The sequence below is a fragment of the Leguminivora glycinivorella genome, chromosome 17 (genome assembly GCF_023078275.1).
Source record: "Leguminivora glycinivorella isolate SPB_JAAS2020 chromosome 17, LegGlyc_1.1, whole genome shotgun sequence".
NCBI classification, from domain to species: Eukaryota; Metazoa; Arthropoda; class Insecta; order Lepidoptera; family Tortricidae; genus Leguminivora; species Leguminivora glycinivorella.
In genome coordinates, this window is record NC_062987.1 from 19193103 (window position 1) to 19332996 (window position 139894).

Below are 139894 nucleotides of genomic sequence, written 5' to 3' on the forward strand. Positions count from 1 at the left end.
ACACAAAAACCAATTCACTGAAACCTCGTAAGTACGCAACGGGCTTCACACAATCAAAGGAAGTCTGAAAACGTGATGGCATGCTTAGCACAAGTTTGCGTACTTTTGATAGTTTTATTTTTTATACAGGGTGGGCTGTAAGGGTGTTCGCAGTTTGGAAATTAATTAAAAATAATCTGCTAATCGTAATAGTTTTCACTAACAAGTTGTCGAAATAACGTTCCTATCCTTTTCTGGGCACTCGAGAAATCCAAGAAATCAACAATATCCTGAAGAATAAAGTTTTCGAGTTTACCAAAAGCTCAAATGACTCTTAAACAGACAAGTTCATTTTGAGACTTAACCGGTGGGAATATCAAATAAATAATAGTACATTACGATACAAGTGCGGAAAAAGGAAGTTCGAAACGAGTGGCGATAAATTAACATGATTTCCGAATTTCACACGTGTATCGTACGACTTTTTCTGAAGTTACAGATGACCCTCCATAATACTTTCGACCTGACCAGAAATGACCCACTTCTCGCACTAATGCATAAAAAAAGTTCTGAAATAGTACATTACGATACAAGTGCGTAAAAAGGAAGTTCGAAACGAGTGGCGATAAATTAAAAAACGACCGAAGGGAGTGTTTTAAATCGACACGAGTTACGAATTTCCTTTTCGCACGTGTATCGTACGACGTTTTTCAGTACAGATGGACCTCTGAAGTTTCGACCTATAATGAACCACTTCTCGCACTAGTGCGTAAAAAAGACACTGTACTGAAATAGTACATTTCGATACAAGTGCGAAAAAGAGGAAGTTCGAAACGAGTGGCGATAAATTAAAACACGACCGAAGGGAGTGTTTTAAACCGACACGAGTTACGAATTTCCTTTTCGCGCGTGTATCGAACGACGTTTTTCAGTACAGATGAGCCTCCGAAGTTTCGACCTGGCATATAATGAACCACTTCTCGCACTAGTGCGTAAAAAAAACGCCATCTGTACTGAAAAATATTTCTTATCAAAAAGGCAAAACAACCGTTTAATAATGTCTACTTCAGTCGCGAGACAAAGTAAATAGAGGCTTAGTTCCGACCCCGCTAATGGACTATGACCAGATTAGATAACACGTAGCTATGGTTCGTTGTTTACTAAAACATTATGCAGATACGGGAATAATATACATACTTAGTAATAACATTTCAATAGAGATTAAGTTCATTTTTAGACCAACAAAAGTGTAAAAATTAAAATTTTGAAAAAACCCCCGACAGCGACATAGCAGACCGATTTTCATGAAACATAGCTAAGAACACTCCCGACTAACTCAGCTTTCAGACAAAAAAAACTAAATCGAAATCGGTTCATCCGTTCGGGAGGTACGATGCCACAGACAGACACACACACAGACAGACAAACAGACAGACAGACACGTCAAACTTATAACACCCCGTCGTTTTTGCGTCGGGGGTTAAAAATAATGGTGAACAAAATTGTTCAAAAATATGCTCCATAGCTCTTATTTCGACGAATTAGAGTTATAGTTTGGGACATATTTTTGAGCCACTTTGATACATCTATATTTTTCGACGTTTTCGGGGTTCGTCTCGTAATGAAGGGGATTAGTATGACATACATATTGACGACAGGTTTGGCCTAGTCGGTAATGACGCTGCCTGCTACGCCGCGGTCCCGGGTTCGAATCCCGGTAAGGGTATTTATTTGTGTGATGGCGCCCCCCCGGCCATCTCTGAGGTACTCGTAATCACATGACTGTGTTGATTCAGTTAGGAGATCGAACCAGTTTCGGTTTACGTCGCGATCACGGACGACGCTGGTTCGAATCCAGCTTTGAACACTTGTAGGCCTTGGGTCACTGTTTCTTTGTATATGACATTTATTTCAGTTTATAGTTAAAATAGTAGTGTGCCTACTAAAAATACAAATTAAATTATTTTCTATGAGGATAAATTAATTTGTTCTAAGAATTCATATGCATTTTGTTAAAAAAACAAATGCCGGCCGCTCGGACACGAAGTAGGTATGCGTGATTGTTAAAAAAAAAAGTTGGCGCCTCAAGGTGACTCAATGTCTACTACTCGTTTTTATATATGCGACTGATCGACTACCATGCATTCACACATCAAGTATTTATTTGCAGAATGAACGAGCCATGTGGTTTTGTTTACATTTTAGTAGACAGGTATTTTAAACAGACTACTTTTTTGAACCCTGGTATGGCTTTAAACTGCATATATAAATATAAGTAAGTGTATAATGCCCAAGTGCGCACTCATATTGGGCGAGTGGCGTGCATGTCAAACAATTGCAGCTCAGCTCATACACCGGTCAAATCTTACATGAAAATCGGCTAAAAAAACAAAGTGTGATGTAAAGCTGGATTTTTGGTATGTTATTTGGAGTCCTTGGGGGAATGTAAGACTATATTTTGCAAGCAAAAAAAAAGTGTGCTAACTTCGTAATTTAAAAAAAAAAGTAAAAAAATCGGAAATTTTTTGGTTTTTATTTTTTTATTAAAAAACTATGCGTTTTTGGTCAAAAGTTGCTTTGTAATGTTGAAAGCGCATTAAATTTAAAACAGTTTGACATATTTTTTATCAATGTCCGTCAAATAGTTTTCGAAATATGAAGCGTCAAAAAAGGTTAATTTTTGACGCATTTATAAAATGTAGCGTTTTGCCAATATTTTTAGACAAATATCTGCAAAATACTTCATGATATGATATATATTGCAATTTAACATTGCATAAAATTTATTTTGCTTTAGTTTTAGTGCAAATAAAGGTCAGTAAGACGAATAGTTACTTTGGTAAACAAAAAAAAATCTATAAATAGAGAAGCCAAGCGTCTGGTAGATTGGTTAAGGTAAAATAGTTTACGGTAAAAGTTTTAGGTTGAAAGTGCTATCTATTCGATCTTACTTTCTTTGATATCCGTTTATCTGAAAAAATTGTCTAAGCTAACTTTGCATCGATTTGACTATTACTAATGAAGAAATAAAATACAGTAAAATTTTGAAATTTAGTAAATTAGAAAAATAAAACAGAATTAGTTACATTTTACTTTTTCCTTTTTGAGGGTCCTGGTTCTGCATCTTGATAGAAAGAGTGAGTTCCTGTAGTGATAGAAAGTCCACTCGAGTTGTATTTGACCACCAATTGCTGTGGAATAAACTACGGGAAGGGAAAGCGCCCACGCCAATTATTAAGATACTGGAGAAAAGGTATTCCCAGCAGAAGAACGTAGTAAGATGGAAGTCAACTCTGTCCACAGCCAGCGGGCTAAACTGTGGCGTGAGACAAGGAGGCAGTATGTCTCCGGCTCTCTTCAGCGTGTAGATGGATGGGCTGTCGCAGGCTTTGACCAGTACCGAGGTTGGCTGCTCCAACAATGGGCAAATGATAAATCACATCGCATATGCAGACGATATGGTCCTACTAGCACCATCTGTGGGAGCTATGCGTGAGTTACTTGCAGAATGCGAAAGATACGCCAGCCAGCATAACGTGAGATACAATCCGGACAAGTCTGAATTTATGCTCACGGAGGCAGCACATATGCCCACACATGTACCACCTCTTTTGCTTGATGGAGTTCAATTGCGGAGAGTACACGAAGTCAAATATCTTGGCCACATCTTGTTGTCCAGTTTAAAAGACCAGGAGGACATAGAAAGGCAGAGGCGAGCCACCGCAGTAAGGGCAAATATGTTGGCTAGAAGATTCGCCAAATGTAGTGACAGCGTAAAAAGACAGCTGTTCCTCAGTTTTTGTACAAGCGTGTATACTGTCGAGTTATGGTCCGACTACACCTGCGCGGCGGTGAGAGACCTGCGCGTGCAATACAACACATACTATGTACTGATATTTCGTTAAACGGAGAATACTATGATTCGGGCACGTCCACGACAACGCTCGTGAGATTGCATCGATGTTATTGACCCTCAGTGATATGCTTTAAAAACCAGTCCATACAAGAACAATTTCGGAACAATCTGATTCAATTAATGAGGGTTTTCTACTCGTAAATATTTTTTTCCGCCAAGCGGCGATCCTGAGCTCTTTTTGACCGTAAACTTAACTTACTAAATAAATGTTGATTTGATATACGCAAATATGTGTCTGAGTAATACTTGAACGGCCCCCAAATAATAATAATTCGTTCTCCGCTACGCCTCCTGTAAATATATGTAAACTATCCCATTTGGCCATTACCATCCACCGATTATTTCTGATCCAGTTATACTTGACTTATGATATAATCCTATTTTTTTAAATAACTGGCACTCTTTTGGTCTTAAATGAAAGCTAGTGAAATTTTCAACATTTTTATTTTACAATTTATGTAATAGCCTGAGTTGTTTTGCTGATATCTGTCTCAAAATATTAGCAAAACGAATATTTTCATAGAAAGGGGAAAAAATGCTCTTTTTTGACGCTTCATATCTCACAAAATATTTGACGGACATTGATAAAAAAGATGTCAAACTGTTTGGAATTTAATGCGCTTTCAACATTACAAAGCAACTTTTGACAAAAAATGCATAGTTTTTTTAATAAAACGGCAAAAACCAAAAAAAGTCTGATTTTTTTACTTTTTTTTTTAAATTACAAAGTTAGCACACCATTTTTTTGCTTGCAAAATATAGTCCTACATTCCCCCAAGGACCCCAAATAACATACCAAAAATGCAGCTTTACATCACACTTTGTTTATTTATTTCTCTTTTTGACCAGTGTATCATACAGGTGTCCTGAGTCGACGCTGCATAGGGTGGACGCACGCTCGCCTGCCCCGCTGCACGCTCCGCCGAACACTTCGCTCAGGCCTTACACTATAACTAACAGCTCAGCCACGACATTGGTCTAAGCGCGACAGCGGTGAGCGGCAGCCATACGTGCGAATGAAAAGTCCCATCGCTGTGTCTCGCTCCAATGTATGGCCGCCGCTCACCGCTGTCGCGCTTAGACCAATGTCGTGGCTGAGCCTTAAAACTTAATTTACCAACCAGCGTCGCGGTTTACCTGAGTGTGCCGAAACATCCTTATTTTATTACAAAGCTTTCAATGCCAAAGGCTGTTGACTTACCCAAGATTTCGTGCGGTCAAAGTCAAGGTAACTTAGCTGCCATTGCTGTTTCGCTTTAAATTCAGTATTCGTTCCACAGATTTTACGGTTTTATGTTTTTCACTTGAAAGAACTACGGATTGTTTATATTAATTATTTTTTATTTTACTTACGACAATGCTATTTTCCTAGTCTCAAATTATCACCATATTTATTTAAATTTGTTTAGCGGTTTAAGCTGAAAAAAAAACAGGCAATTACTTACTTTCAGGTTTATTGACCGAACGCTAGCGTAGGCAGTTCGGTGCCTAACCTAACAATAATACACAAAGGAGTAACTGATCTATTAAACCGATATGCAAAATTGGAGGCAACTTCTATCCATTTCATTAACGACTATTTCATGAATTCTATTCATTTAACGATTTAACCTTTGTGTATTATTCATATACCTATAGGTACGGTGAAAGGTGTCTTCTGTGTACATTTTATGACCTTAAATTAAAACACAAAATCTTAAGAAATATTGCGGTGACATCTACTAGCGTGCCACTCCATTTTTTGACACCCGCTACTATAAAATTAACTAAAACAAGAAAATAACTATTAGGTACTATAATCTGACATTCAGTTATCGAATCTAGATTATGTAATACCGTGACTTAAATCACTTATAACACACTACTATTAGTATCATTACCTACATATATCAACATAGTGTTTCAAAGTCATTCAGGTCATCGCGTTCCAATCGTTTAGTAAGGAGATTACTGTGACTATCATTCATACAATATACTGGCCGTTTTTGAATTTTAATTCAAGTAGTTTAAGGTCGTCCAGCGATGATGTTGCACTTGGTACACATATCTTAGGTTATTTGTTTTTATAATTTGAAAATAGCAGAATGAGACAGGCATCTTCTGGGCGAGCTCACTCCATCGTAGGCCACGTCTTTGCCTTTGGCTAGTCTGGCCAAGAGTAAGTCCATTAATAATTAAAAAAAAAATGAGACAAATATGTTATAGTTGTAGCACGGTATTACTTTTACTGTTGAGTTCACTATGACTTCAGAATACATTAGGTACTGGTCCTGCCTAAGAGATTAAGACGATACGATACAGGTCAATTCTACATACAAACTCTCTCAACTATTTTCCTGCCTAGTTTTTGAAGATGGAGCAATGATTCTTTCAACACAAATTATTATTATTTGTATCTGTGTCGGACCGTTTTGTTTTTTTTTGCTATTTTTATTTTAAAAGACGCTAGAGCCAATCAAAAATTTCTAAAAACGGCCTTTTTCAATATGGCTCAAAAAAAGGTGTGATACTCAAAATCGGTAACAATTAGCCAAAAAATCTAAACAGTCCGACACAGATTTTCATTGTTATTCAGATTCTCAAATTTCGTTCCGTTTAAATAAGTTTTGAAGGACAAATAGTTGAGAGCGGAACCTCGATTTAAAAAAATTTTTCGCGATATCTTTTAACTGAGTTGTTCTTAATGGAGATTTTTTTTCGATAAATCTAGTTAATATTTAACTGAAGTTCTCAAATTGAAAGGGGGACTCCTTTCCATTTTAGCGTTTTCGCTCCCATAGAGTCTTAGGCCTGATTTAGACGGGGTGCGAACTCGCATGCCATTTTAGTTACATTGCGGTCTGTTGAGGTTAGATTAATTTTGCACAGACATCAAATACCGCAATGTAATAAAACTCGTATGCGAGTTCTCGCACCGTCTAAATGGGGCCTTAAGCGATGAGTGATCGGTGATAGAAACAGAAACAAAAGATAGTTGCTCTCGTGTAAATAAAAGAGACGCGAAGATAGCGCGGGCGAGTTATGCAATGAACTATAAATCACTTGCTCTCTCTTTTATTCACACGGGAACGAGTATCTTTTGTTACTTTCTAACACCGATACCTCATGGCTTATTTGACACTGAAGGGTATTAAATACAGAGTACAAAGTCCTTTACAGACATATATGATACCTAGGTTTAAAATAGCGCTAACCGGACCAAGTATGCAAGTCTAATTGAGCTAATAATCTACTGCTCGCTAACTGACTATCGTTTACATTTGTATATACAATGATATATGTCTGTACATAGCCACGTTTGTTTATTATGTTAATCGTTACAAGATATTACCTGTCAGAGCCTCTAGCAATAAGTCTGTTTTAGAAGTCGTTACTCGATATCCTTAACAATACGGAAAAAATATTCATAGTAAGAGGAAAGACCCTTATTCCCTTAATGACCCTAATTCCCTGGCGAATGGGACGGCCGCTCATCTGGGATGCAACCTGCGTGGATACCTTGGCGCCGTCCCATTTGGACTCTACTTCTTTAAGGCCGGACGGGGCAGCGGCAACGGCTGAAGCACTGAAGCGCCGCAAATATGCTGGTCTTTTAAGTAACCACGTATTTGCGACGTTTGCAGTGGAGACTTTAGGGCCTTGGTGTCAGGATGCGCGAACTTTGTTCAAGGATTTAAAGAAGAGGCTCCTTGACATCACCGGGGATCCTAGGGCTGGTTCATTCCTGGGGCAGATGATTTCCATTACCATCCAGCGGGGAAATGTGGCCAGCATTATTGGCACTCTTCTGACCTTTTAGCACAACTTGCCGTGTCGCGCGCGAGTCCATCCATACATCAAGCGCGACTTCAAGTATGGACGCGCGCGCGACAAGGCAAGTTGTGCTAGAGGGCTGGTGTACAGCTTTTACCAATTTACAGATTTCGGATAGGCGTTTAAAATAATGTATGAAATGATAAATTAAATTACAAAAACTACAAGTTCATTTGATCTTGGTTGCTATATACTTCATTATCTGAGAGACTTCTTTGTTTAGGCCAGAGTTTTATCTTCGTATTATTAAACAATGCTAAGATAACATTGATAACTTCTTGATTCGATACCAAATGAATTTCTGTTAATTTACTATTTGTGTCATTTCTAAGGAAAATTTCCTATTTTTGTAGCTAATGTAGCTTACCATAAGCACACCTCGGACACTGGCGATCAAATATATTGAACTAGCGACCCGCCCCGGCTTCGCACGGGTACTATACCTACATGTAAACCTTCCTCTAGAATCACTCTATCTATTAAAAAAAACCGCATCAAAATCCATTGGGTAGTTTTAAAGATTTATGCATACATAGGGACATAGGGACAGAGAAAGCGACTTTGTTTTATACTATGTAGTGAAGAGGCGCATTCCTAGCACACAGTCTTAGCTCGTGTAGGTAAACGCGTACTGTGCTTGTATGAGTGAAATATGATAGGTCGACTGTTCGTGTTTTTGACAGGCGGTAACTGTGAGGTAACCGAGAGGGGGTGGGCGGCACTTTCAGCGGGGAGCGGGAGTGGCCATACTGTACGGTAGTACTCTTTATTATACTGTGCCATAAGTGTAAGGACTGAGTGGCCGCTCATATTGGGTATGCAGAAGGCCGGGGCGTGCGACGTGCATGTCAAACAATTGAAGCTCATACAAGTGTCCTGAGTCGACGCTGCATAGGGTAGACGCACGCTCGCCCGCCCCGCTGCACGCCCCGCCGAACGCTCCGCTCCGAGCGTCCATTCACGATAGTACTCTACACCGTGTTTTTATCGTTTTCCGTTAAAATCGACATATCGTTAGGTTCGTTATCAGGAACCACCCTGTTTATCATACATACATACATACATACAATCACGCCTGTATCCCATGAAGGGGTAGGCAGAGCACATGAAACTACTCAAGTTTCAGTGCCACGCTTGGCAAATAAGGGGTTGACAGAAAACGAAATTGTTGCGACATTGCAGTGACAGGTTGCCAGCCTCTCGCCTACACCACAATTTAACCCATATCCCACAGTCTTCTAGGACACCCACGGGAAGAAAGGGGGTGGTGAAATTCTTAACCCGTCACCACACGACCACCCACCCTGTATCACTTTTAGTTAAATTCGCAAAAAATATTTTTTCATCGTTTTCATACATAATAAATGAATTAATTAGTGTGATTGACGGCACATGTCAAAACAAATAGCATTGGGAAGTGGTAAAGGCTGTCAAAGACGTGCTCAGTTTTTTTTTTTTAATAAGTCGATAACCGTAAGAGTTAAGACGCTAGTTTCTTAGAGAAATTAATTGTATTTGATCTAAAGAACGGAAATTTAACGGAATTTAATAAAAACAGGGTGTATATTATACAGTGACTCAGGCCTTAGACTAAGGATGTTGTGGCACTAACATTTATTCGTATGAAGATATAATCAAATCTCGTCTTTGTGGTAAGCAACGAGACCTTTGATTAGATTTTTTCTCCTCAATTTTTTTTAACATTCACCTTTCTTTGTTTCAGAAAACGATACGAAAACGAAGAATAGTCTAGTCAATTTTTTTTTTTTATACAATGAAATAGTTATTATTCTAAGCTGTAGTGCTATTTACTTAGCGCAGTACTTATTGTTTTTGTAAGTTGTTTTATTGTGATAAGTGAAGATGCAGATCCTCAAGGCGCGCCATATTTATTTGACGGCCAATCAGTTTCAAGCATGGAGTTGTGCAAGATCACGATATGCGAGCTCGGTAAGTACTAACAAACACGGCTGGGGTTAATTTCACATGCTATTTTCCACGTTTTACACTATTGAGTGCCATGTGTATTCCACTGAACACGTGTGCCATATGTCGTGCCGTGAGTGGGCACTACTAAAATTTGTTAAACGTGGAAAAATTCAATTAGGTAAATTGTACCAGTAATATATAGATAGGCTTGGGACTTTTGGATGCTCGCTATGGTTCTGGCATCCGCAGAGTCGCCATTATGTTAAAAATTATTTTTCGAAGTCAAAGTCAAAGCCTGGAAATAAAATATCTAACAACAATATCTCTATCCAATCTAACAACAAGCTATATTCACCACAGTTTTTTTGATGGGATACACTTTTAATATGGTTAGCAATAAATACTTTTTTTCCGGCTTTGAAATGAACATCACATAAAGAGCAAAATATACTAGACTTTTCTTCATCATATTTTAATTCCTGATACGGTTCTAACCAGGATTTAATTTCGCAAGTCGTAAAATTGTTCATTTTAAAATTTTGTTACAAATTGCGTAAACGATATTTCATCTGAACTGATAACTTATTACTTACTCAAGTGTTTTTATTTTTATTTGAAATAGATGTCAGTAGTCTGTCAAACAAAACACAAGTATCAAAGAGGATGCATAGTAAAGTAAATCGTAGGTACGTATATAGTATATATTATGCATATCGCGTCAACTGTGAACTTCGACACGTGTGTGTAATAGATTTGTGATAAAATTAATTGCATATTGTTATAGGTATACGTATAGATCATGACATCTAACATGTTTTATTTCCAGGCTTTGACTTTGACTTCGAAAAAATTTTTTTAACATAATGGCGACTCTGCGGATGCCAGAACCATAGCGAGCATCCAAAAGTCCCAAGCCTATATATAGAACCTTAAAGCATCCAGACGAGGGACACCTATAACCGACACAGACGGCTGTGGCCGTCTTCGGAGTATTCGGAATGTCTTGCCAAGAATGCCAAAGACTCCTAAAGCAGTCGACAGCTATGCAATAGCGACTTACTTTCAATGATGTAACACCAGCTGGTGTATCAGAGAATAGACGAAATCCAGAGGCAATGTGTTCAAGTCTCACCGAAGGCAGGCATTTTCCACTTTTAAAATCTATTCTAAGCCTAGTGGCATCGATTGCAGAGTTTCTGCTAATCAGAAGTTAAAAAATATAGACGAAATAGTTTCACAGCTCCGTGATTTGTTTGCTTGGCTGCATGACCATTTTCAAACCGAACTGAACTAGAACATGTCGCCAAGTCGCCATTACATCGTGGTCGAAATCTACCGGAAGGATGGTTATCATAATGTATTGTAATTTGACACCTATTTTATGTTACAGAACGCAAACAAACCGGTCGAATACAAACCCATAAGGAGCGTGCTAGTAGCAAATAGAGGAGAAATCGCCATCAGAGTGTTCCGAGCATGCTCCGAGCTCGGGATTCGGTCCGTCGCTATATACAGCGAACAGGACAAGCTGCAGATGCACAGGTGAGAGCGAGACAGACATATTTATGCTTACAGTAAGATAGAGACAGAAGACATACGTGCATGTTACATAGTTCTGAGTAGGGTATAGAGGAGAAATCGCCATCAGAGTGTTCCGAGCATGCTCCGAACTCGGGATCTGTTCCGTCGCCATTTACAGCGAACAGGACAAGCTGCAGAGAGCTGTGAGAGCGAGACAGACATATTTATGCTTACAGTAAGATAGAGACAGAAGACAGATGTCTGTTTCGGTATACTGGCTTCTACTCTATACATATTACATAGTTCTGAGTAGGGTGTAGAGGAGAAATCTGGAGAGGAGAGGATTCGATCCGTCGCCATTTACAGCGAGCAGGATAAGCTGCAGATGCACAGGTGAGGCCTTCTGCTTCCGTTGTTTATCCTCACTGCTGAAGGGTCGTGAAGACTTAGGTCGTGGTCTAAGTAATATACTTCGTTACTAGTCCTGGATAAAATCTGTCCTGGCCACCTCGTTCAATCTGCAGCAAAACATTCCTGTGTCGAGGGCAACGCAGATCGATATAGTTATTTAGGGCAGCGCGTATCTAGTCTGGCCCCGTAGCCGAATGGCATTTCTCCGACGCGAAACGAAAACGAAACGCCGCGAAAGGTAGTCTGGCTCTGTCGCGCCAATACGCAAGAGCGATAGAGATAGATATCTACGAGCGTTTCGTCTCGTGAGCGTTTGTGACATTCGGCTACGTACCCTGACCAGAAAGTTGGACTCTTGCCTCTGGCCTTCCGTCAGGAGCAACTTCTCTAAGTTGTCTTTTCTTGCGATGTGCCCAAAGAACTCGAATCTGGTCAGCCAGCGGCATGTGGTCCTGTGTTTCATTGGAATCCTTACTGGATCTAAATGGGTACATTGTTATGGTGTACGGTCTCCTCCAGCACCACATTTCGAAAGCATCGATGGCGGTCAGTTTTGTTGAAAGTACTACTACTGGCCTTAGCGACTATTTCAGACGATTTATGGTGCAATGTCCGAGAGACATCGTTTTTGATGACTAAAGAGACCTATGCGAGAGCAACATATTTTGTATAACACCGTATATTGCCTTGCCTTTAGTCAGGCCTTCAGGCATCAGGCAAGCATGTTCGCGTGATAAACGACAGGCTGTCCTTTTCACACTATTTGTAAGTGCAATAGGGACACACCGATGCGATAAATTTAGAACTAGTGTGTTGCTTTTGAAACGTCCAACATTAAGTGGTGGTGGTGAATCTTCGTTCGACACCCCTGCTGGGGTGTGAGTGGCCCTTTCCGCGCTGGGCGCTGTGGGGGCTGTGCAAGCGCGGATCCAGCTTCGTGCCCAGGGGGGGGGTCACGTGGTCTATTTGTATGACCAACCTAGGCTCCAGGGGGGGGGGTCATGACCCCCATGACCCCCCCCTGGATCCGCGCATGGGGCTGTGTCGGGGCGCGCCCCATCCTCGTGGGGCGGTCTGACGCCGTCTTTTTGGGGACGACTGGGCGATCCGGTGATTGTTAGCCCTACCGCTACCAGCCGTTATCCAACCTCGCGACCCTTAGCACCTAGCTTGAGCGGGGCCCGGTTTCTGGGCCGCAGTGAAGGCGACCGGCAGCTCGGGCTAGCCTGGGCGCGCCAACATTAAGTACCTACCATACCTGAGTCGAAAAATAAAGAACAACATTTTTCTATTTGAAATGACCAAATAAATTGAGAAAAACTGTTTTCTTTTTCAGACAAAAAGCCGACGAGTCATATATAGTCGGCAAAGGGTTGGCTCCAGTGGAAGCATACCTCAGTATCCCGGAAATCATCAGAGTGGCTAAAGAGAATAATGTGGACGCTGTCCATCCTGGTTATGGACTGTTGTCAGAAAGGTAAGTCATACGCAATATCATTCACTTGCAATTTTCCCGTAACATGAATTACTCCATTTCTCTCAAAAATCTATTTTTTTCTTATCATGCACGTACTGATGCGCCGACGGAAAGTTACCAAATTCGGAAATTTTCACATAGGAAATCTTCGGAAACTTTCCATTTCATAACTTTAAATTCCCTGTATTTTTCGTGAAATTTTCGTAAATTTTTCAAGAAATTTAAGATTTTTTGGTAAGTTTCCGCAATTTGTGCATCACTACATGCGCGCAATCCATATTTTTCCATCGTTTTCCTTTTTTATCTTTACTTATCTCAGAAACAATATTTGGTACAAGCTTGGATTTGAATCCATGATCTTTGGATTGATATTCACGCGTTCTTACCGCAGAGGCAGACTCTGTGGAAAGAGAAGAGTCACAAAATTATAGGGTCCTTTTCATTTCACAACTCTCCTCTTTCCGTATTGCGTATTGACTCTTCCAACACTTGCCCCCCAGTTGTCTGAGTACCTGCAACACAAGCCTTCTTGAGCTTACGCCTGGGACTCAGTCAATCTGTTTAAGAATGACCTATAATATTTATTTATTAGATATTTCATTTAATATTTGTCAACAGGGCAGATTTCGCACAAGCGATCGTGGATGCGGGCATGCGATTCATCGGGCCGCATCCCTCTGTGGTGCAAAGAATGGGAGACAAAGTAGCTGCCAGGAAAGCCGCTATTGAAGCTAGTAGGTTTTCAAATGCTTTCTTACGTAAGGCTTGAGTAGACGCTAGGAGCGGAGCGTTCGGCGGGGCTTGCGAGCATGCATCAGCAATTCCCGTCAACTTTATACATAGCCACGTCAGGAAATTTTAATTGATCCTATTTTGTTACCAGCATTTAGTAATATAATTCGACTTTCGTAAGATATCTACAGGATAATTGTTATAATTAAGAAAATAGATACTAGAGAACCTTAATGACGAAATAAAAGTTAATAAAATCTCAATTCATCAACAAAATCTTGGTAACAAAATAGGAATTAATAAAAACAAATTTAACTTTTCCCTTAATTTTTGTACAAGCTTTTCGAGAACTGCTGGCATCGACCCTGTACAGCGTCGACTCAGGATACTTGTATGAGCTTCAATTGTTTGTACGCCCCGCCCGCTGCACGCCGAATAAGATCGTGCACTCAGGCCTTACACTTACCCCCTTATTCATAAACGTTCCCTAAAGTTATCAAGCCGATAAAGTTCGTTTGTCCTTTTCTATCACACCAATACGTCGGAAAGGGACAAGCGAACTTAATCGGCGTGATAACTTTAGACTACGTTTATGAATATGGTGATTACACTTTATTTCACGTTAATATTCTACAATCGTTATTGTCTAGAATAAGTAGCAATTCGTAGATTTGCTTATTTTGTCGACCTCAGTCTCGCGTCTTTCGGCAAAAAATCTCATTCAGTTGATGTTTACTGGCATCTACAATATTAATCTCAGTAGGTACAGTCACCTGCAATAACATGTTGCTATTCGAAGGCCGCAATAATATCTGACACGATATTTTTCTATAGAACCATAATAGCGTGTCACATATTGTTGCGGCCTCCAAAGAGTTATTGCTGTTGACTGTACTGTATTGAGTATGTAAAGTTGGATTAAGAGACCCACAAAAATAGCACTTTGATATTTTAACTTTCTTTCACGAAACATTTTCCTTTGAGACCGAAACTTACCTTCAAGATCTCGAATATGGGAAAGTTCTGCTTTAATTTTATAAGTAAATACCTACAATATTGTCTTATTTCAGAGGTTCCCATCGTACCCGGTACGGACGGTCCCATCACAACCAAAGAAGAGGCTGTCGACTTCTGCAAGAAGCATGGTCTTCCAGTCATCTTCAAGGTATTTACAGTATTTCATATGGCGCGTAATTAGAACCAAGAGACTTCCTTGAAGACGGTACGGTTGCAAAATTGTGACACTTTGACCACCAGCCACCAGCCCACTGAAATGTAGCTTGACGGCGTCTAGACTGGAGCTGTCTGACTGCAGCTCTACTGGTAGGGTCGCCATGAAATGTAGCTTGACGGTGTCTAGACTGGGGCTGTCTGACTACAGCTCTACTGGTAGGGTCGCCATGAAATGTAGCTTGACGGCGTCTAGACTGGGACTGCCTGGTTACCCAGGAGTTAAGTGCACCGGTGGATAATTCCTAATACTGCCCTGCAACACGACCATGCATACACACAACAAAAAGACAGTAATACTCATTAAATCAAATGTTTGAAACAAAAGATAATCCAAAATGAGTCAAGGCCTCCACCATGCCGGCCCAGCCACGACATTGGTCTAAGCGCGTCAGCGGTGAGCGGCAGCCATACGTGCGAATGAAAAGTCCCGTCGCTGTGTCTCACTCCAATGTATGGCCGCCGCTCACCGCTGTCGCGCTTAGATCAATGTCATGGCTGAGCCGTAAGACAAGGAACTTTGCTAGATCGTGATCGGTATAGCAGCTTTTAGGGTCTCCCCAAACATATCGACACGGAATCTGCTTACGTCGACCAAAATTCGCTCGTTACTATGAACATTCGTTCAGCGTCTTCATCCTAACGAACGATTTTTGGTAGGTTCCGCGAGACCTGATTCCGCGTCGATAGGTTTGGGGAAACCCTTACCCACACCATCTCAAGAATTTTCATTTCATTTATTTTAGCATACATGAGCATTGTAGTGTTAACCAAAGCGCTTATATACTAGTCATCTTAACACTATAAATACATTATTATTCATTACTTATCAGTCTTATCACAAACTCAATGTCAAGTTCGATATAATATAAAGTTACTAAAATAATACAAATTTCTTTCTAAAATAGGAACATCAAATCTACCATTAATATATACATTATTTAGTAAATCGTCACTACTTTGAAAAAATCTCGTATCTCACACTGCTCCTCAAAGTTAAAACGCAGTAAGTCTATATGCATTGCATACATACTTATTACATTTTTCTTTTCATTGACAGAAGAAGATACAAGTTTTTTTCAAAGTAGTGATGAAATGTTCAAATATTTAAATTACACATAAATGTTTGTAAGTAGCCTCTGTGAACTTAATAAGAATGGATGTGTCGAAATGTTCGCCATCCTATTCATCAAATGTCGTTGAACGGATAGAATGGAGTGAATGATATCTTTTTTTTTGCAGGCGGCTTACGGCGGTGGCGGTCGCGGTATGCGTGTAGTGCGCGACATGGCCGAAGTGGAATCATCCTTCGAGCGAGCCTCCTCAGAAGCGCTGGGCGCCTTTGGCAACGGATCCATGTTCATAGAACGCTTCATCGAACGGCCTAGGCATATTGAAGTCCAACTGCTTGGTAAGAACCTTAAATACGTTACAAATCTGTCAGCCTTTGGCACACCTCGGACAATGGCGTTCAAATATATGATAGAAGCGCGTTCCTACACACAAACTCGTCTAGGTGAACGCGTACCATGCTCGGTAAGATACCTAGATCTTATACTCATATAATATTGTCTTCGATTAGCGCGATAGTTACTCATAAAATAAAAACTTTAGAAACGGATTAGGTATATCGCGTATAATGAGTTTATAATACATCTCGACGTTTCGAACTTTTACAGCGTTCGTGGTCAACGGGTTTAGTTATAACACAAAAGTACTCCATTTGAATTATGACCAAAAGGACTTATTTACTAGAAATCAAAAATTATTTTTATCTATGTCTTCCTGTATTAACCCTTGTTGACGTTCGTATAAATCAACGGGTCCTTTATAGCACAAAAGTACTCATTTGTTCCGTAATCGAAGGATAAACCTAAAGTTACTTTAACTGATGATGTAAATAAAAACTTAAATTTTTGTCCAATAAATAAATTTATCTGCCATTATAGTAAAAAAAAAAAAAACAAAAAAAAAAACTTAAATCATTTGAATGGTTGAATTAATGTAATGACGTGACGCAATAGACGAGCCCCCAATACTAATGGTTGAAACAATAAGGTGACGCAAGTATACTTATATATATTATTTGTATGTTATCAGTAAAAGGAACCATATTATCTTTGGCTAACGTAAATAACAATGATACCTCAATACAAATGCGACTTCTAAAGATATAAATGTTATTGAGTATAAAGTCCTTTTCGTCTGACGATAACAGACTTTTTAATAGTTTAGCGGATCTAGAGTATAATTTACTATGCCTGATACACTTTTTTATAAAATACCTAGCGAGACGTGGGTGTTCCAAACTCAAATGGAATTGGGCGGGACATGTTGCCAGGTAGAGTGATGGCAGGTGGACCAAAATGTTGACCGAATGGTGGCCGCTATCGGATGTAAGAAGCGCCTGGCATCCGTTGGCTCGTTACATGGACGACATTCGAAAAACTGCGGGGCACTCCTGGATGAGAACCACAGCGATAATTCGATTAGCAATATTATTTTCAGTACAGATGGAGTTTTTTTTATTTTGTATCGATGATGACACTACTGCGAGAATTAGCAATATTATTTTCAGTACAGATGGAGTTTTTTTTTACGCACTAGTGCGAGAAGTGGTCAATTTCTTGTCAGGTAGAAACTTCGGAGGGCCATTTGTACTGAAAAACGTCGTACGATAATATACACGTGCAAAAAGGACATTCGTAACTCGTGTCGATTTAAAACACTCCCTTCTTCGGTCGTGTTCTAATTTATTGCCACTCTTATCGAACTTTCTTTTTGATGAGTATAGGCCTCTCTTCTAATACGCCACTTCTCCCGGTCCTGAGCTAATCTCATCCAGTTAAGACCCGCAATAGGCTAGTTTTCTATACTTAAAATGTGTTATGCAGTGCACTAAATAAAGCACCACATAATTAGAAGAAAAATATGGACAGTAGTTTTTTTTAAACGTCAATATCTATTTATTAAGTAAAAGAGAAAGATATAAAGTAAATGAATTGACTGTGACGTCACTCCTCAGTATTTCATAGTAATTCCATACTAACAAGTCGTTTTGAAAGTTCATAAAAAGCTGATTTGACTAGTAGGAAACTAGCCTATTTTCCGGATGTTGTCCACTCACCGAGCCATCGGATGCCAAACGCTTCTTACATCTGTAAACGGCCACCATTCAGCTACAGATAGCTAATGATATACTAGCCTAGCGGTAAGTACGTGCGACTTTCGTGTCAGAGGTCGCGGGTTCGAACCCCGGCTCGCACCAATGAGTTTTTCGGAATTTATGTGCGAAATTTCATTCGATATTTGCCAGTCGCTTTTCGGTGAAGGAAAACATCGTGAGGAAACCGGAATAATTCCAATAAGGTCTAGTTTACCCTTCGGGTTGGAAGGTCAGATGGCAGTCGCTTTCGTAACAACTAGCCTACGCTAAATCTTGGGATTAGTTGTCAAAGCGGACCCCAGGCTCCCACGAGCCGTGGCAAATGCATGGAATTCCTTACCGGCGGCTATATTTTCGAGCTCATATAACCCGGCAACCTTCAAATCAAGGGTGCACAGGCATCTTCTGGACGAGCTCACTCCATCGTAGGCCACGTCTTTGCCTTTGGCTAGTCTGTGGTCAAGAGTGAGCCCATTTATAATTAAAAAAAACCGGCCATGAGCGTGTCGGGCCACGCTCAGTGTAGGGTTCCGTAGTTTTCCGAATTTTTCTCAAAAACTACTGAACCTATCAAGTTCCAAACAATTTTCCTAGAAAGTCTTTATGAAGTTCTTAAACATACGGTTCAAAAGTTAGAGGGGGGGGACACACTTTGTTTTCCTTTAGAAGCGATTATTTCTGAAACTATTAATATTATCAAAAAACCATTCTAGTAAAACCTTATTCATTTTTAAATACCTATCAAATAATATATCACACGATGGGGTTGGAATGAAAAAAAAATCTGTCCCCACTTTACATGTAGGGGGGTACCCTAACAAAAATTTTTTTTTTTCACTTTTTATTTTACCACTTTATCGCCGTGATTAATATACATATTGGTACCAAATTTCAGCTTTCTAGTGCTAACGGTCGCTGAGATTCTCGCGGACGGACGGACGGACGGACAGACAGACATGGCGAAACTATAAGGGTTCCTAGTTGACTACGGAACCCTAAAAAAGGAGGATTTATGACATAGTTTGATTGCAGGTGACAAGGCTGGCAATGTTGTGCACCTATACGAGCGAGACTGCTCGGTTCAGAGACGGCACCAGAAGGTCGTGGAGGTGGCACCCGCGCCCGGATTAGACCCAGAGGTATAACTTTTTGTACCTAACCTTTTGGTAGCGTATATACACCCTGTTTTTATTGAATTCCGTTAACTTTAAGGTGAAATGTAGGAGTGTTATTGAGGTAATGACAAGTCAAGACTCAGGGAATAACTGTTTGTTTATTTAGTCTAAAGGTGCGTTTAAACGGCGCGCGATAACGCGAGCCGAGCCTGGCTCGGCTCGTGATCCGGCGCGCCACGCGCCGTTTAAACAGCTACGCTCGGCGCGGCTCGGCTCGGCTCGGCAAAGTTCGCGCGATCCATCACTTGTCGGTTTAAGATCGTGCTAGCACGCGCCGTTTAAACGCACCTTAAAATTATCCACTGATGGGGAGTTATCATGCCATCTATTTCAAGGTAATGTGTTCTCATATTTCAAAGGTTATTTTTGTACTTAATATCATAATTTAATGATCTGTAAAAGGTCGCTCTCTATCTATGTGTGGGTGTATGACGCTGCTATGACTGTGATCTCACTACAAAGGAAGGATTCTGTAGTTCAAATACAATCAACTTCTCTAAGAAACTAGCCTCTTAACTCTTACGGTTATCGAATTATTACAAAAAATATTTAATTACTGAACACGTGTGAGGCATCCCTTACCACTTCCTAATGTTATTTGTTTTGTCATGTGCCGTCAAACACCTGACAGTGACTTTAATCTTATGATTAAGGTCCTCACACTAATTAATCTATTTATTATGTATGAAACCAAAAAAAAAAACATTTTCGAATTCAAGAAAAGCGATATACAAGGTGCCAACGTTTTTTGTGTTGGGCACAATATTTTTCGGTATATTTGTATACTTAGGATAGTAACTGTAATAAGCAACATATCAACAAACCTGCTTTACCAAATCACACCTCGGACATTGGCGATCAAAATATATAAAAGAGGCGCGTTTCTAGCACACAGTCTAAGCTCATGTAGGTGAACGCGTACTATGCTTGTATGAGTGAAATATCGATCGGTCGACTGTTCGCGATTTTGACAGGCGGTAACTGTGAGGTTACCGAGAGGGGGTGGGCTGGGCGGCACTTTCAGCGGGGAGCGGGAGTGGCCATACTGTACGATAGTACTCTTTATTATAATGTGACCAAATACTGTTAACAGTGGTAAATCGTATATGTACGAATATGAAAATCCGAACCAAACCAAGTCGTTAATTTGTTTACTGCCACATTTTATTTATAGATTAAGGAAAACTGTCGATTTAATTATATTGACACGAGGGACGAGCCCCCGTAATAATTGTTTAAACAATAAGATAACACGCTAATGAGCGGAATTATTAGTTTATTGGTCTACTTATTATTTTGATATCAAATTAATGTGAAGTAATCGGATATTGTTTTAATGGGGAGGAGGCTTTCCGCTCAGATGAAAAGTAATAAGCTAGTTTCCTACTAGTAAAATCAGCTTCTTTTTACGAACTGTCAAAACGATTTGCTAATATAGAATTACTATGAAATACTGAGAAGTGGCGTAGCGGGCAATTCATTTACTTTATATCTTTCTCTTTGACTTATAAAATAAAAATTATGTTTAAACATAACTGCTGTCCATGTATTTCTTCTAATTTCGTGGTGCTTTATTTCATGCACTGCATAAAATATTTTGTTTCCTTCCTTCCTATAGGAAACTAGCCTATTTTAAAATATGATGGAACACTTCACTTCTTTCAAAGTAAAAAAAATCGACCTGTATGTATGTATGTATGTTGGGCCTAGCATAGTGTAGGGTAGTGAAGTAACGAATTCAGCGGCTATAAAGGGATATGCAGAGCACATGAAACTAGTAAAGTTTCAATGCCACTCTTGGCAATTATGGTTGTTATACGAAGCCTATTTTGTGACGCCTAAACTACGCTGCCTGAAAAAAGCATCGTGTAAACACTAAAAAAATAATAGGCTTCGTCTAAATCAACCATTAAGGTACGGGGTTGAAAGTAAACGAACACATTCCACACATTTTTGCGACATTCCAGTGACAGGTTGCCAGCCTCTCGCGTCCGCCACAATTTAGCCCATATACCACAGTCGTCTTCTACTACTACTACGACTTCTCTAAGAAATGGGGTAGTGAAATACTTAACCCGTCATCACACGGGGAATGTAATACACTATTAAACGTTAACGTTATTTTACAGGTTCGCAAAAAATGACAGACTGCGCTGTGCACTTGGCCAAACATGTGGGCTATGAAAACGCCGGTACCGTGGAGTTCCTTCTCGACAGCAAGGGCAATTTCTACTTCATCGAGGTCAACGCTAGGTCAGGCTTTTGTTAGACATTCGTGCCTTGTCAACCATCAGTCCAGCGGACCTATGATGCTTGCAATTTTATCACTTAGCTACGTGGATAAAGCATCCGTCACGTTCTGGCAAGTATCAGTGTGAGAGTGATAGGTGTCTTATTCACTTGGATAAGGGATAAAATTGGAAGCATAATAGACCTGCTGGGTTTGGTAAACTTTTTGTAGTCATGAACACTTACGCAGAGATCTCAAAGAAAAATATGTGGAAAGAATTACATTTAGGTCTCATCAAGTACAATAACTGACCTACAGATGTAGTTCGAAAAGGGTTTCCTTCGGAAACGTTCGTATTTGTCATGCTAGTTCAGTCCATGTCGGTATATCTTGTACTGACACTGACTGAAATAGCATGACACGTTCGTACGTTTCCGTAACAATACGAAGGCAAATCTTTCCGCACTACATCTGTACCACAATAAGGCGAAGGCAAATCTTTTTATAAATAGTGCGCCTGATGTTTAACTTTACTTTAATGTGATATTATGTTATCATAATATTTCTATTTCAATATCATATCCTAATAGTTCAATTTATTCATCCTTACACCAACATCCTCCTATCATCCAATATCGATCATAATAGTTCAATTGGTCGATCATCATGAAATGATGTCGCCATGTGATGTCGAGAGTAGATGAGAACTGCTTCGGATGGATGTTTATTCTGTATTAAATAACAAGTACATGGCGTTAAATAGTATGCAGAGTATGCTATGCATGTGCGTAGGTCTGGTGTGGTACACACTACAATGACATGATTATGCCTTGTAAAGGTTTACAAACGTTTTTAATCAGCAGTATGAAATTTATGAAAAAAAATTTATGCTTGCGATGCGTCTTTGCAATACCGTAACTTTTTAAACAGTAGTGTTACAGGATGCTAGAAAATCTTGGGTAGAAATAGCTACGTTTTTCCGTGTGAGTAGTATCATCATCCTCCTTGCGTTATCCCGGCATTTGCCACGGCTCATGGGAGCCTGGGGTCCGCTTTGACAACTAATCCCAAGATTTGGTGTAGACACTAGTTTTTACGAAAACGACTGTCATCTGACCTTCCAACCCGAAGGGTAACTAGACCTTATTGGAATTAGTCCGGTTTCCTCACGATGTGTTCCTTCACCGAAAAGCGACTGACAAATATCAAATGACATTTCGCACATACATTCCGAAAAACTCAATGGTGCGAGTCGGGGTTCGAACCCGCGACCTCCAGAACGAAAGTCGCACGTACTTACCACTAGGCTACCAGCGCTTCTTCCGTGCGAGTACTAATTCCGTGGGAGTAGTAATTATCTTAATTTACAATTTTTAAAACTATCTTCTACTTCACAGTTAAATAATTTGACGTGTAAATAACTATCTCCCGCAGGTTACAAGTAGAACACACAATCACAGAAGAAGTGACCAGCATCGATTTAGTGCAGTCCCAAATCAGAGTGGCCGAAGGCATGACTCTACCTGAGCTGGGTCTGACACAAGACAAGATTAAGACACAGGGCTTCGCTATCCAATGTAGAGTCACCACTGAAGACCCGGCGAATAACTTCCAACCTAGCACTGGCAGGCTTGAAGTGTTCAGGTAAGGTCATAGCCCAGTGTTTTAGATGTCCAACAATAGTATAAGCACAGTATAATAAAGAGTACTTTCGTACAGTATGGCCGCTCCCGCTCCCCGCTGAAAGAGCCGCCCACCCCCTCGGTTACCTCACAGTTACCGCCTGTCAAAAACACGAACAGTCGACCTGTCATATTTCACTTATACAAGCATAGTACGCGTTCACCTACACGAGCTAAGACTGGAACTAAGGAACGCGCCTCTTTCAATATATGTGAGTGTGAGTGTAACTTTAATTTTAAGGTATTTTTTCTCAATAAATTGAAAAAAAAATACTTGCTTGCCTGGTCTTATATTGTCCCAGTACTGGCCGAAGACAATATAAAACACAGGGCTTTGCTATCCAGTATCGAGTCACTACTCGACGAATAACTTTTCACTAAATACTGAGAGGCTTGAAGTATTTAGGTAAGCTCATAGTTAATTTGTTAATGCACAAATCCAAGTGATATACTGTAAAAAAACGAGTCCCCAATGTCTTACAGTTATGTTAAGTCCAATAGGATTACAGTTATGTTAATTTTTGTACAGATCTGGTGAAGGTATGGGTATACGTCTGGACTCCGCTGCCACATACGCTGGAGCTATCGTGTCGCCTTATTACGACTCGCTGCTAGTGAAAAGTAAGTAAACTCACGGATATAAGCGGCAACCCACACTCAGGCGACGCGAGTCGTAAGACGCGGAACTCAGTACATTTTGTATAGGAATGCCGTAAGACGCGCCACAAGCGACGCGGCGCGCGCCTCGAAGCGAAATTAATAAATAAATATTAATAAATATTGAGGACACCTTACACAGATCAACTTAGCCCCAAACTAAGCAAAGCTTGTACTATGGGTGCTAACCGACGATATACATACTTAAATAGATAAATACATACTTATATACATAGAAAACATCCATGACTCAGGAACAAATATCTGTGCTCATCACACAAATAAATGCCCTTACCGGGATTCGAACCCAGGACCGCGGCTCAACAGAGAGGGTCACTACCGACTGAGCCAGACCGGTCGTCAAAAAATTTAAAAGTTAAATATGGTAGTAGACATTTCATAACTCCCTCGGGTGAATGACTATAACTTTCGCTCCGTCTGCATTACCGTGCAAGTGTGCTGAAAACGTCTTTTTGCTCTATATCGTCATGTATCATGTTTGAATAGACAACTGTAGCAGTGGCGTGATAGTTTACGAGTAAATGAGCATTTACGAATATTCCTCACAATGTTTGTAACCGCTTTTTTATGTCAAAATTGTGTAAAGAGTATTATAGAACCATTAACTTTTACTCTACCTAATAAATTACTCTACCTACAGTATTGACGTTACTCGATTTTAGTAATGCATTCAATACTGTTGACTTCGACATTCTAGTAGGTATACTGCAGACGCTTAACATATCTCCTGAGGCACTCGACTGGTTTCGAAGCTACTTAAATGGTCGTCGGCAATGTATCAAAGTAAATGATTTTCACTCATCCTGGTGCGACACGCTGGCTGGCGTACCGCAGGGCGGCGTGTTGTCCCCTTTACTTTTCTCTATATTTATAAACTCCATTACCAATAACCTTTCTTCTCATTATCATCTGTATGCCGACGATCTTCAAATTTACTCACAAGGTAAAGCTGAGGATCTTCCATCAGTCATTAGCTGCATAAACAACGACTTGGCGATAATCTTAAACTGGAGTCTAAGTTTTGGCCTTAAAGTGAACCCATCAAAAACCCAAAGTATCGTCTTTGGAAGTCCCAAACTATTATCGAGAATCGACCTTAATGCTCTGCCTCCAATCTACTTTGATGGCGTTATAATAACCTACTCCCCGTTGGTGAAAAATCTGGGACTTCTAATGGACAGTACTCTATCTTGGGCACCTCAAGTTGGCGAAGTAAGCAGAAGGATGATTGTTTCAGCATGTTCCCTCAGGAGACTGCGAAATTTTCTACCTATTCCGACCAAAATTGCGCTTGCCCAAACTCTCCTTCTCCCAATCTTAGACTATGCTGACGTTTCATATCTTGACCTAACGGAGGACCAACTAAATAAACTTGAGCGCATCCAAAATATTTGCATTCGGTTCATATTTGGGTTACGCAAGTATGACCATGTTTCTCACTTTCGCTCACAGCTCAAGTGGCTCCCTATTCGCTATCGTCGTAACCTTCATATCTTGTCCCTCTTGTATTGCATTTTATTTCTTCCTACAACTCCCCAGTATCTCAAGGCGCGTTTTAGTTACCTTAATTCTGTAAGGTTGTCCCGCAGTCTACTTTTGTCTGTCCCATCTTCTTCTTCAAAATTTTACAACTCCTCTTTTACTTTCAAAGCTGTTCGACTCTGGAACTCTCTACCTCCGGGCATTAGACGGGCTCAATCTATTTCTGTTTTTAAAAAAATGCTTAAAGAACATTATTTATCTCTCCCTTAGTGATCGTATTGCTATTTTTACTCTGTGGTTGGTATGATTGCTGTATATTGTTGGTTTGTTACTATATATCTGTCTTGCTGTATATTACTATTTAAGTATGTTTATGTAAGTCTATTTATATTCTCTTATATGTGTATGTTTATTCAATTTGTGTGTTGGAAATTAGAATAAGTATGATTTTTCATTTCGAAGCACCTACTCTTTCTGATTATGTTTTTTATTTCCGCTACCCAAAGGTTGTCTGGTAGAGATCGCTCTTTAGCGATAAGACCGCCTGTTGTCTGCCTCTATTTATAATCATTTGTTTTGTCTCCGCTGTATCTTTTTTCTGTATCTCTTGCTGAGGTGTGCCAATAAAGAGTATTCTATCTATCTATCTATCTATCTAAATTTAGAGGGCGGAGGGGGGACACCTTACACAGATCAACTTAGCCCCAAACTAAGCAAAGCTTGTACTATGAGTGCTAGGCGACGATATAGTTACATACTTAAATAGATAAATACATACTTATGTATATACATAGAAAACATCCATGACTCAGAACCAAATATCTGTGCTCATCTTACCGGGATTCGAACCAGGACCGCGGCTTAACAGGCAGGTCGTCAAATAATAACTCATTTAGGCAAAGACATATACATATAACTCCGTATAGACAGATAAAGTCTAAGAAAAAAACGTACCTCAGTACCATACAAAAAAGGTACGGTGGCCTAGATGGCATTACACCTTTGGGGTACGCTCAGGTAGATGGCGCTAATATTAATATTTGACATTTAACACATATCAAGCTAAAAATATGGGCCAAATTGTCAAAACATAGGTTCAAAGTTTTAAGCCTGTGTCAAGAGATGGCAGTCTATGCACTGTGATTACACATTTTATTTCGACAGTAAGACCGTTTTAACATTATCCGATCCGATATCGGATGTCGGAAAATCCAAGATGGCGCCTGTAATGTATGGGATATCGGTCCGACATCCGATATCGGATCGGATAATGTGAAAACGCACTAACTCTCTAAGTTTTTTTTTTTTATACTACGTCGGTGGCAAACAAGTATACGGTCCGCCTGATGTAAAGCGGTCATCGTAACCTATGGACGCCTGCAACTCAAACAGAGTCACATGCGCGTTGCCACCTCATTAGAAACTTCTTACTCTCTACATAATACTCGATCCTCTTTGATTTGTAGGTGATCTCTCACGCCAACGACCTGCCAGCGGCCGCCGCCAAGATGACCCGCGCGCTCCGAGAGTTCCGTATCCGCGGCGTCAAGACCAACATTCCTTTCCTGCTCAATGTTGTCGGCAACCAGAAGTTCCTCTCCGGTAAGTTGACCACTACGTGAAACAGCTTCTCACCACCACCCTAACGGCTCAGCCACGACATTGGCGCTGAGCGGCGGCCATACATCGGAGCGAGTCACAGCGATGGGACTTTTCATTCGCACGTATGGCTGCCGCTCACCGCTGCCGCGCTTAGACCAATGTCGTGGCCGGGACGTAGGTGGCCTTACGTCCCGGCCACGACATTGGCTAAGGCGGTTGAGAATTGAGGGAAGGCATGGATAAATCGCACACATCCAGCAGGCCTCCGTGGCGCAGTTGGAAGCGCGATAGCGATGGAAGTCGCAGGTTCTAATCCTGCCGTAGGTGTGAATTTTTCCATTTTTCCTTTAATTTAAAAATATGCTTGTCAACATTAAAACATTGTAAAATTTCGTTAATCCCAGAAGATCGCAGCCAAATAGCACTAGACCCTACTCATAGTGTTGTGTTCCTGCCGGTGAGACAATACAACACACATCATCCATAATGACCAGTTTTACTTAACCTCCATTCAACCCTCCAACTTCATCATATCTCAGCAGCCAAATAGCACTAGACCCTACTCATAGTGTTGTGTTCCTACCGGTGAGTAAGGCTGCCAGAGCTCAATGAGGGTGCGGTGTGCTGGTGACGGAAGGACCTACGGAACTAATTTGTTTCGTCTATTGTCCTTTGAGTCGTCGGCAACCCGAACCCTCCTTGGAACTTGTACACTCCTTTTTGCTGTGTACTGTGTGTTAAAGGAAAAATTCACGATTCTGGACGGGGTATTTGAATGGTATCGGGATCGAAACTAGACGAGGTACAAATCCTCTTGAATCATTTTGATTAGTATCGCTTACAGACGTTGCTGCTTGACAAGAAACTAGTTTAGGTTATTCTTAACAAATACTTGACTTAATGTCCTGTGTCCCCTAGATGGGGCAGAGGGCATCCACAGTGCGTCGCCATCCCGAGCGGTTTTGAGCTTCGCGCTTTACTTCGCTCCAGGTCATCCCTATCGCCTTCGCTTCTGCAGTGATCGTCCGCCGCCAGGACTGCTTAGGGCGGGCACGTCTTCGCTTTCCTTGGGGATTCCAGTCTAGGGCTTGCCTCGGTATGTGGTCGGGGTCCCTTCGGAGCGTATGGCCAATCCAGTTCTCTTGACAATTAGCTACACGACTATGCCGGAATATGTTTTCGGATTTGACTTATTTATTTATTAAAAAAAACATGTTTACATGACCTTACAGTATAACCAATGCGTCACGAAACTTAGATAACAAAAACAAAGAGAGAAAAAGACAAAAAAACCGGCCAAGAGCGTGTCGGGCCACGCTCAGTGTAGGGTTCCGTAGTTTTCCGTATTTTTCTCAAAAACTACTGAACCTATCAAGTTTAAAACAATTTTCCTAGAAAGTCTGTATAAAGTTCTACTTTTGTGATTTTTTTCATATTTTTTAAACATATGGTTCAAAAGTTAGAGAGGGGGGGACGCACTTTTTTTTCCTTTAGGAGCGATTATTTCCGAAAATATAAATATTATCAAAAAACAATATTAGTAAACCCTTATTCATTTTTAAATACCTATCCAACAATATATCACACGTTGGGGTTGGAATAAAAAAAAATTTCAGTCCCCACTTTACATGTAGGGGGGGTACCCTAATAAAACATTTTTTTCCATTTTTTATTTTTGCACTTTGTTGGCGTGATTGATCTACATATTGGTACCAAATCTCAGCTTTCTAGTGCTAACGGTTACTGAGATTATCCGCGGACGGACGGACGGACGGACAGACAGACATGGCGAAACTATAAGGGTTCCTAGTTGACTACGGAACCCTAAAAAAGAGAACAAAAAAAAAAGAAAAGTAATTAATTAATTATGTCTACTTGCACCATGTACAATAATTGGAAATGAATCGACGCCATCCAGCAAAAAACTAACTAATATGGCTCTGCGATCCAAAGAGGATCTTGGCCTCCAAAATGAGCGCACGCCACTTATCCCATTCCTGACAATTATCGGCTTCTAGCTGACACAGATCCGCCATCAGACTGCCCAGCAGTATTTGGGGCGAATCAGCAAGGATTTTTTTTTAATACTACGTCGGTGGCAAACAAGCATACGGTCCGCCTGATGGAAAGCGGTCACCGTAACCTATGGAGACGCCTGCAACTCAAGGGGTGTCACATGCGCGTTGCCAACCCATTAGAAACTTGTACACTCCTTTTTGCTGTGTACTTAACACTTTAGCTATTAGCTATTTGTCAAGAATAACCTAAACTAGTTTTTTGAAAAGCAGCAACGTCTGTAAGCGATACTAATCAAAATGATTTGCACCTCGTCTAGTTTCGATCCCGATACCATTCAAATACCTCGTCCAGAAGCGTGAATTTTTCCTTTAACTTAAATATTGCGAGTCAAAGCGTCCTTACGGCAAGCGACAAAACGCCTTTTGGGAAACGACACATGTGTCGCTTAACTTCAAAACTGGGTAAATCCATTCTGCTATAAGGTTGATTATAATGATTATCTTTCAGATCATATTATATTTTTTATACTTTCAACCTTAAATCAGAATGGATTTACCCAGGTCCCAGGTTTGAAGTTAAGCGACACACATTATATTGAGGACATTTCGTTTACAGGTGCCCTGGACACGTATTTTATCGACGAACACCCTCAGCTCTTCATGTTCAAAGCATCTCAGAACCGTGCTCAGAAACTGCTCAACTATCTCGGACAGGTATACAAAAATATGGAATTTTGGTACATCTGAAATAATCATGTTTGATCGAAAAATGCCTATGTATAAGGGGCAATCTTGACTCGCGGGTAATTTCAATTTACACTACCGTCAAAAAGTTTAAGACCAAACACGATATATGCAAATAATCAACATTTCATGAAGTTCCTATGAGAATATTACTTTTCAGTACCTACAACCGACAAAATAAAGCGTATAACAATTTATTCCACAGTAATTTTATTTAAAAAGGGATCATGCGTTCGTTTTTCACTTCCGAGCAGATTCTTGGCATTCATGCTATAAGTTTGTGTAGCGTTTTTGGCTAATGGATTTCCACTCGTATTGCAGTATCTCCCATAGAGATAGAGCTGTTGCAGATGTCGGACATTGTCTTCGGACTCTACGGTCGAGTTCATTCCATAAAAGTTCGATCGGATTAAGGTCTGGGGATTGCGGTGGCCAAATCATATTTTTTAACACACCTTGGCGTTCTTTATTGACTGTGTAGCTTCTACAGATCTTTGCTGAGTGTTTGAGATCATTGTCGTCTTGCAAAACAAATGGGTTGCCGATCAATATAATAAGATTACGTTGTTTTCTATTGATTACAAATTTAGTTTGATGATTTTTAGAAGGGTTTATAAGAATGACACTGAACGTTTGTGTTTGGTCTTAAACTTTTTGACGGTAGTGTACATATACTCGAATATTTTCTATTTTGCAAGAAACTGCCCTAGGTGAGAGTTCATGTCACGACCTCTTGATCAATACGCCAGCGCTCCGCCACAGCCACCAAGACCCCATCCCTAGCGAATCTTCCCACCACAAAGAACATTGTAACCCCTGGCGACATCTAGAAGTGTGTTACCCTTCTTGAACAATGTAGTTAAATTCATGTACAACCTGCAGGTGCTGGTGAATGGTCCAGCCACGCCGCTAGCCACATCCATCCCCCCCGCGGATATCACGCCGTACATCCCCCCGGTTCCTCTCGGTAAGTCTCCATTTATTATTACGTACTTATCTTTTTAAATTGAATTGTGTCGATTTCTTTTACTTTACATATCGATTAAGGTCCACATACGGCGCGTCAACTCGCATGCGATTTTACCATAGTTGCGGACTGTTCATACCAAAGACATATAACTCCGTATAGACAGATAAAGTCTAAGAAAAAACGTACCTCAGTATCATCAAGGACCATTATAAAGGACCAGCAGAGTCCATACTAAATACCGTACCCCGTTGGCAGCCGTAAATCTATGTCACTAGATGTCACTAAGAGTGTCATTTGAATAAAAATGTCGTTTTTTTTTAAATACGCACGCGGTAGTTCAACGGCATTACAAGTGATACAGTGATTCGAACGGTGTTTATGATAGATATCATGTTGACAATCAATCTCCTGACCGTCTCGCTCATACCAATCCTATCCTATATTTGAACGAGTGCGACCGAAACAGTTGAGTATTATTGAAGATTTTTGAATGTCTAAAATCTTATTGGTACTTAGTTGTCGAAAACCCGCTTTTTCCATAAAGTGTTGGCGCGACGTCAAGTGGGTGATAGGCGTACGAGCAAGTACGCGTTGGATGGTCGACTACTATGCGCAGCGGTTTTTACGCGTACTTACGGTGACACACAATCGAAAAAGGTGGTCGAGCTATAAGTACGCATACCTGCTCGTATCGTACGTTTATCACCCACTTCAGACTGCGTTTCGATCGGCGTTTAGCGTCAATGATTATCAGCTCGGCTTCATGGCTTTACGAACCTTAGCTCGGACCATCGAATATGAAACTTATAAACTTCTTCATACACAAGGGTATAAAGAAGTTTATAACCAGGTGCTCCATGACACCATTGCACCAATCTGTCGCCAGCACCGCTACACTTCAACGGCCAAGTCACACAACATCCATACTAATATTATAAATAGGAAAGTGTGTGTGTCTGTTTGTTTGTCCATCTTTCACGGCAAAACGGAGCGACGTATTGACGTTGACTGGATGGAAAGTGACATAGGCTACTTTTTGTCTCTTTTTATATCCCCCCACTTCCTTAGAATGGAGGATGGAAGTTTGTGGAGAGATTTTCGAATTTAACGCGAGCGAAGCCGCGGGCAAAAGCTAGTTAACTATAATAATAAAGAAATCGCAGTAAGGAACTTTATGTAGATTTCATTACTTTTTTTAGAGATAAACAAGCAGCTCCATCGAGACGGCTATTTTTTACAGAATGTTTTTGGTGGGATATACATAGGCATAGGTATATAACACTAACAAGGTATCTATTGTCTTAGTCCGTTTTCACATTATCCGATCCGATATCGGATGTCGGAAGGATTTAAATGGAAAAAATCCAAGATAGCGCCTGTAATGTATGGGGTATCAGTCCTACATCCGATATCGGATCGGATAATGTGAAAACGCATTTAGTCTCATTAATTATTACTTATATCAGAGTTTCACTAATTATTTCCTTTTATTCATTTATTATCTCAGTTTAGGTTTATACGAGTACCAAACGAGTATAGTATACGAGTAGAAAATATATTATCAAAACAATACAAACTATCATTAATTTATTATAAAAACGTAATCCAAAGTGCCACACCTGGCGGCCTAACTATCGGCGTTGTGTCCAAGACGAAGCCTGACCGACGAAGCTAGCAAGTCTCTCTACATGTTAGCTGAAATACTGTCAAACCATTCACTGTGATTACTCAGATTATTATAAGCAAAATGATCTTCAAATGAACTTTCTGGACAATTGAGATGCATGGGCGCAGTCGAAACCAGCTCGCCCCTTCAGCCGTGTCCCGTTGAAAATCGGAAAGATTCTTTTCCTTAGCACATTAAATTTAATGTTTACAAATTGGATTCGCCTTCTGTCACCTAAACTGGTAATTTTATGTATGAGGTCATTGGTCATACAATTATTAATTTATACAGTTATTAATTCTGTATCTCTACTCGCATTGCTGCTGCGATTCTAAAATATTTAATATGCATATATTATGAATATTCAATAAATCATACAATGACATTTGTGATGTGACATGGATGTCAGATGTCACTGGATGTCACATCTGTTGGCACAATGATTGCGTTTTGTTGAACGTATTTGAGCTCAACATATAGGTTTATTATCACTAAGTATATTATATTAATGAACAACGAAACGGATGTGACATTTTCCTAGTCCATCATCTAGTCATTTTATTTGAAAAGACAACATGGAACAAACTACGGTCACAACTACGTCGAGGCCGACCAAAAAATAGATGTTTTGAGCATATTTTGACACCTAAACATATGGGCAAATATGTTTTTTTCCACGGGTTACTCTAGTTTTAAAGCAAAAACTAGATGGCTATATCAGTCTAATTAAATGGTCCTTGGTATTATTTGACATTTTAAAACATATTATTATTTGACATTTTAAAACATATCAAGCTAAGAATATGGTCCACATTGTGAAAACTGAGGCTCAAAAGTTTTAATCCTATGTCAAGAGATGGCAGTCTATGCACTGTGATTACACATTTTACTTTGGCAGTAACTCTCTCGATCCTCTTTGGTTCATACTAAGCAAACAGGTCGATTCACGAAAGCTGGCACGAATGGAATGAACGAAACTTTGATTGTGTGAGTGACACTTGTGTCGGTATACACTCGTAACTGTCAAGAGCCACCATTTTATTGGTTCATCTGTCGCACACATACATATTTTCATTCACTCATTCGTTCCATACTCATCTAATACCATAATGTAATAAAACTCGCATGCGAGTTCTCGTACCTGGTAAATGGATCCTTATTGTAGGTTTAAAATGCGTCTGTGACACGATCACAGAACTAATTTTGATAGAAGAAACAAATTCATATATTTGTATAGGGGCCGAGCGTGTCAAATTTTGTACTGAAGTTGATTCTTGCCTGTAATTTTAAATATGTCTCAGGCTCATGATTGTTCATAATTTTTGTGTTGTTGCAATTGAATATCACGTAACGAGGCATTTTTTATGTTTTGGTTGACTTGAGATGCAAGCTGCGAAAGACCCATCACGGATTTCACTGAGTTCTAGTCTTTGCATCTATGGTATATATGACATCTGTGGATTTTGTCCCATCACGCCTTTCTAATCTTCAGCTATTTTGTCTTTTACGCCCTTTGAGCCTACGGAAGTCTAACTTACCAAAATATTAAGTATATAACTATATACACAACGTTTATTGAAATATAAGTGCTAGTTTAGCTGAAAATGCAACATGTATCTAAAGACATAAAGATTTGTTGATTTCTTCCAGACCGATCTGGAGATGGTAGGTAATTTTACACTCTAGTTCTCGTCTTTCATTGGGCTTAACACACATGTATTATTCTCACGATTCTACCCATAACAGGGTTACTAGATGTAGACATCATACTTCCTAAAATGAATGGACTATCAAGTAGTTTAACAAACCCTGATAGTAAAATTATGGAAACGGATTATATCGCGTATAATGAATTGACTTTCCAGCGTTTGTGGTCAACGTGTTTCCATAGTTTTATTTCGTGAGTAACTGAGTAACTATCGCGCTAACCGAAGACAGTGTTATAAAATCGATAGGGTCTTAAAATCTAATAAATTATTGTGGTATTCATGTCGCTTACATAACATTATAACTCGAGGTTACACTTGAACTGGACACACTTTCATTTTACACGCATATTTATTATTTAAATACAGCTATTTCATATATATTATAATAAACTCAGTAGGCCTCAAATCAAATAGGTGATATCAAATACTATATAAAACTCTACGAGTTAATACGTGCAGCTTGTGAGGTTTCCCATACAATGAAGCGGCAACGATTTTAGCAGCGCCATCTAGCGGTACGAGTTGTTCAAAGTAGTTTGTCAGTATAGGCGTAGTACGTAAAACAACATAAAATGCGATTACTTGATCTACTTTAACATTTTTAGACGGAATAAAACAAAGAAATAAGTGTGTGACTTTTTTAAATTTTAAACTGTATGAACTAAACTATTTTGATCAACTCATGCCGCTAGAGGCGCTAGTATCGCGTGTTGCCAGCTTTTGCCCCAAGCTGCACGTATTAACTCGTAGATACATAGTATTTGGTGATATTACGCACTAGTGCAGTAAAAAAAATATGGATATATTACTGAAAAACATTTTACTAGACAATATGCATTCTCAATTCGTGTCGATATGAACACTCGTTCGTGTTTGAATTTATCGCCGCTAATTTCCGATTTACTGGCATCATCCTCCTTGCGTTATCATACATTTTAGCCACGTCTCATTGACGTTGTCCGTCCTGGGGTAATACCGCTTTGACAAAACTACTATAAAAATCAAAATTTATTTTTAAAAGTCGCCGAAAAAATTAATACATGATCATAGCTCGGCCACGAACTATAATTCGCTCGCGCTAATAGCTTGGTCGCTTTTGGGGTCACCAGTGCCATAGTGATACTTGCACTCTAGCGCAAAACATTGTTTGAAAATACCCTGTTTGGAGATAGACATTGTAACAGGGCGTCATTATCATATAAATAATTTATTTTTGTTGAAGAAGATACGGTAGCGAAAATGCTAAAATGGAAAGGACCCCCCTTTCAACTTGGGAATTTCAGTTAAATATACAAGTAAAAAAAAATTGTCCATTAAGAACAACTCAGTCAAAAGATATTTCACAAAAATCTTTAAAATCGAGGTTCCGCTCTCGACTCTTTCCTCCTTCAAAACTTAATCAATTGGAACGAAATTTGAGAATCTGAATATTTAACAATGAAATAATCTATGTCGAACCGTTTAGCTTTTTTGGTTAATTACCAATCTTTGAGTATCACACCTTTTTTTGCGCCACAATAAAATATTCCGTTTTTGGAAATTTTTGATTGGCTCGAGAATCTTTAAAAAGCAGAATATCAAAAAAATCAAAACGGTCCGACACAGATAAAAATAATAACAATCTGTGTTGAAAAAATCATTGCTCTATCTTCAAGACCAGGGAGGAAATAGTCGAGAGCGTTTGTATGGAGAATTGACCCCTACCGTATCGTCTTAAGAATTATGTCTTTAGGGCGTAGATCAGATATTTTTAAAGGGCGCAGTTAAAACTGGTTTTCTCATAAAAAATGCAATAATTTAGTGTTTAACAAATTTCGCATCGGTGTTTATTTATTTATATTCACGCTTCACGTTCGCACAGTTTCCTCATTCTACTAAACCTTTTACAGACCTCTCTCCAGAAGCTGTCAAGAAATACGAACTTACTGGTGAAAACACAGGTAAGATTTAACAATATCCCCTTCGGCGGCTTGTCAAAATTGTGACCTTGAAGTTAAAAAAAAAATGGTTTTCGCAATGACAGACATCTAAGATACTTACTTGACAGACATAAGACTCTTCTTTTGCCGGACTTTGGTTATCGTTTGCGTCGAGGCTAAAGTTATCCGATTTTTTTTCTAGCCAAAAAAGAGTAGAAGAGCATTCCTTTTTTTGCCACTTTTATGAAATGTGATATTTTTGAAAAAAATGATGCTATTGCGTTACTCAGAATCACTAGCGTTTTCAATCCTAGTAGTTAAAAAAAATTGCCCCATACGAATTTTTCTTATTTTGTTACCATTTTCCGTACATGTTGGATAACAAAAGAGGAAAGTAACAAAAATGTATGGAAATTCTGGAAAACTTTTTGTCTCCCAGTGAGATTGAAAGTACTCGTGATTCTGAGTACAATGACCTAAAATTCCCTAAAAAAAATGGCAAAAAAAAAGTGCTCAGTAATCAAAAAGTGGCATAATTATAAAATCTGTCCTGCTGTCGTACTCGTGTTCAAAAAACAACGACACAAACACACAACGACGACACGAATAACGATGTTGCCACCTTTTCATGTCTATTTGGCCAGGCTGTTTTACAAAGTATTATATTTCCCTGTGTAAGAACACAGGGAATCCAAACGACTAACTATACCCATATTACCCATATCGATAAATGCCTTAATTTTCTCAAAAATACAAAATAAAAAATTTATAACACTCCATTTTCCACAGCCGTGCAGCCTCCAAAAGGCTTCAAACAGATCCTTCAAGAAGGTGGCCCTGAGGCGTTCGCCAAGGCCGTCCGTCAACATAAGGGCCTCCTTCTCATGGACACATCCTTCAGAGATGCCCATCAGTCCCTCCTAGCTACCAGAGTTCGAACACATGATCTGCTGGCAGCCTCTCCATATGTAGCACATAACTTTAGCAACTTATATTCTATGGAAAACTGGGGTGGAGCCACTTTCGACGTTGCACTTAGGTGAGTTTATATCTCTGTTACTCAAAAACACCCAAAATAAGGGTTTTGGATGTATATATATTGACTAAAGAATCGATATAATCTTCTCATGGACACCAGTCTCTCCTAGCTACCAGAGTTCGAACACATGATCTGCTGGCTGCCTCTCCATATGTGGCACATAACTTTAGCAACCTGTATTCTATGGAAAACTGGGGTGGAGCCACTTTCGACGTTGCTCTTAGGTGAGTTTCTATCTCTGTTTAAAAAAACACCCAAAATAAGGATTTTGGATGTTTTATTGACTAAGGAGTCGATATAAAGGTCTTCTCATGGACACATTCCTTTAGAGACGCTCACCAGACCCTCCTACCTACTAGAGTCCGAACACATGATCTGCTGGCAGCATCTCCATATGTGGCACATAACTTAAGCAACTTATATTCTATGGAAAACTGGGGTTGGGGTGGAGCCACTTTCGACGTCGCTCTTAGGTGAGTTTCTATCTGTTACTCAAAAAACACCCAAAATAAGGATTTTTGATGTTTTATTGACTAAGGAGTCAATATAAGGGTCTTCTCATGGACACATTCCTTTAGAGATGCTCACCAGTCTCTCCTAGCTACTAGAGTTAGAACACATGATCTGCTGGCAGCCTCTCCATATGTGGCACATAACTTTAGCAACTTATATTCTATGGAAAACTGGGGTGGAGCCACTTTCGACGTCGCTCTTAGGTGAGTTTCTATCTGTATTTAAAAAAACACCCAAAATAAGGATTTTGGATGTTTTATTGACTAAGGAGTCGGTACAAGGGTCTTCTCATGGACACATCCTTCAGAGACGCTCATCAGTCCCTCCTAGCTACTAAAGTTAGAACACAGAATCTGCTGGTAGCGTCTCCATATGTGGCACATAACTTTAGCAACTTATATTCTATGGAAAACTGGGGAGGAGCCACTTTCGACGTTGCACTTAGGTGAGTTTTTACCTCTGTTACTCAAAAAACAACCAAAATAAGGATTTTGGATGTTTTATTGACTAAGGAGTCGGTATAAGGGTTTTCTCATTTACACATCCTTCAGAGATGCCCATCAGTCCCTCCTAGCTACCAGAGTTCGAACACATGATCTGCTGGCAGCATCTCCATATGTGGCACATAACTTAAGCAACTTATATTCTATGGAAAACTGGGGTGGAGCCACTTTCGACGTCGCTCTTAGGTGAGTTTCTATCTGTATTTAAAAAAACACACAGAATAAGGATTTTGGATGTTTTATTGACTAAGGAGTCGATATAAGGGTCTTCTCATGGATACTTCCTTCAGAGATGCTCACCAGACCCTCCTAGCTACTAGAGATAGAACACATGATCTGCTGGCAGCCTCTTCATATGTGGCACATAACTTTAGCAACCTATATTCTATGGAAAACTGGGGTGGAGCCACTTTCGACGTTGCTCTTAGGTGAGTTTCTATCTCTGTTACTCAAAAAATACCCACAGTAAGGATTTCGGTTGTTTTATCGACTAAGGAGTCGATATAAGGGTCTTCTCGTGGACACATCCTTTAGAGACGCCCACCTGTCCCTCCTAGCTACTAGAGTTAGAACACACAATCTGCTGGCAGCGTCTCCATATGTGGCACATAAGTTTGGCAACTTATATTCTATGGAAAACTGGGGAGGAGCCATTTTCGACGTTGCTCTTAGGTGAGTTTCCTTCCTTTAGAGACGCTTACCAGTTCCTCCTAGTAGTAAGTAGTTTATTGTCAGATAGGAAACAGTTATTTGCTGGCATCTATTTTTCCCAGCTTGTATAACCCAGTAACCTTCAAATCAAGGTGAACAGACACTTTCTGGGCGAGCTCGCTTTATCTTAGGCCACGTCTTCGCCTCGGCTAGTCTGTGGCCACAAGCAACAGAGCTATGACTATTAGGACACTTATTCCGATCTTAGAGCACCGTCTGAACAGACGTGAATCACCTTTAATGTTTGCCTATCTGTCAAAAAAAATTGGCGAGTAGACATATTGGTCATACTTAAGTAATTGTACCTTAAAATTATTTGCGACAATAAATGACTTTTTTTTTATTTATTTTTTTACTTATTGTGTGTTTGCACGTTACGATAAATATGAATTTGAACAAAAGACTTATTTGTAGAAAAAGTTGTAGGAAAAAATCGTCCTGAATACTCTAAGGACCTAAAGGTTTAAAAATCTAAAATTCCCGTATGAATACAAATGGCCTTAAGTGAGTTCCTTATTTCCCCAGGTTCCTGCACGAGTGCCCTTGGGAGCGCCTAGAAGACATGCGGCGGCTCATCCCCAACATCCCCTTCCAGATGTTGCTCCGCGGCGCCAACGCTGTCGGCTACACCAACTATCCCGATAATGTCGTCTACAAGTTCTGTGAGATGTCGGTCAGTACTGCCAGTGTCCCCCATGTGTCCCCCATGTGTCCAGGTGTCTTTAGTGCCCGTGGCTAGAGGACACAATGTCGTCACGAACTATCCCGACAACGTCGTCTACAAGTTCTGTGAGATGTCGGTCAGTACTGCCAGTGTCCCCCATGTGTCCAGGTGTCTCTAATGCCCGTGGTTAGAGGACACAACGCTGTCGTCACGAACTATCCCGACAACGTCGTCTACAAGTTCTGTGAGATGTCGGTCAGTACTGCCAGTGTCCCCCATGTGTCCAGGTGTCTCTAGTGCCCGTGGCTAGAGGACACAACGCTGTCGTCACCAACTATCCCTACAACGTCGTCTACAAGTTCTGTGAGATGTCGGTCAGTACCACCAGTGTCCCCCGTGTGTCCCCCATGTGTCCAGGTGTCTTTAGTGCCCGTGGCTAGAGGACGCAACGCTGTATACACCAACTATCCCGACAACGTCGTCTACAAGTTCTGCGAGATGTCGGTCAGTACTGCCAGTGTCCCCCATGTGTCCCCCGTGTGTCCCCATGTGTCCAGGTCTTTAGTGCCCGTGGCTAGAGGACACAACGCTGTAGTCACCAACTATCCCGACAACGTCGTCTACAAGTTCTGTGAGATGTCGGTCAGTACTGCCAGTGTCCCCCATGTGTCCCCCATGTGTCCCCCGTGTGTCCCCCATTTCTGTCCAGGCTCCTCAAGTGAGCATATCAACCGAATTCCGTGCTGCTATATTCTTTTGTACGCTCTTCTAAGACCTGCTCTCGATTTAAAATTGGAAGATTGGCTTTTACAGATTTAGGAAAAACATCTGTTTGACATTTCTACGAGTATTTAGGCTCAAAAGTATGTGTGAGACCAAAATAGTTTCCCGCTAGAAAAATCACTATTGTGGAAAAATTCCGGTCTTGTCTTATTCCAAATCCACAGAGTCGCCGATCTTCTTAAATATTGACTGTTATAAGTAAAAACATCAAAAAAAATTATGATCTTTTAAACATAATTTTAACATATAGCAAATTATAGTTTAATTTTTATCATGAAATAAAGAAATCTAATCTAATTAAATCTAACATCATTGAATTAATTATTCTTCGGGTTGGAAGGTCAGATGGCAAAAAACTAAACGAAATCTTAGTTGTCAAAACGGATCCCAGTCCCATGAGCCGTGGCAAATGCCGGGATAACGCAAGGATCATTGAATGAATGATTTTATTACAGGTTAAAGCCGGTATGGACATCTTCCGTGTGTTCGACTCTCTAAACTACCTGCCCAACTTAATCCTCGGTATGGATGCGGCGGGTAAAGCCGGGGGGTTGTCGAAGCTGCCATTTCTTACACGGGCGATGTGTCAGACCCTAACAAGAAGAAATACGACCTGAAGTACTATTTGAATCTGGCTGATGAGCTGGTCAAAGCTGGGACGCATGTGCTGTGTATTAAAGATATGGCTGGATTGCTCAAACCACAGGCGGCTAAGTAAGTATTTTTACTATTTTAATATATACTTTAGGTACAGTATGGACACTCCCTGTTTCCCGCTGAAAGTGCCGGCATCATGCGCGGATCCAGGGGGGTCATGACCCCCCCCTGGAGCCTAGGTTGGCCATACAAATAGACCACGTGATCCCCCCGGGGCCTGGGCCTTTATCACGTGACACCCCCCCCCCCCCTGGGCACGAAGCTGGATCCGCGCTTGGCCGGCACGCGCTCTCGGTTACCTCACAGTCGCCTGTCAAGAATTTGAACAGTCGACCTGTCACATCTCACTCATACAAGCATGGTACGCGTTCACTTACACCAGCTTAGACTGCGTGCGTAGGAACGCGCTTCTTTCATATATTTCGGCATTGTCCGAAGTGTTCTTTAGGTACAGAACAATGTTAAATAAATAAATATTACAGGACATTCTTACACAGATTGAAGGAAGATCAGCGCTGACCCTGTGGTTAGCATTACGCTGAGGCGGGACCATTTCGTGGTAAACAATTATATGAATGTGTTTTATTTTCTTTGTTTTTTAATTATTATTTTTTCTTTTAACTTTTGAATGTGCTTTTATTGTTTTATATGTGTTGTATGTTGTTTATCACGAATAAATGATTGATTTATGATTTATGATTGACTGAGGCCCACGGTAAGCTCAAGAAGGCTTGTGTTGTAGGTACTCAGACAACGATATATATAATTTTAGAACAAAACGGGACTTAATCGCGTAAACACTTACATTTATATTAGGCCCGACGTTTCGAACATCACATTATGTTCGTGGTCACGGGTAGACTGGCGAAGAATTGCATCAACATCTTCTAGCCGCGCGAGTTTCTCGAACTACCCGCACTTGTTCTTGATTATTCACTTTTGCGCTAGGGTTGTCACTTTGCCTACACACAACACTCACGACATCAGCCGGTGTGCAACACCGAGGGACACGCGATTAAGTCCCGTTTTGTTCTAAAATTATGAGTGCAAATCGTGTTAGTCTAAATCAATTGTAGTATATCCCTAATTAACACTTTAACAGTAACTTAACGTTACTGTCTGCAACATACATGTGACACACGTATGTGAATAAAATAGCATGTAAGCAATAATTTACTATATAAAGTATGTTTAGTTTTACTTGCCCTCTCTTCTGTATTGATTATTGACAATACAACACACATCATCCACAATGACCAGTTTTACTTAACCTCCATTCAACCCTCCAACTTCATCATATCTCATGGCGACCCATACCAGTAGAACCAAGGAAACGGATTTCACCACGGAGCGCAACATATGAAAATGAAGACAGAAAAACAATTCAAGATTGAAGATTCAAGATTGGGTAACGAAGATACCACCATTATGAAGATCGGCACTGAAGATACAAGATTACTTTTATGAAAATTGAAGCATTGAAGAAACCATTTTTAAGAAGAAAGAAGCCTTTCAGCAAACTAAAGAAGAAAAGAAGAAAGAAAATAATTATGTCCTATATATAAGTCTACGAAGAAAGAAGAGCGTTGTCCAGGGTTTCCCGGCTCGCGAATCAAGAGGTGTCCAGGGTTATCCCGGCCCATCATCAAGAGGTGTCCAGGGTTATCCCGGCCCAGCTCGAGGGAGTCCAGGGTTAGTCCGGCCCGCATCATCTTCAGAGCATCGGTCACGTGCACATGGAAGACTCACGTTGCCAACCAGCGTCACGCGACAGCCCGACCGCCCGCCCGTGCCAGCGCGGAATGCAGCGTCAACAATTCAACATGACCTACTAAGCGAAGTACATTGCCGCTATCTATGTAAGTTAGTTATATTATTTTGTCATGTTATTTAGCAATTTATAGGGTTCCTTTTTGCAGCAGTTTTTTTTGTAATATGTTGATTAATTGAGGTGACAAATTTATTATGTTATTAGAATTACAGTCTTTACGCGATAAACTAAATAAGTTAAAAGAAGATATTTCTAAGTTAGGTCCAGAGAGGCGACGGAAAGAAATAGGTAGAAGGAAATTAGAGGAATCAAATGAATTATATAACCACTTTGCGGATATTGTGTCTCAGTTAAAAGAAAAGCAGGACGAATATAGTTCTTCAGAAATAAAATTAGGTAATTTACTTATAGGCGAAGTCAAAGAAACTTACGAGAGGATTAAGTTATCGTTACAATTCTTTGATACGGATTCCCAAACAGACGAAAAAATGGCTAAACCTAGTTTTGATGTTAAAACGGCCATCGCCTTGTTGCCCGTCATGACAGGGCAAGAGGATACAACTAAACAGTTAATAGATGGTATTCTTATGTACAGTACGATTATTAATACCGAATCTCAGCAGACATTGATAGAATTCATTTTAAAAACAAGACTTTCGTCTAGCGCTAAGCTCAGGTTAAAGACGTCATACAATAGTGTAGAATCACTCGTTTCGGATATGCGTACATTTTTGCTTCCTAAAAAATCGTCCGAATCAATTCAGGCTCAGCTGTACAGAGCAAGACAAGGTAGGAGAACAATAGAAGCTTTCGCAGCTGAAATTGAGGATCTTTTTGTCAATTTGACTATTTCACAGGCCGATGGTAATGACAGTAGTTATGACGTACTGCGTCCACTGAACGAAAAGTCAGCTATTAAGCGCTTTGCTGATGGTCTTTCAGACCCAAAATTAAGCACAATAATATCTTCTAGGCAATTTATCTTTGCCTGAAGCTATTAGGACAGCCATTGATGAGTATAGTTCATCACCACGGGACGATCAGATCCTACATTACGGACGCGGACGTTCTCGTAATAATTATCATAACAACGGGAACCGGAATAATTATTCTAATCGTTACGATAGGAGTAAAAGTTATAATACAGACAGAAATACATTTATAACACGGTATTATTCTAATAATAGCCGTAATGCAAGTATTTCGCAACACTTCCCGACAAATAGAGCTACGCGGCCACAGCCTTTTGCTGACCGCGCATCCAGCGTTCGCCGACCTGCGCGCGCGACCCCGCCGCGGCCCGCGCCCGCGCACTCACGTGCTCAACACATACGATCGGCAAATGAGGACGTAAAGCCAAATAAGCAGTTTTTTCGTGACTAACATGAATAGTGCAATATTTAACTATAACAAAAATAATTATAATACGGTAAATTGTATTGTAGGTAAAGGACATAAATTAAAACTTTTGGCCGACAGTGGAGCAGGCCTATGTGCTATTAGGTATGAATATTTGCAAGACAAACCCGATCTCCTTAAACGATTACAAGGAGATAGCATTACTATTACTGGAGTTTGTGGAGATTTAATTTCAGATGGATATATTTATTTAGATTTAGACTTTAACGGTTTCGTTTGCAAAGGAAAGTTTCATGTTTTTAAGAATTTGCAATGCTCAGCTGAAGCTATTTTAGGTGAAAAATTTTTCTTACGTTACAATGCAGACATAAGTTATAAACATAATGCATTATTTTTAGAGGACAAAGGTCAAACTGTCTCAATACCTATGAACGTGTATTCTAAAAGTAGTTCTATTCAAATCATACCACCTCGCTGCGAAATTATGACTCACATCGCGTCACAGCTGACCGATGATTGTGTAGTACTATCGGAAGAAATGCAAGAAGGCGTTTTTGTAGCAGGTGTCATTTCAAGACCAGAGAAAGGTAAAATACCAGTACGAATATTAAATACGACAGATAAGTCAGTCAGTTTAGATTTATCAAGTTTGAATGTACACAGATTATGTCATTTTGATATTTGCAATTTTGATTCAAGGAAAATTAGTGTTGATAGAGTAAAAACATTATTAGATCTTTTAAATTTAGAGACTTATTTAAATAAAGAGGAACAATTAAGCATAGAACAAATTTGCGCCAAATACGCAGATGTTTTTCATCTGCCCGGCGACAAGCTAACTACGACTAACTTGCTACAGCACAAAATTAAGTTAAAAGATAATGCAAGTCCAGTATACGTAAAGCCATACAGAATACCACATGCTTTACGTAATGAACTTCAAACTCAGATTAAAAATATGTTAGATAACGATATAATAGAGGAGACCACTTCAGAGTGGTCCAGCCCAGTTTTGCTAGTTCCCAAAAAAATGTGATAAGTTAGGAGAAAAGAAGTGGAGGTTAGTTGTTGATTATAGGCAGCTTAACAATAAGATACAGGATGATAAGTTCCCACTACCCAATATAACCGAAATATTAGATTCCCTTGCAGGTAGTATATATTTTTCAAAACTTGATCTTTCTCAAGGTTATTACCAACTAGCTTTAGACAAAGAATCTAGAAAGTATACAGCGTTCACGACCGATAAGATGTATCAAATGAAGCGATGTCCCATGGGACTGCGAACAAGCCCTAGTGTTTTCTCTAGACTTATGACTATAGCCATGTCCGGATTAAATTACAAACAATGTTTCATATATTTAGACGATTGCATTGTCATAGGAAACTCCATGACGTCACACAACCACAACCTTATTCGAGTGTTAGAACGATTGAGAAGCACAAATCTTAAGCTAAACCCATTAAAGTGTGAATTTTTGCGAAAAGACATAATGTATTTAGGCCATAGAATCACTTCAAATGGAGTAGAACCCGATCCAGCAAAAGTAGAAGCATTAAATAAATATCCAAGACCAACGAGTACAGATGAGGTAAAAAGATTCGTAGCATTTGCCAATTATTACAGACGGTTTATTCAAAATTTCGCGAACATCGCTTATCCATTAAATCAACTTTCTAAGAAAAATGCAGTTTTCAATTGGACCCCAGAGTGTGAAACAGCCTTTATAAAATTGAAAGAAATACTTACAGGTCCACAAGTTCTAGATTATCCTGATTTTTCTGAAAATAATGTGTTTACCTTACATACAGATGCTTCAAAGATAGGCTTAGGAGCAGTTTTGTCTAATTCCAATGGCAAAGTAGTCGCATATGCAAGTCGAAACCTTAAGCCAGCTGAAACGCGATACCCAATAATAGATTTGGAATTGCTAGCTATAGTTTGGGCGACAAGACATTTTAGACCATATCTCTATGGGAAAAAGTTTAAAATTGTCACAGACCATAAACCTTTAATTTATCTTTTCGGAATGACTGATCCTTCGAGCAGATTAACCAAATATAGATTATATTTGGAGGAATTTAATTTTGACATTGAATACATTCCGGGACGAAACAATGCAGCTGCAGACGCATTGAGTCGTTTACCGATAAATAGTGATGATTTAAAAAATATTAGGACAAACGTTGTATCAGTCATAACGAGAGCTCAATCACGGAAGTTATGCGCGCAGCAAGAACAACAAACGTGTGATCAAGGTAGCTTAGTGACAGATGATCCCGCACACGATAGGCTTGATCAACCTAGAGTGGTGGAAATCATCAAAGCACCGAAAAATTATATTGAATTAATACTAAACTCTAACTATAAGACATGTCGAAATGGAATAATGAGTAGTAAAGGAAATTTTTGGTACGTACCAAGCAAATCGTGCATGTATCTAACATCCCGATCGTTATCTACCGTAGGCGTGTTAGCGAGGGAATTAGAACAATTTTGCAAGGAGCAAAACATAAGTGAAGTTATAATTATAAAGAATTATCGAAATGCACATAAAGTAAATGAATTTTTAGCTAGCTATAAATGTAATATTCCTAGGATCTTAGTAACAAGAGGTGTTACAAAAGTATACGATAAAGACGAAATACGAGTTATTTTAAACGATTTTCATCTATTACCCACCAGTGGACACGCGGGGGTTAATAGAATGCTTAATAATATAAAGCAGCACTACTTCTGGCCTAGAATGAGCCACGATGTATACGAGTACGTTAAGAAATGTGCACATTGTCAATACAACAAGCACACTAATAAGTACATTAAGCAACCAATGGTGATCACTTCGACACCAAGCTCATCTTTTGAAAGAATTTCTTTAGATATACTTGGACCTTTAGAAATAGATAATTATAACTATAAGTACGTATTAACAATTCAGTGTGAACTGACTAAGTTCGTAGAAGCATACCCGTTAGAAAGAAAAGACACTGAATCTGTAAGTAAAGCTTTTGTAAATAATTTCGTTTTAAGATATGGCATTCCATGCGACATTATAACGGATCAAGGTACCGAATTTATGTCTAGTGTATTTAGCGATATTTGTAAATTATTAGGTGTTAATAAGCTACACTCAACTGCTTATCACCATGAAACCATAGGAGCGCTTGAAAACACACACAAAAATCTAGGTGCATATCTTAGGATTCAATGTAGTAACAACCGCACCGATTGGAGCACTTGGTTAAGTTATTGGTGTTTCTCATATAACACCACCGTGCATACCGAGACACAATATACGCCATTCGAATTAGTTTTCGGCAAACACTGCCGTTTGCCCAATAATTTAATTTCTTCTGTCGACCCTCTCTATAATTATGATAGTTATCCTAAAGAATTTAAGTATAGGTTACAAAGAGCTCAATCAGAAGCTAGAAATAATTTAATGTCTAGTAAATTTAGTAGAAAATTAATGTATGATAAGAAAATGAATTCTATTCAATATAAACCAGGAGACTTAGTACTTTTGAAAAATCAAGTAGGCAATAAATTAGATTCTATTTATAATGGACCTTATGAGGTTATAGAAGATATGTCACCTAATGTTAAGATTTCAAAAATGATCAGATATATATAACTCATAAGAATAACACTAAGATGTATTTGAAATAAAAATAAGTTTATGTTATTTTAAAATAAATAAGTTAAAAAAAAAAATGTAAATTCATACACGTATGTCACATTTTTTTTTCTTCCTTTGTGGGGGTGAAGAGTAACTTTACGGGGAGATGTAGTATATCCCTAATTAACACTTTAACAGTAACTTAACGTTACTGTCTGCAACATACATGTGACACACGTATGTGAATAAAATAGCATGTAAGCAATAATTTACTATATAAAGTATGTTTAGTTTTACTTGCCCTCTCTTCTGTATTGATTATTGACAATACAACACACATCATCCACAATGACCAGTTTTACTTAACCTCCATTCAACCCTCCAACTTCATCATATCTCACAATATAACGATATATATAATATATAAATACTTATATACATAGAAAACATCCATGACTCAGGAACAAATATCAGTGCTCATCACTCAAATAAATGCCCTTACCGGGATTTGAACCCGGGACCGCGGCGCAGCAGGCAGGGTCACTACCGACTGCGCCAGACCGGTCGTCAAAAATGTTAGAGCTATTCTCTTATATTGGCGATGTATTAGACTCTAGAAATATGACCTGAAGTACTATTTGAATCTGGCTGATGAGCTAGTGAATGCTGGGACGCATGTGCTGTGTATTAAAGATATGGCTGGATTGCTGAAGCCTCAAGCAGCTAAGTGAGTATTATTTGAGTTTGATGAGAATTACATACATACATATAATCACGCCTGTATCCCATAAAGGGATAGGCAGAGCACATGAACTACTAAGTTTCAGTGCCACTCTTGGCAAAAGGGGTTGAAAGAAATCCAAATTGTGACATTGCAGTGACAGGTTGCCAGCCTCTCGCCTGATGAGAATTATTTGAGGCAAAGCGGTGTCGATCTCCAGATGTAGGTGGTCAATGCTGTAACGTCACTGTGTGTTGTTAACAAGGAATCATTTTAAATGTCTTTATTTTTCCTGGAGTGAAGATTTTACTATATTTTTTTGTGTATAATCTGAAGCTTATAATAAGTTAAAAAGTGGAATTTTAACTTATGACATTGGAATACTAGCCCTTTTGCTTTGTAATTTACGTTACTTCCCCCCTCTAACTTTTGAACCATATGTTTAAAAAATATGAAAAAAATCACAAAAGTAGAACTTTATAAAGACTTTCTAAGAAAATTGTTTTGAACTTGTTAGGTACAGTAGTTTTTAGAGAATAATCCCACAAAATTAAAAATATTGAAAGAACCCCCGACTGCGACATAGTAGACCGATTTTCATGAAACATGGCTAAAAACACTCCCGACTAACTCAGCTTTCAGACAAAAAAAAACTAAATCTAGATCGGTTCATCCGTTCGGGAGCTACGATGCCACAGACACACACACACACACAGACAGACAGACAAACAGACAGACAGACAGACAGACAGACAGACGGACGGACGGACGGACGGACGGACGGACGGACGGACGGACGGACGGACGGACAGACAGACAGACACGTCAAACTTATAACACCCCGTCGTTTTTGCGTCGGGGGTTAAAAATACGGAAAACTACGGAACCCTACACTGAGCGTGGCCCGACACGCTCTTAGCCGATTTAGAAATAAACTATTATTTATTCTCCAGGCTCCTGATCTCGGCGATCCGCGACAAGCACCCCGACGTGCCGATCCACGTGCACACGCACGACACGTCGGGCGCGGGCGTGGCCGCCATGCTGGCGTGCGCGCGCGCCGGCGCCGACGTGGTGGACGCCGCCGCCGACTCCATGTCCGGCATGACCAGCCAGCCCAGCATGGGCGCGCTCGTCGCCTGCCTGCAGGGCTCCCCGCTCGACACCAGTCAGTCTACTATTCTCATCATAGATTAAATATAACAAGATCATACCATCCCATATATTAAAATGCGACCGCCTAAGACCGCGCTTACACTCCACCACTCATAGATGGCGCCACAAAAAAAATGTCTTGTAGCCTTCGATTATACTTGTAGATGGCGTAAAATGCCACTTTTGACATAGATTTACGGCTCGGAATTGACACTTAATGCCAATCTACAAATAATCGGTGGCAACAAGGCATTTTTTTGTGACGCCATCTATGTGTGGTGGAGTGTAAGCGCGTTCGTAGGCGGTCGCATTTTAATGTATGGGATGGTATGATCTTGTTATATTTAATTTATGTTCTCATTCAACGACATTATTTTTAAAATAGAATTATGAAAACAGATTAAATCGCGTGTAATGAATTTACAATTCATCCCGACGATTTTATTTCATGACATGAGTAACTATCGCGGTAACCGAAGACAATATTAACATTATTTTTCCTCTAACACACTATTTCTTATAATTTCGGCCTTCGGCTAATCATTAATTTCACTGGCCATCATAAATCATTCATTAATGTCTTGATCTTATGCTTCACCCGGAAAAGTACTTAATGTCAGCCTTCGGTCGATCTTATTACTTCACCCGGAAAGGTACTTCCTATAATTTCCCCTATCAAGATATTTCCTATAATGTCAGCCTTTGGCAGTCGTTACTTTACATAATCGCACCCGTTCGTCAATATTTTTTCTCCCTGAAGACGTACTTCAGATAATGCTGTCCTTCTGCCAATATTTTACTTCCCCCACCTATGGGAAAGCCATTTGGCCGATCGGTATGACCATGGTATGGTACTGTAAGAGGTTTCATATACGGAATGAAACCTTTCACAGCATTTTGATGTTCGGTGACTGGCAGTCCCCGATTTGAATTTAGAATAATAGATAAACGTCAAGGAGAACGAACACTTGACGGGGAATTCGAATAGAAGCAGTTCAATTCGAATAAAATCAGGAAGTGATTTTACCAAGAAGTTAAGGAGAGAACTGTAGCCTATCCAACCTAAGTGCCCTAACACCCTAAACAACCCTACACATCCCTACGTCCCTAGCCCTAACTATAAATTAATAATACATGTATTTAATAAGTACAGGATATCTGCACCATGAGACCTAAGGTACAGACGGATAGGGAAGGAAATGGGTAATGGAAAGGATTTTCTCACTGCTACCAACAGTGAGAGGAAAACCTTATACTCAAATGATACAGCCACGATGTCCAGGATCAAAGCGATTTATTTACACTTTTTACAATCTATTTATACTAAATTATTCTATGTTTGCGTAATACCACGCTGCAGTTTCTTCATATTAAGTGCAAACGTAGTTTTTGCAAGCACGTGAGCCGATGCAGTTTCTTGTCCCAGATTGATGCTGCTGATGTCAGTAGGTATGTTCACTGCACGTGAACACCTTTGAAAGAAAAAGATATTAAGATAAAGAGTGTATTAAATATATGGATGCCCTTCACCAATAGGCCGTCTCTCTTACAGTACCTCACTTAATGTTGGTCCTAACATCTTACATCACAACTACTGTTCACAGAAATCCCCCTTCAAAAAGTATCGGAGTACTCCGCGTACTGGGAACAGGCGCGCACATTGTACGGGCCGTTCGAGTGCACGGCCACGATGAAGTCCGGCAACGCGGACGTGTACCTCAACGAGATCCCCGGCGGCCAGTACACCAACCTGCAGTTCCAGGCCTTCTCGCTCGGCCTGGGCAGCCAGTTCGAGCAGGTTAAGAAGGCTTACAGGTAGGAAACTCTTAAAAATCTTGCTCCAAAAGTATCCATAAAGTTTATAAAGCCAGCGCGGTAGAAAGCAATGCAGTTGCAGATCTTCTTGCTGGTGTTGGTCAGTTCGAGCAGGTTAAAAAGGCTTACAGGTATGATACATTTTATGGGCTTACTCTCGGCCAGAGACTAGCCAAAGGCAAAGACGTGGCCTACGATGGATTGATCAAGCTCGCCAAGAAGATACTATAAGGTTCTACAGAAATCTCGCTCATAAAGTCGACGCGTCAGAAAGCAGCGCAGTTCCAGAGCGTTTCTTATTTTTTTGCCATTTTTTTTAGGGAATTTTAGGTCAGTTGTATTCAAATTCACGAGCACTTTCTTTCTCAATAGGAGACCAAAAGTGTCCCAGAATTTCTATACATTTTTGTTTCTTTCGTCCCTTGTTATCCCGTACAAAATGTTTGGAAAATAGTAACAAAATAAGAAAAAATCGTATGGGACAATTTTTTTTTCTATTTGGATTGAAATACCTCGTGATTCTGAGTAGAAATGATATAAAATTTGTCTTAAATATCACATTCCATAAAAGTGACAAAAAAAGAAATGCTCTGCTGGGGTTGGACATTCATTTTGCAGTTTAAGAAGGCTAACAGGTAGGAAACTATAAGAAATCCCCTCAAAAAGTATCGGAATACTCCGCGTAAGAACGTTTCTAGGTAGGAAACTACATATAAGAAATCCCCCTAAAAAAGTGTCGGAGTACTCCGCGTACTGGGAACAGGCGCGCACATTGTACGGGCCGTTCGAGTGCACGGCCACGATGAAGTCCGGCAACGCGGACGTGTACCTCAACGAGATCCCCGGCGGCCAGTACACCAACCTGCAGTTCCAGGCCTTCTCGCTCGGCCTGGGCAGCCAGTTCGAGTAGGTCAAGAAGGCTTACAGGTATGATACTTTGTTATTTACAGAAATCTCGCTCCAAAAGTATCCATAGAGTTCATAAAGCCAACGCGGTAGAAAGCAACGCAGTTCTAGGCCTTCTCGCTTGGCTTGGAAGTCAATTCAAAGAGGTTAAGAAGGCTTACAGGTATGATACTTTTTATGGGCTAACTCTCGGCCAGAGACTAGAAAAAGGCAAAGACGTGGCCTATAATGGATTGATCAAGCTCGCCAAGAAGTTACTATAAGGTTCCACAGAAATCTCGCTCATAAAGTCGACGCGTCAGAAAGCAGCGCAGTTCCAGAGCGTTTGTTATTTTTTTGCCATTTTTTTAGGGAATTTTAGGTCAAAGTCACGAGCACTTTCTCAATGGGAGACAAAAAGTGTCCCAGAATTTTTATGCATTTTTGTTTCTTTCGTCCCTTGTTATCCCGTACAAAATGTTTGGATAGTAGTAACAAAATAAGAAAAAATTGTATGGGACATTTATTTTCTTATTTGGATTGAAATACCTCGTTATTCTGAATAGAAATTACATAAAATTTGTCTTAAATATCACATTTCATAAAAGTGACAAAAAAGGATTTCTCTGCTGGGGTTGGACAGTCATTTTGCAGAGTTCAAGAAAACTAACAGGTAGGAAACTCTCAAAAATCTTGCTCCAAAAGTATCCATAAAGTTTATAAAGCCAGCGCGGTAGAAAGCAATGCAGTTCCAGATCTTCTTGCTGGTGTTGGTCAGTTCAAGCAGGTTAAAAAGGCTCACAGGTATGATACTATGGCACTGGTCCCACCGCGAGCTAGTAAGCTATGAGCTATCGGCTATAAAAACGAACAAAAGATAAGCACCCCCGTGCAAATAAAAGAGACACGGCGATTTTAATAGCTCACCGCTGGGCGAGTAACTATAAACATCGCGGTGTCTCTTTTATTTGCACGGGAGTGATTATCTTTTGTTCGTTTTTATAGCCGATAGCTCATAGCTTACTAGCTCGCGGACCAGTGCCTATAAGTTATTTACAGAAATTTCGCTCCAGAAATATCCATAAAGTTCATAAAGGCAACACGACAGAAATCAAAGCAGTTCCAGGCCTTCTTGCTGGGCGTGAGCCTGAGAGAGTTAGGTTAAGAAGGCTTACAAGTGATAATTTTTGACAATTCCATCTTCTGTACTGAGATGGGTGGCAATGCTCAACTGTACAAATACTTTCAGCCTCAAATTGCGAAATTACTTCGTGGTATCTACTAGTATTTGAGAAGAATTTTCGTATTTAAGTTAAATCGCGCCCATTGGAAATTGTCAACAATGTAAACAAACTATTATATAAAATATCAATATTTCAGCACATCAAACTTTAAAGCGATAATCTACATTCAGAATGTAAAAAAAGTAATTTTTTAGACATTTTATGCTTAATTGTCGTCACAAAACTGACAGTGAGTTAATTTTTGTTAACAACTTTTGCTAATTGGGGGGGATCCAAATTCTGACAAAAAGAATTCATCTTTTCACAGAGAAGCGAACCTCATCCTCGGCGACATCATCAAGGTCACGCCCTCGTCGAAGGTCGTCGGCGACCTGGCGCAGTTCATGGTGCAGAACAAACTCACCGCCAAGGACATCGAGGCCAAGGCTGAGGAGCTCTCCTTCCCCAAGTCTGTGGTGGAGTTCCTACAGGGAGCGATTGGCCAGCCGCATGGCGGGTACCCTGAACCTTTGAGGTACGTTGCTAACGCTAACATACCCTCATTGAGCTCTGGCAACCTCAGTCACCTGCTGATATCAGTAGAATCTACTAGTTATTTGACTACGGTGGATACCTGGAGCCTTTGAAGTAGTGACCCTGCCTGCTAAGCCGCGGTCCTGGGACTCCTGGGTTCGAATCCCGGTAAGGGCATTTATTTGTATGATGAGCACAGATATTTGTTCCTGAGTCATGGATGTTTTCTATGTATATAAGTATGTATTTATCTATTTGAGTATGTATATCGTCGCTTAGCACTCATAGTACAAGCTTTGCTTAGTTTGGGGCTAAGTTGATTTGTGTAAGGTGTGCCCAATATATATTTATTTATTTTATTTATTTATTTATCTCTAATAGCACTTCAATAAAATTTTCGTCAACATCTGTATGTTCTTAAAACCCAGAGAAAACCAGGTTTCATGGGGATACAACTGCGGGGAACGCTCGGCTAGATGGCGCTAATATTAATATTTGACATTTTAACACATATCAAGCTAACAATATGGGCCAAATTGTCAAAACTGAGGTTAAAAAGTTTTAAGCCTGTGTCGAGAGATGGCAGTCTGTGCACTGTGATTTTACATTTTACTTTGACAATAACTCTCTATAATACTCGATCCTCTTTGATTATAGTAAATTTCTTTGTTTACAGATCCAAAGTACTGAAAGACATGAAGAGAATCGACGGACGGCCCGGCGCGGAAATGCCGCCGCTCGACTTCGACAAACTCAAGGCTGAAATCCAAGAGACCTACCCGCAGGTAAACATACATACATACACTATAAACTGACACATGTATTCCTAAAAGGGGTAGGCAGAGTACATAAAACTGTTCAAGTTTCAGTACCGTTTATAGCAGTTAAGAGGATGAGAGAAAACAAATGTTTATAAAATTGACGTAGATTTCAATTCTTCGTATGTCATGTTCAAGTGAAACCTATAAGATACCCTTTAAGGTATAATTTGTGAGTGTGCACGGGAGAACATCCCACATTGTCGATTGCTATAAAGCCGCTTTGTCAGTTTATTCATATAAAGATACAAGTAATTTTCGCCTTAATGGTAACCGACAAAGTGGGACGTTTTACTAAACACACTCACATTTTTAAGTGTATTACCTATTTCCTTAAAGTGTATGATTTTTACATTAATGACGTTTTCAGAATTTTGTGACCGGCGAAATAGAAAATTTGGTAAACCAGATGTCATTTACCACTTTCCTAGTGTAAAATGTTAGAAATGTCACTAACAGATTTTTTCTTGACACGTTTTTTAGATTCCTGTTGTTTTACCTTCATCTGTTAATTTTAAAGAGTTTATACGTTGTTTGAAACATAACTTGTTGTTAGTGTTTTTTGAACCCATGTGACCCGTTAGTCGTTTCCTATGTTACAAAGTTGAAAGATTAGATTTGTTATAATTTTTTTTTGTTAGCTTATAATGGTGTCCCACTGCTGGGCAAAGGCCTCTCCCCTTGACCTCCAAGACTCCCGGTTTGGTGCCTCTTCCGGCCAGTTGGTGAGAAAAGTGTCTAGGTCGTCCCTCCATCTTCTTCTGGGCCTGCCGCGTCCGCGCTCTAATTGTGGCATCCAATTGGTAGCTACACTAGCCCACCTGTCAGTATGCATGCGGCAGACGTGACCAGCCCAGTCCCATTTGAGCCAGTTATCATTATGTCATAAAAATACGAAGACTTTTGTAGTTATCTTTGTGAATAGATATATTATTGTATTTAACTCAGTTAGACCCAACTTGTACCCAAACTTCATTTGACCCTTTGACCCTCATATCAGTTTACCCAATTATACCTTCATACATTCCGACAAACTCCGCAATATGTTAAAAATATATAATAGGCGAGGCGTTTAAAGGATAAAGTGTCATAAACAACGTTCCAAATGTGTATTTCTCTTTGAGAGGAGTCCTTATGTTTTATCTTCAACAAGAACGAATGTCTGTTGATTTGTCTGTTAATTTAAAATAAAAACATCCTTATTACGAACACAAGTTCTGATATGATGATATACCCTCTCTCTCTCTCTCGAATTTAAAAGCAAGGCTTGGAACCGGTTTATTTCGATTTTACTCCGAACTTTTTAAAGAACTCGAACGTTATGAGAACTTTATTTTAACCGAAATAAACCGGTTTATTCGACGAGCGAGGCGCACCTAAATACCTAAGTTCACGCAGCGAGTTTTTTGTTTGGTTAGAACAGTATTACCTATTATGGTGCGGAATAAACCGGTTTATTTTGTTCTAAACCAGTTAATCGAACGAAACCTTTATGAAAGAGTTCTTCAATTCAATTCAATTCAATCATTTATTCATAAATAATAATTTACACGTCACATCATCATATTACAATTTGCATTTCTATTATAGTTCGTATTGGTAAAAATTTTTTTTTTTAATTTTAATCGTGCAAAGTATAGTACGCTTCGGAGATTAAGAGGGATTTTAATTTTGACACGAACAAGCTGTTACTTTTAGCGGGCTTCTAAAAATCGGTGGAGCAATCTCCATCTCGTCCGGCCAACTTCTACACCTTCTGGTACGACACGACCTGAACCTTTTCTTTAATTTAGGTGAAATAGTTTCTCCTAGGTCTTCCTCTAATATTATAAATGGGAAAGTGTGTGTGTCTGTTTTTGTCCATCTTTCACGGCAAAACGGAGCGTCGAATTGACTTGATTTTTTAAGTGGAGGTAGTTGAAGGGATGGAAAGTGACATAGGCTACTTTTTGTCTCTTTCTAACGCGAGCGAAGCCGCGGGCAAAAGGTAGTACCCTATAAATAATAAAAATATTCGATATCCACAGATCACCGACTACGATGTGATGTCGGCAGCTATGTACCCGCAAGTCGCGAACGACTTCTTCAGGATCCGCGAGAAGTATGGCCCCGTCAAACATCTGGACACCAAGACCTTCCTCGTCGGACCTTCGGTGAGTACAATATAATTAAATAGTGCGATAGGGATGGCCAGATGGCCTTTTTTAAAACAAGTAAGTTGTAGGAGGTAGGGCATAGCGAATGATATTCCGCTTTGTGTGGTAGGGCACAGCACAGCGGATATCGTCTCGCTCGAATCTAGAGCAGAGCCCAACTGGGGTAGTACCTCCGTCTTACAGAAGACCGCAGCCAAATAGAACTAGACCCTACTCATAGTGTTGTGTACCTGTCGGTGAGTAAGGCTGCCAGAGCTCAAAGTGGGTGCGGTGTGCTGATGACGGGAGGACTTACGGAATTAACTTGTTCCGTCTATTGTCCTTTGAGTCGTCGGCAACCCGAACCCTCCTTGAAACTTGTACACTCCTTTTTGCTGTGTACTTAACACAGCAAAAGGGAATGTACAAGTTTCTAATGAGGTGGCAACGCGCATGTGACACTGTTTGAGTTGCAGGCGTCCATAGGTTACGGTGACCGCTTTACATCAGGCGGGCCGTATGCTTGTTTGAGCAATTTTTGTATATTTATTTATTTATATATTTATTTATTTACACCGATCTCGTCTAACGATTTCGCAGAAATTTGTTATAAAAAAAACTTATCCTTAGTAATATTCACTTTATGTAACAACATTTTTTTTCAGGTCGGCGAAAGCATCGAGGTGAAGATCGAGCGCGGAAAGACGCTCGACATCCGCACGTTAGCTGTTTCCGATGAGATGACCGCGGCTGGCGAGAGAGAAGTGTTCTTCGAACTCAACGGACAACTTAGAAGCGTCTTCATTAAGGACGAGACGGCTAGCAAGGTTAGTAGGTCCTTCACTTAGGATATTTTGTCAACAAGTCGCATGATTAGTGCAAAAAATAATAATAAGATACAAAGAAAACTTAACAATGTTCGGAGTGGTGGGGGAATATTGTTCCAACACTGTGTAGCTTCGAAGATTGATCGTGAACGACTGCCAGCGAGGTTAGTAGACCCTAGTAGCTAGGTAGCACTAGTGTTTCCCGCTCTAATCACTATTTATTTTGCATTTATCGATAAAAACTTAATAAAAGATACTATGTAGCATCGAAGTAAAGATCAAACGTGGAAAAACGCTCGACATCCGCAAGTTAGCCGTCTCCGATGAAATGACCGCGGCTGGCGAGAGAGAAGTGTTCTCGAACTCAACGGACAACTTAGAATCGTGTTCATTAAGGACGACACGGCTAGCAAGGTTAGTAATAGGTCCTTCACTTAGGATATTTTGTGAACAAGTCACATGCTTTGTGATAAAAACAATAATAAATCATAAAGAAAACCTTAACAATGTTCGGAGTGGTGAGGCGAATATTGTTCCAACACTGTAAAGCTCGCGCTTCAGAAGTTAAAGCTCGCGGTAGATAGGAGGAAAGACATAAGTTGAAGTGGTTAGTAGTCCCTAGACGAGATAGGAGTAATGTCTCTTGCTCTAATTACTAACTATTTATCGATAAAAACTTAATAAGAGACAAAAAAAATGTAACAATATTCGGTGTGGAGGAGGCATATTGTTCCAACACCATGTAGCTTCGAAGTGAACGAACGAGGAAAGAATCTCAACATCCGCACGTTAATAATCTCAACAGCTGAAAGTTTACTCGTATTTATCTGGACTGCTAGAAAAGTAAGGCCAAGACCCACAAATGAGAAAATCCCTTCTTATTACTACTTCGGGACACAGCTTCGTGACGTGTAGCGCCATCGGAAGTAAAATTAAAACGGGACTTAATCGCGTAAAACTTACGTAAGTACAGCTTAGAACAGTAATTTCATTTCATTTCATTTATTTATTTGAATCAAGCAACATGGCTCATACAATGGGTGACAAAATAACTAACTAAGGTAATTACACTATAGATCTACACTAGTGCATAATACTATAGTGATAGATAAAATCTTAATTCAACAACAACTGCAACTAACGTTTTTTTTTACTTTTCAGGAAATGAAGATCCACCCTAAAGCCATCAAGGGAGACAAGAACCAAGTTGGAGCCCCGATGCCTGGCACTGTTTTATGTAAGTACATTTTATATGGATACATGTCTACCTTTCAAGTAAGAATTAATAAAAAGTAACAAATGATTTTAAAATACATGTGTTAGAAGGGAACAAAATAACAACCGAGCGCGTTTATTGAATCCTGATCGAAGCCAAGGATTCTAAAATAGAATCTTGTGATGAGGTACTCAAATGTTGATGCGCAAGGTGGAAATAATTTTGAACCATACGACACATACTGATTTTCACATCCCCTATGAGGAATATACCTACTGTTTTATGAAATTATTTACACCTAAAAAATGTATATATGTAAAAAATAGTGCATTTGAACAGATAAGTGCCACTTTGATGACTTTCTCCTAAAAGGGAGGAAAAGAGACAATTTGTAAAAATGTAATTGTCAGACACGAACGAATAGACGAACGAACGGTGTTCGTAGTTTGAAGTTATTTATCTTTTTTTTTTCCACAGCGGTGAAAGTGAAGGAAGGCGACAAAGTAGAAAAGGGCCAAGCTATCGCGGTCCTCTCAGCCATGAAGATGGAGATGATCGTCCAAGCGCCCAAGGCGGGCACCATACAAACCGTGCTCATCACGAATGGACAGAAACTCGAGGGCGATGACCTCATTGCCACTATTGAATGAACAGCGTAACGTGTTAGGTTATGCGCCCACAGCTTTGTAACCGCAACTATATTGTTGCGTCGCTCCGTAGTCGCACTTTCATACTGGCCCATGGACTGGTGGTGTGAGAGAAGACTTAGTTGCGGCGACAAAGTTGCCCGTGGGCCCACTCTTAAGTTTTATTTAGTGATTCGTTTCGTTTCTTTTATATTTTGTGTGTATGGAAGGATGAATGATAATTGTAAACTTTTCTGTCTTCCGAGCGGAAAGCGTCAAATTTCGGGCCGCTGCGCTAAATAAAGATACCGCTTCCAGGCTCCGTGAAACAGAAAAATAGTGCAAATCTTGCCCAGTAAATAAACCTCAGATCATGTTTGTTAGCCTCGGTTCCGCTTCGGCCGATAATTACATGTGTTCTGAAACGTTTCTTAATTTACTGGCTCTAAATTGTATGCTACTTAGGTGACTTATCATCCCAGATGATAATGCTGGCTATCATTCTTCCTTATTAGTTCGATAGATTGGGGTTTCGTTAGCTTTGAAGCGTAAGCGATTGGCATTTTGGCTAGCGTATGTTTCGATTAGATAATTATTTTTTGAATAAAATTTCGGTTACTTAACCGGTTTTCGTACTATTTTAAACCTACAGCTTTTGATCAGTATGTTAAATTTTACGATAAGTTGATCTTGAGAAAAAATTGGATTCGATTTTATAAATCGATTTTTATGTATATTTGTGTAAGTCAAAATATTTTTTGTTAAGTACTTATAAAACTTTTTCGTTGTTTTGAAATTCTCTTTTTATATTTAAAATGTTGTTTGTTAAATGTGTTTTTTTATAACTGATATTAATATCTAAGAAACGCAGCGACTCTAAGAGTGATAGTTAATAGTTTTAATGTTACTTAATTTATAAATATCCTGTTTTTATATTTTTTATTTGGCACAAGCATAAATGTAAGCAGCATTTTATACGAAAATACTATTGTATGTATGAACTTAATTTTTTTTTATGTATTTTGCGATTTATATTAATTCTATTGAATCATGGATTAAACAAATTGAAGATTTATTTACCAAGTAAAATATTCGACTAAAAGCATTTTCAGCATTTCAAATCAAATCGCAAAATATTTATACCTATTTAGGAAGCTTCAAATCTTTACCCGACCGCGGCAAAGCCCAAAAGGGTACTGTTATTGACCGAACTGTGATATCAACCACTAAAAGTGGTGAAGTGACTTATAGCATCACAGTAAAAAAAAATAGCTCAATTAGGGATTGGGAAAGGTATTTTTCGAAAAAAAAACCGTTATTTTTATGGCAAAAAATATGTATTAAATACATTTCGAGCTTTTAAGCTCTCAAAGATGATTCTGAAACTGAAATTGTTAACTGAAGATTTGGTTGTACTTAATTTGTTTTTTTTTTTTCGTAAAAGGACAGACTAGAAATATGACTTCATTTAAAGTCTGGCATAAAGTTCTTTGAATTTTGTTGTTTAAGAATTAAAGGAACAGAAGTTACTTCAAATAAATGTTTATAGTTTTGGTCCGTATTCAATATCTGTTTTTCTGTACTGCCCTATTCGGTGTATTTATATTTACCCCCCACAAGGTTTAGGGGCTAGGAGTACACTTACTGTTTAAGAAAAGGCTCCATCAAAAGGGGGCGCTGCACTACTTTTTTTTTTCAAATCACTGAAACCTAAAAGTCAATTATATCCTACTGTAGCGCCACTCTGGAAGAATTTGGAACTATTATGTACTGACTTTTAGACATTTCTGAAACTTAGTTGTCTCCTTGCCTCTAGCCATAATTATCTTATAGATCCCGGTAGTTAGTCATTCCATACAACAGGGTGCAATGAAAAAGGTATGGACATATCACAAAATAAGACTATGTTTAGTTGTAAATTAAAACTTAGATATAAGCCGATCTGTCTGTACTTGAGACTAAGTTAAGAGATGTTTGTATGTTGGTGCTAATTTTGTTATCATTCTGTAATATTGTTATTTTCATTTTTACGTTTATGCAGCAATATATTGATTTTATCATAGCTTTTGTTTTTATTCTATAACTGATTTGTTTTTGCAAAGACATATATAACTCCGTGTAGACAGATAAAGTCTAAGAAAAAAACGTACCTCAGTACCATACAGAAAAAGGTACGGTGGGCTAGATAGCATTACACCTTTGGGGTACGCTCAGCTAGATGGCGCTAATATTAATATTTGACATTTTAAAACATATCAAGCTAAGAACATGGGCCAAATTGTCAAAACTGAGGTTCAAAAGTTTTAAGCCTGTGTCAAGAGATGGCAGTCTATGCACTGTGATTACACATTTTACTTCGACAGTAACTCTCTATAATATTATACTCGATCCTGTTTGGTTTTTGTTTGTTCGAAGTAAAAAGGACGAAAGAACGGATTGGTAAGTTTGTAGAAGTCATTTACTGCTGGCACGACTGAATGAAAGATAATGTCTATGTGTGACCATATTACAGCAATTCCCGTCAACTTTGTACAATGCCACGTCAGCAAATTTTAATTGATCCTATTTTGTTACCAACATTTAGTAATATAATTCGACTTTCGTAAGATATATACAGGATAATTGTTATAATTAAGAAAATATAGATACTAGAGAACCTTAATGACAAAATAAAACTTAATAAAATCTCAATTAATCAACAAAATCTTGGTAACAAAATAGGAATTAATAAAAACAAATTTAACTTTTCCCTTAATTTTTGTACAAAGTTGACGGGAATTGCTGATTAACCAATGAAATGGTGGCTCTTGACAGTTCTTGACTGTATAAGGCCTGATTTAGACGGCGTGCGAACTCGCAAGCGATTTTAGTTACATTGCGAGCTGTTGAGGTTACATACAATTTTGCACAGCCATCAAATACCGCAATGTAATAAAACTCGTATGCGAGTTCTCGTACCGTCTTAATGGGCCCTAATGATACGGGTGTCACCCACACAACCAGATTCCTTCATTTGCGTGAAACGATATAATTATGAGGTAGTAAAAAATATTATAAAAGAATAAAAACTGTAAATCTTATTAAAAAGTATATTTTGAAACTATAATTTACTTTCAGTGCTTACTTACTATCCTAGCATATAATTAATAGTAACAAATATGTACACAACACCAATGCGCGAACACTTACAATTTTAGGACCCAAAATTAGACCAATGAGGAAGCAATAGTACTACATTGTGCAACAATGGGAGGAAGTTGAATATTACTAACGAGAGTTAGGTAAATCGCGACGGCTTGCCGGAGCGATTTAAAGAGTAGAGTTTGTAATATACATACTCCCCGAGTTACACACAATGTTTTTCATCACACTCGCAATATAAAAAATAAGTAAATAGATGTAAACAAATGAATTACGGTACAAGAAATTTTATTATTCCCTCGGGAGAACGATTTTTCTATAACTCACGCTCCGCCTGCGTGCAATAGCACATTTAGTTTGCGGGTGTGGTGAAAAATTATCTGTGGCTCGTCATTCGATTAATAGTAAAATAGAAATGGTTCGTTTAAAGAGCCATATATATGAAATTAACTTGTTCGCGCCTAGAAATAATTTTAAGTACCTTTGCGATGATGATGAATATACATTAGTAACATTTCAGTGCTTGTAAAAACTATGAAATAAAACAAACGAAATATAAGTTCATCACATGAGTTCACTATTTTACGTATATGCCTTTGAAAATAAATAGTGAATGTATTGGGGCCGTCCACATAGTATTGCGTCACGCAAATTTAGATATAGTCACTATATGATTAAGAGACCAAGTGATGCCTTTTTTTACGCCTGAACTGCCAGGCAATAGTAGACCTTATACACGGTGAAATAAAAAGGACCATTCAAACTTTGCATTTGAGGCAAAGACATATATAACTCCGTATAGACAGATAAAGTCTAAGAAAAAAACGTACCTCAGTACCATACAGAAAAAGGTACGGTGGCCTAGATGGCGTTACACCTTTGGGGTACGCTCAGCTAGATGACGCTAATATTAATATTTGACATTTTAACTCATAATGAACAACTTTTATTATGGGACCAATGCTGAAATCGCAAAAAAAAATTGGCGATTTCTATGGAACGGCCAAATTTTTTTTTCGCGATTTCAGCATTGGTCCTATAATAAAAGTTGTTCATTATGACCTCAAAAGTTACTATGCAAAGTTTGAACGATCCTTTTTATTTCACCCTGAATAAACATTTTTAACACGTTCGCTGCGGCAAGCCAAAACCTTAACCCAAAATCTAGTGCGTTACGAGGCCCAATCCGCCCCGTAATAGTTTACACCGTAGTGCGTTACGGGTATAAAAGTGCCCCGTACGCCTAAGTCTGTTAAAAGTGCTGTAAGTTCCTGAAATATTAGATTTTCCAATATTTTTTTCGACTAACTGTAAGAGTATGAAATTTCCTACGTCTCATTATCCCCGCACGTGGATACGATAAAAACTCACAAAATTATATAGAAAAGAAAATACGGGGTTATATTATCCCCGTATCGCACTAAAATTGAAAAAATACGGGGCTTAGTACACCCCGTAACGCATGTAATGTATTAAGGTCGATAAATTAGTAGTGATGGGAAATAAAAATATCGATGTATATTCTGTATTAATAAAAAAATACACATCAAAAATATGATACTTCGCACTCTTTTATTTTTGTGAAAGTAGTTAATATAATTAAGTAACAAAGATACATAAAATAAGATAAACCACCACCGTTTTTACATATTAAAAACATATTTAATTAGATGTTAATTTGTGGTGATTTTGACGTTTATTGTGTGGGATAACCTTTGTTTTTGGAATATAGTAGTTCTAACGTGTGGTTCGAGTGCTTCATTTTTAATTTGCCGATAACAAGTATTTCAGTAAGCACTGCACTAGCGATACTGTACCCACAACCCCGTACGGGCCAGCAAATCCTTTTACGGGGTTCACGGAGACCCGTATCGCACTAGAAGGTAATTTTTGTCCCCTGGTCGGTACGGGGTTCCTGAGACCCCGTATATAATTAATATATCAATAAATAATACTTCTGAACAGAAATCCAAATGTATATTTGTCATTTTCGTAGTTGTAAAAATGACCAAAATACAGCTTCCGCACCAGCGGAGTGAACACGATTTTTCTCACCCGCACTGAGTGATGACAGTGTACGGGGTTCAAAAACCCCCGTAACGCAGTGAACGTGTTAACAGTGCGTAATCTTTTAACAGTCTGACAATGTTAACTATAAATATTTACAGTGAAACAGTGAATACTGCATAAAATCGACATACATTTTATACACAGGAAATACACCATACACCATGTAACATGAGGAAACCGAATAATTTTGAACACGCATCTCTGAGCCCAAAAAAAAAATTTTTTTTGGATGTATTTTTATAAAATGGGCACTTAATAAATTATTTTAATTAAAATGAGTGTCTACATTTTTTCCTAAAAACCTAATTTTTGTGAGGCGTTACTTATCAGTTATCACTTTTTGATATCCATCAATGAATAGTGAGTGATACTATAAAAAAAGACCTTTTGTACGGAGTAAAAAACTAGGTGAAATCCAGAAAAGTACATATGACATTTTAGTCTTAAAATGTCATCAGGAATACGCTGTTAAAATTATTCGGTTTCCTCATATTACACGGTGTATTTACATCAACACTTTACATAAACATGGGGTCCGTGTGAAAAAGACCATATTTCAATGTCAGTATCGTCTAAGTATAATTTCATACAAAATGATGTGGTTTTTACGGGTTTTAACACTTGTCTTATAAAAGGGTAAAAACAAACACGCACTTGTACATTGCGATACAAGTGCGTAAAACAGGAAGTTCGAAACGAGTGGCGATAAATTAAAACACGACCGAAGGGAGTGTTTTAAATCGACACGAGTTACGAATTTCCTTTTCGCACGTGTATCGTACGACGTTTTTCAGTACAGATGGCCCTCCGAAGTTTCGACCTGGCATATAATGAACCACTTCTCGCACTAGTGCGTAAAAAAAAACACCATCTGTACTGAAAAAAATATATAAAAACTCGTTGTAAGATCATAACTACGTATACTGTACCGTTACGATATAATTAGATGTGGATAAAGTGCCAAAAGTATGTATACACGACTTTATTGCTTATGCAGTAAGGTTGTGGAAACATATTTCTGACACTTTGCCCTCATATACTAGTATGTTTAATAGGTACAGTCAACCAATCTGAATCCTAGGCCACTGTAGAACCCTTTCACAGTAAAATTCAAACTGACTTCTATAGCAAATAAAGCACGGTGTCAATACGACAGGGTTCTAGAGTGCCTAGGATTCTAATTGGTTGACTACATTACCTTGACTGTACCTACATGAAATCAAACTTGGTCCCTAAAAACTAAAATTGTGCATGAACAGTAACTAAAAGTAAGGGAGCGATGGAGCTGCCATGTCAAAAAGACAAAAGCTAAAAGCTCTTAAATAAATAAAGAAAAAAAAAATAGGAAGTAAATTTCATAGTAAATGTAGAAGATGAATGATTGAGACTCCATTTGGCGAGCCTAGTGGAGACCAGCCTTAAAACTTCTTGATTTAATAGATTATATATTTGTAAAACAGTTAACCGGTTTCTTACTCATTTCACCTGAGTGGGGTGTAGCAAGTGAAGAACCTTCAACAAATTCTTTTGACTTTACCGAATTACTGAAACTAATTGTGACGTCATCACACAAGTTAACATTAGACTCGAAACCGGTTGCAAGTACTTAACCGGTAAACACCTCAATCGAGTTCACCTCGATGTAACAGCGACCGATCTACCAACGAATGTGAGAACTTCGTCAAAGTCTTTTTCTTCATTCGAGTTGACCGGGTCACTGAGAGTCGCGTCTTCATGTCATAAACAAACCGGTTTAAACCTGGACTAAGAACCGGTTTCAATCTCAATCGAGTTCACCTGTGGCTGTTACGTCCATTAACAGCGACCGATCTACCAACGAATGTGAAAACGAGTTTTTGAGTTGACCGGGTCACTGAGACTCGAGTCTTGATGTCATAAACAAACCGGTTAACAACCTGGACTGAAAACTGGTTGGAATCTCAATCAAGTTCACCTGGATGTAACAGCGACCGATCCACCAATGAATGCGAAAATGAGTCTTCCGCAAAGTCTTTTTCTTCATCATTCGAGTTGACAGGGTCACTGAGACTCGAGTCTTGGTCTTCTCCGTAGCAGCGCCGTTTGTGGTCGGACGGGAAGTTGTGGTAGGAATGCTCTACGCGTATGGCTTGCATCGTGTTGCTGGAAAAAAATATTTATTCTTACATCATCAATCAAATACATTATAAAATGTGCTAAAGGCGCGCGCCGCGTCGCTTGGGGGGCGCGTCTTACGTTTTTCCTATACAAAATGTACTGAAGAGACGTTTTTTAAATTACAGTCGGGTGGCGCGGCGCTGACGTCCGTTCCGCGTCTTACGACGTGTGTCGCCTGAGTGTGGGTTGCCGCTTAGGGTTCCGTTTTAGTGACCGACCACACCAGAGCGTCGCGTGTCTCGGGGCGCGCAACGGGCGTCCGCGCCACGCCGCTTCAGTGTAATTCAAAAAACGCCTCCTCAGTACATTTTGTATAGGAAAGACGTAAGACGCCATCCTAAACTGGCAATATGTAATTATTCAGTAGCAAGGTAGAAGTAGCAGCTTAATAGGACAAATATTTGTAAAGTCATGTGACTTTACCTTTTCCCGTCCACATTGAGTGAAAAATTTATCGTTGCATTGACATTGTATCATACAAATACTTATGTCAAATTTCAATTGGACCGTGACTGATAAAAATAGACTTAAAAAACATAACATACCTAGTTTTCCTTAACACTGGCCGTCCCATCTCCACCTGCAGCTCCAGTGAATACAGTTTGGCTAGTGATTCTAATTTCTCCTTTTCTTCAGGGTCGTTTAAACTTGGCAACTTCAGCTCCAACTGGCAGGAATCCTGAAGGAACTTTGACAGCTGCTCATTGGCTGCACTGAGGATCAAGAACCCCGGTCTTTCATCCCGGATCCTCCGACAGCCAGCCCGGATCTCTCTCACCTCGGTCACAGTGGCTATGCCCATGGAATGTTCGCTGAAATAATGATCGCTCTGCGGACTCTTCTCACTCACGTTTAAATCACTAGAGGAAGTCTTTTGTAAGGAAAAATTCGTTCGCGGCGTTTGGAACCCGTCCTGGTCGCCCGATTTTTCTTGGAAAGCTAAAAATGACTGGAAGAATGATTCGTTTGCGCTTTGTCCTGAAATCCCTGCGTTTTTTATATCACTGAAGGTTGAAAACGATGAGTGGGGTTGTAATATATCTCTGTTCTCTTTTAAAATTCCGTCTTCTAGATCTACTACAGTTTTCGAGTCAGACATCATGTCGTCATCATTTCCAGAGTCTACATTAGCTCGTTTTTTCTTAAACCTATTCTTGCAGCTCGCCCAACCGCTTTTGACTAGACTCTTTTCCTTCTTCAGCCGTTTTGGTGGAGGCATATTACTGACCGATTTAGGAGAGTTGTTGTTCACGGACTTCGAGGATTTGAAGGTTAGGCTCTTGTTGAAGACTTTGAGTTCTTCGATCCCCGGCCAGTCTGTTAGTTCATCATCACCTTCTCTGTCACTATCGTTCGTCACTACTCCATCTGAGTCGCTACTGCTTAGTGAACTGGACTCGTTTCCAGCGCAGTCCATTCCACTGTTCTGATCGTCAAACAGCAATGGATTCCTTAGAGTATTAGGCGGATGGCTTTTATTTAAAAATTTTGATTTCCTGTACATCTTTCCGTCAAATTGTTTCCCTGTACTTGTGGTCGGGCTGAAGAATGGAGGCAAGTCTGTGGTGATTTTATATCCGGTCATTTTGGACAAAGTTGGGGTACCGTTTTTAGATGAGTTCTTATAGACGAAGTTAAAACTAGAGCTCCCGGGCAGAGATGGAGTGTTTGTGAAACTTGAGGGTTTAGTGCCTTCCGTGTTCTGTGATTTGAGGACAATTTTTCCGGGTTGTAAGACTGGCTCTTTCCTCTTTTTGTCTGCTTCATGTTTTTTCGACTTAAAGTCGTTTTTGGAGAAGAACGTGGATTTGGAGGAGCAGCCGCCGCTGAATGATCTCTCTCTCATTTCGCAGACGTCCCCTTTATCTCTGTGCGACCATTTCCTTTTGCCACAGAAAGCATTCCTGAAATACAAAAAAATCATTACTTTTGTGAATAAATCATTTTAAAACCAACAATTGCGACCGGTCTGGCTCAGTCGGTAGGGTCTGCTGAGCCGCGATCCTGGGTTCGAATCCCGGTAAGGGCATTTATTTGTGTGATGAGCACAGATATTTGTTCCTGAGTCATGGATGTTTTCTATGTATATAAGTATGTATTTATCTATTTAAGTATATACATCGTCGCTTAGCACCCATAGTACAAGCTTTGCTTATAGTTTGGGGCTAAGTTGATCTGTGTAACGGCCCAGCCACGACATTGGTCTAAGCGCTACAGCGGTGAGCGGCAGCCATACGTGCGAATGAAAAGTCCCATCGCTGTGTCTCGCTCTAATGTATGGACGCCGCTCACCGCTGTCGCGCTTAGACCAATGTCGTGGCTGAGCCGTAAGGTGTCTAAAATATTTATTTATTTATTTTATAATTATAAAAGGCTAAGTGTAAAGGCCTTAGTGGATGCTCGGTCGGTTTGGCGTACAGCTATGCGGCGTCGACTCAGGACACTTGTATTGAGCTTCAATTGTTTGACATGCACGCCGCACGCCCGCGCTGCACGCCCTATATGAGCGGCCACTCAAGTGAAGATTCAAAATGGCGAATATTACCTTTCATGTTTCAAAAACGATTTATGGCGATGCATGTAGACCAGAGGTGCCAGGCCTTGTGACTGCAGCATTATTGTGGATGGCGACGTATTAGGCTGCAAGAGACAAATAAGAGTAAAAACATATCAATTACAATAGAGATGGGCCGAATATGGACTTTGCCGAATACGAATATTCGGCCGAACATTCGGTTGAGTTCTTACCGAACCGAACATTCGGACGAATATTCGGTTACGCCATATTTTTAAAGCGAATGTTAAGATTAAAACTATGAAATGATTGATAATGTTTATACATACTACAACTATGTTCTTATGATTTAGTGGATAACTAAAACTTAGTTAAAACAACTCTGAACTCTTCTCAACTCTTAAACTACGGTTTTTTAACTTTTTTACAAAACAATTGTGTTTATATTTTGACGCATTTCTAGTAGTTCCTTAGAAAGCTACTAAAATAGGAGCTTATTATCCAATGGAATATATAAGATCTTCATTAGTTATTTACTTTGTTTATTCGGTAAATATTCGGCAATGCAACCGAACTATTCGGCCGAATACGAACATTGAAAAACTTGCCGAATATGCCGAATACCGAATATTTACCGAATATTCGGCCCATCTCTAAATTACAACAAACAAACATATCATTGGGGCGGCGGCTCAGCGAGAGGCCATGACCCTCGTTCGGGGTCTTTTCTGATGCAAAGGCTGTCTATCGCAATTCAGCGTGGGAATGCATCGAGTGTGATGGGCACCTTTGCATCTGAGAGGGCCCGGAACGAGTTTTGTGAATAGAATTTAGATTTATAGTAATGTCAATTTTAATAGAGTTGATTAGATGTTAATTAGTATTTTTAAGTTAGTTTTATATGTACAGAGAACTTTTGAATAAACATTTAATATTACAACATGTTGATATGTAAGTAAGAAATAATATTTGTGTCTCAATAGGTCAAGTTTTCGTAAAACTACATATTTAATAAATCATATATTGTGTATAGTTGATAAAACTATTACATATAGTAAAACTGATGCAAAAACTTTTTTTAATGTATAACTTCTTTTAATTCTTCTTCTAACAACGCGACTTCATCTAAACAAACAATCATAAACACCAGACCATGTTCAGAAGAAAAGGCTATATAGATAGATAGATAACTTCTTTTTCCCATTTTCTCTTTTCATGATTGCGTGTACGGTGACATGAATGTGTGCACTAGTGTACATCTATTTTGTGTTAATCTATCACTACCCGTGAGTTCTTAATTGTAATTAGCTCTTTGTTTTTTTATGTTTGTTATATTATCTGTGTAAATAGCTGTTGGTACTCCTTAAATTAATAATTGTAACTTTTTAATACCCTTATATTTCATGTGCATACACTATAAATTTTCTTTAACAACGATAATGTTAAATACTTATGCTACCTGAATGACCCTTTTTTGTTAGAAATGAATGACATGAATCACTAGGAATGTTATAGAAAGTCACAAGTTTTCTGTAAACAAGATATGTGGGTGAATCAACTTTTTCTTGCTTTTTGCAAGAATTGCCCATACTTATTATTAGCTCTACTTTTGTGAGTTTTAACCTGGCCATCGTGAATAAAGATCCTTATTTTTATTTTACATTAAGGGAATAATTAAAAAAAAAACATTTACAATTAAATCTATATGTGACCCAGTGGAAGAGACACTTTTTTCATACAAAAGTGAGGGACAGCTATGTCCACTGGGTCACTGCTCAAAATAAAGTAATAAAATAGCAAATCCTATAAAAACATGATGTATTGCATAGCTTGTATATCTGTTTTTAATATAATAAGTATAAACTAATTACACTAAATACAAATTAAATTTTCTGACCACATGTAGTCGAAGTATGCGTAATTTTGCTGGCAAAGAAAAGTTGATTCACCCATGTATACAAAAAAATAAGATTACCTCAGTAGTAATAGTCAATATTTCCACTGGCGGAGACTGGTTTCCTTCTGCATACTCCACTGGCATCTTCTTATACTTCCGTTTTCTCCTCGCATTTGAAGGCCGAGTAGGTGAAAAGTTCTCATTGAAGGAATCCGACTCAAAGTTGCCGATTTGGCAATAATGCCGGGACTTGAGCCCCTTGTGGGGATTGAGTTGGGGGTCATCCGAGTCGGAGAGTGCTGGGTGATTAGCGGAGCTTGGGGAGGACTGCTGGAGCTGCCGTCTTCTGTGAGAAGGCTTACTGCTACTGCGGCCGCTGAAAATAAGTTGAAAATAGCTGCATACATAAAATGAGAAAAGTAGGACTTCAGCGCAAACTGAAATGCAGACAAACAAAGCAAGATCATCATCATCCTCCTTGCCATATCCCGGCATTTGCCACGGCTCATGGGAGCCTGGGGTCAGCTCTGACAACTAATCCCAAGATTTGGTGTAGGCACTAGTTTTGCGAAAGCGACTGCCATCTGACCTTTCTACCCGAAGGGTAACTAGACCTTATTGGAATTAATCCGGTATCCTCACAATGTTTTCCTTCACCTAAAAGCGACTGGCAAATATCAAATGACATATCACTAGCATAAACTATGTAACATAATTGCCGAAGATAAATCCTACGACTTATACATTACCTTCTATAGTACCTTTAATTGTCATGATGTTTATTTAAAAAAAAGGAAGTGGTATTCGTAACCGCTATTTGATACCGGTTATGCTCTTAAATGGATCACCAGCATTAATGTTACACCCTGTATACAATTTCCATGTTGAACATAAATGCATTTGAAGCATTGGGATGAATTATAAATTGTTTGGACTTCACAAATTTAATGTGTTATGGACAAGCACAACCATTTACTTGGGTTTTTAAACTTTGTCTTAAGTACATTTAACAATAACTTAAAATCTTAGTTTCTAGTACACTAAACTTATTACATTGTAAACATATATATGCAGCTTTCGTAATTATGAGTGAAAAATACTTACGCAGGTTCCCTGCCGAGCGGGTCCGTCGTCGAAGCCCTAACTTGCGTCGCTCCTGCCGGCCGCAGTTACTCTCCTCTAGGGCCAGGTTTAGGTCATGATACAAACGCTCCATACTCCCTAAACAGACACAAATCCTCCCATGGTAGCGAACAAAACGTCTAGAACATACGATCGAACCGACTCTTCCTTTGTTTATTTACACAAGCTCACGGTCCCCCACTCTGATCCTACATTCACAAAGTGTTTATTGCTAATAAACTACGACGTGGAGAGATATTCTTTAAATATAACACATGTTTTCGACGATAATTTGACCGTACCTACTGTGCACAAGGTCTTCGCAAATACAAGTTCGGTGGTAGAATTACAAGTTACTAACTTTATCTGCGTCGCAAAACCGTAAACAGATTTACACACAATGAAAAGTTGAGGTGATTTTTAGTCAGCAGTTCTTTATAATAACAGCTAAACACTCGCGTTATTTTTCTTTTGTCAGCGTATTATTTGACATTTTTTCAATTGACAAAAAATGATGAATGAATGACAGCTTGACAAATGAATGGACGTCTGAATCCATTTGCCTATTCCTACGTTTATTATCCATAGACTAAAGAGTCGCAGTGTATAAAACGTTTAAAACGCGCCCATACGACCTGACAAATCCAATATTCTGGTACCGATACCGCTTAAAGCTAGGAACATACTACGCGGACGTCCGTCGTAAATCGACCGCGGACGGGAATCTGGACAATGAAATTACATATAACCGTGCAAACTATCGGTCGACGGACGTGGACGTGGCCTTGAGCGCATGGACGTCCGATTCTGGCTCGCTGGATGTTTTGTTCCGTGCACACTTCTGAAAACGCGCCCATACGACCTGACAAATCCAATATTCTGGTACCGATACCGTTTCTTTCTTTCTGAAGCACAACACTATCACGACCGTTGTATGGCGTCTGTCAGATCGCGTCAATTTGTGCGCCAATTGTGCTAAACAAGTTTATTGTTTTTTATTTATTTTAAAGAGTTAATAAAAGGTTTGGGTGTCAGCAAACAAAGAATATCACGGTAACTATTCACAATAATCAAACTCTGGCCTTTATATAGCTTAAATCATTATTTTTCAATGAATGTACATGACGATAATTTATTTTGAGCGGGAACCTGAAATGTATAAGTTTTAGGCTGTTTTAATACATCATAAGTAAATCAATTTGTTGCTTCAGCATCATAGATCATTATCAGACAGCAGCGTCGCGATTGTATGCATTTTCACTAGGAAATTGATAAAATACGTAAGTAGTTTTCAGACCGATCTTCCTGTAATATTTTCCTTATCTCTTGATAGATCGTGAATTATGTAATAGGTTCTTATGTAGGTTGACAAGTGTATGATTACTGAAGTGGCCCAGTGTGATTAAAACCATATTTAATGCCTCCATATGATTGTTATTATCAGAGTATTTTGTACCCTGTCGTGTGTTACCTTACGGCATTCGAAAATCTTCCTGCTAATGCTAAATGTATGTTGGAGAATGGATGATGTGAATATGCCAATATTTTAATATTTCTATCTATAATCGAATACCCTGGCCACTACTCGACACACTCGTTGACACTACATGGAACACTGCACTGCAAATACACTGATTTGAATCCGTCCCACCACTATGCCCACTGCTATAGTGTTGCAAGTATGGCAGTGTGCGAGGACCAAGCCACATCATAGCAGGGCAATGAGCATAGTTTAGCCATATTATAAGTATCCAAACATGCAGAGGCAGATTTTTAGCTGGAGTGGGAATATAGGAAGGTTGTCTGGTAGAGATTGCTCTTTAGCGATAAGACCGCCTGTTGTCTGCCTTTATTTATAATCATTTGTTTTGTCTCCACTGTATCTTTTTTCTGTATCTTTTGCTGAGGTGTGCCAATAAAGAATGTTTTATCTATCTAACTTATATAGTGGCAATTAGACTAGGGATAGTTGCATCAACCACAGCACACCACAGTTAACAGACACATCAATGTCACGCAGACATCTGCTGGAAATTCTCATACAAAAAATTATGCTAACACTAAATGCAATTCATTTTTTTTTTATATATATAAATGCAATTCCACATGACAGACCAGTTTCAAGACTTGTACAAGCGCAATAATAACACCTGTCTACAAGGCCATCAGTACAAACTAATATCTGAACTGTCTAAAAACAACCCTCGCAAACAGTTTCTCAGCAACAGAGGGGTCAAAACATGAAACAAATTACCAGAAGACGTGATCTCAGCACTGAATGTCAACCAGTTTAAGAACCGACTAGATAACTATTTAACAAATTTAAAGAACTCTTCTTAAGAAAGATTAGTTGGATACAGGCATGTTACCTGAACTGATAGTTATCAGTTGTTACAACTTTCCTGATTAATAAATAAATATCTGGGCGACCGAGCTTCGCTCGGTTATATCACGTCTTTAGATAAAAAAAAACTATTATAAATACAAAAACAAAAAAAAAGACAAAAAACAAAAACTTAATTTTTGGCCGGGATTCGAAACCCTGACACCTACGATCAGGGATGTAACGGATGTGGTTTTAACGGAACCGGAAGCGGAAGCGGAAGTTTTGAATTTAGTTTAACGGAAGCAGAAGCGGAACCGGAACCAGAAGCGGAAGTTATAGATGTTAAAAACGAAATGAAAAACTACCACATATAGACCGTCAACCAAATCTTGTCACTAGAAAAAGGTGGCAAATTTGAAAAATCGCGGGCTAGCAACACTAGTTTTGAAAATCGGTGGAAATTCGCGTGTCATTTGTATGTTATCTGTGGAAATCTCCACCCTACCAAAAAGAGAAATAACTAGCACATATCTGTCCCTTTTTAATACATTATCTAATTGGTAAGGAAGGAGCGAGCCCCTTAAAAAAAAATATCTGTGGCTGTTCGACGTACATTGCTGGTTTTTGTTCCTTTCATAGGGATACCATACTTTAGTTTGATGTACTATCAGCTGCAAAAGTGCATGGAGAAATTATGAATGAATTCATTGATAAATTCGCCATCCACTTTTGCATCTGATAGTACATTGCTACTGCCAAAATTTGGTTGACAGGCTATAGGTATAACATAAACCAAAACTAATTAAATTACCTAGAACTTTTAGGTGTTTACTGTTCAGCCTGTAATCAGCAGTTTGTAATCAGCCTTTAGGCCCACTTAGGTTTTAAAAACGAAACGAAAAGTAACCTGATATTTTATCTTAAGTATATCATTCATTACAATCCAAAAATTTAAATCACCTTGAACTTTAAGATTGTTTGTTGTTTAGGTAATCACTAAAAATCACATAAGAATCCTTTTAAACCTTTATTATGCCGTAAAAGGTTTTAGAAACGAAAAGAAAACTTACTCGTAGGTAGTATAATACAATCCAAAACTAACCAGTAAAAATTATATGTGTAATTGTTAGCACACAATTAAATTTTTAAATTAAATGGAGTGATTGTAAAAGAAGTAAACTGTATTTAATAAACAAATCTAAGGGGAGCTTCTAAGGGGATCGTAGATAAGCCCTGCACCACTGAATAGTTGTTCACTCGCTACTAACTAGGTGGACAGGACAAATATTGGCGCGCAATGGAATGAAGCGATTAATGTTTAGTATCGCAGCACGTGGCAAGCGGAGAGATGAGCGAATGATAGGTATAGACCTGTTGGTCTTTGATGTACGCCGCTCATGTCCCACCGTCGCGCTAGGTTCCGACATCCGTTATAACTTCCGTTTGAAAAATAACAGAACCGGAACAGAAGCGGATGTGTAAAACAAAACGGAAGTTCCGCAGTAACGGAAGCAGAAGCAGAACTCCGTTACATCCCTGCCTACGATCTATCTGCGTACATTAGACCGATCTCGTACGACTGAGCTAAGCGGAATCGATGCGCGCGCGGCGAAATTAACGACCATATTTTACGTTTACTAACGCGAAAGAAAGCAGGTATATCATATCTGTAAGGTAAATCTTTTGTTGAACATGATCCTAAATATTATTTGATTTGAAGTAGGTAACTTGTGCTTTATAAATTCATGAAATTGAGGTCAATAATCTGTGTAACTCTTTTATTGAGAGGGCATTGCGATTACAAAGAGATGTATCCATTTTTTCACCTTATTAGTTATTACAATGCAATAAGGTGAAAAAGTGGATACATCTCTTTGTAGTTGACTGTACCTCTATTGGCATCATTATTTTAATCTCATTGTACATTAGAGATGGGCCGAATATTCGGTAAATATTCGGTATTCGGCATATTCGGCAAGTTATTCAATGTTCGTATTCGGCCGAATAATTCGGTTGCATTGCCGAATATTTACCGAATAAACAAAGTAAATAACTAATGTAAATCTTACGTATTCCATTGGATAATACGCTCCTATTTTAGTAGCTTTTTAAGGAACTGCTAAAAAGAGAGACCTATGCGTCAAAATATAAATACAATTGTTTTGTAAAAAAGTTAAAAAACCGTAGTTTAAGAGTTGAGAAGAGTTCAGTTGTTTTAACGAAGTTTTAGTTATCTACTAAATCATAAGAACATAGTTGTAGTAACATATGTAACCATTATCAATAATTGAACAGTTTTAATGAACATCCCCTTTTAAAACATGGCGTAACCGAATATTCGGCCGAATGTTCGGTTCGGTAAGAGCTGAACCGAATGTTCGGCCGAATATTCGTATTCGGCAAAGTCCATATTCGGCCCATCTCTATTGTACATACATATATTTATAATCACGCCTATATCCCATAAAGGGGTAGGTAGAGCACATGAACTACTAAGCTTCAGTGCCACTCTTGGCAAAAAGGGGTTGAAAGAAATCCAAATTGTGACATTGCAGTGACAGGTTGCCAGCCTCTCGCCTACGCCACAATTTAACTCATATCCTACAGTCGACTTCTACGAGGGGGTAGTGAAATAAAATTCTTGACCCTTCACTACACGGGACAAACTCATTGTGATTACAAAAAAGTATGAATTCTTAGTTAACCCTTGCTACGAATAATAGGTAAATCCAATAAACATGTGAGTGATTAACAATTTATCATTTTTTTTATTTACATCTTTAACATAAAAGTCGTACGAAAAATTTTCTATGTACAAGTGGCGGCATGTAACTTTAGCGCTGAGTGAAATGTGGAGGGGATAGCTGCGCATGGGGACGCATACCCTTCGCCCCCTGTAATCCCCTGAGAGACCTGTTTTTGACTTCTACCACAGAGAACCTCCTATAGAGTGGCAGTCTTGTCATATTTGGTTCGCGATACGAGTCACCAGTGTTTGGGGTGCGAGGAGCGGGCGGGGAATGTGTTAAGCGCGCTGTGATTGGCCGTTTCAAGGACGGCGGGCAGTCGCGCCAGATGAAAAGGGACAGAAGTATGACTGTCCCTCTACTGACGCGTAAGTGGCCAATGTAAGTTGACCTATGCCGGCTCTGAATAAATTATAAATATGACTTATTTGTGGAATGTAATGCCGTCTGTTTTTAAATTTGAGCTTCTTGTTACCTTTCCACACCATTTCACACTACAGGTGGACATCTTTAAGGCATCAAAATACCCTTTTCCAATTTTTTTGTGCGAAAAACACGCGCTGCTTTCGGGTCTGTTACTTGGTCGATACTGATCGGGCACGGCGAGCGCCCGCGCTTATATCAGTGCAAATACTAGGAAGGCTGGCCACAGCGAGTCGTCTTGTAATAGATGTCTATAGGGGTTGGTCTGTGACTTCTACGCAATAACGGTCAGCGCCAAAGTTACGTCACACCTCGGACACTGGCGATCAAATATATGAAAGAGGCGCGTTCCTAGCACACAGTCTAAAGCTGTAGGTGAACGCGTACTATGCTTGTATGAGTGAGATATGACAAGTCGACTGTTCGCGTTTGACAGGCGGTAACTGTGAGGTAACCGAGAGGGGGTGGGCGGCACTTTCAGCGGGGAGCGGGAGTGGCCATACTGTACGAAAGTACTCTTTATTATACTGTGGTTACGTGTCGCTACTTGTACCTAGTTCTAACATACCAAAAAAATACTTAATGCCAATTATGTATTCATTCTATACAAATACCACACACTTATCTAGTGATATCTTTATACGGTTACACATAATTTTCCCAGCACAAATGGAGGCAACGCCGGGCGGGCGCGCCCGCGCCGCGCTGGCCGACATCCCGCTGCGCCTCGGCCGCCTGCGCGTCTCCCCGCCGCCCGCCGCCACGCTCGCTGCCCCGCCCGGCGCCCCGGGCGCCGGGACCCCGGGCGCCGGGACCCCGGGCGCCGGGACCCCGGGCGCCGGGACCCCGGGCCCGGACCCCGGGCGCCGGGACCCCGGGCGCCGGGACCCCGGGCGCCAGGACCCCGGGCGCCGGGACCCCGGGCACCCGCACCCCGCTGGCGCCCCGCACGGCGCCGCTGCAGCCGCTGGCCAACACGCGGCTGACGCCGAACGCGAGGGAGCGCTCGCCCGCGCTGCCGCCCGGGTACCTCAGTCCCGCCGCCTCGCCTGATGAGCTGCTGATACAACAGAGAGGTGGGTTTGTCACCCTGGCCACACTGGCTGGAGTCCCGGGTACCAGGACCCGGCTGGCGCCCGGCACGGGTTGCGTTTTTTTTTCATTTGACTTCTAATCAGTCAGCATACGAGTATGAAAAGACACACAAGCATCGCGTAGGTAAGCATAATCATTTTATAAGGGAAATCTCATTTTACGCTTGTCGCAATGACGGCAGAGACCCTGTACCTGTAACGATTGTACTCTTCACTACAGAGCCAAGAGTACGCGAACGAAAGAGAACTCGCTTAGTTGAACCCCATATTAGTCCGACTACGTCAGTTGCGTATCATTTGAGCGATGAAGAAAGATAATTACGGGGCACCAACGTTAGTGCTTTTAGCTGAGATGAAATACCATAAGATTACGCTATGATTCCTCGTGTGCGGACTTTTATAAACTTACGGATGCTCGTAGCGCTGTCTTTCGACGCGCGTAATAAGCAATTTTACTAGACAAATTAAACCTTACTGATAAATTCCAGGTCGCAAGCGTCTCCCAGTGACGTGGTCGCCGGACATCGACCTGAAGCGTCAGTCCTTCCACTCCACCGTGCGCACCCCGCCCCGCGCCTCGCCGCCCCGCGCCGGCGTCAACACGCGCTCCACGCCGCGCAAGCGCCTGCTGCTCGACGACAGGTCCCGCTCACACCGGAAAAGATAGACTTCAGCGATATAACTACCCCGCAGAAATTCAAAATCACCAGCCCCCTCAAAGGCACCCCACCTATCAAGCGCCCCCGCATAGAGCGGACTCTCGAAGCGGACTTCAAAAGCCCTATCGACATGGCCTTGAAAGGTTTAAGCCCGACGCAATTAATCAACGTTATCAAAACCATCACTTATAAACACCCAGAAATCGAAAAGGAGATACGCATGGAAATGCCCGTTCCCGATCTAGCCCCGCTTGAAGAACGATTGAGCTACTTAAAGTCGAACATATTTAAAAGCTTGCCGTCTTCCCGCTTGACGTCTAAAACCGATTCGCCGGCGTACTCGCGCGTAGCGACACATTTAGGCGCGTTCAAGAAGTGCGTTATCGAGCAGGGGAAGACCTAGTCGAGTCTCAGCACTGGACTAGTGTTTTGGAGTACGTTTTCCTAGCTTGGAGCTACGCGCGGGCGACACCCGTGTGGGACCATCCATCCCATAACGCGGCTAGGAAGCAGTGCTTCAAAGCGCTGGTCAACTTTTGCATGAGCGCCTTAAAGAAGGGTACTTTCGAGAAGGAGTTTTTGATAGACGTGCAGGAGAAACTGCAGGGCATGGTGTCTGATGCTGAGGAGATACAGTCCTGCCTCAAACATGTTCAAGGACACTTGCAGGAGTTTTGATATGTCGTATAGAGAGGAGCCACGCACACAAATACAAGTCATATACTTACATGATTTTTTTTAAATAGCTTTTATTTCCAATAGCAGTTTGTGCTGCCTCAACCTGTCTAAAGATTTGTTCTATCTCCTCTCTTATAATTGCTTTCGTTCAATATTTGCATTTATTCGGAATTTAGTAATTAGGCAAAATGTTTAGATAATTCTTTGATTTTTCATTAGTTAATTGAATGTCGCGATTTAATGATTTTTTTATTATTGAACAATCAATTTGTATCTTATTTTAATTGCCATATTTTTGAATTGTGATTTATTCTAAACGACTGGTGTTGAAGAGAATCAAGGATAATTATAATAATGTACCTAAGTTTTGTCTTCCATATACGGAAGTGTTATTTAAGTTGTTTGATTCTTTTCGAAGCTGTGAAAATGCCAAATCTTCAGTCTTAGCAGTAATAATGTTTTTAATTTTCCTTTAGATGGTTTTTACTCTTGCATAATTTGCAAAGCCAAATTTTGTATGTTTTGACAATCAAAAATATGTTGCTCAAGTAATATTTCTCATAAAAGTAAGACTGACATATCATTTTTTCAGTTTTATGTTAATGAAATTTAAAAATGTGCCTTAATCTTAATAAATGTTAATGTTTAAATGTCTCTTATTTGACGAAATATCGCTTGATATTGTGTAACAGTTTGTGTTCTAGTTTTAAGTATTTTTACGCTTAATAAATCGTATTCTTACAAAAAGTAGTATTTTTCATCTGAATATCAAAAATTAAAAACAATTATTAAGTATTTATTCCACTGAAACATGAATGGGACCTGACACACGCCACGCTTATCCTCTTGCCGCCCAATGTACAATAAGATGTACATTTGTGACGTTATCTGGGTGAAGGGACCTTATTGTCGATGGCGCTTACGGCGTTATGAGCGATGTTCGTATACAAATACGACGCCGCGGGACGTAAGCGCCACCGAGAATAAGGTCCCTTTACCCAGATAACGGCACGTTTTGGTTCAATAGAATTTCAACTTTCATGTGAACGAATAAAGTGGCATTTCTTTTGTCTCTTAAAATTTTTCAAACAAATGAAACTTAATTCGATTCGAAATACAACTAGGATCAAAATTGTCTACCAACGTTATGTATGGACACAGTATAATAAAGAGTACTATCGTGCAGTATGGCCACTCCCGCTCCCCGCTGAAAGTGCCGCCGACCCCCTCTCGGTTACCTCACAGTTACCGCCTGTCAAAATCGCGAACAGTCGACCTGTCTTATTTCACTCATACAAGCATAGTACGCGTTCACCTACACGAGCTTAATAGACGCTAGTGCTAGTGCTAGGAACGCGCCTCTTTCATATATTTGATCGCCAGTGTCCGAGGTGTGGTATGGAGGGGGTTAGTGCGTTTTCGCATTATTCCGATCCGATATCGGGTGTAGGGCCGATACCCCATACAGGCCATACATTTAAGCTGCCATCTATATACATACATTCATACATAGTTACATACATTCACGCCTGTATCCCATAAAGGAATAGGCAGAGCACATGAAACTACTATAGTCTCAGTGCCACTCTTGGCAATCATAGGGTTGAAAGAAAACGAAAATTGTGTCATTGCAGTGACAGGTTGCCAGCCTCTCGCCTACGCCACAATTTAACACAAATCCCACAGTCGACTTCTACGTCACCCACGGGAAGATAGGGGGTGGTGATCTTTGATCGGATAATGTGAAAACTCACATAAGTTGACGAGCCATTGTGAAGCATGGAAGTCTTGTTACAATAACCACGGTCGAAGAGTTTTTGACGACAGTGCCAGCAAACAGACAAAATTAAATGTCAATGTCAAAAATCTTTGTTGCTTGACAGTTCTACGCGGGATACTCTCGTAATTCGCAGCATGAGTGTATGCCTTTACGTGAATAAATTTCCCGCGTCTACTTCAAAACGAGAGAAATCCTTTTTTTATTCGTAAAAAAATAGATGTCCCTATAACTGGACGTGGAACCAATAATGGACATAAGTAAAAAAATCTGTATCCACTTTACAAATAAAATAAATTAATAAATATTGGGGACACCTTACACAGATCAACTTAGCCCCAAACTAAACAAAGCTTGAACTATGGGTGCTAAGCGACGATATACATACTTAAATAGATAAATACGTACTTATATACATAGAAAACATCCATGACTCAGGAACAAGTATCTGTGCTCATCACACAAACAAATGCCCTTACCGGGATTTGAACCCAGGACCGCGGCTTAGCAGGCAGGGTCACAACGACCGAGTCAGGCCGGTTTATAATTTGGCACTACCACTTTGTAAGTAGAACAAGGTGCAACATTCAAATGTTTTTTTGGGGTAGGTAGGTCAAAAATTCTCCCTACATTTTTAAATTTGATGCAAATAAATATTTAACACATTTTTTTTGAATGGAAAAATAAACTGGAGTCGTAGAGCTGCTTGTGCTTAAGCATAATAAAGCATAAAAAAATACACAAACTCTACTTTCACTTTCCGAATTGTAAATTGTAAACAAATTTTATTATCATTACTTCATTAGCCATTAATGATAAGTAATTAGTGCGCTACCTGAAAATTTATTTTCGCTTAAAGGGTTATTAATTAGAATAGGACTAGGTGATTAATAAATCACATTCAAATTATTAAATTAGTATTTTGTTTTGTACCTTGAATATAAAAACGGGTCGTTTAAATCACGATTTATTCTTAAGCTTTCTACTGCAGAGAGCACTAGTACAAAATAACTTTTAAGAGAATTTATAAGTTACTTTTCGTAATTCGAAAATTTTTGTGTGTTGTGATATTAAATAACTAATAAATAATGCATCATCATCATAAGTCATCAGTGTCTGTCGTATCGAAGAATTATATCGTGAAAGTTGCTATAGGTAAGTAAAATTTCATTGTTTTTAAATAATTTCATGTTATCATTATCATATATAATGTGTATCTGTAAAATCCTCACTTAACTGCACTGTGGCACTTAAGTGGTACTGAAACTTAAGCAGTTATGTGATATGCCTACCCTTTTTGGGAATACAGGCGAGAGCTTTATGTATGTATGTACAAATACATCTTTTGAAACATTTTTCCCTAGTATAAAATATGTTATCGATACTTAATCTACTCTATCACATGGCATATATACCTATTACCTAGGTATTGCTTCTGGGCCCATAACCTATTCTAACTTGTATTTCAAAACGTGGCAGACAATCAAATTTCATTGTCATCCATAGTAAATTAAATATTCCTTACAGAATGCAACATCACAACCTGGTCTCCAAAACCGGTCTCATCATCAACCCCCATACCTGCAAAGACCCAGGAGGATATCCCCATCCATCCTACTCCGAAGAGTCGTCGGAACCGGAACGTATTACTGTCTATGTGCAGGAAACTGGACTTCAGTCAGTCGGAAGAAGACGAAAAGGCGGAAAATATTGGATAAATAAAGCCTGTCAAGCAGTTTCCGTCGTTAGAAAAGTGGCAAATTAAAAAAAAAAAGTGATAAAGTTGTTTAACCTCGCTTGCTCCGTGCACTACCCGTGCTGCCCTTATTTTGTGGGCTTTTCCATGTTAAGTTTTATATTAGTCTCAAATTAGTTCTAACCTGAAGAAGAGGCGATGAATATTGGATAATGTATTTATTTGTGGCTCACAAGATATCGCTTTCCAACCGAAGAAATCGAGGTTTTAATGACATGTTAAAATTGACTATTCTATGTTAACAACCTCACGATCGTATGACGTATCGACTCTGGTGTAAAGGGGTATGTTTATTGTAATTTATGTGTATTTTTAGCTACAAGCTCTGTTTAGTTTGTGTCTAGGTCGATCTGTGTAAGATGTTCCCTAATATTTATTTATTTTATGAAAATAAATATATGTGTAATTTACTAGTAAACGTTGCAAAACCATTTTATTGCTTGCAATAAGGACATTGACAGGATATTTGTATGATACAAGCAAATTTCGTTCTTATTATAAGTGACAGAATGGCATGTTTAATTAGAATCAGACACATATCTTCTAGATCGTTTAATGTTAATTTATTAAGATAAAATATTACTTTATGTATTAGACAATCATGGAAATGTTCCGTTATTGTAATTACCTATTCAATTATAATGCATGCAACGTATGTAGGCACCCATACATATTCGTTTTTCCTGTGTAATATAATTATTTTTAAGTAAAGATTGATTAATATATTTTTTAATTACTTATATGGAAGTGTTTTATTTATACAGTGAAACAAACCATAGAATAAGGTAAAAGTAACAAAAAATTACCCAGTAGGTGCCACATTGTTATATTACATACCTATAAATGGGACATTTAGAGCGTTTTCACACTATATGATCCGATATCGGATGTAGGAACGATATTAATGGCAACTTTCAAAGATACACCTTTAACATATAAGATATCAGTCCTACATCCAATATCGGATCTGATTCATATGAAAACGCTCTTAGCGTGTCCAGCACTGAGACTTTACCTTATTATTACTTAATAGTAATACCTAATTACCTAGTATACCTACACAGTACACAATCTATAGTTATTACTAAGTCTGAGGGTCATACCACGTCATCGTCAAACGATAAGCGACCGTCACTGCAAATGGTCATGTTTACTACACAAACTAATCAATTACGAATATGTGACGTGTTCAAATACAGTGAAAAAGTGTGGAAAGTACAAAATGTATTTATTACAATTCAATAACATTTATATACTCTCAATACAGTGTACCTTTTCGGATTAATGCTATAGCTGTAATATTACCTATATGTACCATGGTATGCAATAAATGATTTGTGTGTCATTTTCAACCTAAAGGATACTAATAGTCGGTTGTCAGCAAGGCGCTCTTCCCATAATAGTTTCAAGATGAAATCGATCTTATCGACCACTGATAATGCGGTACCTTTTGATTGAAAATGTCACAATTAGTTTTCAACTTAGGACAGCAGTAATGTGAGGTCTAAGAATTTGTTTCATAAAGTGTTAATAATCGGCCGAGATGGACGTGAGGTAAGTATATTCAATTATTTGTTATTTTTATTAAATAATTGACCATACTTATTTTTTATACAAAAGTTATCTCTCATGTGGCAAAACAACAATCATACATCATCATCCTCCTTGCGTTATCCCGGCATTTGCCACGGCCCATGGGAGCCTGGGGTCCGCTTTGACAACTAATCCCAAGATTTGACGTAGGCGCTAGTTTTTACGAAAGCGACTGCCATCTGACCTTCCAACCCGAAGGGTAACTAGGCCTTATTGGAATTAGTCCGGTTTCCTCACGATGTTTTCCTTCACCGAAAAGATAGTGCAGATCAGTTAAATAATGACTAACTTCGATATCGATGTTTGATAAGAAAAAGAGTAGGTATGAAAAATACGTTAAAAAATATGTAGTTATTATTATCGTGTTAACTACACTGGATGTTTTAAAATATTGATATTAGACTAAAGAGGTCATTACTTACAGTTTTACTAGGTTTTGCCCGCGGCTTCGCTCGCGTTAGAAAGAGACTAAAAGTACTTGGATGGTGATAAGCAATAATGTGTCAACCCACACGCCAACCATTTTGAGAAAATGGCGTCTAAAGATTTTTTCTCATTTTTTTGTGTTTCTCTTAAAAAACATTGTTTTTTATATAGATTGTTGTGTTTTTCAGCTATAATACGTTCAGTAGTAGTGATTATTGTAGCTTAATTTCAAAACAAACTTCAATTTGACGAAATAATGCCCTTTTCTTTTATTGCGAATTGTTCGACGACGTCAAACTTTTTCAAGACTGTGTTATGATACTTAACCCACTTTTGCTAATTGTTTAAAAATATCTATGAGTCTTAAATAAACATGTTAAAGCACATAAATTGTTATTGTAAAATACTCTACCTATGCATATTTTTAACTTTATAAGTGTTAAGTAACATATCAGTCATGGTCACTTATGTTATTAGGTATAAATAATAAAATAATAATAAATATTATAGGACATTCTTACACAGATTGACTGAGACCCACGGTAAGCTCAAGAAGGCTTGTGTTGTGGGTACTTAGGCAACGATATATATAATATATAAATACTTATATACATAGAAAACATCCATGACTCAGGAACAAATATCTGTGCTCATCACACAAATAAATGCCCTTACCGGGATTCGAACCTGGGACCGCGGCGTAGCAGGCAGGGTCACTACCGACTGCGCCAGACCGGTCGTCATGTAGGAATCAATACATTATTTATTAATCAAACCTTTTAATGATTTTTCTACTCCCGAACTGTTATTCGTCATTACAGGATTGTGCGTATCGAAAAAACTGAAAACGCATTGTTTGGTTCTGTAATCATGGCAACGCATTGCATTAACGATACTGCGTGCGTGCGCGGGAAGGCTTTGGGCAGCTGAGCTGACAGTGCAAACCTTTGCAATACAGGAAACAGTGTGAATTTCGCGAGAATTATTTAAAAAACTATTAAAAACTAAGTGCATGGTCGTTGTAAAAGTATTGTATGCAATGGTGTTTAACTGACTCCAAAATACTCGTGGAAAGTACGCCCCTCATATTTCTTGACCTCCTTTAAACGCCTGTTGAATAAAATACTATAAATTAACTATTAGAGTAATGATCATTTCTAGACACATATTTAAATTATCTGTGCTTTTTCAACAAAAAATCGTTACAAAAACCAAATAATCATCTTTAAAAAAAACAAACTACTTATCTAAAATATACAACAAAATATTTTTTTACGCTAAGAAATAGACTAAGTCATTTAAATTATGAATAACTCATGACTTGTACAAGAACAAAACATAAAATATCTTTAACAAAATAATAAACTACCATTCAGTAAGTATTCAAAAATCAAACAATATTTTTATGCATACATTAACACGTCTTAATGTAATTAGTAATTATAAAAAAATAGTAGCTTATATTAGATTTTTATATAAACACGTACTTGTAAAAAATGTTTGCAAATTATAATAACGAATATGTATATTCATGACTTAAAATGTTCAATTTCGTACTGAATTAACCATTCATGTGCAAAAATATACTAATGGACTAAGTCATAACTTATTTAAACATAAATTAATATGAACAGTTATATTTTACAATATAGTGTCATGGTACTTACACCAAAAACGAACAATTTATGACCCGAATATAATTTAACAATAATGACTTATGTTTTATAACACGGGTCGTAGCATAAAACAACGAATAAAATATCATTTTGCAATAATTCCAGTCTATGTCACTCTCCATCCCTTCAACTATCTCCACTTAAAAAATCACGTCAATTCGTCGCTCCGCGTTTTGCCGTGAAAGACGGACAAACAAACAGACACACACACTTTCCCATTTATAATATTAGTAAGGATAATACCTAATTTGAGGAAAATGGAATAATTTTAAGTCATTAATGCCACTGATTATCACATTATTATTCAAATATTCACCGCATCGCACACGTGTAGGCACTTATACAATACAATGTTTATTATGAGAATATACCAATCATTTCTATGCAATTCTTTACTGGTTTGCATTTCCTACATTATTTTAGGTTTTTTTTGTGTCAAGTTTTAACCAACGTTCGTATTCACAATATCCGATCCGATAAAGGATGTCGGAAGGATTTCAAAGGCCAAAATCAAATATGGCGGCTTAAATGTATGGTATATCGGTCCGACATCCGATATCGAATCGAATAATGTGAAAACGCACAAAGGATTAGCTACGTACACATATATATATTTAAGGGTAATTTTGGAAATTTCAAGAAAAGAGCGTCCACCCATCTTAAAGGCCAGCAACGCACCTCCAACACCTGGTGTTTCGGGTGTCCATGGGCAGCAGTTCTCGCTTACCATCTGTCTGCTCGTTTGCCTCCTATCCCGTAAAAAAAATGTAAATTATACATGAATCGTATTCCGTCGTAATAAGAGTTCTTTATCGGAATATTTACCACTTTTTTAGGTGTTTTGCTGTTAGGTAGTCATATTTTATATTATTGTATATTTCAGGAATCGCTACCATCGCCAGAAATGTTGTTGTGTACGAGTGGAGAAGATATGTTATATTTTTGCCATAATTAACGTAGTAAGTATATTTTTATTTTAAATTAATATATTTAACTTGTTTTAACTATACCACAAACATTTATAATGAATTAATGATTTACGATTTATCTATTTCCTCTTGGCCACGTCAGTAGGTGGGCCATTTTTGCCCACCCCTCTTTTTTTGTAACAGGGCTACCTACCTATTTTTTACGCGATTCATACTCAGAATCGCGAGGGCTTTCGATCCTGATAGTAGTATCCTGTTAGTATTTTGTAGTTTCACAGTGCCTTCGTGTAAACTGTAATGCTGTGTTACTTTTTGATTAAATAAATAAACACATTTTTTAAACCTTCTATTCCGTTCTGCCATACAAAATGTATGAAAACATGGTAACGGAATCGGAAAAAACCTTGGGACATTTTTTTTCTCCTATAAGGATCGAAAGAGCTCGCGATTCTGAGTGGAAACACTGGAAACCACATAAAAATTTCCAAATAAAAAAAAGTGGGCTGGACAACTTTGAAAAAAAAACTTACCCAGGTAATAATTAGACATCGTAACTTTCGCAGCGAATTCGGTGTGGCATGGTAGAAATCAAGGTATAAATGAAGGAATTCATACATGTGTTTTCTAGGTAGATTATAAATAAAGGCAGTACTATGTTACCACCTATCTATTATGTACCTATGATGAACGAATAAATAAATTGAAATTGAAAATTGAATTAACAAATATTTTTATTTTGTGTTTTTAAGTAGTCACACTACTATATATAAATTAAAAATCGAAACAAGATGTCATAATATATTAAAGAAAAATGACGGACATCACCAGTGACAATATTACCTAGTGTTATTTCTCGATGACACGCAAACTCGGCCAGAATAACCTTTAATCCCATGGAAATACGAGTCAAAACACGTGTCTCCGTGATTGAAACTATCTATAAAATTCTGCATATCGAATGTCAAGGGGATTCCCAGTATTATCCACAGATAAGCATAACTTTATTATGAGTAGGTACGTCAGCGGCGATATCACTGGAGCAAAAACAACCCTGTTGAAACACATTTAATAATATAAATAATATATGTGGAATATCTGTTTTGTACTCACTATAAATAAATTAGAATATTCTGTTTGGTACATGGGCCATTTCTTTTTTTAAAAGTTGTCTACCCCATTTTTTTGGTAACCTGGGTATTTTTTACGCGATTAATACTCAGAATCGCAACGTCTTTCGATCCTGATAGGAGAAAAAAAATGTTTCAAGGTTTCCATACATTTTTTCGAAAATATATAAAAAAAACCGGCCAAGAGCGTGTCGGACCACGCTCAGTGTAGGGTTCCGTAGTTTTCCGTATTTTTCTCAAAAATTACAGTTAAATCAACCTATCTCAAAAACTATAAGAGATACTTTGATCAAACCAAAAATCGTTGAAAGAGTTAATTAGCATGCATCACCTCTATTTTTTTTTAGAATTTTATACCCCGTAGTTATAAAAATAGAGGGGGGGGACATACTTTTTACGACTTTGAGAGCTGATATCTCAAAAACCGTTCACTTTAAGAAAAATGTTTTTTAGAAAACTTTATATCATTTTAAAAGACCTTTCCATTGATACCCCACACGGGTATGTACATCGAAAAAAAAATTTTCATCCCTCAGTTACATGTATGGGGGCCCCACCCCCAATTCTTTTTTTTACTATTTAGTGTCATAATTTTGTAGCGGTTCATACAACACATATTCCCATCAAATTTCATCACTGTAGTACTTATAGTTTCCGAGTAAATCGGCTGTGACAGACGGACAGACGGACAGACGGACAGACGGACAGACGGACATGACGAAACTATAAGGGTTCCGTTTTTGCCATTTTGGCTACGGAACCCTAATAAAACCGGCCAAGAGCGTGTCGGGCCACGCTCAGTGTAGGGTTCCGTAGTTTTCCGTATTTTTCTCAAAAAATACTGAACCCATCAAGTTCAAAACAATCTTCCTAGAAAGTCTTTATAAAGTTCTACTTTTGTGATTTTTTTCATATTTTTTAAACATATGGTTCAAAAGTTAGAGGGGGGGGACGCACTTTTTTTTCCTTTAGGAGCGATAATTTCCGAAAATATTAATATTATCAAAAAACCATCTTAGTAAACCTTTATTAATTTTTTAATACCTATCCAACAATATATCACACGTTGGGGTTGGAATGAAAAAAAAAATGGTAACGGAATGGAAAAAACCTTGGGACACTTTTTTCTCCTATTAGGATTGAAAGGGCTCGCGATTATGAGTGGAAACCACATAAACATTTCTAAGTCCAAAAAAAGTGGGTTGGACAGCTTTGAAAAAAAAAATGTTCCACATTCAATTTAACCATTCAATATAAATAATAAATAATTGGGTGTATTGGGCTGTATATCCAACTGCTGGGCACATGCTTCCTCTCATACCATACAACTCATACAAGAGAGAGGTACTCAATTAATATAGGTAGGTCCGCGACTTCATTGCTTCAGATGTTTAACATTTCATGCATATTGCATTGCATATAGGTAATATAATATTGATTTCCCCATAGTTAACAAAATCAAACGAGGTGTCCAGTCATGGACGTCAGATCTCCAGTAATAAATCCCCTATATACCTAATATTTATTTGATACTTTTCACGTTTCAGATCATCATAATCCTCTCAGTCCTCGCCTGCATCGCCACAGAAGCGCTCATCGTGACCAGACTGGCAATCAGTGTCATTCAGATCAACTTCTCACAATTCTTGCCTACTTGGATCGTCATATTGCCTATTTACGCTGTAGCCTGCTTCCTGATAGTTTCTGCGGTTTTTGCAGTGTTATTGCTTCAAGGAATTCGTTTGGTAAGTATTCATTAATTATATAGACGGTCAACCAAATCTTGGCACTAAAAATTTCTATGCGAATTAAAGTTTCGCCCCTTTTTAACCGACTTCAAAAAAGGAGGAGGTTCTCAATTCGACTGAATGTTTTTTTTTTTTTTTGTATGTATGTTACTCGATATCTCCGAGAATCGTGGACCGATTTTCAAAATTTTTTTTTGATCGAACCGGTATAATTTAATCAATTTTTAAAATGTTATGGCTCGTCGATGATTCCGCCAACGACAATTTACAAGCACGCGTTTTATGAAAACAAATAGCCGGTGAGCCCTGCATTTTATCTCTGCCTTTTTTTTAGCGCGAAGTTAACCAAATAACCGTCTGTGTACAAACTTTATTTGAGAGACGATTGTAACGCCTGGTAAAAAAAGGCAATAACTCAAAACTCAAAGGGAGACTAACTTCCAGAAGAAAATTTGTCTATCTGTGTCCTTCGTCTGTCCATAGAAAATTTAAATTTCGTGCCTTTCTTTAAGTGGTTAGTTATTTTAGTTTCTCCGTTAGTTGTTTGACCGTCTATACACGAATATACATGTATGTTATAATACATAAATGAATATGTTATATAATTGTTTCAGAGCAAGCCTAAACTGGTCCTGGCGTACCTATTTTTCGGATTGGTCGTGGAAACAATAATGATCTTCTCTGCTGCCATCTCCATAGCCTTCGTCACGGTTATAAGAGTCCCTGGACAAAATAATGACCTTATAAATTTTGGAATAGCTCTGGCATTCGGTATATGTGGTAAGTATTATTTATTTAAACCAAGATTTATATTCTTGTAACTTGGTTTTCTGTGAAAACAGGGTTCTTGAATAACTTAGTAATGTACATTACTACAAATTAGCATACTTATAAGAAAACTTGTGAAAAATTCGAGAAATAAAAGGCTTTTTATTTTTATTATTTTATATATATATACCTACCGACGATCTCGGAAACCGCTCTAACGATTTCGCTGAAATTTGTTATGTGGAGGTTTTCGGGGGTGAAAAATCGATCTAGCTTAGCCTTAGATCCCGGAAAACGCAAATTTTCGAGTTTTCGTGCGTTTTTCTTTCGCGTTAGTAAACGCAAAATATGGTCGTTAATTTTGCCGACCGCGCATCGGCTGGGCGTAGCTCAGTCGTAACGGGTCGGTCTAATGTTCGCAAGCACATCGCGTCGCAGGTGTCAGGGTTTCGAATCCCGCCCAGCAAAAATTTTTGTTATTTCTTTGTATTTATAAGAATTTTTTTTATCTAAAGGGGCTATTTTTTTCAAAGTTGTCCACTCCACTATTTTTGTAACATGAGTATTTTTTACGCGATTATTACTCAGAATCGCAAGCTCTTTCGATCCTGATAGGAGAAAAAAAATGTCCCAAGATTTCCATACATTTTTTCGAACCTTCCATTCCGTTACCGCCATACAAAATGTATGGAAAAATGGTAACGGAATGGGAAAAAACCTTTGGAACTTTTTTTTCTCCTATTAGAATTGAAAGAGCCCGCGATTCTGAGTGGAAACCACATAAAAATTTCCAAATCAAAAAAAAAGTGGGGTGGACAACTTTGAAAAAAATGGCCCAAAGACGTGGTATAATAAAATAGAACCGAGCGAAGCTCAGTCGCCCAGATATTGTTACCTATAGTGTGCCATGGACAATTATTGGACAGCGCCCCATCACTATCGCGCTATACCTGCCACACCATATAACATTTATAACAACCAGTATCGGGCTGAGCTCAGAAATTGATTCTGTTTGACACTGGCCATTTAATTATAGCAGTCGTTTTCTTTTTTCAGTTTTATATGGATGTATCCTGTGGTTGGTGCAGAAGACGTACATTATACTTTTGTCAAGAACTAAGAATGATATTTTGAATCAACAAACTATGCTTTATATTTGCCATGAGTCTTAATTAGTACATTACGATACAAGTGCGAAAAAAAGGAAGTTCTAAACGAGTGGCGATACATTAAATAAAAAAAAACGACCGAAGGGAGTGTTTTTAATCGACACGAGTTACGAATTTCCTTTTCCCCTCACTAGCTCGGAAACACGTGTTTTGTCCTTTAATACCAGCGGGTAAAAACGCATTTTATCCACTAGTGGGTAAAGTAATTTGACCTTGAATAAAGTCAAATTAACTGCTTTAATATTGATAAAAGCAGGTGAATCTAGTAATAAAGATGATTTACCACCTGTGGAACCACTGAAAGCAGTGATAACCGCATTTTTTGCGTTGTAGTTTCCTCGCTACAGTGAGGGGAAAAGTTTTATCTGTTACACTCGGGTGCAAATGTATTTTACTTCTCGTAGTGTTAAAAATCGCAAGTTCAGGATTCTATTCTCGAACCACTCGCTTCGCTCGTGGTTCAACTATAGAATCCTTTCACTTGCTCGTTTTTCAATTCCACACTCGGCGTTAAAATACAACTTTGCCCCCTTGTATAACAAATAACTATTTCGCGCGTGTATCGTACGACGTTTTTCAGTTCAGAAAGTTTCGGCCTGTCATATAACGAACCACTTCTCGCACTAGTGCGTAAAAAAACACCATCTGTACTGAAAAGTTATTATTTTACGTGCCTTATTTGCAAAGTTATTTGTATTTGTACTTAAATAAATATCGATATTTTTTTAAAATACCTACTCTTATTAAATACCTCGGTAGGAAATTTGTATAGCTTAACTTCAAACTCGGGTCTGAAAAAGAATCATTCTTATAGCAGAATGGATTTACCCGAGTTTGAAGTTAAGCGACACATTTATTGTGTACTTAAATATTTTAGTAAATAAAATAAGTATAAAAAAATTGTGCTTAGGTAAGTATCTGCCTAAATAAATTTTAAAGTTCAAAAGAAGAGTCTTAATTATTTTATTTTATTTAGATTAGATTGCACATTCGTTTGCCTTCCTCTAGTAAAGGGTTTAAATGTGTTCTAATTCTCATTAATGGACTCACTATCAAGAGTGAACAGGCATCTTCTGGGCGAGCTCACTCCATCGTAGGCCACGTCTTTACCTTTGGCTAGTCTGTGGCCAAGAGTAAGCCCATTTATAATTAAAAAAAAAGTTATTATTTTATGTATGACGAAGCCTGTTTCGGATATCATCATTGGTTTGTTTGACGAAGCATGTTGTTGATTTGGATTTGTGGCCACGTGACGAAGCCTGCGTTGCGGATGAATTTTCACATGGGAGTAGTGTTAAGTACTGTTTTATTTTAATATTGGAATTGTATTTTTTTTTATTATTATTAATGCACAGTACAGGTCTTAAATCTAAGCTAGTTCCTGCAAAACTGTATATACAGTTTAACTGCAGTTGCATTTTGTATATGTATTCTTAATTTGATCCTAATAAATTTAATAATTACTTCTACACTCTACAGTAAGTACCTAACGTAAGTCAATTCTTTTAACCACCGGTCTGCAAGGGAGCTATTGCTGGTCAAACACAATAGAAATAGATTCTCAAAACAATAATTGTTTACTAAATAATGAGACAATTTATCTAACTATTAGCCTCGTCATGTTTCATCTAAACATTGTAGAAATGATACATTGATGATACATTTCAGTTCGTTCGGTCGATTCGTTGCAGGTACGTCCACTCTGCATTCATTTTATTATATTATTCATTTGAATAATTACTGTTAGGGATAGTTTTTACTAGTGTTTAAAAACTGTGACATTGATGGGCTTTTTAATGGCATTGCGAAGAATGGTGCAAAAAAGGTAAACCTATTATAACTTTAATTATAAAATAGTTGGTTGTGAATTTGTATTTGTATTTTGAACACGTATCTTCTAACCCCTTATTCATAAACGTACTCAGTTATCAAGCTGATAAAGTTCGTTTGTCCTTTTCTATCACACCAATACGTCGGCTTGATAACTGAGTACGAATAAGGGGGTAAATGTTTAACTTAAATTATTTCAGCCAGTTGAAAAACTGTGTGTTACATATAGCCTGGCCAGGCGGGTTTTTTCAAAATTTTAATTTTGTGATTAGGTTATTAGAAATAAAATTTATTTTCATGAATATTTAATATTTATTATAAGTAGGCCTTATTACATATATTGACCAAGTCCCAACGGCAAGCTTAAGAAAGCTTGTGTTGAGGGTACTTGGACAACGATATACTTAATGTACCTACATATACTTAAATACATATATGAGAAAAAATCATTCATACCATAACCCAGGAATAAACCTCTTTGCATCAAGCAAATAGTTGCCCTTACCGGAATTCGAACTCCTGACCATCGGCTTAGTAGCAGGGTCACACTACATTCGATAGTTTTTTAGATAATTTATAATTTATTTTTCTTACAGCTACACATTACGTTTATCAAGAGTCATGCGTTGTATTCCAGTGGAGGCGATATGTTTCTTCCATGGAATCATCAACTGTGTAAGTATCGTTACCTATTAATTTGTATCTTTGCAATAAAAATGAACATCGGTTAAATATATTAACTGTTTGACAAATTATGTCAATTGTCAACAACGGCCACTTTCTACCGCACCGCTCGCACAACTACCTACCTACCACCTACTTACCTTCAAAATAAAACTCAAAACTAAATTTCCAAAAAAGTTTTATTGAGTCATAGAATCTGGTCACAAAATTTCTCGCGAATCGGTTGAGAAATGCGACCTGTAGAGCGAGACATACAAAAGCAAATTGCTTGAGTTAAAACGTAGCCTTTGCTTCGCTGCGGCCAATTATAAACTAGAACTACCTAAAAATAAAACTTAAAATAATGAACCTTGCCCAAGTGGCAAGGTAGCCATCACCCAGGCAGTATCCCGCGCTATATCGCGAGTGCAATTCTTTGCGCGAGATAACTGCCCGCGCGAGGGTCCCCCGTTGTCTCCCTCAACCGCCTGCCCAGCTCTCTAAAGAGCCCCCTCAATCGCCTGCCCAGAGTGCGTAGCCGAATGGCACAAACGCTCACGGAACGCTCGTATATATCTATCTTTATCACTCTTGGCGGCGTTTCGTTTTCGTTTCGCGTCGCAGAAATGCCAATCGGCTACGGCACCTGCTCTCTGCAGAGCCCCTTTGGAAGAGTGTTTTATTTGGTTTCAGGTGCTGTCTATATTCGGTGTGGTGACCCTGTCGCTGGCCCGGATTATTTTGGATCCTGGAGAAGTTTTCGTGGATAGTATAAATAACTCCGGTTTCCAAGACGGTGTGTAAAGTTCTTGTGATATTAAGTATTCGGTACCCCCTTTCTTCCCGTGGGTGTCGTAGAAGGCGACTACTAAATACCCATAGTACTTAACTACTTACACGCTTCGCTTAGTGTGTCCCCCAATATTTCTTTGTTTATTTGTAACCAGGATATGACCTCTCACCGGACAATCCAATGAACGCCTACCCGGAGCTGGCAGCATTTCCTCTGACCGCATACGGGCTCGTTCTCTACGCCTTCTGTTTTGGATCGTTCATCTTCTCGTTACTTCTCTGCTATGGGATACACAAGGTTAGTTTAAAACGAAAATTATTTGTATCTCCATACATTGGGAGGCACACTCAAAGGTTATGATAGATGGCCTATTAGTCCATTGCACAGATAAAGAATTTCATACGTGAGAGCGAGAAGATGGTATTTGTTTTCTCTCTCTCACATATTGAATGACAGTGACATGCCTAAACACTTGCACAGGCGCCGCCTGGCAGGATAAAATGTCAGCGTGCCTCCTCATTAATGTCATTTATCGTATCTAAATCATCCTCTTTGCGTTATCCCGGAATTTTGGCCACGGCTCATGGGATCCTGGGGTCCGCTTTGACTACTAAATAGTCACTAGTTTTAAGAAAGCGACTGCCATCTGACCTTCTAACCCGAAGGGTAACTAGGCTTTATTGGAATTAGTCCGGATTCCTCACAATGTTTTCCTTCACCATAATCCGACTGGCAAATATCATGACATTTCGCACATAAGTTCCAAAAAACTCATCGATAGTCGCACGCTTTGTAGGTATGCCATTTATCGTATCTACCAAAAAATATTTTTTTAACCAAAAATTGTGTTAAATACTTGCAGCGTAGCCCAGCCTACTTGAAGGCGTATTTGGCGTATGGCGTCGTGATAACTACCCTCATGATCGCAACTCTCTTCTATCTATTCGCCTGGCTCACTGACCACATCACACACGCCGTCACAATCATGGGCATAGTCTTTTGTAAGTATTTATCTTCTTTCCTTACAGATAAAAACTGAAATGTGTCGTACCCGTGAGCCAAGAACTTTTGGCTTACTGACCACATCTCGTACGCCATCACAATTATGGGCACCGTTTTTTAAGTATTTTTTTTAAACTCTGAACGCCAACATCTCTTACAGGCGTCGTATGAAGTCAGTCCGTGCCGCCAAGAACTGGTATTTGGCGTAATATTACAGCGCTTAAGACCATCGTGACTAGACTGACAATTAACTTTTGAGTTTTATAAGCATGTCGCGAAGACCTGAAACTCGTAGAGCCACTGGTTAATAATAAATTAATAAAATAAAACAATCGCATGTGTACATTGCAGGTATGTACCTGGGAGTGCTCCGTATGGTGCAGCAGACGTACCAGCTGTTCTGCTCCGAGCAGCGACATCTGTTGCCTCACCACGAAGACTTCATGAAGCATTCCTAACCTATCGATTTTCCAGGAGGTGTAATTAATTCTATACAGGGTGGGACAGCAAAAGTAATTTGGTTATGCGTGAGGAGTTAATGACAATTTATTAATTTCTACTTTAGATTGCAGAACAGAATAATGTGTGTTCATACGTCATTTTAGGGAAGGGGCTTGAAAAAATATTTAATACAAATAGATGACATATCTACGCGTCGTTGATAGTAGCTTGATTTTTTATCCTGGACACCGGTGCCAGGTGATTTGTAAAATGTATAACATAGCTTTAATAGGTGTTTTAGCATTTTCCGAATACGTTGCTCGGTAAAATCACGAAAAACTACATTTTAGGAAGAAAATTAAGAGTTTAAATACTAGAAACAAACATTAGATATACCTACATTCTCCGTGACTTTATCAAACCTTGCGTTTTACTGTTAAAACTATTAATAACTAGTCTTGTGATTTTTAGAATACATAATTATATTTAATTTCCTTAATTAAGATTATTCAGATACTGGCCGCCATCGCAACCTTTTTGTTGGGTGTCTGTGAAGCGAAAAGTTTAAAAAATAAATAAAAAAAGTTAGGAAGTGCGCTTGGCGGGAAGATGGTAGTCAGTTAATTTGTACTGAGAGATTAGTAAAAACATTTTTAGCAATGAAAGTTATAAATAATAATAATAAAGCCTTTATTTGATTCCTTAATAAAATATCATATACAAATACATGTCATCATCTCTTTACATTTATATACAGTTTTACATTTATATATATATATATTTTTATAATTCTACAATTTTTTTTTTTTAAATAATTTAAAATATATCTATGATTTTTTTTTTTTTTTAATGTCATTTAAAACTAATTTTATTAAGGACCTCTCTACAGAGTGAAGGCCTCCTCCATTTTTCTCCACATGTCTCTATCGGTAGCCTTTTCTGTCCAGTCTTTGCCCGCTCTGTGGACTATTTCGTCGCACCATTTTTGCACTGGCCTTCCTCTCTTTCTCTTACCAACCGGGCCGCTCCATATGGTCGTCTTTTTTGTCCACCTATCGTTCTTCATACGAGCAATATGGCCGGCCCATTTCCACTTTAATTTCTTGCAGTGTTGTAATGCGTCTATGACTTTTGTTATTTTTGCAATGAAAGTTATTGGCTGCTAATATTTGTAACCTGAATCTGTGGAGTATTTAAATATTATAACAGATTATCTAGACGAGTTAAGGAGTTTCATTTCACTAAGTAAATACTTATTTCAACTAACTTTATTGTTAACAAATAAATCTTCAGTTCATCTCTCTATTAAAATTGTATCTTATTGATATTCATAAAATGTTGTTTCCTGTATTATTTTTCTGAATACAGTACCTTAATAAACTTGTTCTGTTAAAATTATAATGATATTTTGACGAGTAAATGCATTGTTTTTATTTTATAATAAACGGATGAATGCATGCAACTGTTTTTATTTATCAAACCATGTAATGAGGTCAGGTATAATTCAATTATATTCCATTTGTTCAATAGATAAATCATTGCCTCTCTGATTTAGTTCTGTGACCGTAATGACCGTTACCACTAGACTTATAGACGCGGTCAACCAAATATTGACAATAAAAAAATGGCATATAATCTCAGTGACCGTTAGCACTAAAAAGCTGAAATTTGGTACCAATATGTATATTAATCACGCTGACAAAGTGGTAAAATATAAAGTGGAAAAAAAATGTTTTATTAGGGTACACGTAAAGTGGGGAGTGATTTTTTTTTCATTTCAACCCTAACGTGCGATATATTGTTGGATAGGTATTTAAAAATGAATAAGGGTTTACGAAAATAATTTTTTGATATTGTTAACAGTTTCGGAAATAATCGCTTCAAAAGTAAAAAAAAAAGTTTGTCTCCCCCCTCAAAACTTTTAAAATACATATAAGTTTATAAAATATGAAAAAAATTATAAATGTAGACCTTTATAAAGACTTTCTAGGAAAATTATTTTGAACTTATAAGTTGAACAGTTTTTGAAAAAAATACGGGAAACTACGGAACTCTACACTGAGCGTGGCCCGACACGCTCTTGGCCGGTTTTTTAATGGCAAGACTTGGCAAATTCCTTCTATTCCGTTCTTATAATGAAAATAAAAAATGTTTTTTTTTGTTTTTTTTAGTCCTTTATACCCAGAAATATTTAATACTAGCGTTTGCCCGCGGCTTCACTCGCGTTAGAAACAGACAAAAAGTAGCCTATGTCACTCTCCATCCCTTCGACTATCTCAACTTAAAAACTTTCCCATTTATAATAATAATAGGATAGTATAGATTTCATTCGACCCTTTTTTCTTAGGAGTCTGCTGATTATCAGTCGGCCTGTCCGTTTAAAATTGACAATGCTGAATAACTGGCAGACTGGTTGCCGCCAGGCGTAGGTACTGACTGACAGGCAGTGGCAGTTAATTCACAAACAACAAATTTTGACAGTTGGATTTGTATGAGTTTAAAGTTTAAGAGACTCAGATGTGCGAGGTGGTCAACACTATCAGTCTATTACAAAGAAGACTTTAGAGCTTTCGTTAGTACGTAGTAATTCATTGTACAGAGCTAAAGTTTTTAGTTTTTTACCTGTAAATTGACCGCTGCAAATGTCAACAATATCCTCAAACAAAGAATACTGCGTCTTATGTCACAACAGCAAGGTTAAAATTCCATCAAATTGGCCCAGACATCCCAGGCTACGCTGTATTGATTGAGTCTGAACCGAACGAGCCCGATGTAAGCCCGAATATATTCGGCAACCTTCGGCTGCGCCGTGATGTCATGCAAAAACTCGTCTATACAATAATACTAAACATCTGTTCGCCGCGTCCATATTACAAGACAGATCTGACAAACTGCGGCGATATAAGGAACTAATGTAAGTCAAAGGAACAGAGTTGAATTTCGAACATAATTGCCAGTGGCGCCCTCATCAGTCGGCTTACCTTACCTTGGGTGGGTATTCCGTACCTACACTCGTTACCGTTCCCCTGTGCAGTTTGCCGACGCAAAAATCAACATACGAATTAAATCTGCAATAGTGCTTCAAGTGCAGTGCTATTATTAAACCTAGCATGTTGGATAGAAGGTAAGTGAGTTATCTTTTAAATATTTGGTGATCTTGAGAACAATTTGATAGATTTACCTTAATTTTAAACTAGGAACAATATCGGTGTCTGAATCTGGATTTCTAGAACCATCTTAGATAACATTTAGGCAGTCTAAAAACTAGTACCTACTTGGGTATGCATAATTGAGACCAAATTGAATTCGATAGTCACATAGTTCTTTGTTTGCATTGCATCATAGACATTTAAAATTCTAAGCATAACAAGTTTTGAATTGGATTGCCCATACAATTATTATATTCTATTAGCTGGTGCGGACTTACGGAGTTATACAATGAAATTATTAATATTTAGGGTTTAAATTTAGATACCTTATTTACATACCTGGGCCAGATAGCATCCTTCGATGACAGGCAATCCAAGGAAATTGATCAACGCATCAAGAATGCCTGGAAGAGCTTCTGGTCCATGAAGGCGTTAATGAAGGGCAACCTTCCAATTGCGCTAAAACGAAGACATGTCGACATGTGCATCCTGCCTATCCTAACCTATGGCGCCCAAACTTGGTCATTAACAAAAGTCCAAAAGTCCCGACTCAAGATTTGTCAGCGAGCAATGGAGCGCAGCATACTTGGAGTCCGTGGAATCGATCGGATAAGGAACACGGAGCTGCGCTCCAAAACAGGTATCGCAGATGTTGGTGTGAAGGCAGCCAAGCTCAAGTGGGATTGGGCGGGACACGTCTGTCGGATGCATCCGGAGAGATGGGCCAAGGTAGCGACCGAATGGGTGCCACAAATTACCAGAGGCCGAGGTAGACCAAAGATGAGATGGCGGAAAGACCTGGACTCATTTTGTGGCGGCTGGCGAGAGCATGCACACTTGCACAGAGCCGTGACGAGTGGCGGAAAACAGGGGAGGCCTTTGCCCAGCAGTGGGACACATTATAGGCTATATAATAATAAAAAAAAGATACAATAGTGGTACAAACAATAGGATAATAAATATAAATAGGTACTTACCTACTACCTATTAATCTAAAAACCTATTGAAGTACAATACGAATACGAATAATGTCTTCTGCGGTGTTTTGCTGAAGATTAATAACTTTAATTAAGTAATAGTAATATTTATTTAGGCCAAAATACTATGAGGAAAATTCAGATAGTACGAAACTTGGCACAATAACAATGTGAAATAAAGTGTCGAGACAAAATAAATACATACTTCCTTAATCCTTAACGTCAAGGTAATGTGCGCACACGCAAGCGATCAAATGTAAATAATGTAATCCTTATTTGAAAGTTTGAAGGTTACTTTTACTCCATCCGCCATCATAACAGTGTCGTTTAGTATTGTCTTTAGCATTTTTGCTTTTCGTACGACTATTTCGTACATATAATAAGGTGTTAACAAATTAGTCACGGATATTTTAAGGGACGTTAATTAACATTAAAACAATTAACTTTCACTAGAAATTAAAAAAACTTTTCATATGATTTTTTTGTTTTCATTTACCGAACAAAAAATGTATTGTAATTTTCATCTAAAAATAATCAACATGTACATTTAACCTGACAAGAGGTTTATCACTAGCTGTCATGTCAATCATGTTAATAATTGTACCTATGTATTAAATTCACATTAAGGGCCGGTTTTTCAATCGCCAGATAAATATATCTATCAGATAAAGTTATCACTATCCTTTTCATCCCACGTATAAATGACAATGACAGCTAACATTTATCTGACAGATATTATTTATCTGGCGATTGAAAAACCAGCCCTTAATGTTATTATCGTTCAGCGGAAAACTGGCCAGCTACAGTTAAGAGACACTAAAACAGCAATTCCCGTCAACTTTGTACAATGCCACGTCAGCAAATTTTAATTGATCCTATTTTGTTACCAACATTTAGTAATATAATTCGACTTTCGTAAGATATATACAGGATAATTGTTATAATTAAGAAAATATAGATACTAGAGAACCTTAATGACGAAATAAAACTTAATAAAATCTCAATTAACCAACAAAATCTTGGTAACAAAATAGGAATTAATAAAAACAAATTTAACTTTTTCCTTAATTATTGTACAAAGTTGACGGGAATTGCTGAACTTGTTCAATGAGTTTTCATGAAATTATTCACTGGTGTTTTAACGTAGCAAATTTGTTTCCTAGTTTTCTCCAAAAAAACATAACATAACCTATGATGTTTCATACATAAATATGCTCCAGGAAAGGAGTACTATCAGCCGTAAAAATATCCGTGACTAATTTGTTAACACCTTAAAAATGTAGTTACGATACCTTCAAAAAGAAAAAGTTTATAAAAGTGTACTCATATTATAAACGCCAACAACGCACTTGCCACCTTTTCTCAATTATATGTTGTAGTTATCTACAGCGTGTGGATTCCATACGGGCGAATAATGTATCCAGTTATAGTATCTGATCATACGAATCGTGTAATCATTTTGTTAAAAAGTGTTTTTAATTAAGAGTAATTATTTTTTTAAATCTGACCAAGCAGCAATGTACGAGTACCCTGTCCAACTTCATACGTTGACATAAACGTCATGTCGAAGTGACGTTTAGGTAGGTACGCTAATTGATGTGGACGTAATACATTGCGTGCTGAATTATTATGTATGAAAAAAAAATTCATCTATTTAAAAAAAAACAAATAGTTAAGGCTCCTTAGGTCCGATACTAATCGTTACTAAGATATTCGCCCGTATGGAATACACACGCTGTATATGTAACGATAGCTACTTACTGCCGTTAATATCTACAATTCGTATTTTCAATCAACGTTGATGATTACAATGATATTTACTTTTGTTTTGGTTATAATTTTCCAGCGCCATAATGCGTCACGCCAAGTGCTGCTGCGTCCCCGTGGAGACGGCCACCTTCATTTTTGCAGTATTTAGTTCTGTAAGTACATTATTACTTTTTACAAGCTTTTATTCAACTTGCCTTGTGCTTATGCTAATTTGGGTCAAAACATAGAAGCTAAATTTGACCCACTTCCCGATTTCCGATTGAGCTGAAATTTTGCACGCACGTAATAATATGTAAATCACGTGACAATGCAATACCATGGTATCAAGGGGGATCTAATGATGGAGCAGAAAGGTGGTCATAGGAACTCTGTTATGAAATGTCGTATCCCCATCGAGTAGGGGGCTTTTAGAAACGTCCCGGAGAGCAGTAGATGACTGTTGAAAGAAAGGTACAGTCGGCGATAAAATTTTGTGGCAAAAATTAATTTTTTGCAAAAAAAACTTTTTATGTTAGTATGACCAAGTAGGACACATTTTTGTGTTGTTTTTGTGTATCTTTATATTTTATTGTAAATTATGAGTTGTGTTTGGTACTCGAAATAAATCATTTTTAATTTTTTAATTAAATTTAATTTTGAAAGGAGCTGGGTCGAGCCGAAGCGTCCGATGTCACAGAAATTTTAATATGACTTCTTTCTACAGAAAATAAGATAAGATGCTGGAAGTCTATAAAAATTTTCGACGAAAAAATCTAGTCTAACTGAATGAGAACACGATTCAGATTTAATAACTTGGTACACTGTTGATCTTGTTTTGATACCACCTTTACCCGGAATCGCCTGAAAGGGACAGAATTGTCACTTCCTCTCTGGCGGTTCCGATTCCGTTCGGTTTGCTACGTAGCAATTATTGGGGTTAGTTAGAAGAAACAAATTCATATATTTGTATAGGGGCCGAGCGTGTCAAATTTTGTACTGAAGTTGATTCTTGCCTGTAATTTTAAATATGTCTCAGGCTCTTGATTGTTCATAATTTTTGTGTTGTTGCAATTGAATATCACGTAACGAGGCATTTTTTATGTTTTGGTTGACTTCAACTTACAAAAATTGACACCCGAAAGCCGCAAGCTGCGAGTAAAGACGAACAACTCAGTGTATTTCACTCATCGATTTAATTAGATCGATGATTTCACTGAGTTCATTTGACACGCTAAGTAGATACGTTTACTTGATCTATGGTATATATGACATCTGTGGGGTTAGTACAACTTCTCGTCTATCTATCTCTATCGCTCTTGCCTATTGGCGCTTCGGAGCCAGACTGAATTTCTGTCGGCGTCTGGCGTCGAAGATTGCCATTTGGCTATGCCGTCTGTGCGTGCCTACTATAGATAATTAATGAATTACTCGATTTTTGACAGCCCTGTGTGCGTAGCCGAATGCACAAACGCTCACGAAACGCTCACGATAATATATCTTTCGTAGCTATCTATCTCTATCGCTCTTGCGTATCCCCGCGACAGAGCCAGACTACATTTCTGCAGCATTTCGATGGCGTTTCATTTCGCAGAAATGTCATTCGCTACGAGGCCTGGCTAGAAAAGTTAATAGTTATATTATGCAGTGAAAATTTTTGCTACGATAACGTTCTTATCGTAAGATTTTGCAGTGCATTTGGCTATGTACTCTGGGGCACGCTAGTTTCTAATCTCAGGCTTTATGTTTAACATAATATTATGTCATTTTGTTGTACATTATTTACAAAATAAATGATTACGTGATTAAATCCCATCAATATTATATGTATTTCATTGTATGTATTATATGTAATATTTATTATAAACATCTATTTATGTAAAAGTATGTGTAGTCTATACATATAGTTTGCTTTTCTTCTTAGTACATCACCTTTTTGTTTTCTCTCATCACCATTTGTATTGAATCTCTGTTTGGCCCTATGGTTGACTGGTAGAGAATGCCTTTTGGCATTAAGTCCGCCATTTGTACATTTTTGTGTATTTTTGTGCAATAAAGTTTAAATAAATGATTAATAAATAACCTTACCCTTTCCAGGTTATATCGGGGTTCGCGACTGTGGCCGCCGCGACAGCCAACACCTGGTTGGGTGCCGTCACGGGTGATGAGAACTTCCAGCAGATCTGGGATGATCCCGAGAGCATCCGTCAATCTATGGGCGACCGGGTGTACAACCAAAGGTAACACAGTATAAATAAAATAAAATAAATATTGGGGACACCTTACAGTTTACACAGATCAACTAAGCCCCAAACTAAGCTTAGCTTGTATACATACTTAAATAGATAAATACATACTTATATACATAGAAAACAACCATGACTCAGGAATAAATAATCTGTACTCATCACAAATAAATGCCCTTACCGGGATTCGAACCCAGGACCGCGGCTTAGCAGGCAGGGTCACTAGGTCACTACCGACTGAGCCAGACCGGTCGTCTCACTTCTATTATATAGTCATTCCCTCAACGCTGAGGAGCGTGACATCATGTCATTCTGTTGAAGACTAGTCAGATAGCCCGGAGAGAATAATTATGACGGGAAAAGTTGAAGGCAAGAGACCTCACGCACCTCCCCCTACAAGATGGTGTGTTCAAAATTTCAAATGACTGCACCCATGCGATTAAAACTGCACGAGATCATGCGCTCAGCGAGGAACACACGCCAATAGAGGAACAAAGTATAAGCTCAGTATAATAAAGAGTACTATCGTACAGTGTGGACACAGTACTCTCATAAATTTAAATGTGAAAATCTTACGGTAGATGTCGCTACAGGTCCCATTGACCTAAGTGTTGAAAAATTTCGCTGGCTTGGTCGAAGTTTTGGTGGCTCTGTTTGCAGAGCGCTGGAGTATCGACCCAGATTCCGTGAGTTCATGTATCAACCAAAGCAGACATTTTCCACTATTCAAATTCTAAGCCTGGTTATAAATGATATTATATTTAACAAATGTTTATTATTTCCAGGTTTGCGGATTACTCAGCGGCGTTGGCTGCCATGATGTTCTTCTTCACCTGCTCTGTGGTTTCCTTCATCTTCTCAGTGTTCCTGTGCTATGGAACCCATAGGGTGAGCTCTTTTTTCATTATCATCATATCAGTCCTTTATCGCCCATCAGCAGTGGCTGAGCATAGGCCTCTCTTCTACTACGCTACTTGTCCCGATCCTAAGCTAGTCTTATCCAGTTGTGAATTGCTCTTAAAAAAACACTTTCAAGTACTAGCACTTCCTAGTTTTTTTGGATTTATTTGAACCCCTTTTTGCCAAGAGTGATACTGAACTTAGTAGTTCATGTGCTCTGCCTACCCCTTTATGGGGTACAGGCGTGATTATATGTAAATATGTATGTAATTTCTAGCATTACATGCTCTGAGATTAAACCATTGAATAGATTTTAACAATCTACTCATGATTCCAGAGGCGCCCAGGTTTCGTGAAGGCCTACCTGGTGTATGGAGTAGTGGTGACCATCCTCATGATGACTGGAGCTGTTCTCTACTCCTGGGCCGCTGAAGAAATCATTGTGGGCTCCATGATCCTTATTGGCTGCGGTAAGTGAACTACAAACGAGAAGTAAGAACTTTAGCTTTTTCATGGAAAGATCCAATAAAAACCGGCCAAGAGTGTGTCGGGCCACGCTCAGTGTAGGGTTCCGTAGTTTTCCGTATTTTTCTCAAAAACTACTGAACCTATCAAGTTCAAAACAATTTTCCTAGAAAGTATTTATAAAGTTCTACATTTGTAATTTTTTTCATATTTTTGAAACATATGGTTCAAAAGTTAGAGGGGGGGGACGCACTTTTTTTTCCTTTAGGAGCGATTATTTCCTAAAATATTAATATTATCAAAAAACAGTCTTAGTAAACCCATATTCATTTTTAAATACCTATCCAACAATATATCATACGTTGGGGTTGGAACGAAAAAAAATATCAGCTCCCACTTTACATGTAGGGGGGGGGGGTACCTTAATAAAACATTTTTTTCCATTTTTTATTTTTGCACTTTGTCGGCGTAATCGATTTACATATTGGTACCAAATTTCAGCTTTCTAGTGCTAACGGTTACTGAGATTATCCGCGGACGGACGGACGGACGGACGGACAGACAGACATGGCGAAACTATAAGGGTTCCTAGTTGACTACGGAACCCTAAAAAGATTATCCGGACTAATCAATAAGCAATTCGTGGCTCAAAATTCGTCGAACACGGTTTAAACTGAGCACATATGTACTTTATTTGGCGCTGCTGGGTCGTAGATCTGTATGTCTTTCATAATAGCCACAGCCAACTTCTGGTAGAAGGCACTAGAAGAAGAAGTACTCCAGATATCACAGGACTCTAGGTCTTGAGACACATTTACAGAAATCAACACGGGAAGCATGGTCGCGCGATAGACGATAAAATATCAGGCCGTCCCTATCGCACTTACAAATAGTGCGATAGGGACGGCCTGCTATTTTATCGTCTATCGCGCGACCATGCTTCCCGTGCAAGACTCAAAATTTATCATACTCATACATATGGTTTATACAGAGCATACGAGTGGTAATGTCGTAAGTTTGTATGTCTCATCTCATCCTCTTACGTTCACCATGTCCTGAAAGTTTAAGAGTTCTATATTGACGAAGGTCCGTAGGGTTCGTGATGGCTTACCTGTTGTACAATGGTGACCAATTGACCATAATGAATGTTGTTGCCTATTACAGAGTATAGAACCCTGGGACGTACTTTGCAGGGTTACTATCGACTAGGCTAGGGCGCCGATAATTTGCAAGATTTTTCTATCTTGAACTTCTTGAAGTACTCTTCATTCCGTTTCATTACGTACAAAAATAAATTCGTTTACACAGCAACAAAAAAATGACAGTAATCTATCTCCTTCCAGGTGTGTACTCCATAATCCTCCTGATGGTCCAGCGCACATACGAAACTCTGCGTGTCGAGCAGAGCCGCAACTCCGGACAACTGCTGTGCCCCGAACCAGAACCTTGCATGAAGTCTTAAACATTACACATTACATCGGGGAATATTCTATGTAACGCAAATCGATGTTCGATTTAAGGATACTCTCTATCCAGTTTCCGTACTCAGATCCTTGCATATGTGATGATAAATATTCTATGTAACGGGAATCGATGTTCGACTTATGAATTGCTACTTTGCCCAGGGTCAGAGCTGTGCATAAAATCTTAAATATAAAATCGGAAAATATTCAAAGATAATGTATATTATACTAACTCACAATCCAATTTCTGTGCCCAGAATCCGATCATTGCATGAAAATTCGAATATATTATATTCAATGAAAATGTAACGAAAATCGATGTTCGAATTAAGAATATAATCATGGAATTGAGAAGTATGGGAACAGGGAGAGGGGGGCTCGATATATGAGGTAGAAGAATTTAATGAAAATACTGTCACCGTAAACAAACTGTGGTGACAAAAAATGAAGTTGTAATTTAATTGGTTTTTTCGAATAAAACTGAAATGGACAATGCAACTAGATGTCTCTGCACCACCTGCAAACTAGCGAACGACAGTCTATGGTTGATTATGTGTTATTAAAAATGCAACTTGTAAAATCCGTTTGATTATTTTTGTTTTTGGAGAAAAATAATATGTATATTTTTGTATAAAAACCTGGAGTATTTACTATAGAAATAATTTTTAAGTACTTTGGCACATGTGAATTTCAAATGCTCGCACAAAATTTAAATGAAACGCTTTTTCATTTTTTACATAAATATTATACGATTGCTAATGCCTATTTAAATTTATTAAATTATTTTACATACAATAGTTAACACAGGTATTAAGTAAGATTGTAGTCAAGTGCAAAAATATGTATAAAAAAAATCGTCTCAAAAATATGGTACTAGGTACGCTCTTATTACACCGGACTAAGACGCTGATAGCTAGCGGGGTTGTGGACTGAATAACTTAATGTGGATGATGAAAACACGTATGGAAACGCTAAAAAAAATAAGTATTTTAATTAATTTAAGTAAATAAACAATCAGATGGTTCGGTGACAATAGGCAGACTCAATGATAATCAAATCATATTTCAAAACACGAGAACAGTTTTCGAAAGTGACATAATGTTAAACTACTTATTAAGGAGGTCGCGCACCAGCCAGTCGCCAACAGAACAGATGCTATGGGAATGGGACATATTTTTGAGTAAGATGTGTACACCTGTACCCATGTTTTTACACTTGACTGTACCATTAATAAATTTAATGATCTATCATGTTATTATTAAATGTTTATAGTGTAGGATGTGTTAGTCATAAGTTTTTCTTTGAAAACAATGTTTTGTGGTAAGAATTACATTTTCCCCTCACTAGCTCGGAAACACGTGTTTTGTCCTTTAATACCAGCGGGTAAAACGTATTTTATCCACTAGTGGGTAAAGTAATTTGACCTTGAATAGAGGCAATTTTTCCGCTTTAAAATTGATAAAAGTGGGTAAATCTAGTAATGAAGATGTTTTACCACCTGTGGAACTACTAGAAGCAGTGATTAAGGCGTTTTTGGTTGTAGTTTCCTCGCTATAGTGAGGGGAAAAGTTTTGTGTTACACACGAGTGCAAATGTATTTTACTTCTCGTGTGTTGAAAAACTCGGCGTTAAAATACAACTTTGCACTCTTGTATAACAAATAACTATTATAGGTAGTCCACGTATACATACACTTGCACCGACGAAAATGAAGGGTTAACCCACCACTTTATATGGAATTTGACAGTTGACAGCCCACTAACCCTGAGTTAAGTGGGTAGTGCAAGTGGACTTTTTGATCACCCCAACTCAAAAAACTCGTGCTAAGTATACAAAATAATTTTTTTTTTCCACAGTTTGATTGATCTCTCCAGCATGTTTACAATAAACTTATTTACCAGACTTTAAAAAAGTAATATTAATAATACTGGAAGATATATTATATTAAATGAGACACCCTGTGAATGTTTGGCTGTGAATGCATCTCGTAGAAATATAAAGAGTAAGTGGTTCTAAGTATGTATGTCAAAAACTAAGGTAAGGTACAGACGGGCAATTTCGACTGGGTGCCAAATGCAACTTATCCATTGTTTCCATGTATACAATGTTTGCATTATTAGAGGGTCCAGTGGTCGTTTATGGCACTAGTGTTCAGTGGATACATGTGGAACTCAATTGTGAAATAATGGATGAGTTACAATGGCCCCCCAGGCGGGATTTGCCCCGCTGTACCTTAACCCATTTTCAAGTAAAGTAAATAATTATTTATGTAAAGTACGTATGGTATGAAGCGCTGGTGGCCTAGCGGTAAGAGCGTGCGACTTTCGATCCGGAGATCGCGGGTTCGAATCCGGCTCGTACCAATGAGTTTATCTGAACTTATGTGCGAAATGACTCCAGGCTCCCATGAGCCGTGGCAAATGCCGGGATAACGCAAGGAGGATGATGATGACGTATGGTATAAATAACAGGGCTCTAGTTTCAGTGACCGTTTAAATTAAAATTTTACTTGACGCTATGGTAGGTAATTAGTATAAATACGAGCAAATTTGGTTCTCATGGTGACAATGTGGTACCTTTTGGTTGAAAACGTCACATAATATTTACGTTATTTTAGGAGTATTTGCTGTTGTATTGTAGTCCACATATGTAATGAAATGAATTGAGCTTATAAATGTTTCGTGTTTACTAAATAAATGGTATCCAAACATCGCTCTCCTTTTATTCCTATTATCAAAGACCTGTATAACTTCGTATAGACAGATAAAGTCTAAGAAAAAAACGTACCCCAAAACCATACAGAAAAAGGTACGGTGAGCTAGATGGCGATACACCTTTTGTGGTACGCTCGGCTAGATGGCGCTAATACTAATATTTGACATTTTAAAACATATCAAGCTAAGAATATGGGCCAAATTGTCAAAACTGAGGTTCAAAAGTTTTAAGCCTGTGTCGAGAGATGGCAGTCTATGCACTGTGATTACACATTTTACTTTGACAGTAACTCTCTTTAATACTCGATCCTCTTTGCTATTATCAAGAACGATTTAATATCTACTGGACTGACAAAGCCCATACAAAAAAGCGTACCCCTGAAATATATGGGCCTTTTAGGCTTGAAACTAGATGGCGCTGTTCGCAGCCTGGAAGTGGCGAAAATCATATTTTCCCCAAATATTTTTGAGTGTTTTTATGTTTTATAAGAACAAATGACATATTTCTTTATTTTAAAATCATGATATCACGTCAATACTAGGGATGTACCGACTAGTCGGCGATTAATCGGCGACTAGTCGGCAAAACAGGCCGATTAGTCGGCACTTTATAAGTCATAGAAAAACAGTACAAAAATAAATTAACAGCTGATATAATTGTATTATGTACCGATTCGTTATATCTTTGTTAGTCAAAAGAACAAATATCTGTGATTATCACAGTAATAAATATCCTACCTAGGACTACCGGGTTTCATAGACAGGATCACTACCCTACCCACTAAGCCAAACCGGTTGTTAAAAATGGAAAATGTATAAGTAAATATTCTCATAGACCTTTGAAAAATTTAACCTGTAAAAAAATTGAAAGCGCAAACGAAGGACTAAAAATGTAATTCAAAAATCCTGACGAATTTAGTCGAAAATTATGTTCTGGCCGACTAGCCGACTAATCGGCCACCTAAGCGCCGACTAGTCGGTAGTCGGCCAAATCAATAGTCGGTACATCCCTAGTCAATACACATTTAAAAATAAATTCAGGCATCATCAGTGTAGTTATGATAGTATTCAATAGGTGGCGCTAAAAAATCGAGGTACGAATTACGATTGTATGAATGAAGTATAGTACAAATGCTATTTAAATAATACTTGCTATTATTATGCTTATTGTACGACCGGCCTAGCCGAAATGATAATTCATTGATATTATTTTAATTGATACCTAAGACTGAACCATCTTTTCCACGGGGCAGGCATTCTGCCTAGTGTGGAGGCCAGTTTAATTGTATAGGTTTAATTATTCTTGGAATTAAACAAATTTTATTTTTATTTATTTCTTTTACAATCGTTGACGTTAGACGCCGATCGAAACGCAGTCTGACTCTGTCGCGCCAATACGGAAGAGCGACAGAGATACATAGATACGTAAATGTTTGTGCTTTTTGATTTGGTTACGTACCCAGAGCTTATAACACTCCCTAGACTTGAAAAAAAAATACGCCGCTGGCTCTGTCGCGCCAATACGCAAGCGCGATAGAGATAGATATCCGTTTGTTGAGGCAAAAAAAAAAACATTACAACAAGGATTAAAACAGTGGTTCCCAAACTAGGCCGAGCCTGTATCTTAGGAGCCATAGAGAGGTCACGAGTAGCTATTTTAAATCAATCTTGCAGGCGTTTGCTACAGTGACCGCTTACCAAGCTGTCTGTCTATTTAAAGCTGGCCCGAATGACACAAACGCTTTCGAAACGAAACGCTCGTAGATTCTATCTCTATCTCGCTTGCGTATTGGCGCGACAGAGCCAGACTACCTTTCGCGGCGTTTCGTTTTCGTTTCGCGTCGCTGATCTTACCAAGATAGTGTACATAAAATATTATGTAATACTAAATTAGAAGCATAACAAGACTATACTCGTCAGCCTATCGCGAACCCAGAAGTTATGAATAGCATCTTTCTCACTCTAATCCTTTGGAAAAGAGAAAGATAGCCTATGGGTGAAACCCACGTGAAACCAGCCATATAAATAATATTACTTAGTGTCGCTTAACTTCAAAACTGGGTAAATCCATTCTACTATAAGGTTGATTATCTTTCAGATCACATTATATTTTTTTATATATTCAACTTTAAAGCAGAATGGATTTACCCAGGTTTGAAGTTAAGCGACACATGTTCATTCACAGCCGGTCTCCGCGCATCCGATCAACAGTTCGTTCATTATCAGTGTCTGTGATACACGTGTGGCTAAAATGTTGGACAAAAAGTAAGTTTCTACTCTTATTTAAATCTAAATTGATGTTTTAATCTTTATTCTAGACGTTAGATGTCGATGTATGACTCTGTTCTTTTCTTTTCTTTGGTGTTTATAGTCTAGAAGCTATGCGGATGTTTAATTGTGTTTTTCCTTGTTTTTTTGCAGTGGGTTATTTGGCATAGTTTAACTGACAATACCGTTTTTGTTGTGTAATGTAAACATAGTGTGTGATTAGGTAGGTGTAGTAAGAGGTAAATATTTAAACCGTTGTTTAATTATTAAACTAAACATTTTGTTTAAAACGAATTAGAAAGTTATTCACTACCATCATCATCACTTACCATCAGGTGTGATCGTGGTCAAACGTCTACCTATCTATACTAAAAAAAAAAAAAAAAATCACTGTCTCTGTCATATGGTGTAATATGCCAATGACTCATATGTGTTGTATTTTTTTGTTGTTTATTATTCCATGCAGACAATTTACCATTTTGCGTAGTTATACATGATTGTTTTTTAAGACAGGTGAAATATTTTATTATTTAGGTACCAACATTTTTTTTTAATAGATGACAAGTAAATTCATATTTGTGGGTACATAATTTATTGTACATTTTTTAATTATTTCAATGGTAAATTAATATTTGTGAGTCATTTACTGGCATTTTTTAAATGTAAATAATATTTCAAGCATCGAAATCAAAAATACCTACGTTTTAAAATAATAAAAACACATTTTGGAATGTATAAATCGTGTCACTGATGAAGACACGTGCTTTGTTTGTTATTGTCATGCCATTAAAGGTTAGGTTTACCATATCTGCGCGCCATCGTGCATGGCACGAATCGGCTGACAAACAAAAAATGCACCGAAGCAAAGACAGTGCGAAAACCTAACGTGATCTCATTCCATTGCGGTATTTGAGCGCTCGACTATATTGGGTGAACCTCAATAATCCGCAATGGAACTAAAGACACGGGCGAGATAGCGCTGTCTATCCGGTCCGCTGATTTCGTGATGCGGGTTAATTTTGCAGCTGTATCAATTGACTGTTGGTTTTCCCAAACAGCAAAATCTGTTATTTATTTCTGGAAAGCCCGTCTGCTTTTGAGTTTTACCAGATACATATATAATAAAATATTGGTAGCAGTTAACTCATCTAATCTTAAATAATCATTAAATCTGTTGTTTATTCGAGAACCGTATTACGTCATAAAGAAGCACAACTCATGTTTGATCTTGTTTTATTTTTAATTAATGTGAAAGACGTCATCTTCTCAGAAAGGTAAAATATCTTTTTTTTATCAAATTGTCTCTGGTAGACGGAAAACTGTTTAAATAAACTATTTTATCCATGAGTTTTGCTAAAATTGCAAACACAGATATGCTATGGGAAGCAAACGAGCAGACGAACATTCGTGGTAAGCGATTACCGTTCGGTTGCCCATGGACACCGGTAATATCAGGCAGGCAAGCATGGTAGCGCGATAAATGATAAAACATCAGGCCGTCCCTATCGCACTATTAGTAAGTGCGATAAAGACGGCCTGATGTTTTATTACTTATCGCGCGACCATGCTTGCCTGCTGGATGGGTGGTGAAGTGTCAATCTTTAAAGTGGGAGTAGATACGCTTTTTTCTTGAAGGTTCAAAGGTATATCGGTCCGGAAATACCGCAGGCAACAAGTTATACATAGATATTATATGAATAATATTATAACGTGAATTTTAGATACATTATACCTATTTTTCATTTGAATTTTTTTTTTCAGCGCAATGATGAGAAAAATGAGATGCTGTTGTATTCCTGTAGACAAAGCAACCTTCATCTATGGAATTTTTAGCTCCGTAAGTATTAATTAATAAATTTAATACCTATTACAAAATAATATTATGGGACATTATTGCACTTAATTAAGTCCCACCGTAAGCTCAAGAAATATACATATACATAATACAAATACTTAAATAAATACATAGAAAACATCCATGACTCCACACACAAACAAGTGCCCTTGACGGAATTCAAACCCTGGACCAACCTGCATCGGCTTACCAGGCAGGGTCACTACCTACCCTCTAGACTAGACCGGTCGCCAACGAATAAAAACTACAATACATATTTAAAACATACATTTTATCACTTAGGTTAACATAAGTACAGTCATCGGCATAAATAAGTAATGATTTCTGTACCTTGTCGCTTTGAATCATTTGACAACTTCGTATGACATTTCAAACAAGATGTTAATGTATAATGTGACAAGGTACAGAAATCATCACTTATTTATGCTGTTGACTGTACCTACACGAAGCACGTCAAGAAATATTCAGAATCGTCCTAAAATTAAGTATTTGTCCTCGAATGAAAGAGACGCATTGAGGACAATCGAAAATATCGGTTAGGCTGCTGGGTGATGACCTTCGAGTTCTGAATTCGAAATCATATCGGCAAATGGGCTATGTTCAGCTTGTGAAGGGGTGACCCGCCACCGGCCCTTCAAAATACTGTATGATTTGGCCAGACTGTAGTAAAAATGCATTTTTGGTGTAAATCTGGCCCGCCTCAATTCAATTCGTTCGTATATTTTGGCAATTTTTGGCCTACTACTGGTATAAATAACATTTGTGATAGCTAAAGTGCTATATAAGCCCGCACCACACTATGTATATCATCCGAAGCGAAAAAGAGTTATTTTTTTCTCACTCTCACTTAGGTGAAAAAAAATCCTAGGTCGCGGTATGGCGCGATCGTTTGTTTTCTACTTTAACACTTTCTCGACCAAGAACCCGCCTTGTACTCGTGAACTTTGCTCAGATGCGCGTTAACCCGCAGGGCGGGTTCTCGACGTACAAGCGGGTGGTTATAAATTGTTGTTTCTGACGTAGTGCGCCATTTTTGTCTGTTAGTCAACAATGTGTTGTCTTTGTTTAAGCTGCTCGCTCTTTTCGCCCTTATTTTGAACAAATCCAGATCTATACTGTAACTAGTGGCGGGCGTGTGGTCTAGTGGTAAAGACGTTAGCCGCGTAAGCTGAAGACCCGGGTTCGATTCCCGGCTCGGCCACCATTGGGCCTTGCCGTTTTTTCTTTCGTGTATGATATCTATTTCAATTTATAAATCCAGATCTAATCCAATATTACTATATTCCAGGTGTTATCAGCCATCTGTATCCTAGCCTTCTCGACCTTCCACATGTGGTTCGGAGCAGTATCCGATGAGAAGGAATTCGCAGAATGGCTCCGTGACCCTGAATCCGTGCCAAAAGAACTCAAGAATGAAAAACACTTGAATGAGTATATGTGGATCATGATAATTGTGTTCCTGTGGTCCCTGTGGAGTGTTGTGTCGTTCATCTTTTCTGTATTCTTGTGCTACGGAACCCATAAGGTAAATCATCAGTTTTAACCAATGTTGATTGTCAGTCTTTAGAAATATGGAAGCCTTTTCGACACTTATTGCAACTCATTTACTTAACAAGTAGGTAGCATGTTTTATGTACATGTTTCATAAATTCTTTGGTGTTTCCTGTGTGGACAAATTTTATTTATTTATTTTTATTGTGTGGACAAAACTACCATAAGTATATGGACTCAAACTAATACACAATTATTCTACCTACTTACTTCTATTAAGTAATGGGACCTGTATCTACACCGTGTTTCACTTAACACTAAAAACCTGAAAATCGTTTGTTCAGAATCGAGAGTATAATCGATTAAGCTATATCTTGATACATACATACATACATACATACATATATACAATCACGCCTGTTTCCCATAAAGGGGTAGGCAGAGCACATGAAACTGATAAAGTTATAGTGCCACTCTTGGCAAATAAGGGGTTGAAAAAAAACGAAACTGTGACATTGCAGTGACAGGTTGCCAGCCTCTCGCCTACGCCACAATTTACCCCACATCCCACAGTCGCCTTCTACGACACCCACGGGAAGAAAGGGGGTGGTGAAATTCTTAACCCGTCACCACACGGGGTCTATCTTGATGAGGGTAATATTTTTTGTTTTAATTTGTATTATTGGTTATTTTTTACGTGCCCATCCTACAAATTCGTAATACAACACTGTGCATATCACATTGCTAGAGGTTGTATACCTTTTTCAGTATTTAGGGGTATTAATAATGGCTGGTTACTTGGACGATTATTTTTTCCGCTATACGAGTTTGACGTTGTTTGTCAGTATAATTTTAAAGTTTATCATAAGTCATAACAAATTGAACTCGTACCTAATTACAACCTTGTCATTTTGAATGTTGGTTTTAAATTGGTTTACTGCATCACCTGTTCAATTTTTTAAAGTTTACTGTGACAAAGCTTTAAAGTGCTTTACAGTGACATAGCTGTCTATTGGTAAACCTTATGTCGTTGCAGTAACGTACACAAATAAATAGTTTAAAGGTTTATGATGGTAGATAGCAATTATTTTATTGAGTGTAGAGTTAAAAGTCGAGCAGCTGTACAGAAAATTAAAAATTCAATTTATAAAAATAATAATCAACAGATTGAAAAATGAATATTCTAGATGCGTTTAGAAAAATAAAAATCTGTTGGGGTGTCTGAGGTTTTGAGTGATACCGGAAACACGGTGTATAAGCTCTCACAAATATCGGAAAATCTAAAAACGACGTACCTATTTATATTCGTACTGTAAAGCCTTTACTTTTTCCTTTAGAGAGATTTTAAAATATTATTATCAATGTGGAAACTATTTTTCCAGCGGCGACCAGCCTTCGTGAAGGCGTACCTAGTATACGGTGTAGTGGTGACCACTCTTATGCTGGCGGTGGCATGCTTCTACATCTGGAGGGGAGACGTCGTCAACACGCTCATACAGCTTGTTTTCTGCGGTAAATATACAATACAATACACACTGAGTACCTAGTATACGGTGGTGACCACTCTTCTGTTGACATCTGGACGGATGACATCAACACACTTATACAGCTTGTTTTCTGTGGTAAATATACAATGCAATACTAAATACGGTAAATATACAATACAATACAATGAGTACCTAGTGGTGGTGACCACTCTTCTGCTGGCGGTGACGTGCTAATACATCTGGAGGGACGACATCGTCAACACGCTCGTACAGCTCATTTTCTGCGGTAAATAAATATACAATACAATGAGCACCTAGTATACGGTGGTGACACTGGTGACCACTCTTCTGCTGGCGGTGATCTGCTACATCTGGAGGGATGACATCGTCAACACGCTCGTACAGCTCATTTTCTGGGGTAAATATTTTTCTCATCATTGTCGAAATCTTATAGTTAAAGAAAGTCGCATATTTCATATTTATATCCATGCCGGTTGCCGATCTTCTATTCGATTCATATAGCATTTTTTTCGAATTTGACCCCCCCCTTTACTTAGCGTAAGTTGTGAACAAAAATTAACTAGCTGTCAGTTTTGTGACGACAATTAAGCATAAAATCTGTCTAAAACTTTACTTTTTGTCCCATTTTGAATGTAGATTATCGGTTAAAGTTTATGTAATTAACACAAAAACAATATTTTCATTGAATTTTCTTGCTCAATTATCGTCACAAAACTGACAGTGAGTTAATTTTTGTTGACAACTTACGCTAATTTGGGGGTCCCATATTCTGAAAATGCCCATTATTGGTGATGATGGAGCTATTGAAAATGGTAGAGGAAATGCTGGATTGCCTGCATTTAGTACTCTGCGTCAAATATAATTAAAAAAAAGTGTCACGTACTCCAATAAAAAACAAAATTACTTACACGCGTACACGCTTCTTTCCCTATTTGATCTATAGGTATGTGCTTGCAAGCGCATACGAATAGTATGAAACCGCCCTGCGTGCGTAGCCGAACGCACAAACGCTCAAAGAAACGAAACGCTCGCAGATATCTATCTCTATCGCTCTTGCGTATTGGCGCGACGGAGCTAGTCTACCTTTCGCGGCGTTTCGTTTTCGTTTCGCGTCATAAATAAATAAATCGTTTATTCTCAAAATAAACCCTTTTAAACAATATTAAATCTTTTGCCAAACTGCAGGACAGTTTGTTGGCAGAGGGGACTCCCATACATAATCTAAGTGGGTAGAACTATCTAAGTTTACGCTAGGTGTAAAACTGTAGTTTTGATGTATTGCTTACAGAGAGTTTTAACTTCAAATTATCTATGAAAATAACTATCTAAGTGGATAAATTCTAGGTACAGCTTTGATTTACATTTTACAGTAATTTCAACTTTAATTTTTCTAAGAGAAAGTTTTTAATCATCATAGAAATGCCATTCGGCTACGGGGCCTGAAAATCTAATTAAGTATAAATTATATTCTCTAAAACAATAATTTCTTTATCTTTCAGGCCTCTACTCGTTGGTTCTCCTGATGGTCAAGCGCACACACGAAATGATCCAAGCGGAGCAGACCTGCGAATCCACGCAGATCCTAACCTCTAAACCTAGCATGATAGCTTAACATTATTTCTACCAAGAACCCGCCTGGCGAACACTCGGGAACTTTGCTCGAATACTGGACAACCCGCTAGGCGAGTTCTCGCCAAAAGCGGGCGGGTATAAATTAATTCCGGTTTCTGATATAGTGCGCCATTTTTTGTCTGGTAGTAAAGGTGTTAGCTTCTAGAATTTTCTGTTGATATTGTACAATTATTGGGACAGAAGCTAGAAGTTTTCATAAAGACCCCGGGTCTAAACAATAGAAAATTTTGGACTATTTTGGACTCAGGGTTGGCAACGAATTTATTAGGCCCGCCTGACGGGTTATTAAGTAGACGTTAAGTACGTTTTCATAGAACTTTGACGTTTTAAATATCAATTTGCGAGTTCTACACAAAATCCTGGTGCCAGTGGTAGTCATGGAAACCAATTTTTACGTATTTACCGTAGACTCGGGGTCATTTATCAATTTTGTCATAATCTAGGTAGTGTTTAAACATTGTCCTGCACAGAAACTTTACAATTTATCGGCCGCTAACATCTATACGAATTTAAGATATGCGATGCGATACGACTAAATTTCATACGGTCAGACTTGAGCGAGTTATTGTATCATATCAGTATCACAACTGCAACATTTGAATACCCCTTCATCAGGGTTTCGATTAGTATTGTTTTCTTGAATGTGTCCTCCGACAATCAGTTTATAACGATATCATTTGATCAACCAGCTTCATTTTAAATTCATTGTAGCTTTATCGAAATCAAAACAATTATATAAATTGTAATTGTTGCGATATTTTGCCAAAAAAATGTGAACTTAATATACATATTAGGTACCTATTAATTTAATAAATTATAAGGCAGAATAAGGAAAAATATTTCGAATAAATTATTTATGTTTCTAATATTCTTATGGTTTTATTTAACAAGTTCCTTATAACCTAAGTCCTATCGTTACAGTTTAAAAAAATCTTAATAAAACGTGTTGAAAAAAATGACACTTGGTTTTACCCACACCGGAAAAACGGAGAGGTCGACCGATCGTCTATATAGTTAGTGTGAAGTCGATGCTGGCGGCATTTCATCGCTGTAAGTTGTCACAATGCTAAAGCGTTGTGTAAAGAAGTCGCAAGTTTTTTTTTGCCTTTAGAATACTACACATACACACATAATTACATAATTATAAGTTAAAAACTAGCTAATGTCTAAAATAGGCCCTTGAGGCATTGTACCAAGGATACTGCCGACATTTCCTCGCTGTATCGCAATGTTGATACGTTGTGCGAGGAAATCGCCAGCTCTTCGGTCACCAGTTACCTCAACCAGTTTTATTTAATATTGTCTTCGGTTACAGCGACAGCGTATAGATAGCCGAAAATTCATTATACGCGATTTAATCCGTTTCCATAGTTTTATTTAGTTTTCGGAAATATCAATCAAGATTAGAGATGGGCCGAATATTCGGTAAATATTCGGTATTCGGCAAGTTTTTCAATGTTCGTATTCGGCCGAATAGTTCGGTTGCATTGCCGAATATTTACCGAATAAACAAAGTAAATAACTAATGAAGATCTTACGTATTCCATTGGATAATAAGCTCCTATTTTAGTTGCTTTCTAAGGAACTACTAAAAATGTGTCAAAATATAAACACAATTGTTTTGTAAAAAAGTTAAAAAACCGTAAGAGTTTAAGAGTTGAGAAGAGGTTCAGAGTTGTTTTAACTAAGTTTTAGTTATCCACTAAATCATAAAAACATAGTTGTAGTATGTATTACCATTATCAATCATTTCATAGTTTTAATCTTAACATTCGCTTTAAAAATATGGCGTAACCGAATATTCGGCCGAATGTTCGGTTCGGTAAGAGCTGAACCGAATGTTCGGCCGAATATTCGTATACGGCAAAGTCCATATTCGGCCCACCTCTAATCAAGATTCAATAACACTTTCGAGTCAGTTTAAAAAGAGTCATAGAGAAAGATTGCTGGCGCAGACCCAGGCGGCGGGCTGGCGCCGTTTATTTCATGGCCCTGCGTAAACAACATTGATCCTTTTGTTTGCTAAGGCTTTGCCGGAGACGATTGGATTGGCCAATAACCGCAGTTAATGTCTACAGTGTGTAAAAGGTAATACGGGCAAATCTTTTCACGATGGTTAGTATTAGACATAAGATAATTTAAAATTAGAACTAAAATTTTATCAGTACAAAATATTCAGCCAGCAATGTAATGAAAATTTTTAAATATTAGTAAGGATAAACTACACTAGAAGAGAGTTTTTTGCATAAGTACATTGCTGAGTATGGCAACGCAAAAAGAGGGTTAAGATTTTGAGCGGTATGTATGTAAATCACATGTTTTGATTTCTTTTAACCCGTTGCATATTACTACTGAAACTCGAGCGGATTCATGTGCTCTGGCTACCCCTTTTGATACAGGCGCGAGGCGCATGTATGTAAATGTTTGACAACCGGTCTGGCCTAGCGGGTAGTGACCCTGCCTGCTAAGCCGCGGTCCCGGTCCCGGGTTCGAATCCCGGTAAGGGCATTTTGTTTGATGAGCACATATATTTGTTCCTGAGTCATGGATGTTTTCTATGTATAAGTATTTGTATATTATATATCGTTCTCTGAGTACGCACAACACAAGCCTTCTTGTGCTTACCATGGGACAGCCAATCTATGTAAGAATGTCCTATAATATTTATTTATTTTATTTATTTATGTAAGTAGGTACCTATGTTTATTTGTTCCCTCATTATTCAAAAGTTGAGAAGTTAAAATTTAATAAACGATCATTTGAATCGTCTCAAATAATTAGCTAGTTAAAAGTTCTTAGACGTCACACCCAATGAGACACGGCGTCTCCTAGATATCATAATATGCCCGAATAATCAATTTACTTTTGTAACCAAAGCCAAAAATAAAACCCTGATTGGCAATATGAAACATATTGGGTCAGGTCAGCGACTTTAAGAGAATAAAGTTGGCGTCACGGAGTCGCTCCATCCTGGACCAGTTCCAAAGATTGATCGCGGCGCTCTGTTCCGAGATTTAGGAATAAGCCACCCCTTCCTACTAGCTTTATAGGGAACATCTTGAATTAATAGTACATTACTTAATTTAATATAAAAAAAAAAAATTGTTTATTTCAAATGAACACACAAGTTTCCAATTTTGCTGACCTCCACACTAGGCAATGCCTGTCCCATGGAGGAGAGTGCAACTTATTCTAAACTAGCGACCCGCCCCGGCTTCGCACGGGTACTATACCTACATGTAAACCTTCCTCTAGAATCACTCTATCTATTAAAAAAAACCGCATCAAAATCCGTTGCGTAGTTTTAAAGATTTAAGCATACATAGGGACATAGGGACAGAGAAAGCGACTTTGTTTTATACTATGTAGTGAAGTGATGATAAACATAAAGGTAATATTTAATATAAATTGTAATTAAAGTAGTTAACAACATAAGATCACAATAATTTTTATCTTAAAGTTACATTTATACTAGTCATTAGGTGTGACAACTTGCTCACAATGAGAAAAAAAAACCGGCCAAGTGCGAGTCGGACTCGCCCACCGAGGGTTCCGTACCTACAAAACTATTAGGTACTTTTACGTTACTCACATAAGTCTAAAGACTGGGCTAGGCTAGAAGTATAGGTTCTCTAATGAGCATAATTGTGTTTAGCGCCACCTCTCGACGAATTCGCGAACTAATTAGCACAGCTTGCGTGAGGTCTTTTATAATGTTAACCAAATTCAACATTTTTTATTTTATTTTAAAGTAGGTGTTTTATGTAAAATTTCGTAGCTATAAATTTTAACACCTTTATTCATAAACGTACACTAAAGTTATCCAGCGGATAAAGTTCGTTTGTCCCTTTCTATCACACCAATACGTCGGAAAGGGACAACCGAACTTTATCGGCTTGATAACTTAGTGTACGTTTATGAATAACGGGGTGAGTATTACCGTACTGTAAAAATGTAATGTATACGGATTAATGAATTTAATATAGATAGGTAATTATTGATATGTGGCAAAACGAAGGAAATTGTTTACACCTTCGCAATAAGTATCTAATGATATTTTTTTAATTTACCATGTTACTTCACGTACCTACTTAGAGTACTTAGGTACTTATTTTAAAAACTCTAAAAATGTCTATTGAGTTTCTGTCGCAGACCACCATGTGGCTTCTGCATATTCTGCGCTGTGATAGAGTTGCCATAGTAGGTATGTATATATTGTATAATAGGCAATAAGAGGCAAAAAACATATTGTGCTAAAATATTTAAAATACCTACAGTCATTTCCGAAACGTGTGAATTCACGTCAATACTTTCTTTTATCAGTATTACTGGCAGCGCCAGCGGACGCGTCTGTGTGCGTGAGCTAGGTATGCATACAACTACAACTGCTGTAGGCACCGCCCCCCCCCCTCAGCGCGTCCTCTGCGGCGCGGGCCCTGGTTTCTCTGGCCCGTCACATGCGCCCGGCGGCGTTTGGATGTGAGCCGTATGTGCCGCTGTGCCACACGCTGTCGGTCGCGGGTGCGTGGGTTTTCTGACCCTTGGTCACCCGTCGTCGGCGACGGAACTCAGAAGCTCTGGTAGACTGATTTTTGAACTGTTGTGTTGTGCTCTGATCAAAATGAATGCAAAAATACTTACATTGTAATTCTTAGAGGAAGAAGATTATACGCGACTTAATCCGTCCATATAAATATTAATATTACCCAAAAAAAAGAGACAGTCAAACGATATTTTTGTATGAAACCGGCAAAAAGAAAGTGAAATTTTAAACTTGGTACTCAAACACTTGCATTGTAGTAAAGAAAAAATACATCATATATTCGATTAAGTATATCGAAAACAGTTCACAGAAGTACAATTCATCCATTGAATTACTATGTACTAACATACTAGAAATTACACCCCAAACAAAGTCTGTGCTCCGGCCGGCAGCGCGCGGCGCATGCGTGGGGAGGTACCGTGTCATAGAGTAAGACTTGACCAATGACCACCTAGACGCGACACTCTTAGTGTAGACCTTTTTTTTATACTTTTTGTAAAATACTAACCCCTTATTCATAAACGCACACTAAAGTTATCAAGCCGATAAAGTTCGTTTGTCCCTTTTCGGCGTATTGGTGTGATAGAAAGGGACAAACGAACTTTATCGGCTTGATAACTTTAGTGAACGTTTATGAATAAGGGGGTAAGTAGTTTAATTTTAGCACTATCATACATTGTGCTATGTTTAAGTTCTACTAAGTAAAACAAAAATACATTATTGATTTTTTCATATACCTACTTTAATTGCCCTTGAAGAAAATCATAGGTTATTATTGTATGAAAATATCGATTACAACTCGTGTTAGAACTGTGTAGTATTCATAAGTATAACGTGAAATAAATTTAACATTTCTCTTTTATATATTACAAACAGAATATAATCACAATTACTATACTTCATTACATACATGTCAAGTCTGTGCGATTATGATGCGATTAATCTATGATTTCGTTCAACAAAAATGGCAGCGATAGCTTCGCGTTTGAGGAGCGCGTCCCTTCATTGAAATAATTACTTAAATAAAGATCGATTAACATAGCGTGTATACTAACCGATGAAATGTGACACGTCAGTTTTATTCGATTTTCTCGTATGGCTTAAACAGCATCTTGTTGCGCAGGAAGGCATTTTTACATTTTATTTGTGTGCAGGCAGAAACATAAGTCCAATGGACTTATGTTTGTAGCGCAAACGTTTTGCTCGCAGTGTCCTCTCTAGTATTACCTCAATGAGTTCATCATTATCTTTAGTGAAGTCAGTCATTTTCCATATCAAGACGCCACCCGCCGTCCGTTGCTATTGTACAAAACGAATACAGACCGCCGCGTGCGGCGTGTGACCTTCGCCCGTCGAACCACCCGCCGCCGGCGACGTTTCAAAGAAACCACCCTCAAACATTTCCGAACAAAACATTCGAACGTCGTCAGTCGCGGACCCGCGTAAAAAACCACAACACATTCTATGAACATTGGTCAAGTGCGAGTCGGTTTTCGACTTTTCCATACAAAGAACTCATGAGCGCCTGAACGACTGTGATGGCAAAGTTAACTTTTCGCACTTTCAAGACTTTACGTATATATCTCGGAAACGATAAGAGATAGAGCAAAATGGACTTCAGATTTGGGCTGTCGTTGGCACAAATTCTATGTTTACGTCAACAGAGACCTTTTTTTGGACCGATTTGAACAAAATTTTGCTCAGTCCACTTACAAACGGTCTTAAGCGCCTCCTTTTTAGTAGAAACTTAAGTCGTTTTGGCAAATGAAAAAAAAAATTGAACAATTTCTAAAAAGAAAAAGACAGAAATGAATTTCTTTCTACCTGTCCATCACGCTTACAAAATTTTAAGACGTTTAGTACTGCTTGCAGCGTCAGTGAGTGAAAATCTTAATTTGAGTTTTTTTCTCGTAAGTCCGACTTACGCTTGACTGTAGATTTCTAATAGGTTTTCCTGTAATCTACAGGTAGAGGGCTATCTCGTGTATTTTTTTGAAAATTTTACGCTAAGTAGTCTCGGAGATAAGGGGGGAATGGTCATTTTTTGTCTATTTTCTTAAATTACTTCTAAAGTACCAAAATTAAAAATTAAAAAAAAATATATTTCCAATGCTCATAAAATGCTCTTTCATTTGATATATAACACAATATAGTTTTAATAACTTTGATTTTTAATTTTCAAGTTTACCCCCCAAAAGTGACCCCTATGATTAAATTTCATTTAATTAAATTACATGTCCGTCTTTGGGCCACAGGTTTACATATGTGTACCAAATTTCAAATAAATCGGTCCAGTAGTTTCGGAGAAATCGGCTGTAACAGAGGGACAGACAGACACACGAGTGATCCTATAAGGGTTCCGTTTTTCCTCTTTGAGGTACGGAACCCTAAAAAAACAATGGCAAATTAAAAAGGAGAAATAATGTAGCTAAAATAATGGTAGTTATCTATTTCTAGTCTAAGGAATGTGTGTATGTGAGTGTGAGTGAATGATTTGACACAAGTTACGAATTTCCTTTTTGCACGTTTATCGTACGACGTTTTTCAGTACAGCCGGCCCTCTGAAGTTTCAACCTGACAAGAAATTAACCATAAGAGTTTTGAATGATTCACGGTTATTATCATGATGATGCATGCAACTGCGTCGAAATATCGGGAGCTCGACAAAAATCAAAAAGGTAATCACGGTCTATATCCCGGTCAATATAAGTCTAAAGAAATTAACCACTTCTCGAACTAGTACGAAAAAAAGCACTACTGTACTGTGTGCGTAACCGAATGCACGAACGCTCACGATAATATACACCGTGTTTTTACTGAATTCCGTTAACTTTAAGGGAAGGTTCTCTAGTTCAAATACAATCAATTTTTCTATGAAACTAGCCTCTTAACTCTTACTGTTATTGAGTTATTAAAAATAATTACTCAACACGTGTGTGACAGCCTTTACCATTTCCCACCCATTTCCTAATGTTATTTGTTTTGACATGTGCCGTCAAATAGTTGACAATAACTTTAATGTTATGATTAAGCTCCTCTCACACTAATTAATCCATTTATTATGTATGGAAACGAAAAAAAAATTGTTTTTCGAATTTAACAAAAAGCGATATACAGGATGGTTCCTGATGATGAACCTAACTGCGTGTCGAATTTAACGAAAAAAAAAACACGTTGTATATCTCTTTCCATAAAGAAGTTTCGTGTCCGTAAAGTACAGAAGTCATTTGTTGGGCAATGCATTCATTTTTATAATAAGTTACCTGACACTGCTTTGAGATTACCCCTCCCAGCTCTTAAGAACTACTTAAAAAAATCATTGATGTTAAAGGCTTATTACAGAGTCGAGGACTATTTGACAGACAAACATGCATGGCCCGAACCAGAAACTACAAAAAACGAATAGCAATTAAAATAATTGTATTATGTATAGAGGACACAGTTCAGATAAGAAAGCACATCAAATATTTTATATTTTATGTTGTGTAGGTAAATTACATATTTAATGATATTGAGATTCATATTATCTTTTTCTTCTATGACAATTTGATATGTTTTCTCTGAAGAAGAACGACGTATTATTAAGCAATAATATAATTTATTGAAATTGATTTCCATAGAGTACCTAGTCTGTTCATATTCTTTGATGAATACTTTTGCATGTTAAATTGTATGTTGTTATTTAATGCATGTTAATTATAAGATGTAATGTTTTGAAAAGAAGTTGCCCGCCGAGTTTCTTGCCGGTCCCATAGTGGATACCCCCCTCCCAACTGAGGGGGGACTGAAATCTTCTCGAGGCTGAGGCGTAGGGTTAGAGCCGGCGTAGCTTTATTTGACGTTCATATGCGCATTGTAATATGCCTACTTGAAAAATAAATATTTCATTTTCATTTTCATTTTCGTAGCTATCTGTCGTTCTTGCGTATTGGCGCGACAGAGCCAGACTACCTTTCTGCGGCGTTTCGATTTCGTTTCGCGTCGCAGAAATGCCATTCGGCTACGGGGTCTGAAATAGTTATTTGTTTTACAAGGGGGCAAAGTTGTTGTTTAACCGCACGTGCGTGCTATTGATACCTACCCGAGCAAACGAGCGTAGCGATTACATTTTTTCACACCAACTGGTAAAGGTTTACTTTGCTATTCGAAAACAGATAGCAAAATTGCATTTCATTCACAAGAGTGCAAAGTAATTAGTGCATATAAATTTTAACTTGATGTCTTAAGCTGGCTGGTAGAATTTACCTATAAATGATGATTTTGAATCATAAGTATTGAATAAATTGGTGGATTTGATTTAATTTGATGTTTTATAGTCAGTATTTTTTTCGTGTTTGTATGGTGAAAAGTTTTGTGTTTCACTCGGTGGCAAAGTTTGTTTAACTTTCGTCCCTTGAAACCCTCGTAACGCTCAAGCTTCCGCTTTTTAAACCATTCGATACGCTTGCTTTTCAATATTGCAATCTTTCACTTGCTCGGGTATCAATATTGGCACGTGCGATTAAAAAACAACAACTTAGCCCCCTTGTAAAAGAAATTACTATTTTTCGCCCGTGTTAAATTTACACGCTGTATACGGGTAAACATTTATTTTATTTCACATTTATTCAAAATTTTCGATTACAAAACTCTAGAGATGATTAAAAGTTTACGTAAGTTTACGTTCCAAGAATATCGTCTCCCATTCCAATTGTTAGGCTATTTATAGTATTCAGGTCTTAGGTACACTAAGTTGACATATTCGTCCTACGAAGGGCGGTCGAAAAACACTCGTAATGTCAAAGTAGAGTTCATCACCAGGCATATGGACGGTGTTATGCAATACTCAGTAGGTATTTCATTAGAAAAAGCTTTTTTAAATCAGTGTAGGGTTCCCGTATTTTTTTCAAAAACTGTCCAGCCTATCAAGTTCAAAATAATGTTCCCTAGAAAGTCTCTATAAAGTTCTTAACTCCCGACGCAAAAACAACGGGGTGTTATAATTAGTTTCACGTGTCTGTATGTCTGCCTGTCTGTTTGTCTGTCTGTCTGTCTGTGTGTCTGTCTGTGGCATCGTAGCTCCCGAACGGATGAACAGATTTCGATTTAGTTTTTTTTTTGTTTGAAAGCTGAGTTATTGTGATTATTTCAAAAAATTAATTTCGTAAACGCCTATTTATTTTACGCGTGAAAATCGTGTTAGTTTAAAACAATATAATGTTGGTTGAATCGTCCAAGTGTCATTAAATTGACTGTCCTCCAATGAAGGGCACTGAACGACTGCGCAATTCACTAATAGCTGTTCATTTATTGAAGACGACGAAAATTGACAGTTGTGATAAAATATTTACGATAGTTATAAAGTAGCACGACACGTAGGTGACATCGATCAAGGTCATTATAAAGATCAGACATTATATGTAGCTGCAAAATCGGCCACGATATGGAATGAGGGCATTCAGAATCGTTTTTTTAACATATAAAATATAAATGTATCTCCTCAGCCTCAGTATCGATGCCAGGTGAAAAAAACGATCCAGAAAACCCTATTGCAGTGACATCTGGTGTTTCGGGTGTCCATGGGCGGCGGTGATCGCTTTCCATCAGGCGACCTGTCTGCTCGTTTGCCTCCTATCCCATAAAAAAAAAAACATGGAGTAAATGTTTGACGAACTTCAATAATACGTTAAAATCGACGTAAAAAAATGCTGCAGAATGCAATTTTTTAATTCTCGTATAATAGTTGTTTGTTATAGGGGCAAAGTTGTTGTTTAACCGCACGTGCAAATATAGCGAAAGATTCCAATGAGCTTAAGCTTGAGCGTTGCCATGAATGAGCTAAGCCCCCCCATCTAGCGTCTCGCAAGCGTAGCGTTGGGCCAATTGTATGAAAAAAGACGCCGCGCCGACGTCGCGCCGACGCGGCGTCAGGCTTTGCCATACAGTTGGCCCGACGTCACGCTCGCGAGACACTAGATGTGGGGGGATCCTAAGACCATCGTGACCTGATCATGATTTTCATTTCATTTCAATGCCATCAAGGACTAAGATTTTTGCGTTTTTTAAACTTATCGCTAAGGTCTGCTTACAGAACCACTAAATAGTATACTTTACGGTGCGAAACACATCACGGCGTGGAGGCGTCACGTTTGAACACGCTCAACCCACGAGCCTCGTACTTATTACTATTTATTATCAAAGTGCACAGCGTGAGTAAAATATAAATATACTTTAATCCCACGGGAATTATAAATATAACAGGTTTCTTGGAAGTTTGATGTCTATCCTACTGACTGCGCCATATACTTTCCCCATTCACAAACATTCACTAAAGTTATCAAGCCGATAAAGTTCGTTTGTCCCTTTCTATCGCACTAATATGTCGGAAAGGGACAAACAAAACTTTATCGGCTTGATAACTTTAGTGTACGTTTATGAATAAGAGGGTTAGTCCATATCTTTGATTGAACTAACAATACAGAAAGCTCCAACTATGTAACAATTCAAATTACCCATACTAATATTATAAATGGAAAGTGTGTGTGTCTGTTTGTTTGTCCGTCTTTCAAGGCAAAACGGAGCGACGAATTGACATGATTTTTTAGGTGGACATAGTTAAAGGGATGGAGAGTGACGTAAGCTACTTTTTGTCTCTTTCTGACCCCCTACTTCCTTAAAATGGGGGGTATACGTTTGTAATGTTTGTATGGAGCATTCCGCAATTTTCGTTTAACGTGAGCGAAGCCGCGGGCAAAAGCTAGCTAATAAATTGATATTAAACAGAAATTACGCACTAACGAAAAACAACAGTACTTTTTTTAGCTTAACTAGCAAATAAATTGATATTAAACAGAAATTACGCACTAACGAAAAACAACAGTACTTTTTTTAGCTTAACTAGCAAATAAATTGATATTAAACAGAAATTACGCACTAACGAAAAACAACAGTACTTTTTTTAGCTAAACTAGCAAATAAATTGATATTAAACAGAAATTACGCACTAACGAAAAACAAAAGTACTTTTTTTAGCTTAACTAGCAAATAAATTGATATTAAACAGAAATTACGCACTAACGAAAAACAACAGTACTTTTTTTAGCTTAACTAGCAAATAAATTGATATTAAACAGAAATTACGCACTAACGAAAAACAACAGTACTTTTTTTAGCTAAACTAGCAAATAAATTGATATTAAACAGAAATTACGCACTAACGAAAAACAACAGTACTTTTTTTAGCTAAACTAGCAAATAAATTGATATTAAACAGAAATTACGCACTAACGAAAAACAAAAGTACTTTTTTGATCTTACGGTTTGTTTTTTTAAGATTAGAGTAAAAACGGTTGATTTTACCTAAGTTTCATCAAATATTTCAGTCTCTATATCTCTAGATTAAAAAATATAAATAAGACTTAGAAATAAGTTGTTTGTATATATTAGCTTTTAAATTGTTTTCCTAAAAATCACGAGGACAATCGTACGATTTTCCTAATCCTAAAAAAACGGAGTATATTTTAAACCAGATTAAAATAGACATTTTATAGGATTATTTTCATTTTAATTTTAAAAAAGCTGAGTCACCTCTATTAAAAAGAGCTATTTCGCTGCTTGTGCTACTTGTATTGTTTAGCGGATTGAAAAGATTTGCACACGTGTATTGATCCAACCGATTTGTTTCCTATATCAGTCGAAAAATTAGGTTAACCTAACGAAGAGTAGAATAGATTGTTTTTATTCGTAAAGACAGGCATAATTTACTCATTACCTTTTACAAAATCAAAAAAAGAATGATGGATGAAAAAGTGCCAAGTCTTGGATGTTTGCTGACTGAAAGAAAGAAAGAAAGAAAGCGTCTCAAGACGGTGGAAGATTTGACAACAGTGACAATTGTCTCTGGCTATTGACAATTTTCCGTTCATTGCCTGTTCAGCAACGAAACATTGACGATGAGACATATGTGACTTATCAAACGAAATAGGCACGTAGTTAATTGTCAAGTTTCAATGTCACTATGGTGAAATAGCCCACAGGTCATTTCTTAATATAATTATCATACTCAGAGAAGGTGTTCATGCGTTTTCACATTATCCGATCCTATATCGGATGTAGGACCGATATCCCATACATTTAAGCCGCCATCTTTGATTTTTGCCTTTGAAATCCTTCCGACATAAATAAATAAATAAATATTATAGGACATTCTTACACAGATTGACTGAGGCCCACGGTAAGCTCAAGAAGGCTTGTGTTGTGGGTACTCAGACAACGATATATATAATATATAAATACATATATACATAGAAAACATCCATGACTCGACATCATGATCATGACATCCGATATTGGATCGGATAATGTGAAAACGCACTTACTGGGGATATATGGAACACACTGCATTCATAAATAAGAACAGTTAATGAACTAACAGGCTAGTTTCTACTGGTACTTCCTCCCACGAATGCTCCGGCTGTCGAATGAGTTCCCTGTCAAGGTATTCCAGATGAACTACAGTATGGGGTTCTTCAAAAAAGGAGTGTACAAGTTTCTAATGGGTCGGCAACGCGCATGTGACACCCCTTGAGTTGCAGGCGTCCATAGGTTACGGTGACCGCTTTCCATCAGGCAGGCCGTATACCTGTTTGCCACCGACGTGGTATAAAAAAAATACTGATTTTTTAAGACCCGAATAAGGATTGTTTCGTTTGTGGATGTGCTAGGCGCACGATATCTAAATTAAATTTTTCAGACATCGTTCGAATTTTGAATTGGCTCGTGTCTCGGAAAGCCCTCGGCTGAATCACGAGGGTATATAAGGGAGGGATTCCCCAATGCTCGCCAGTCGGCCTATGATGGTGCCAGGGGGAGGTCGCGCGCGTCCCGCCGGGGGAAACTTTTTACGACTCGACATTTACTATCATGAGGTAAGTTGGATTTTTTATATTTTAGGACGAGAGTAAAGAGTGTTTTGAAATTGTGTGGGATTTTATATTTCTGTTTGAGGACTTAATAATTCTTAAAGGCACAACATTGCTAAATTTTCTCAGATTTCAGGGTTCGATTCATTATTTTGAAGTGAAGCGTTTGATGACTTAAGGCATCTTTAGTATTTTTGCCTATTTTCATTAAACCGTAACTTACTAACTATTCGCTGTACATACTAACTTATAATCATCATTAATTGATTGAAAATCCGAGAAATTGGTTTTATCTTACGGAGTTGTATTTCTTACAGTCAAGTGCAAAAATAAGTATCGTAAAAATCGACTCAAAAATATGGTACTACGCTCTTATTACACCGGACTAAGGTGCTATAGGACATATTTTTGAGTAAGATGTGTACACCCATATTTTTACACTTGACTGTACAAGCTGAAATTAAATATAGCTAGTAATAAAGCAAACATTTATTTAAAATTATTGTCTAATATTTGCATTTAAGCATATGACTTTATACATCTTTTCGATATGAGAAGACCAAATTTTTTTTCCCCTCACTAGCTCGGAAACACGTGTTTTGTCCTTTAATACCAGCGGGTAAAAACGTATTTTATCCACTAGTGGGTAAAGTAATTTGACCTTGAATAAAGTCAAATTAACAGCTTTAAAATTTATAAACGTAGGTGAATCTAGTAATAAAGATGATTTACCACCTGTGGAACTACTGGAAGCAGTGATAAAAGCATTTTTTGCGTTGCAGTTTCCTCGCTATAGTGAGGGGAAAAGTTTTGTGTTACACTCGGGTGCAAATGTATTTTACTTCTCGTGTGTTTAAAAAATCGCAAGTTCAGGATTCTATTCTCGAACCACTCGCTTCGCTCGTGGTTCAACTATAGAATCCTTTCACTTGCTCGTTTTTCAATTTCACACTCGGCGTTAAAATACAACTTTGCCCCCTTGTATAACAAATAACTATTATACGGTTAATTTTCAAATGTTTTACGTAGGTATATTAACTTTTTTATTACCAACGTTCATAATAAAACTACTTCCTAGAACTATTTAGGTATCTACTACTTAACATGTTACATAACTGTGACCATTATACACGGCGCTCGGTTACTCGAAGTTAAAATAATAGGTTAGGTTAGGTTTGATATCGGAAGCTTACAACCGAGTGCCCGAAACCCTGCTCAAAAAGCGAGCGTCGGAACACCCCAGGGGGCTTAGTCCGTGGGAGTCGGACATACCCACTGGGCCAGTGGCATCCATAATGGATTCTCCCCTGGGTAAAAAAAAAGGTTTGATATAGGATCCTCCGTAGGTTGATCGCAGGATGACAGGCACGGGGACGCCTGCCATCCATTGCACACGCGGTCCCTGAGAGGTCGACCGTACTGGATACAGTCCACTTGTGCACGAGGCTATCAAGGGCCTCCGGAGGTGGTGCTCTGCAAAGCGGACTGGTTCTGGTGGTGTAGATGTAAAGCGCGAGCGTACCTGCAGCCCACTGTTACAGAACAATGGCGGCAGATGGGGGGTTGTTTAGTGGGTAGACTTGGGGTCTCATTAGCCCTTAACAAGGAGTCCCACGTACCACTCGGGTCCATCCCCGCACCCGAGTGGTATGCGTAATGCATTTTTCCCCTCCTAAAAAAAGTTTTGATATAGGATCGCCGAATGAAGTCAATCGCAACAGAACAACTCTCTGCGTTGCAAGCATATGTTCGCTTGGGTACCTAATATTACGAAATCTCTAGTAACGCTAAGTTTATTCTAGAATTAGGTACCTGTAACTTATACATATGTACAACATTGTCATGTGACGTCACAGTGGCGATAATCCTCGCCTTAACACTTTTCACCCCAATTCCCTAATCTCATCGTTCGACACCCGCCGGATTATAGTACAGCCGAGCTCATAAATATGTCCACGTACAGTCAGAAACAGAAGTTGCTAAACGGCCCAGGCGAAATTAAAATCAAACATACTCGCGTTAAACCCTTTCAATTTGGGAATTTCAGTTAAATATAACTAGTGTTATTAACTAGATTTATCGAAAAAAAATGTCCATTAAGAACTCAGTTAAAAGATATTGCGAAAAAATCTTTACAATCGAGGTTCCGCTCTCGACTGTTTCCTCCTTCAAAACTTATTTAAACGGAACGAAATTTGAGAATCTGAATAACAATGAAATAATCTGTGTCGGACCGTTTATATTTTTTGGCTAATTGTTACCGATAAATTTTTGGTTAATTGTATCACACCTTTTTTTTGAGCCATATTGAAAAAGGCCGTTTTTAGAAATTTTTGATTGGCTCTAGCGTCTTTTAAAATAAAAATAGCAAAAAAATCAAAACGGTGCGACACAGATACAAATAATAATAATCTGTGTTGAAAAAATCATTGCTGGGTGAATTTCTCAGCGCAAAAAAAATGCGGCGGAGCTGAAATTGACAGTGTGGACTAATTGTATCATAGTGCTATTTTTTAACACGCTTTTATTAGGTCGTCGTGTATGTAACTATGTATGTAATGGAATCTAAGGAAGCTAATTTAACCATCTTCCAGGAGTCGTAGCGTAATGAAAATTGGCAGCTATATGTAGTTCCGATGACAATACAATAATATTGTACTGTTGAGCTGATCTGATGATGGAGTCGGAAGATATGAACTGGAACTACATGATGGAACATCGTATCATAGCTGTTTTTGGGTTTCTTAGAAAAGTCTTGTAATGAACTTTGACTACAATTAGGTTTCAAGGTCTGATGATGAAGCCGAAAGATATGAACTGGAACTACATGATGGAACATCGTATCATAGCTGTTTTTGGGTTTCTTAGAAAAGTCTTGTAATGAACTTTGACTACGATTAGGTTTCAAGGTCTGATGATGGAGCCGGAAGATATGAACTGGAACTACATGATGGAACATCGTATCATAGCTGTTTTTGAGCTTCTTAGGAAAGTCTTGTAATGAACTTTGACTACAATTAGGTTTCAAGGTCTGATGATGGAGCCGGAAGATATGAACTGGAACTACATGATGGAACATCGTATCATAGCTGTTTTTGGGCTTCTTAGAAAAGTCTTGTAATGAACTTTGACTACGATTAGGTTTCAAGGTCTGATGATGGAGCCGGAAGATATGAACTGGAACTACATGATGGAACATCGTATCATAGCTGTTTTTGGGCTTCTTAGAAAAGTCTTGTAATGAACTACGAGTATGACTACGATTAGGTTTCAAGGCCTGATGATGGTGCCGGAAGATAAGAACAGAAAAAAAGGGGGAGGGGGGGCTCGAGGGGGAAGCATGAAAGAAAGATCAACGTAGTATTTAAAATAAGTTGGGTTAGCGTTTTCTTGTGACCTTTCAGAGCAAACAAAGGGGGGCGGGGGGCGAAGCCGGGGGCATGAAAGAAAGATCAACGTAGTATTTAAGATAAGTTGGGTTAGGATTTTCTTGTGACCTTTAAGAGCAAACAAAGGGGGGCTCGGGGTGCGAAGCCCCCCGCATAAAAGAAAGATAAACGTTGTATTTCAAATAGGTTGGGTTAGGGTTTTCTTGTTACCCTTAAGAGCAACGAAAAGGGGGCTCGGGGGGCGAAGCCCCCCGCATGAAAGAAAGATCAACGTAGTATTTAGAATAAGTTGGGTTAGCGTTTTCTTGTGACCTTTAAGAGCAAACAAAGGGGGGCTCGGGGGGCGAAGCCCCCCGCATGAAAGAAAGATCAACGTAGTATTTAAGATAAGTTGGGTTAGCATTTTCTTGTGACCTTTAAGAGCAAACAAAGGGGGGCTCGGGGGGCGAAGCCCCCCGCATAAAAGAAAGATAAACGTTGTATTTAAAATAAGTTGGGTTAGGGTTTTCTTGTTACCCTTAAGAGTAACGAAAAGGGGGGCTCGGGGGGCGAAGCCCCCCGCATAAAAGAAAGATTAACGTAGTATTTAAAATAAGTTGGGTTAGCGTTTTCTTGTGACCTTTCAGAGCAAACAAAGGGGGGCTCGGGGGGCGAGCCCCCCGCATAAAAGAAATATCAACGTTGTATTTAAAATAAGTTGGGTTTAGGTTTTCTTGTGATCCTTAAGAGTAAAGAAAAGGGGGGCTCGGGGGGCGAAGCTCCCCGCATGAAAGAAAGATCAACGTAGTATTTAGAATAAGTTGGGTTAGCGTTTTCTTGTGACCTTTAAGAGCAAACAAAGGGGGGCTCGGGGGGCGAAGCCCCCCGCATAAAAGAAAGATAAACGTTGTATTTAAAATAAGTTGGGTTAGGGTTTTCGTGTTACCCTTAAGAGTAACAAAAAGGGGGGCTCGGGGGGCGAAGCCCCCGCATGAAAGAAAGATCAACGTAGTATTTAGAATAAGTTGGGTTAGCGTTTTCTTGTGTCCTTTCAGAGCAAACAAAGGGGGGCTCGGCGCCCCCCACATAAAAGAAAGATCAACGTTGTATTTAAAATAAGTTGGGTTAAGGGTTTCTTGTGACCTTTAAGTGCAAACAAAGGGGGCTCGGGGGGCGAAGCCACCCACATGAAAGAAAGATCAACGTTGTATTTCAAATAAGTTGGTTTAGGGTTTTCTTGTGACCCTTAAGAGTAACGAAAAGGGGGGCTCGGGGGGCGAAGCCCCCCGCATAAAAGAAAGATCAACGTAGTATTTAAAATAAGTTGGGTTAGGGTTTTCTTGTGACCCTTAAGAGTAACGAAAAGGGGGGCTCGGGGGGCGAAGCCCCCCCGCATATAAGAAAGATCAACGTAGTATTTAAGATAAGTTGGGTTAGCGTTTTCTTGTGACCTTTAAGAGCAAACAAAGGGGGGCTCGGGGGGCGAAGCCCCCGCATGAAAGAAAGATCAACGTAGTATTAAAGATAAGTTGGGTTAGCATTTTCTTCTGACCTTTAAGAGCAAACAAAGGGGGGCTCGCGGGGCGAAGCCCCCCGCATAAAAGAAAGATAAACGTTGTATTTAAAATAAGTTGGGTTAGGGTTTTCTTGTTACCCTTAAGAGTAACGAAAAGGGGGCTCGGGGGCGAAGCCCCCGCATAAAAGAAAGATTAACGTAGTATTTAAAATAAGTTGGGTTAGCGTTTTCTTGTGACCTTTCAGAGCAAACAAAGGGGGCTCGGGGGCGAGCCCCCGCATATAAAAGAAATATCAACGTTGTATTTAAAATAAGTTGGGTTTAGGTTTTCTTGTGATCCTTAAGAGTAAAGAAAAGGGGGCTCGGGGGCGAAGCTCCCCGCATGAAAGAAAGATCAACGTAGTATTTAGAATAAGTTGGGTTAGCGTTTTCTTGTGACCTTTAAGAGCAAACAAAGGGGGGCTCGGGGGGCGAAGCCCCCGCATGAAAGAAAGATCAACGTAGTATTTAAGATAAGTTGGTTTAGCATTTTTTTGTGACCTTTAAGAGCAAACAAAGGGGGGCTCGGGGGGCGAAGCCCCCGCATAAAAGAAAGATAAACGTTGTATTTAAAATAAGTTGGGTTAGGGTTTTCTTGTTACCCTTAAGAGTAACGAAAAGGGGGCTCGGGGGCGAAGCCCCCGCATGAAAGAAAGATCAACGTAGTATTTAGAATAAGTTGGGTTAGCGTTTTCTTGTGTCCTTTCAGAGCAAACAAAGGGGGGCTCGGCGCCCCCCACATAAAAGAAAGATCAACGTTGTATTTAAAATAAGTTGGGTTAAGGTTTTCTTGTGACCTTTAAGTGCAAACAAAGGGGGGCTCGGGGGGCGAAGCCACCCACATGAAAGAAAGATCAACGTTGTATTTCAAATAAGTTGGTTTAGGGTTTTCTTGTGACCCTTAAGAGTAACGAAAAGGGGGGCTCGGGGGGCGAAGCCCCCCGCATAAAAGAAAGATCAACG

The 139894-nt window shown here is 38.5% G+C and overlaps 6 protein-coding genes across 14 annotated transcripts; 5 read left to right on the forward strand and 1 right to left on the reverse strand.

Annotated features, from left to right (window-relative positions):
* The first annotated feature begins 9442 nt into the window (after nt 1-9442).
* Nucleotides 9443-61686, forward strand: LOC125235109 (pyruvate carboxylase, mitochondrial). The gene is given in 26 exon segments (XM_048141542.1): nt 9443-9658; nt 11028-11179; nt 12906-13046; nt 13665-13780; nt 14849-14943; nt 16251-16419; nt 19207-19315; nt 21480-21602; nt 23014-23223; nt 23791-23881; nt 26888-27023; nt 29658-29755; nt 30668-30752; nt 36020-36070; nt 36839-37088; nt 39341-39488; nt 40718-40811; nt 40814-40976; nt 49344-49558; nt 51150-51360; nt 53797-54003; nt 54679-54787; nt 56848-56973; nt 57621-57782; nt 58944-59019; nt 59476-61686. Coding segments are annotated over 26 exon segments (3597 nt in total). The 5' UTR covers nt 9443-9571; the 3' UTR covers nt 59649-61686.
* A 5007-nt stretch (nt 61687-66693) lies between these two features.
* On the reverse strand, nt 66694-73504 carry LOC125235480. The gene is made up of 6 exons (XM_048142052.1): nt 73389-73504; nt 72509-73161; nt 71483-71780; nt 69538-69632; nt 67538-68896; nt 66694-66977 (listed from the first exon to the last, which is right to left on the reverse strand). Exons 3-6 carry the CDS (start codon nt 71546-71548, stop codon nt 66776-66778), a joined length of 1722 nt encoding a protein of 573 aa, XP_047998009.1. The 5' UTR covers nt 71549-71780; nt 72509-73161; nt 73389-73504; the 3' UTR covers nt 66694-66775.
* A 5371-nt stretch (nt 73505-78875) lies between these two features.
* LOC125235625 (tethering factor for nuclear proteasome sts1) lies at nt 78876-81189 on the forward strand (the record flags this gene model as incomplete). The annotated part of the gene is given in 4 exon segments (XM_048142222.1): nt 78876-79098; nt 79605-79779; nt 79782-80170; nt 80173-81189. Coding segments are annotated over 4 exon segments (1068 nt in total), but the record flags the coding sequence as incomplete, so codon positions are not given.
* A 3925-nt stretch (nt 81190-85114) lies between these two features.
* On the forward strand, nt 85115-98294 carry LOC125235316. Of its 9 annotated transcripts, XR_007178067.1 has the most exons (7): nt 85115-85540; nt 88565-88640; nt 91285-91482; nt 92100-92265; nt 95849-95927; nt 96609-96711; nt 96863-97004. XR_007178067.1 is itself a non-coding variant. In XM_048141853.1 (6 exons), exons 1-6 carry the CDS (start codon nt 85530-85532, stop codon nt 96867-96869), a joined length of 537 nt encoding a protein of 178 aa, XP_047997810.1. In that variant the 5' UTR covers nt 85115-85529; the 3' UTR covers nt 96870-96884. The 9 variants fall into 9 exon arrangements, 8 of the variants coding, with proteins under 8 accessions (XP_047997810.1, XP_047997808.1, XP_047997806.1 ...); XM_048141853.1 differs by lacking the exon at nt 96609-96711 and having other exon boundaries at nt 96863-96884; XM_048141851.1 differs by having other exon boundaries at nt 96609-96871.
* A 2850-nt stretch (nt 98295-101144) lies between these two features.
* Nucleotides 101145-109368, forward strand: LOC125235317. The gene is made up of 6 exons (XM_048141855.1): nt 101145-101275; nt 104124-104199; nt 106121-106263; nt 107055-107157; nt 107507-107639; nt 108978-109368. The coding sequence occupies exons 1-6, from the start codon at nt 101262-101264 to the stop codon at nt 109094-109096; spliced, it is 588 nt and encodes a 195-aa protein (XP_047997812.1). The 5' UTR covers nt 101145-101261; the 3' UTR covers nt 109097-109368.
* Nucleotides 109369-113996: 4628 nt separating this feature from the next.
* Nucleotides 113997-121430, forward strand: LOC125235512. The gene is made up of 5 exons (XM_048142089.1): nt 113997-114076; nt 115841-115916; nt 117223-117459; nt 118808-118937; nt 120433-121430. Exons 1-5 carry the CDS (start codon nt 114063-114065, stop codon nt 120543-120545), a joined length of 570 nt encoding a protein of 189 aa, XP_047998046.1. The 5' UTR covers nt 113997-114062; the 3' UTR covers nt 120546-121430.
* The last annotated feature ends 18464 nt before the right edge of the window (nt 121431-139894 follow it).

What these genes read in the sequence shown, in the direction of transcription:
- LOC125235480 (XM_048142052.1), bottom strand. Translation starts at nt 71,548, where the DNA reads ATGCCAGTGGAGTATGCAGAAGGAAACCAGTCTCCGCCAGTGGAAATA. An exon ending in TATTGACTATTACTACTGAG is followed by an intron (nt 69,633 to 71,482) that starts GTAATCTTATTT and finishes TGTCTCTTGCAG; the next exon opens with CCTAATACGTCGCCATCCAC. An exon ending in TCGTTTTTGAAACATGAAAG is followed by an intron (nt 68,897 to 69,537) that starts GTAATATTCGCC and finishes TTTGTATTTCAG; the next exon opens with GAATGCTTTCTGTGGCAAAA.
- LOC125235316 (XM_048141847.1), top strand. Translation starts at nt 95,207, where the DNA reads ATGGGCTTTTTAATGGCATTGCGAAGAATGGTGCAAAAAAG. An exon ending in TAACTCCGGTTTCCAAGACG is followed by an intron (nt 96,712 to 96,862) that starts GTGTGTAAAGTT and finishes ATTTGTAACCAG; the next exon opens with GATATGACCTCTCACCGGAC. An exon ending in TCTGCTATGGGATACACAAG is followed by an intron (nt 97,006 to 97,570) that starts GTTAGTTTAAAA and finishes AAATACTTGCAG; the next exon opens with CGTAGCCCAGCCTACTTGAA.
- LOC125235317 (XM_048141855.1), top strand. An exon ending in TTTTTGCAGTATTTAGTTCT is followed by an intron (nt 104,200 to 106,120) that starts GTAAGTACATTA and finishes TACCCTTTCCAG; the next exon opens with GTTATATCGGGGTTCGCGAC. An exon ending in CATGATCCTTATTGGCTGCG is followed by an intron (nt 107,640 to 108,977) that starts GTAAGTGAACTA and finishes ATCTCCTTCCAG; the next exon opens with GTGTGTACTCCATAATCCTC.
- LOC125235512 (XM_048142089.1), top strand. An exon ending in TCTATGGAATTTTTAGCTCC is followed by an intron (nt 115,917 to 117,222) that starts GTAAGTATTAAT and finishes ACTATATTCCAG; the next exon opens with GTGTTATCAGCCATCTGTAT. An exon ending in TGTGCTACGGAACCCATAAG is followed by an intron (nt 117,460 to 118,807) that starts GTAAATCATCAG and finishes CTATTTTTCCAG; the next exon opens with CGGCGACCAGCCTTCGTGAA.